Raw genomic sequence first — 144,179 nt, 5'->3', positions numbered from 1 at the left:
CTGGACAAGGAAGCCTCTGACTTTGACAAATGCTACAATACTTGCTTTCAAGTGACATTAAACAAATGTGCACTGTCTCTTTGTTCCCCAGAGTCCTCAGAGACTGTGTGCCATGCAAAGGCCCCACACTGGCAACAGCACCGTACACGTAGGTCAGGAATGTAACATCCACAGACACCTGTGTCCCACCCAGGAAGGCCCAGTGCTGCTCCTCACCTCACATCTGTACCCTCTTCCCGGTAATGGGGTTCAGGTGTGAGATCGCACACACACGTGCACTACAGGTGCTGCTCCAGCCGCACTTGGACTTCTTTTCATTTTGGCTTCTGCCTGACGTGCTCTACTTTGGCTACCTTGACGCTGCGGTGTTGCACATGGATGGGCTGGCACTTGACGCTGCTGGTGTTGCAGCAGCCTGGGCAGCGCCTCACCTCCATGCAGGGCAGCCACATCAGGGAGTTGGCAGAGGTGGGGTCAATCTTGCTGCTTGGGGTCTCATAGATCACGATGCTCTGAAACAAAATGAAAATAGAAAAAAATTGTTATGAGTTTCCTAATATCATAGCATGATGGGCCACAAAAAATTACCTTGGGGGGTGCACATGGCCCCCGGGCTGACAGTTTGACACCCCTGTGGTAGATGACTGTCCTTGTCTTCCAGACCATGGGGATGGCTTCCTCAATACTCCTCTTCCTGCGGACGGGCACTGGCCTCTTGGGGGCATAACTGGCCTGGGAACCCCGGGTGGGTTCTGAGGCTTGACCCGAAAGCATTCTCAGCACCAATGGAATCTATCTCCAGGAGTTCAGCAGGTCCTGAATGCTGTGGATCTGACTATGTGCCAGCCGCTTGATGATCTCGCTGTCACTGGGGATCTCTGCTTCCTGCAAGTGGAGGTGAGACCGTCAGGCTGAGTGCTAGGCAGGGCAGGGTGTGGGTTGAACCTCGGCCCATGAGAGGCAGCTGCAGGTGGCAAGGGACTCAACCTCCAATGGGACACACAGGTGTTTTATCCATAGTAAATCCCACTTGTAAATTTCATGTTCACCTGTGTGTACCCATCCCTATTGCAGTTAATTTGGTATTCCCTGGGCCATGATTCTTAGGTTTGTCCCAATTCCTTCACTAATGGTCCTGATGGTTTGGGGTTTACTTCTAGGTTTGTGATCTACCTTGTGTTTTTCTTGTGAATGGGGTGAGGTAGACATCTTGTTTCATTTTTCTATATGTGGGTATCCATTGTTTCCAGCACCACTTGTTAAAAAGGGTGTTCACTTCCCATTTGATGCTTTTTGGGGCCCTTGTCAAAGATCAGTCGTCTATATGCTGATGGTTTTATTCCTGGGTTTTCTGTTCTTTCCCAATGGTCTGTGTATCTGTCATTATGCCAGTACCACACTGTTTTGACCACTATGGCGGTATAGTAGGTGTTAGTCAGGTAAAGAGAGCCCTTCAATTTCGTCCTTCTTTTTTAAAAATAAAACAAAACATTTCATTAGGGGCTCATACAACTCTTATCACAATCCATACATATACATACATCAATTGTATAAAGCACATCTGTACATCCTTTTCCCTAATCATTTTCAAAGCATTTGCTCTCCACTTAAGCCCGAGGAATTCTCTGCTTATTCTGGGCTTCTTCCCTCTCCATATGAAATTGGTGGTCAGTTTTGCCAATTCTTTGAAGAAGATTCTTGGTATTTGAATCGGGATAGCATTAAACTTATAAAGGGATTTGAGTAGGATTGACATCTTTACTATATTGAGTCTTCCAATCCATGAGCATGGATATTCTCCCATTTGTGGAGGTCATTTTTGGTTTCCTATAGTAGTTTTGTAGTTTTCCTTATATAGGTCTTTTCTTGTTTTGGTCAAACAGATCCCTAGATATTTCAAGTTGGTTTTGGCTATTGTGAAGGGTACTGTCTTCTTGATCTCCTCCTCTATCGTCTTGTTCAATGTATATAGCAAACCAATCAACTTTTGTTTGTTGATCTTGTACTCTGCCACTCTTGTATATTTGTCTATCACTGTCAGTACTCTGGCTGTGGAGCTTTTGGGATTTTGAGTGTACAGAATCATGTCATCTGCAAGTAGCGATAATTTCACTTCCTCCTCTCCCAGTTGGATACCTCTGATGTCCTTCCATCTTCTTATGTTGTTAGTGAGGATCTCCAGTACAATATTAAATAGAAGTGGAGACAAGGGACATCCTTGTCTGGTCTGCTTTTTCAATAGGATTTATTTCATCTTTTCTCCATCGACTATGATGTTGGCTGTCTGCCTTTCTTAGATAGTTTGTATTAATCTGAGGAATAGACCTTCCATCCCTGTTTTCTTGAGCATTTTAATTAGCAATGGGTATTGGATGTTGTCAAATGCTTTTTCTACATCAATCGATATTATCATGTTATTCTTATACTTTTTCTTATCAATGTAATATATTTAATAATATTGATGGGTTTTTGAACGTTGAACCATCATTGCATCCCTGGGAAGAATCCTACCTGATCATGGTGGATGATACGTTTTATATACTTTTGTATTCTATTGGAAAATATCGTTTTAGGGATTTTTACATCTATGTTCACTAGAGATAATGGCCTAAAGTTCTCTATTCCTGTGGGATCCTTGCCCTGTTTGGATATCAAAGCTATACTAGCTTCGTAAAATGAGTTTTGGAGTTTGCCATCCTTTTCTGCACTGTGGAATACTTTGTGAATGATCAGTGTCAGCTCTTTTCTGAATATTTGATAGACTTCTCCTATGAAGATGTCTAGTTCACGGGCTTTTTTTGTTGGTAGCTTCTTGATAACCATATATATTTTTTCTTTTGGTATGGATTTATTTAGGTTGTTGACTTCTATCTGGGATAGTCTAGGGAGGGATTGTTTTTTCCAAGCATTTGTCCATATATTCCATATTGTTGAATTCATTAAAACACAGACTTCCATAGTACTTGGGATTGTCCTTTTAATATCATTGGGGTCTGATGTGATTCTCCCTGTTTCATCCCTCATCCTGGTTATTGCTGTTTGCTTTTTACTTTCATTGGTTAGTTTTGCCAGTGGTCTGTCAATTTTGTTGATCCTTTCAAAGAACCACCTTTTTGCTGCATTAATCTTTTGCATCATTCTTTTGTCTTCCCACTGGTTCAACTCTGCCTTGAATTTTATTATTTCTTTTCTTTTGCTATTAGAGGGGTTGTTATGTTGACTCTGTTCTAGCTGCTGGAGATTTTGATTTTGTGAGAGTGGATCAGCCATAAGTCTCTCTTCCTTTTTCATATATGTACTTATTGCCATCAAGCTACCTCTGAAAACTTTTGCTGTATCCCATAAGTTTTGGTACATTGTATTTTCATTTTCATTCGTTTCTAGAAACTTTCTCAACTCCTCTCTAATCTGTGCCAGTACCCACTCATGTTGCAGGACTTCATTATTTATCCTCCAATTGTTTTCCCTTGTTTGTCTGGTCATCCTTTTATTGATCTCCAGCTTTATGATGTGATGATCTGAGAAGGACGTCTGAGTAATCTCTATGTGTTTGAATTTGCTCAGGCTCAACTTGTGTCCCAGTATGTGGTTGATTTTTGAGAATGAACCATGTGCACTTGAGAAGAATGTGAATTTGGGGGGTGTTGGATGGAAAGCTCTATATATGTCTATCATATCCAGTTGCTTAATTATAGTGTTTAGCTCTGTAGCCTCTTTGCTGAGCTTCCTTCCCAATGATCTATCTTTCTCTCAAAGTGATATATTAAAGTCACCTACTATAATTGTTGAATTTGTGATATCTTTTTTCATGTTTTGAATAGTTTGTTTGCCAGATTGTGTGGTTCTCTCATTAGGAGAGCATATTTATTATGCTTACCGGCTTATTATGCTTACCGGCTCCTGGTTAACTGATGGTTTGAGCATTATATTGTTTACCTCCTTATCTCTTTTTATGGTTTGAACCTTGAAGTCAATTTTGTCTGAGATTAGTATTGCAAGGCCTGCTTTTTTTAAGTTGTCATTTGTGTGGCATGTTTTCCACAAGCCTTTTATTCTTAGTTTATTTTTTGTCGATGAGCTTAAGATGTGTCTCTTGCAGGAAACAGGTTGATGGGTTATGTTTTCCAAGCCAATCTGCAAGTCTTTTTATTTTAGTGTAGGAACTGAAACTGTTGACATTTAAGGTTGTTATCCCGATGTGTGGATTCATTGCTGTCATCTCATGCCTTTTGTATTGGGTGCTTTCCTATCTCCCTTCATATCATTGTACTGTGAGGAGAGGGATTCTTTATTGCCTTCTTTTCCCTCTGAGGCCATTTTATCTTGTTGATTGTTATTGGCTCATTGGCTTCTAGTGGGAGTTGGGTTATGTGGTGCTATTCCATTTAGTTGATGTTGGTCTTCTGTCCATAGTGAGTCTGCCAGGATCTTCACAGGGTTGGATGTCTTATGGCATATTCTCTGAGTTTTCCTTATCCTGGGAGAAACTTATCTCTCCTTCTATCTTAATAGTTTCGCAGGATAGAACATTCTTGGGGAGGTGTTTTTTTCTTTCAACTTTGGAAGATGTTACTCCACTCTCTCCTCCTCTTCATGGTTTCTGCTGATATGTCTGAGCATATTCTTACCTGAAAGCCATTGTATGTGACTGTCTTACTTTCTCTTGCTGCTCTTAGAATTTCCTCTTTTTCCTCGAAGTTGGATAGTTTAACTATTATATGCCTTGGTGATTTCTTCCTAGGGTTTAGTCTAATTGGTGTCCCCTCTGCTTCCTGTATGAGTGACTGAATTTCCTTCATTAAGGTGGGAAATTTTTCTTCCAGGATTTCCCTTGTTAGTTTAGCTGTTGACTTCTTTGCTGTGTCTTGTTCCGGTAGGCCAACAATAATTCAGATGTTCTCTTCATAGCATCTGTCATTGATCTCAGGTTTTCCTCCACCTCTTTCATTATCTTGTTTGACTGTCTTTCTCATTTGCTGAGGTCTGCCTGATTGTCGTCGAGATCACTGATATGATTCTCAGCCTCCTCTAGTCAGTTCGTAAGATCTGTGATCTTGTGTGCAGCTTCTGCTACTTCATCCATTAGCTACTGTATTTCCCTTTGATGCATGGACTTCATCCCCTCTGTCATGGACTTCATCTCCTTTATCATTGCATCCGTATTCTGCATAGCTTCTCTCAACTCCTGTATTTCTCCAAGCAGCTTTCTGAAAATGTCTTTTAGTGGCAAATCCACGTCTGATTCTTCTATCATTAGCTCTGCTGATGTGGCTTGGGTTTCTTCTTAACTTTTTGTGAGTGATATGGTATGCTGTCGTTTATGTGATGATTTTGTAGAGCTGGGCACCATATTTCTGGGAGACCAAGGTGCCCTGGGCTCTCTCTGTGTGTGAATGGTGACTGTGTTTTCAAGGGCTGCTTGTGGTCTACTATGGTGGTGGATCAGACTGCTGTGTGGACAGGAGTTGCAGCAATTCAGTGGTCAAGAGCGATGGTTGTGGGGGGAGTGTCTCTGAGACTAGAGTGGGGTTGGTGGCTGTATGTATGCCCCTGGGCTTATTTAGTCTGCGCTGTCGGGGCAGCCTTTACTATTATTATTATTGTTGTTGTTGGTTTGCATTATTTATAGGTCCCTAATAGAGAGCAATGGTGGGGGAGGCGTTTTTTGCCACAGGAGGGGGTGTTTAATGAAGGTGGGAGCACCCCTACAACCACTGGTGCAGGTACTGGAGAGAGCCATGACAGGGTGGAGGTTGTGGGCACTGGTGTGGGCTACTGTGGAGAACCCAGTATGACTTCTGGATAGCTCCAGGTACAGCGCTAGAGCTATAGGGGGCCAATGTGCCAGTGGTGGACTCGTTGGGGTCTAAGGTGGTATGGCTGTCATGGGCCAGGAACCTCCCAAGCTGATTGCTGATCCCTCGCATTCCAGAGCTAGACTAGATTTGAAGGAAGGATGCCCTCTGCACCATGGATATGCTTTTGACTGTTCCACTCTTGCAGGCTGGGAGAGGCCCAGGTAGCTACTACCTGCCCTACTGGGGAAGCGGCTTGTGCTGTGGTGCAGTCTGCACGGTTGTAGGCGTACAGGCAGAAGCAATCTGTTTTAATGGAGGAAGTTACATGTGCCTCGTGGGCTGGGTTGGACCCAGGTAGTTACTATCTCAGCTGCTTGAAAAGTGGCTTGCACTGCAGTGCAGCCCACAGGGCAGTTGGTGCCCAGGCAGGCAAGATCTGTGCTGCTGGCAGAAGTAGCATACCATGCCATGCAGGCCAGGAGGGGCGGGCACAGCTAGAAGCCCCACTGTTGGGGAAATGTCAGGTGGGAAGTGGAGGGTGCCCACTCTGAGGACTGGAAGTGCCTGGAAGTGGTGGGTGCCATGCCCTGTTGACCCAACAGCCTTGTCTGCACAGGGGTGGGGTGTCCCAAGTACTGGTGTGTATAGCTCACACAGCTGCATGTAATCAAACTTATTTCAGGTCATGCCCTGGGGCCCTCGGTGACTGCTGGGAGGAACAAAGGCTTGGTGTTGGAATTGCTACCTTGTAAAGAGAGGGGGACCGTGGGAGAGGGAGCAGCTCCCCCTGAGGGGCGCTGCACAGATTAGCTGTTATGTGGTGGTCATCTGAGGCTTTGGGGAGCTCAACATGACAGCCTTCCTGTTACTGAGGTGGAAACCAGGCCAAGGGGTTGGGAGGGGGTGTGCACTATCGGTTGATGACCAATTCACGCTGGAGTAGAGCCAGCAGGAAATCCCTGTTATAAGGGCACAGATGTCTGGGGTTTTGGAGCAAAGCAGATGCTGGGGAGGGCTGCCTTTCAGACAATGTGGGTGGGCACCTTGGGTATTCATGGGGATTTTTTTCACTCACCAGGATCCTCTCACTTGTCCTCCTGGCCACCAGGCTCACTGATCTCTGCAGAGATCCCGTATGGGCTGCTTACCTGGACAGCATCTTGAAGCTCCTCCAACTTGTTATGTTTTTTATGGTGTTATTGGCTTCATTGTTCAAGACAGCTTGTGTGCTATGTTCCTTTTGTTTATGGATTTGGGGGGGGGGTTCTTTGCGTTTCGTTTTGTTTTTCTTTGCTTGTTTTATTTTTCTATTGTTTAACATTATTAAATGATTTTCCCTTTTTGTTTTGTTGAAGTTTTAACTTTTTCTTTGCGGATCTTGTGTGTGTGTGTGTGTGTGTGTGTTTTCTTTCCAAATTCAAAACTGTTTGTTTTCTTTTATGAACAATTGAATATCTTCTCTGTTTGAACTATTAATTATCTACTCTATTCTCTCTATTTTTGTTGTTGCTGCTGCTGTTGTCTTCACTGTAAAATGCCATCTGTGCCTCCTTATTTTTGTTTGTACAGCTCTGCTTCAGAGTTGTCATCATTATTACAACAATTACAATATTTCACATCATGTGGCTTCACTTGCATGTGCTACAAACACACTTTTTTGTTGCTGGTAGTGGTTTTATAGTTGTTGATTTTGTCAGACTTCTCTGGTGTTTTTGATTAAAATATGGTAAGTAGTATCATTGAACCTATATTACTTTTTGAAAATGAAGTAGTAATTAAAGGGAATATATATGTATATATATATATACATATATATAACAGGCACACACAAAAAAAACAATATTAAAGGATTGTATATTGTCTGGTAAGAGTGGTAGTCCATGAAAGAGAGGTGACCACTACCCTATTGATACTGCTTATCTCCACCTAGGTTTCAAGGCTCCCCAAGGTTTGGGCAAGCTCCCTTGACTACACCTGCTCTGATTAAGGCCCTTATCTGTGGAACCCTATCACAGAAGCAACAAGGTCGTTGTCTGATGGGATATCATAGAAAGTATGTGTGTGCACTAAGGCTTGGAATCTTGAGGGCCATCTTAAAACTTAGCCATCCACCATCTTCTACCCACAAAATGAAATGTTGGACAGCAGTCCAATGGGATAAATTATAGCCACCTGCAATGATATAGATGAATCAGCAGCTTAGCATTGGGTGGAAAATATAGTCCTGAATATTGCATGCAAAATGATCATGTAAAATTGAAATAACAACAAAGTACTTTTAAGAAATATACAGAAAGATGTAATAAACAAAGTGGAAAAGAAAGCAAGGAGATGATGGTTGACCACATTGAGCAAAGCAGGATGTTGGGGTGTTAGAAGAGTAGACGCTAATTATTGTGCTAGGTTGCTAACGGAAAAGTTGTCCGTTCAAGCCCCCTCCGAGGCTTTGTGGGAGGAAATCCTGGCAATCTCCTGTCAAGATTACAACCTAGAAAACACTATGGGGCAGTTCTAGTCTGTCACTGAGTCAACATCAATGCAGCAGAACCTTACAACATGGTTCCATTTCAAAGGTTATCGTGAGTTACATGAAAGACCCTATCATGGAATTTTAAAATGTGTTCCACTAGGGCAGGAGCCACTGTTAGGTTTCCAGATAGCCCCAGAGTTAAGAGTGGCTTGCCACCTCGGGTCACTTTGGATGATTTCCAAAATGTAGTAGGAATTATCATTTGTTCTTGGTTAAAACTATTGGGAAAAATTAAAGGACAGATACAAGTCTCACCCTAGTGTCTATCTTATCGCAGTTTTTTGTTTTCTCGGATACCTCCACACCCTGTGCCCTCCACCTCAATCTGGAAACCCTTGTAGGGCGCTCACATCTTGGGGGAAGAAAAAAGAAGAAAGAAGCAGGACTTCTCTCCTTCTCCCACCCCTACCCCCAGCACCTCTAACCCCATCTCCCATTCCTACTTTCCCAACAAAACTTACTGAAATAGAGTTCTCAGCCTAAGTCAACTGACTCTCACCTACCTTGTAGAACCTGCCCTCAGCAAAGCCACCATGACTCTGCAGCAAAGTCGCCATGACTCTGCACCACTCCTGACAGCTTGAACCTTTGGCTCTGTCAACCACTTCCTCCCTGAGTCTTTTTCTCTTGTACTTTGGCGTTCGCACCGTCTCTTTCCTGTCTCATCTGCAGGCCCATCTCTTTCTGCTTCTCTTTAAATGTTGAGGCACTTATAATTGTCCTAAAATCCTTGTTCCTGTTCTAATCTCTCTGGAGCAGCCCACTTGCACATTTCAGGTTTCCAATGCAATTCTTTCAGCCTGAATCCTCTCCACACGGGGTACACAGATCCAAACTCTTACTGGAAACTTCTTCAAACCCTACCCTTTCCCCTATTCCTCAGCATAGGTGCCTGCCTTTGATACAATCTAGTTTAAATAAATAAATGAACAGACTTAGTTGCTATCGATTCTACTGCACTAAGGCAGACTCCACAGGTGTCGGAATATAACTGTGCTCCGTAGGGGTCTCAAGGCTGTTTATTCAGAAGTAGATTGCCAAGTTTTTCTTTGAAGGTGCTTCTGGATGGAGTCAAACGTCCAACCTTTTGGCTGGCAGTGAAGTGCAGAAATGGTTTGTACCACCCAAACTATCCAGGGACTCCAGGCTGATGGACAGGACTTCCGTCTTAGAAAATGGTTCCACCATTCATCAGATGTCTAATCCAGCTTCCTGACAGTTTTCCTTGATGCATGTAACCCTAACTTTACACATAATTCCAGCCCCCACGTTGTTTATGCTCCTCATATTTTGAATGCACTCCACTGCCGACATCCTAGTTCAAGGATAAGAAGTGTTAGCACTGTGGCCTTTTCCAACTCTTCTCTTGCTAACCTGAAAATAAATAAATAAATAAACCCCAAAGAGTAAGCCCAAACCTGTTGTCATTGAGTGCATTCTAACGCACAATGCCATGTGTTACAGAATAGAACTGGACTCCATATAGCTTTCTGCCTCTAATCTTTTAAAAAGCAGTTCACCAGGACTGTCTTCCACAGCACTGTTGGGTAGGTTTGAACCTTCAACCTTTTGGTCACGGAATGTAAATCATTTACACAACCTACAGGCCTTAGAACAACAGGCCATGCTAATTTCCTTAATCTGAATTCATCACCAATGTCAATGTCACAGCTGCCATGTGTTCTGATACAGACGTGTTCTGTGTTAGTCTGGGTTGACTAGAGAAACAAATTGATAGACACTCATATGTGTATAAGGAAGAGCTTTATATACAAGAGCAACTGAATACTGAGAAAATGCCCCAGGCCAATCCAGATCGAGTCCATAAGTCTGGCATTAGACCATATGTACGATACCATTCTATAAAGTCCTCTAGACTCATGAAACACATGCAATGACACTGAATGCAGGAAAATCACGGGCCAGTGGGTGGGAAATCATGTGGAGCCAATGACACTGTACGCATTCAGAGCTAGCAGGGTCTCCACGTGGCTTCTCCAGCTGTGAGGCACTGGCTGCCTGTCTCCATATGTGTTGTCAGCTTCAGTGTTTCCCAGGGAGTGAGCCAAGAGAGAGAGTCTTTCCTGCTTCCAAGGAGAAAACCCAGAAGTTCCCAAAATCCTCAGGAGAAGACCATGTCCACACAGAGGCCTCATTGGCTATGACCTGATTGACTTACTAGACTTCACCCCTTCACTCTTAATCCACCCAAATTGACAAATGATTATAAAACTACCACATGTTCTGTGAGTGACTGTAATATCATGTTATTAGTATGTGATTTTCCAAAACTGAATATAAAATATAAAGTTCTGAACAAAATAAGGAATAATCTTTTCTCAATTTATACAGCATTAAGCTTTATGGAAATTTTTATTATAATAATATCATACCAACAAATGATTATCATGTGTAAAACAAGTTAGGGTTTAGGTTCAAATAATTATAAAAAGGGCTTTCACCTACATGGAAGTCCAGTCAGGTATTCAAGAGTCTTGGTGCCCACCAGAAAGCTAAAAGTATTCAATAACATCATTAATAGTGCATGCAAGTTAAATTTTGCTGGGGATCATTCAAAAATGGTTGGTTGCATCCATAGGGAGCTGCCAGAAATTCAAGCCAGATTCTGAAGAGGGTGTGAAATAAGGGATATCATTGTTGACATCAGATGGTTCTAGGCTAAAAGTAAAGAATAACAGCGAGGAATTGGCATGGGAGCCATGTCAGAGCTGCTCCAGCTGCAGGAGGGTGGAGGATTCAACACCACATCATCCCTCAGTGAATCGCCCCAAGGAAGAGGTCAGACATGCCTCCATCACCCATCCTCCTTTATCCTATTCTTACACCAACCATGTCTCCCACAGAACTTGACTCTTCTGCTAGATTTGAGAATCCTTAGCAATGGCGCCGAACTCACAGATAATGCTTACAATTATGGACATGTATTAGAGAAGTTAACATGTTACTACAAGTCAGGATCAGAAAGCACTAAAATTATACTAGTCCTTTTGTTCACAGCACCTCTTCTCAGCCATGCCAACAGGTATAGCTCTTGGCCTTTCAGCCCCAAGTCCTTGGGTCTCTGGTCTCCTCCGGCAAGTGTTACACGCTCCTCTGACTCTGAGAAAATGTCCCAAGGGCACTTCCCTCTGCAAGCTGGCTCCCTGCCTGAATATGTATATCTCCCAGCAGATGAGGGAGATTCCCAGCGTACATGAGAAAACGGTGGGTGAGATTCGAGTATTTGTTGTCATTTTGGTTTTTGCAGTAACTGCATCACTGCAGTAACTCTGTAGCACCTCACTGGGTGAGATGGATTATGTATATGCTTAATTAACGTGATGCTGTTGTTAGCTACCATCAAGTCAGTTCTGACCCATAGCGACCGACCCTGTGCACAACAGAGTGAAATACTGCCCTGCCATGCACCATCCTTACAATTGCCCCGATACTTGAAGCCATCATTGCAGCCATGGGGCGAATCCATCTCATTAAGGGCCTTCTTTGTTTGCTGCCCCTCTACTTTACCAAGCATAATGTCCTTCTCCAGGGACTGGCATCTCTTGAAAACATGTCCAACGTATGTAAGAAGTCTCACCGCCCTTGCCTCTAAGGAGCACTCTGGCCATACTTGTTTCAAGGCAGATTTGTTTGGCCTAAGAGTCCATGGCACTTCCAATATTCTTCACCAACACCTCAGTTCAAAAGCATCTATTCTTCTTCAGTCTTCCTTATTGAATACCCAACTTCCACATGAATATGAGACAATTGAAAATACGATGACTTGGGTCAGGAGCACATTGGTCCTGAAAGTAATGTTCTTGCTTTTTAACACCCTAAAGAGGTCTTACGCAGGAGATTTACCCAATGCAATTCATTGCCCTTTGATCTCTTAACTACTGCTTTCATGAGCAATGATTGTGGATCCAAGCAAGATGAAATCCTTGACAACTTCAATCTTTTCTCCCTTTATCTTTTTTAAAAAATCATTTTATTGGGGGCTCGTACAACTCTTATCACAATCCATACATACATCCATTTTCTCAAGTACATTTGTACATATGTTGCCATCATTGTTTTCAAAGCATTTTCTTTCTACTGGAGCCCTTGGTATCAGCTCCTCGTTTTTCCCCCTCCTCATGAACACTTGATAATTTACAAATTATTATTTTTTCATGTATTGCACTGTCTGATGTCTCCCCCCACCCCCTTGCCTGTTGTTCATCACACTGGGAGGGGGTTAAAGATAGGTCATTGTGATCGATTCTCTCTGTCTCCCCCCACCTTCCCCTCACCCTCCTGGTATGGTTACTCTCAATATAGGTCCCGTGTAGTTTATCTGTCCTATATTCCCTGTGTTTCCAGCTCTTCTCTGTACCTATGTACATGCTCTGGTCTAGCCAGATTTTTAAGGTAGAATTAGGGTCATGATAGTGAGGGGAGGAAGCATTAAAGAACCAGAGGTACGGACCCCACCATGACACGCCAAACCAGGAGGGCAACGTAAAGCACGGAGGAATACACAAAGAGACTGGACCATACACCAGCCCCAACCAGAATTAGCCCACCCCCCACCATTGAAGGGAGTACCACAGAAAATGAAAATAGATTGTCTGATGTGGGAAAGGAACTGACCTACCACACCACACCCAGAAGGAAGCTGAAGCAAAGGAAGGAGGAAGAACGAGGAGGAGCACACCTGGGCCCACCAAGCTCAGAGGAAGATAGCACAGCTCAGAGGACCCAATGTACAGAGAGGACCACATAACCAGCCCCAAGACAAGATGCGACATCCTGGACTGACCCGTGGCCCTACACCGGAAAGCACCTGAGACACAGTGGGGGATGTGCGACTGAGCTGACCCCACCACACTGAGGCAAAACACTGGGGCGTGCAATGGAGCGGTGGGGGAAGCAGAGCAAGGATGTCCCGAGGGAGTATAAAGGATGAACTTTGGGGCCAGGATGTGGCACCCCATCAGACTCATCCGGAAAACACTCCTAAAGGTCAACAAACAGACCTTGAACTACTAACAGGTTTTTATTTTGTGGGGTGTTTTTTTTTTGCTGTCTTTTTGTTTTTTTTTCTCTTTTTTCCCTCTTCTTTTAAATTTTGTATGTCAGTGGCTTTTTTGTCTGTCAGCATGTCAGTGTTGCTGCTGTCGACGCCATGTTCTTATGTGCCACTTTGGTGCTGTCAAAGCCATCTGCATTTTAAGCACATATTACTATATCTGCAGGTCCACCTAGACAAGATAAGCTGGACAAACAATGTGAGAAGAAAATAATGGGACCAACGGTCCCGGAGGGACATGAGAGTGTGGGAGGTAGGGGAAGGGAGGAGGTGTTGGCCAACACAGGGACAAGGGAACAATGAGTGGTTCAAAACCAGTGGAGGGAGAGGATGGGAGGACTGATAGGGAGTGACCAAGGGCAAGGTAACTGAGAGGAATTACTGAAACCAGAATGAAGGCTGAACATGGTAATGGGACAGGAGGAAAGCATAAGGAAATAGAGGAAAGGAGTAGGAGGCAAAGGGCATACATAGAAGCCTAAATACAGACATGTACATATGTAAATATATTTTTTATTATGGGGGAAATAGACTTATGTGCATATATTATAGGTTCAGTAGTAGGGTAGCAGGTGGACATTGAGCCTCCTCGCGCACACTCCCTCAATAAAAGAGCACCTTGCTCAGCTAAACTGTCATTCCATGATACCCACCTTTTCGACATGATTGCTGAAGACAGACATGTGCATAATTAAATGTGGTGAAGAAAGCTGATGGCGCCCAGCTATCAAAAAGATATAGCGCCTGGGGTCTTAAAGGCTTGAAGGCAAACAAGCGGCCATCTAGCTCAGAAGCAACAAAGCCCACAGAGAAGAAGCACACAAGCCTAAGTGAACATGAGGTGTTGAAGGGATCAGGTAGCAGACACCAAAGAACAAAACCCATCATTGTGTGATCACCTTCTCCACATAAACACTGAAGACGAATCTATGCATAAGTAAGTGTGGTGAAGAAGGCTGGTGGTGCCTGAATACTGAGAGATATAGGGTCTGAGAACTTAAAGGCTTGAAAGTAAACAAGTGGCCATGTAGCCCAGAAGCAACAAAGCCCACATGGAAGCAGCACACAAACGTGTGATCATGAAGGGCCGAGGGGACCAGGTTTCAAGCAACAAAGGCAGGGGAAAAAAATCGTATCATCGTGAATGAGGGGAGTGCATGATGGGGACCCAATGCCCATCTGTAGACAACTGGACATCCCTTGCAGAGGGGTAGTGGGGAGGAAATGAGTCACTCAGGGTTCAGTGTAGCAATAAGGAAACTCACAACATCCCTCTAGTTCTTAAACACTTTCTCCCCCCCAGCTATCATGATCTTAATTCTACCTTGCAAACCTGGTTAGACCAGAGGATGCACAGCGGTACAGTTGGGATCTGGAAACACAGGGGATCTAGGACAGATGAACCCCTCAGGTCCAATGGTGAGAGTGGCGATACTAGGAGGGATGGGGGCATCTAAAGGGGGAACCGATCTCGGGGATCTACATATAACCTCCTCTCTGGGAGATGGGCAACAGGAAAGTGGGTGAAGGGAGATGCTGGGCAGTGTATGATAAGATAAAATAATAATTTATAAATTATTAAGGGTTCATGAGGGAGGAGGGGTGCAGGGAGAGAGGGGGAGGGAAATGAAAATGAGCTGATTCAAGGAACCCAAGTGGAAGGCAAATTTTGAGAATTATGAAGGCAATGAATGTATAATGATGCTTTACTCAATTGATGTTTATATGGATTGTGATAAGAGTTGTATGAGCCCCAATAAAATGATTTAAAAAAAGAACCAGAGGAAAGTTGCATGTTTCATTGGTGCTACACTGCACCCTGACTGGCCCATCTCCTCCTCACAACTCTTCTGTAAGGGGATGACCAATTTCTTACAGATTGGCTGTGGGCCTCCATTCCACACAACCCCTCCCATTCACATTATGATTTTTTACTCTGGGTCTTTGATGCCTGATACCTGATTTTATCAACACATCATGATCACATGCGCTGGTGTGTTTCTTCCATGTGGGCTTTGTTGTTTCTCTGCTAGATGACTGCTTGCTTATCTTCAAGCCTTTAAGACCCAGACACTATATCTTTTGATAGCCAGCCACCATCAGCTTTCTTCACCACATTTGCTTATTCACCTGCTTTGTCATCAGTGATTGTGTTGGAAAGGTTAGTATCTCAGAGTGCCAGATTATTAGAACAAAGTGTTCTTGTGTTGAGGGAGTACTTGAGTAGGGGCTCAATATCCATCTGCTTCCTTAATACTAAACCTATAAATATATGTACGTAGATCTATTTCTCCATCACCATATATAAATATATTTACATATGTACATGTCTGTATTTAGATCTCTATAAAAGCCCTTTGCCTCCTACTTCTTTCCTCTATTTCTTTTTCCTTTCCTCTTGGCCCGCTTTCATATTCAGCCTTTGTTTCGGTTTTAGGAATTCTTCTGGGTTACATTGTCCTTGATCCAGCCCTGCCAGACCTCCTAGACCCTCCTCATCATTGATTTTCGGTCACTTGTTGTTCCCTTATCCCTTGGTTTGTTAACACCACTTCCTTTCCCTTGCCTCCCACTCTCCCATGTCCCCCCAGAACTGTCATCCCATTGTTCTCTCTTCCAGCTTGTTTGTCCTGCCTATCCCACCAAGATAGACACACAGCGACAACAATATGCACAAACACAAGACAGAGCACAACAAAGCAGCAATAGAAAATAAAACAATAGTGACAAGAACAATAAAAAAGAAAAGCCTATAAATAGTTCAAGGTCTATTTGTTGTCCTTTATGAGAGTTTTCCAGTCCAGTCTGATGGGGCGCCATGCCCTGGCTCCACAGTCTATTTTTGGTGTTCCCTGGGACTTCATTACTCTGCTTCTTTGCTGCTCTGTTGCACGCCCCCAGCATCTCACCTCAGTGTGGTGGGGTCAGGGAAGGCACAATTCCCGTCATGTGTCTCCAGTGTTGTCCCACGGGGTGCTATGGGTCAGTGAGGAATGTTGTGTCTTGTGGTGGGGCTGGCCCTAGGATCCTCTCTGTGCATTGGCTACTCTGAGCAGTAATATTGTCCTCAGGCCTTGGTAGGCCAGGATTTTTTTCTCCTCCACAATTTTTTCCTCCCCCTTTGTTGGCTCCTGTATGCTCTGATCAGACACGTCCCTCTACTTGAGCTGTAGCATCAGTGCTGTCCTCTGAAATGAATTCTTCTGGGAGGAGAGGGGGCTGTCCACTTAATTGGTAATGGGGCTGACCCCTCAGGCCTCTCTATAGATTCCCTGCTTCATGCCAGTGTGTTGCGTTCTTGTCTTGGAACACCGGGTTGAAGACTGGTTCCTCTTTCCCTGTGGAGATATAAACAACACCCTCCCCTTGGGTCAGCTAGTGCCCAGATCCCCGGGCTACCCATGTCTTTTTTGTTGTTGTTGTTACCTATTGGTCCAGTTGTGATGTTTTTTGGTTTTCTTTACATTGAGTTGTAATCTGTCAGGGGAGCCAGCCCCTAACAAATCATCACAGGCCCAGGAGGTGCAATTGTACAGTGATAATAAGTAAAGATGATAGTAAAGTCATAGAGAATAAGAGAGAGTGAAATAAAGGAGTCAGACACATTTCATAGAAGCATGCTCACCTCAGCCCCACTTGATGGTCCATGTGATGATGTGGAAGGTGGGAATCGCAGGAGTGAGCAAATGGGGCGAGGGGACAGGGGGAAAGCAACAAGGAGAGAGTGATTTATTACTAACCAAGGTTTGTATATCTTTTGCGTGTGTGCAAACCCCCTAATTAAAGGGAAAGACATACGTTACAGGAAGGGGTTCTACTATAAGTAATACAGTGATGAGAGGGGGGTGATCTAGGGGTATACACAAAATAGGAAGGGAAGTGATTGGGGGTACACATGTGACAAGATGGACGGATCCTAGATTCAGGATGGCAGCCTAACTTTGGATGCCACTGAGCAGGTTTGATCCCTTCTCTGGCTCTCCATGGAAACAATTACTATCATTATCAGTAGGGTGTGAGCCCCACCTACAGTGGACCAGACAGTAGTCTGATGGCTGAAAGGCTTCAGGGAGAACATCTCTAAGCATCTGACCTCCCACCAGGTGCTGGCAAACAGCCTCTAATGTTTGGCATATCTTTGGGGGAGACAGTGCTGGGGAAAAGTCTTTTTATATTCCACAGTAATCCATCCATGCTGAGGGCTGCAATCCCTGATCTTCATCAGCAAGTGTTTCAAGTTCTCCCTACTGTCAGCAAGCAATATTGTGTCACGTGTATATCTCCAACTATTAATAAGCCTTCCTCCAACCCTAAGGCTGCATTCTTCTTCATCTAAGCCAGCCTCTCTGGTTATTTGCTCACCATGCAGATTGAATAAGTATGGTAAGGTGCACACCTTTCTGATTTTAAACCATTCAGTACTCCTTGTTCCATTCACACAACTGCCTCTTGATCCATGTACAAGTGTCCCTAGAGCACAATGAAGTGTTCTGGAATTCCCATTCTTCTCAAGACTGTCCTTTGTTTGTTATGATCCACACTGTTGACCACAGGTCAATAAAACACATGCAAATATCTTTCTAGTAGTCTAGCTTTCGTTTAAGCTCTATCTGACACTAGCAATGTTACATATCATCTTCAGAATCTGGCCTGAATCTCTGGCCGCTCCCTGTCAATGTATTGCTGCAACCATTGTTGGTTGGATGGCCTTCGGCAAAATTTTACTGGCATGTGATATCAGTGATATTATTCTATAATTTGAGTATTGTGTGCGTTACCTTTTTTTTGGAATGGGTACAAATATGAATCTCTTTCAGTGTGTTGGCTAAGTAGCTGTCTTCCAAATTCCCTGGCATAGACAAATGAGTTCTTCAAGTGCTTCATCGGCTTCCTGAACATTTCAGTTCATGTTGCACCAACTCCTATAGCCTTGCTTTTGGCTAATGCTTTCAGTGTAGCTTGCACTTCTTCCTTTAGTACCATTGCTCACGTGCTGCCTCCTAAAATCGTGGAATATTGCCGAGGTCTTTTTAGTTCAGTGACTCTGTGGATTCTTTCCATCTTCTTCTGATGCTTCCTGCATCACTCAATATTTTTCCCATAGCATTTTTCAATATTGCAACCCAAGGCTTGAATTTTTTCCTTGCGTTCTTTCTGCTTAAGGTATGATGAGCTTGTTTTCTAACCTTAATTGTCTTACTGCGACAGAACAAGGTCTTAGAGAACTTCCAGAATCATGCAGTCCCTACTCCTCTGCTCCCTGAGAAATCTGACTCAACTCTCATGGTCCTTTTTTACTTTCCCTTCGAGAACAAGTTGCACCTCTTTCTCAAGTTTCAAGTGTGGTCCGGGCTCCATTGGGTCGCAGGCATCCCAGAACCTAGTCCCTTCCCTATAGAAAGGCTGAGTACAGCCAAGCCTTAGAGGATGGTGCTAGATAAAAAATGAGAGTAAACATGGAAGGATATGTGTATTCCTGAGACTCAGTGGTGGGAAAAGGGTCATGTGCTTATATCTTAGCCCCTGAGATAAGGTCAAATATGATTGAGTCAGCTATCCTTTGTCACAGAATATGGGAGTGTGTCAAGACTGCCACTCCCCTCATTCTTATTTAAGGGACATCTTGCAGCTGAACCATAAGCAGCACCCTGCTCCACTTCCTCCCACCTGTCGTGGGGGAGGGCGGGGGAACGTAAGGGGATGTGTGGTGGGGGTGAGGGCGCGTGAGCATTACAGAGCGCAGCTGCAGCAAGAGAAAGAGTGGTTACACTTAAACAGTTTCTGGTTTCACAATCAGAGACTCGGCAAGAGGAAATGGCCCCACGTCTCCTTCCACCTATGAACGTGAGCAGGACATGCGGGACTGAATTGGGCTGTCAGTCCCCAAAGTATGCGTTTGAAATCTCTGGTGTCACCATGCTCACGGTATTTGGGTGCTAACGGAAAGGTCTGTGGTTTGAACCCACCAGCCGCTCTACAGGCAGTAGATGTGAAGTCCATGAAGATTATCATGCTGGAAACCCAGGGGGAAGCTCTACACTGTCAAAAGGTCGCTATGAATCCAATCCGTTTGAAGGCAGCTGGTCTCCCTGTGGATATAGTTCCATCTGAGAGTAGGGGTTTCTTTGTGACATGAGGGAAGCCATCTCTGGGCTGTTTGTGCTTGAAATCAATCACTTTGGAGATCTCAACGAAGCAGATCAGCACAAAGAAAGCACCTCGGGGGAAGACCTACCCACCGAAGATGAAGGAAATGCCAAAGAAACTGAGACAAGGATTGTCCCCCAAACCCAACAGATTGAGTCTTCCCCTTGTGCCATAGGGCTTCCAGCCTCCCAAAGTGTGAGAATGTACATTTCTGTTGGCTAAGGCCACCTGCTTGCTGCACTCCTGTTATGGCAAGGCTAAGAAACTAAGACGGCTACCAGGAAGCAGTCAGGACTTAGCAACCAGAAGCTGGAGCTGAGCATTTGATCTCGGCTATAACCTTGACCCTTGGAGCATTCATGCCGGAAGTGAGACTAGACCCAGTTCTCCAGACTTCTCAAACTAAACCAAACTCACAGCTACGGAGTCCATTGTGACTCATAGGTTTGTTGTTGTTGTTAGGTATTGTCCAATGGGTTCCGTCTGACTCATAGCGACCTATGCACCACAGAACAACCCTGCCCATCCTCACACTTGCTCTTGGGTTTGAGCTCCTGGTTGCAGCCACCGTGTCCATCCATCTCATTCCGGGCCTTCCTCCTTTTCGCTGTCCCACTTTACCAAGCATGCTGTCCTTCTCCAGGGACTGGTCTCTCCTGATAAATGTCCAACAAACCTGAGACCAAGGCTAGCCATCCTTGCCTCTCGGGAGCATTCAGGCTGGACTTCTTCCTAGACAGATTTATTTGTTCTTTTGGCAATCCATGGCTCTTTCCATATTCTTTGCCAACACCGTAATTCAAATGCATTGGTTCTTCTTCAATCTTCCTCATTCAGTGTCCAAATTCCACATGCTGATGAGGCGATGGAAAATGCCATAGCTTGGGTCAGGCACCAAGGAACATCCCGGCTTTTCAACACTCTAACGAGGTCTTGTGCCATAGATTCACCCAATGTAATGTGTCCTTTGGTCTCTTGACTGCCGCTTCCACGAGCATTGCTTGTGGATCCAAGCAAGATGAAATCCTTGACAACCCCAATCGTTTCCCCATTTATCTTGATGTTACCTCTTGCTCCAGTGGTGAGGATGTTGGTTCTCTTTACACTGAGTTGTAATCCATCCTGCAGGCTGCCACCCTTGACCTCCATCAGCAAGTGCTTTGTGTCCTCCTCACTGTCGGTGCATAGTACAGCTTGGTGTGTCACCTGCAGACTGCAAGTTGTTAATAAGCCTTCCTCCAATCCTGCGGCCCCTTCAGCCTCCTCGAAGCCAGCTTCTCTGACTATTCATTCGCTCAGCAGACAGATGGAATAAGTATGCAAAGTGTAGTGACCCTTTACTTGACATTTTTCCTCTGAGTGGGAGAGTAGAAAGGTGTGGGAATGTGAACTTTTTGAAGACTCCTCTATACACCAGTATTCTTTCTAGCCCAGGGTAATGTCTTCAATGACTCATTTCCACCATGAAATCTTTGGATTTTTTTTTAATTAAAAAAAAAAAACCCAAACAACCCACATACAATTTACTTAGAGAAATGTCTCTATGTCGCTGGCCCTGGGCCTGCAGGAGGAGGTAGGAGCTAAAGGTCCCAGAGCCACTAGGGCACACTGGCGCCCAGAAGCTGCTGCAGTCAGAGGAGGCCAGGATGTGAGCTTAAGGGCTTGAAAGTCAGGGAGACCCACAGGCAGCACACATTTCAGACAGTGTGTCTGAGACTCAACCCTGGGCTGCATTTCCCACACTCAGGAGAAACCCTGAGCAAGAGACCATGCCTGCCCCCACCCCCCCTCTGAGGCCCCATTCCAGTGAGTTATGATTCAAAACTGTTTCCTGAGCACCTACTCTCTGCCAAAGGAACCTCGGCAGAGCAGTGAATGTCTGGCTCCTAACAGACAAGCCATTGACTCAAACCCGCCAGCCATTCCGTGAGAGAAAGATGCGGCAAGCTTCTTCATAGATTGACCGTTCCAGAAGCGCCAGTGTAAGGCGAAACTGAGGAACAGGGAGGAAGAGGGACATGACTGACACGACAAGGGAGAGCAGAAACGGAAGTAGCTTTATTGGGGGGGGGGGGCTCCCGGACGAGGTTCCGTGACCTAGGCCAACAGGTCAGGGAAGTCCTGCTCCGCAGCTGGGGGCGAGGCTTTTTAAAGGGGTGGTGAGGAATGTAGGGCAATTCGCATATGGGGCGTGGAAACCAGGAGAATTGCTGGTGGACTCCTTGCTGCTTTCTTCGAACCTGGAACATCTGGTTTCACTGGGTATCTTCTCTGGCGCCAGCTGCTGCTGACCTTGGGGATGTGCAGGGAAGCCCGTGCGGGGCCCGGACCCGCTTCAGCTTAGTGCACACGGGGCTGCCTAGTTCGGACCCGGCCCAAACAGCGAGGAGGCTGCTGGGAGTTGAAATGGACGCGGGCCATGGGTTCGGTTCGTGCTAGGCTTGTTCCTTGGCTCCATGACGTCTTTGACAAACAAGAGTCACCTAGGATGTCTCTTTACACCAGCCTTCTTCAGCACCATGCCACAGGCTGTTCTGTCAGCAGACGCTCGGCCACTCACTTCCTGCAAAAAGAGCAAGCCGACAAGAGGAAACTCTCCTCCTCTTTGCTGGGGCACCGTGACCTTTCTTTCTCTGAAGAATCCACAGTCTCCGCTTCCAGCTCTTCCTCAGGATCCTGGGAACCTCCCCCCCCCCCAAGCCCAGGCCACCTCACAACTTCACATTAGGCATTTAACCGAGGGCGCAGCTCAGAACCACAAAGAGATAGCTCACCCCTAGTAGAAGAGCAACGATTGAAACAAGGACAGAAAATGACTAGTGTTGTCTGGACAGTGGCAACTGCATTCAATCCTGGTGGGGAGTTCAAAGGTCACACTCACTGTGGAGAACAGTTTGGTAGGTCCTCAAAAAGTTAACTATAGAACGACTATATGGCCCAATCCCAGAGTGAAAGTAGGGCATGGGCATCTTTGGAAAGCTGGGTTTCCGTCAACTACACTTCCTGACACTGGGCTTCCACTGAAACGGGCTCTTGTTAAGAGGTTGCTGGCAGCCTCTGAGTTCGAATGCTCAGTGGTCCCTGCCTTCATCTTGTGTAACTTCTCAGCTATATTCCACACAATGTACTACTCCCTCTTGTTCTGAAATTCTCTTCTCTTGGCTTCCATGACCTGGAGTCCGTTGGCCCTCTCCTGTCACACTGCCGTACAGAACAAACACTGGTACACCCAGTCCTCAGACCTCCTCTCCATCTATACCCTAGGAGGGCCCGAACATCTGACAACCATGCCGGGGAGTTGGGGGAGTGTGCCAACTTTCAGCTCCAGTGCTGCATTGCATCTGGGCACATTCTTCTTTGTGTGTCTTCAATCTTTCCTCTGTTTGAAGAAACAAACTTGCAGAAGAGTTGAACTCCAGTGCAAATACTATTTTTCTTAATCATTTCCGGTGTACCATCATCCTGTAATGTTTAAGGGTTTATTTCCCACAAACAAAAGGTGTTCTCCTGCATATCTATATAACCATCAAAAAAGAAAATTAACTTTGAAATATATCTACCACTTAATCTTCTGACTCAATTTGAGTTTTCTCCAGTAGTAGTATTTAAAACATGATATCTGGGCATTAGGTGTCCTTATTGTTATTGGGATTTTTATTAGCCAGCAGCCTCAGAAGGCAGAGCTGGCAGGAGGGAGTACATAAATACACAAACATGCACAGTTATATTTCAGACGGAGGAAATGAAGAAGCTGTGTGTACATTTGCTCAGTTATCTCTATTTCCCTCTGTCCTTGGAGAAGGATAGCATGTTTAGCAAAGAGCAGAGTCCGTGGAAAAGAAGACCCTCCGTGAGATGGATGGACATAGTGGCTGCAATTCAACCACAGCAATGATTGTGAAGATGGTATAGGACCGGGCAGCGTTTCCTTCTATGCTGTGGGGCAGAGCAAACTTGACAGCCTCTGTTCCTAGTTTTGATCTGCAGAAATTATTAAACAATATCACTAATGTCACACACAAGTACAATGTTGCTGAAGAGAATTCTAAACGGGTTGTAGCGGCACAGCAACAGATTCAGAAGGGGGCGTGGAACAAGGGCTATCGCTGCTAATGTCAAGTGGATTTTGACCCAAAGCAGAAAATACCAGAACTATATTTACCTGTGTTTTATTGACTATGTAAATACATTTGAAGGAGCCCTGGTGGCATAGTGGTCACACATTAGGTTGCTATCCAAAGGTCAGCAGTTCGAAACCACCACCTGCTCCTTGGGAGAAAAACTGGGCTTTCTACTCCCATAAACTGTCTCAGAAACCAACAGAGGCAGTTCTATCCTGTCCTCTAGTGTCACTAAGAGCCAGCGTTGACTCAATAGCAATGAATTGAATTGAGTTTAAAGATAATTGATGTATGAATCACAACTATGGATAACATTGCAAAAGATTGGGCATTCCAGAACACGTATTGTGCATCTACTTTGTCCTCTAGGGTTGCTATCAGTTAGAATCGACTCAAAGGCAGTGAGTTTGTTTTTGAGTTTGCATGCTTTAACATCAGGAAAGGTCTAATCCACACTGAAGGCTGTAGTCTGATTTCCTTAAATAAATGCTTCAGGTTCTCTTCACTCAACGTGCTCTCTCATCTGCACGTCGTAGGTTGTGCTAGACCTTCATCCAATCCTCGTGCCAAGTCCTTCATATTGTCCAGCTTCTCCAGTTATTGGCACAGTGGACAGATTGAACTGTATGGCGACAAGACACAATCCTGTGGGGAATGGGATAGTCAACAGAAGGAATGGAAAACGCACTCATAATTTTGCCAACCAATAATTAATCACAATTAGCATTTTACAGACTTCTATTTTTAACATTTAACAGCACATATATGCTGCATAGAGTGTGTATTGCTTCCCCCGCCACTCCTGACTCACACATACCCACACAAACTTTCAGAGACTATTGAAACGCTTCTAAAACGAGGGCTGAAAATATTTGCAACAGTGCGTGGGTGTTTGTAAGGGACAAGACCTCACAATGAGTTCCCTTTAGAGCATGTAAGGATGGTGGGAATTCTGTGCCTCTTGAGGACTGGGTATCACATAAGAGTCGGGGTCAAGACATTTGTCTTCATGATTACCCCTATGCCTATTGTACAGAAGGGATTCGGCAAATGAAACTTGACTTTGTAGATGAAATGGTCTTTTATCATCTAAAACTAGTATGACACATCATCGACCTCCTTTTGCTCAGATGACAGAAAGCTGAAAGTTCAATTAGAACAACCTATGTGGAACCAATGGTACTGAAGTTCAAGCTGCACTAAAAGCAGTAGCCCAAGTCAAGACTCCAGACACTGATGGAATAGCAATTGAAATGTTTCAACAAGCTGATGAAGCACTGGAAGCACTCACTCCTCCGTGCCAGGAAATTTGGAAGACAGCTACTTGGCCAACTGCCTGGAAGAAATCCATAAATTGTACCATTCAAAAAAAAAAAAGATGACCAAACAGAATATGCAAATTATAGAACGATGTCACTGATATCACCTACAAGTAAAACCACCCAACAACAGTTGCAGCAGTGCATGGACAGGGAGCTGTCAGAGATTCTGGCCGCACTCAGAAGAGGACATGGAACAAGGGATGTCACTGCTGCTGTCAGATGGATCTTGGCTGAAAGCAGAGAGCACCAGAAATATGCTTGTTTGTGTTGCATTGACTATGCAAATGATTCGGCTTTGTTGGTCATAACACACTCTGGATAGCATTGAGGAGCACGGGAATTCCAGAACACGTTATTGTGCTTATTCAGAAGCTGTACATGGATCAGGAGGCAGCTGTGGGAACAGAACAAAGGACTACTGCATGGTGTAAAATCAGGAAAGGTGTGTAACAAGGTTGCATCCTCTCATCATACTTATTCAGTCTGTACACTAAGCACAGAATCAGAGATGTGGGACTACTTGAAGAAGGCGAGGGCATCACGACTGGAGGAAGGCTTGTTAAAGAACCTGCCATATGCAGATGGCACAACCTTGCTTGCTGAAAGTGAGCAGGACTTAAAGCACTTGTTAATGGAAAGCAGGAATTGCAGCCTTCAGTATGAACTGCAGCTCAATGTAAAAACAACAACAACAACATCATGATAAATGGAGAAATAATTGAAGTTGCTAAGGGCTTCATCTTGCTTGAATACACAATCAAGGCCCATGGAAGCAGCCATCAGGAGATCAAAGGACACATTGCATTAGGTGAATCGATTGCACAAGAGTTGAAAGCAAGCATGTTTCTTTGAGGACTAGGGTGTGCTTGACCCAAGCCATGGTGTTTTCAATTGCCTCATAAGCACGTGAAAGTTGGGCGCTCGATAAGGAAGACCACAAAAGAATTAATGCATTTAAATTGTGATGTTAGCAAAGAATATTAAAAGTACCATGAGCTTCCAAAAGTAATCAACAGATCGGTCTTGGGACGATGTACAATCAGAATACTCCTTAGAGGAAAGCATGGAAAGGCTTTGTCTCATATATTTTGGACATGTTGTCAGGAGAGACCAGTCCCTGGAGGAGAACAGCATTCTTGGTGGGGGAGAGCGGCAGCGAGACAGAGGAAGGCCTTTGACGAGATGGACTGACACAGTGACTACAGCAATAGGCTCCAACATAAGATCATGAGGATGGCACAGGCCTGGACAGTGTTTTGTTCTGCTGTGCATAGGTCGCTATGAGTTGGGACCGACGTCATGGCACCTAACAACAGCAAGCAGTTAGTTTGCACCTTGAGAGGTGCAAACCTTTAACATATTCAGCTGCTTACCTAAAGGTTAGAAGTTCAAGTCCACCCAGAGCCACTTCAGAAGAAAGCCCTGGAAATCGAATCCCCCCACATCAGCCATTGAAAAGGGTATCAGTCCTACTCTGACACACAAGGGGTCACCTTGAGTCAGAATCTGCCCGCTGTGCGGGGAATAGGTGGCTAGTGTAATCTTCCCTTCTCCTTCAAAGAGATTTTAAAACACCCATTATAGTGCCTTCAGTGTTTAAACTATAACTGAAAACGAAACAAAACCAGCTGCCAAGTGGGTCATTGCAGCTCCTGGAGAACACACGCATATCAGAGTCTTTCCAGGCACCTCTGGGTGGGTTTGAAACCACCAATTTTAAGCACTTAAGAGTGTAGACAGGCAGGGACTTAAAATTTACTAAAAGCCACCTCCCATTCTGTTTTGGAAGTTGTCAGATATAAATAATAATACATAAAATAATGGGCGCTGGGGCATCGTAGATTGTGCCTTAGGCAGCTAACCAGAAGGGCAGGGTTTCAAACCTACAAGATACTGTGCAGGAGAGAGGCGCGGCTGCCTGATCCTGTAGCGACTTACAGTCTCAGAAACCCACAGGGCAGTTCTACCCTGTCCAATAGGGTCGCTATGATTTGGAATGGACTCCATGGTAGGAAGCTTGGCCTGACTTTGCTGTGTTTCCTCTCCTCCACCTACCTAGAAACACATGGTGTGAGGTGCACAGAAATTACATCCTGAGAAGGAGGAAGAGACCAATGTTTATATCATTTTCAAAGACCTTTCCTGACCTTAGGACCTTACTGATTCTGAACAGGAGACATTTTTTATGTCTATTTCATACTCTAAGAGAAGGATGACGAGAGCAAACAAACAAACAAAAGCACCCCCTGTAATCGGATCAGTTCTGACTCATGGCCACATTCGATGATCAGAGAACTTTACTTAACTAGTGAGGGGGGGAACCAGAAGATAATGCATTTCCGTGTTCGTTTACTCATTCCATTTTTAGGGAGTGTTTTCTAAGAGCCAGTTCGATGCCTAGAGGTACACAAAATTGCTAAAGATCCCTTTCCTTTCCTGTTGGAGCTTGGAGGAAAGAAGACCTCCACTAGGCGATGGGGGAGAGCCGCCCCGGCCCCGCCCCGGCCCCGCCCCTTGCAGGCCAGGCCCCGCCCCGGCCCCGCCCCGGCCCGCGCGCGCCCGCGTCCCCCGGAGCGCCCCTTGAGGGCCACTGTAGAGCCCGGCGCGCCCTCGCCCGGGACTTTCCGCAGCCGCCGGCCCCGGACCAGCCTGGCGAGCTGAAGCCCGGAACCCTCCCCACGGAGTCAGAGGGTCAGCACTGTGCCCCGTGGCCGTGGCCGTGGCCGTGGCTCGTGCACGCCCGAGGAGGTCGCCGGGCCGCTCGGCCGAGGGGGCTGCCAGCGGAGCGCGCCCTGGCCTGGAGGGCCGACCGCAGGTACGCGAGGCCGGCAGCGGAGCCTGGGCGCCTGTTGGGGGCGGTGAAGTCAGCACCTCGCACCGGGCCGCGACGATGGACTGACAGCAAAGGTAAAGGGATGGTGGGGACGCCTGCTGCTGACGATAGGGCACTCCTCCTTCCCGGCCTCCTGCCGGCGCTTCCCGGAATCAATCTCTCTCCCTCCCTCTCCCCTCCCTCTCCCCTCTCTCTCACCTCTCTCTTCCCCTACCCCCCCTCCCCACTAGTCAAGTTTGACTACTGCATTCCACAAGATACCTCCTCACAGGTAACTCCTTGGTCAGCTCCAGGAAAAGGTCAGTGAGGGCCTCTGTCCTTCCATATCCGCCGCCGCCGCTGGTGCTGGGAAGCTGGAGGGGTTGGGGACAAAGAAATTGCCCCTTCCCTAAGACGCAGGGATGGGGTCCTTTACCTGATCACAAGGGGTGTGATCTTGAATCAGAACAAATCAAGTCGTTTCTCCAAGGAGTGGATTTGCACCCCCAACCCACCTATTCGTACACTGTGGTGCTGGTGTACCTTCACTTGACTGATCGGGATGCTGGTGGTGGTGCTGTCAAGTGGGTGGGACTCCTGGAAACCCCCTGCACAACAGAACAAAACACTGCTGGGTTGCAGGGCCCTGCACTGTCCTTTCCTTTGCTATGCCTAACCCAGTGTGCGATCACTCTGTCAAGCTTGCTCTTCGAAGGTCTTCCTTGTTATCAGTGACCCTATTTTGCCAACCATGATGTCCCTTTCCAGGGACTGGTCTCTCCTGACCACAGGTCCTAAGTGCCTGAGATGGAGTCTCACCAGCCTCAGTTCTAAGGAGCATCCAATAGTACTTCTACCAAAACAGATTCTTTTGTTCTTCCAGAAGTCCACGGTCTTTAATTCAAATGTATCAATTCTTCGATCTTCCTTACTTACTCCTTGTCCGTCTTTTACCTGCACATAAGGTGACTGAAAGTACCAAGACTTGGCCTATACAAACCTTAGCCTTCAAAGTGATCAGGGTGTTGCTCTTCAACACTTCCAACCCATCTCACTCACTCACTCACTCACTCACTCACTCACTCACTCACTCACTCACTGTCATCTAGTCAATTCAGATGCATAGCGACCCCTTGGGACAGAGTAGGACTGCCCCTCTGAAACCTTTCTCCCTCAGAGTCTGGTGGTTTCCAACTGCTAACCACGAGGTGGGTGCCTAACCTACTCCCCCGCCGGGGCTCAGAGCAACCCTCTACACAACAGAGCGAAGCACTGCTTGATCCTGCTGTCTTCAAAGTGTTGTTACGTTTCAGCCAATCGTTACAGCCTCTGTGCCAACGCATCTCATTTAGCGTCTGCCTCTTTGCCACCCATCCTTTGCTTTAACAAGCATGGTGTCCATCTTCCGGGCCTGGTCCCTCCTGACAAAGCACCCTATGGGAGAGGAGTCTCACCAACTTCTCCCCTAAAGGATCCTTCTGAGTAGTTTAATTTCCTGACTGCTGCTTCCATGAGTGTTGACGGTGGATCCAAGGACCATGAAATCTTTGACTTCAATCTTAATCATGCTGCTGTCTGTCAGTCCAGTTGTGAGGATTTTTGTTGTTTCTACATTGACTGATTATCTGGGTAGTGGTGGCCTTATTGAGAAACCCTAAATATCCCTCCTGTTTATGGTCAGCTAGTGTTTGTTTGAAATCTCACTTTTGTTCGGCGAATGGTCTTAGAAACTTAGAATGTGCCTGAAACATGCCTGTGATCTAATAGAACATAAGCCCCAATCGTCCTGGAGCCTAAAGGTCACAATCAGGTGGAGGTGGGCTCAACCACGAACTTTGAGGCTGTCATCTGCCCCATGCTTTGCCAAGCTTTCCGAATACCATCTAGCTCTCCCCCTCCACATACACCCCCCCCAATCCTTCTGTCCTAGGGAACACACAACAATCTGCTGTGAGGAAAACATCTGATCAACTTTCCTAGCCAAACCTCACATGGTTGCTCTCCTCACTTCTTCACCGGAAGTGCTGATCCTGTGCATAGGATATTCAACTAGTTCTTTGGCGAGAAAGCGGGACTCTAGTATTGTGACTCAGCTCGTCCTCCCCCTCCTTCCATCCCAACATGAGTCCCTCAGGCTAGAGAAGCTGCCTAGTCTTCACAGAACAAATTATAATTCGATTCACATAGAGAAAGGGAATTGTAATGGTCAACCCCACTAGGCTATGGTTCCCAGTGGCTGGCCACCTAGGGGTCTAAGTGCTATCACTGAGAAGGTACAGGGATTAGATCAGGTGGCCTTGACTAGAGTATATTATCTTCCAAAGTGGGGTGTATTGTCATGTGATGTGATATAATTATCTCACATCCACTGTTCTTTAATGCAGTGACCTTCTGTAATGCAATACAATGTAATATAATCACTCAATTAGATGAGGTCATACCAGAGTGTATCCTAATTATTTCTGAGTTATAAAAAGACCAAATAGGATAGACATCTCAGGGAAGACCTACAGCATGTGAGGATCATCCACAAGCCAAGGATTGCCAAGAAGCACCAAGGAGACAGGGAACACCCATGACCATGAGTAAGGAAAGACTTGACAGGATCTTGACTCTAATTTGGACTTTTAGTCTTCAGAACTGTGAGAAATTTTTATTTTATTCTTTACAGCCACTCTGGTATTTCTGCTGTGTCGGCACTAGCTAAGTAAAGGAGGTGAGATTTGACTCCATTGTATCCTAGTAGCAAGTGAATGAAACCGCCCAAGCCCACGCACAGAGAACAGAAATGATGTGGGGGGACAAAGAAAAGGGAAGAGCATCGTGACCAACCAATGCGCTTATTAAAATAAGCTATCGTTCTCGAGACAGAAGAAAATCGGTCATAATTGGTTCACACCAGTGGTGGGATTCAGCTTGTTCGCACCTGTTCTGCAGAACTGATGCCTATTTTTTAAAAATCATTTTATTAGTGTCTCATAAAAGTCTTATCACCATCCATCCATACATCAATTGTATAAAGCACATTTGTACATTTTTGCCCTCATCATTCTCAAAACATTTGCTCTCCACTTAAGCCCCTGCAATCAGCTCCTCATTTTCCCCCTCTCTCCCTGCTACCCCTCCCTGATGAACCCTTGATGATTTATGAATTGTTATTTTGTCATATCTTACACTGTCCGAAGTCTCCCTTTACCCACTTTTCTGTTGTCCGTCCCCAGGGAGGAGGTCACATGTAGATCCTTGTAATCAGTTCCCCCTTTCTACCCTCCCCTCCCCCCACCTTCCCAGTATCGCCACTCTCACCACTGGTCCTGAAGGGATCATCTGCCCTGGATTCCCTGTGTTTCCAGTTCCTATCTGTACCAGTGTACATCCTCTGGTCTGGCCAGATTTGTGAGATCCCAATTTGTAATTGGGATCATGATAGTGGGTGAGGAGGAAGCATTTAGGAACTAGAGGAAAGTTGTATGTTTTATTGTTGATATACTGCACCCTGACTGGCTCATCTCCTCCACACAACCCTATGTAAGGTGATGTCCAGTTGCCTACAGATGGGCTTTGGGTCTCCACTCTGCACTCCCCTCATTCACAATTATATGTTTTTGGTTATTTAATGCCTTATACCTGGTCCCTTTGGCACCTGGTGATCGCACAGACTGGTGTGCTTCTTCCATGTGGGCTTTGTTCCTTCTCAACTAGATGGCCGCTTGTTTACCTTCAAGCCTTTAAGACCCCAGACACTATATCTTTTGATAGCTGGGCAACATCAGCTTTCTTCACATTTGCTTATTCACCCACTTTGTCTTCAGCGATTGTGTCAGAAAGGTGAGCATCATGGAATGCCAGTTTAACAGAACAAAGTATTCTTGCATTGAGGGACTACTTGAGTGGAGGTCCAATGTTCATCTGCTGCCTTAATACTAAACCTATAAATATGTGCACATAGATCTATTTCCCCATCATCATATATAAATATATTTTCATACTTACATACCTTTATTTATACCTCTATAAATGCCCTTTACCTCCTAGCTTGTTCCTCTATTTCCTTTACTTTCCTCTTGTCCCACTATCACGCTCAGCCTTCATTAGGGTTTCAGTAATTCCTCTTGGTTACATTACCCTTAGTCACGCCCTACCAGGCCTCCTACACCCTCCTCACCACCGATTTGGATCACTTGTTTGCTTGCCCCTGGGTTTATTAACACCACTTCCTTTCTCCCTACCTTCCTCTCTCCCATGTCCCCCCAGAACTGTCGGTCCCATTGTTTTCTCCTCCAGATTGTTCATCCAGCCTATCTTATTTAGACAGACCTGCAGAGATAATAACATGCACAAAAAAAGGACAGAACAAAACCAAGCAATAAAAGAAAACAAAATAACAACAACAAGCCAATGACTAAAAAACAAAACAAAACACAACAAGAAAGAAAGACTTGTAATTAGTTCAAGGACTTTGTTGGCCTTTAGGAGTATTTTCTGGTTGAGTCTGTTGGGACACCAAGCCCTGGCCCCAAAGTCTATTTTTGGTATTCCCTGGAGACTTCGGTGCTCTGCTCCTCTTGCTGTTCTGTTGCACGCCCTTAGTGTTTTGCCTCAGTGTGGTGGGGTTAGATTGGGTGGAATTCCCATACTTTGTCTCCAGTGTGTCCCCTGTGGGCTATGAGTCAGTGAGGGATGTCATGTCTCATAGTGGGGCCAGGCAGATGGCCCTCTGTGTGCATTGGCTGCTCTGAGCGGGAATATCATCGTCAAGGCTTAGAGAGCCAGGATGTCCTCTACTCTCTCTTCCTCCCCCTTCATTTGCTCCCGTGCGCTCTGATCAGACATGTCCCTCTCCCTGAGCTGCAGATTCAGTGCTGTCCTCTGAAATGAATTCTTCTGTGGGTAGGGGCCGGTGTCCACGTAGCTGGGCAGCTGTCCCATGTGGAAATCACAAATTTATATGCCTTACTCTCTATTAAAGTTCATCTGTACAATAATGTATTCTAAGCACCTGTTCATTTCTGTCCATAGGAATAAAAAATTAGAACTATGCCTGTATTTATTCATTTAATAAATTTCATTATACTTTTGATGAAACATTTTTCTTCCTCTATGTTTGATAGTTCAGTTAGCAAACACATAACAGAAAGAGAAAACATGCCAAGCAATCACAGGGTGACACACTGCCATTCATTGCAGTTTTGTGTTCCACCTAAGTCCCCCAAAATAAGATGAGTGATTTGTGCGATCCCTGAGGCCGCAAAGAGCTAGGAATATTGTCAGAACCATGCCTGTAAGTTCAGCAGAAGCAGAAAGGGCTTTCTCAAAGGTGAACATAGTAAGTGCAGAGAAGAGAAGTCACCTGTGTCTAATCTATGAAACACAAGGACTGTAGTCTACTTGGCCTACCGCTAAAGGAACGGGACCCTATTCCTCCCGTGAAAAGATGGTTAAGGATAAATCACACAGCTGATGATGCTCCTTAGATTAAAGTGAAAAATATTGCAAATGAGGACACCCATCAAGAAGCAATATGGAAATATCTTAAATAACAGTTTTATCCTTTGGGTCAGGTGTTTAATATTTTTATTAATATTTTAAAACCCTTCCATATAATCTAGTTTTGTGTGCCTTTTATTCTTCTTATATAAATTAGCACTTACATAATACTTAAATATTAACTGTGAAATAATAAACTATCTACTGGTATGTCATTTTTTTACACTTAAATGGTCCTTAGGGCAGTGAATTGGTTGTTACGTTGTTTGATTCCCAACACTGGTTTATGCACTATGACAACTTCATAAGAATAGGCTGTCAATAAAGTTTTAAAATTAAGATTTTAAAAAAAGATCGATGACCTAAGGGAACAAATTGAAGACCATAAAAACTAATTTAAATGATTTGAGAATGATGATGGCAACAAATGTACATGTGTGCTTGACACAATGGATGTATTTATGGATAGTGGTAAGAATTGTACGACCCCCCAATAAAATGATTTTTTTTAAAAAACTAATTTAAAGGAGGAATGAATTAGAGGAAGCAACAGAATCAATACTACTGAATATTAAGATATTGTATACAAGAAAGGTTTGGTTTAATACAAGAAAGGACAATACATTCAGGGGAGGTGGGGACAAAGATTAAGTCAATTGGAAAGAATCTGATAGGGGAGACGGTTAAGCCAAGAAACATTAGGAAAATTGAGGCCCTTGATGTAGGCTTGCTATGAGTCAGAATCAGCTTGATGGCAGTAAGTTTTTTGTTTGATGTAGAGAACACAACAAGTGAAATAGAAAGTGTAAGCAAAACAAAAGAATGCAAGACAGTTCATTGAAACGAAGCAAAAATAAATGAAGTAAAAATCAGCCTGTAGGGCATGTACATATGTATGTGTGTGTGTGTGTATATAAAATGAGAGGGGAATAGAACTATGTACTTATATCTATATGTTAAGAATTAAGGTTCCAGATGGACCTTGGGCCTCGACTCAAGTACTCCCTCAACACAAGAACACTTAGTTCTAACAATCCGGCATTCTGTGATGCTCATCTTTCCAACATGGTCACTGAAGACAAATGGGTGCATAAGCAAATATGGTGAAGAAAGCTGATGGTGCCCACCTATCAAAAGGTACAGCATCTGGGGTCTTAAAGGCTTGAAGGTAAACAAGCGGCCATCTAGCTGAGAAGCAACAAAGTCCACATGGAAGAAGCATGCCAGCCTGTGTGATCACGAGGTGTCAATGGGATCAGGTATCAGGCATCTAAGAATAAAAGCATACCCAAGGTTAATGGGGTGGGGGGTGGGGGGCATGGAGTGGAGATCCAATGAACATCTGTAGACATTTGGGCATCCCCTCACAGAAGGTTCACAGGGAAGAGATGAGTCAGTCAGGGTGCAGTACAGCACCAATGAAACACACAACTTTCCTCTAGTTCTTTGGTGCTTCCTTTCCCCCACTATCGTGACCTCAATTGTACCTTACAAATCGGGTTAGACCACAGCAGGTACACTGCTACAGATAAGAGCCCACAACACAGGGAATCTAGGATAGATAAACCCCTCAGCGCCAACAATGAGAGTAGAGATACCAGGAGGATTAGGGGACGGTTGGGGGAGAAAGGGGGAATCGATCACAAGGATCAACTTATTACCCTCTTCCAGGGGGATGAATAATGGAAATGTGGGGGAGGGGTGACAGAGGATGATATAAGATATAGAAAAAATAATCTACAACTTATCGGGTTCATGAGGGAGGGTGGGCAGGAGGGGGAAGAAATGGGGAGCCTATATCAGGGGCTCAAGTGGGAAGAGACTGCTTTGAAAGTGATGATGGCGGCATATGTGCAGATGTGCTTGACACATTGGATGAATGTATGGATTGTGGTAAGAGATGTAAGAGCCCCCAATAAAAGTTTTTTTTTTTTAAATCACCCTGTAGATCAAAATTTCACATGGGAAGGCTCAGTACCAAGATACTGCCAACTACCTAAATTCAAAGAAAAAAAATTGGGGAGACTCAAAAGAGGAAAAGAAACCAAGCTGACCTCAGACTTCTCCAGGGCAGTGCTAACTGTAGGAAGATAATGTTCTCCAGGGAAAGAAACATTTCCCAACAGCATCTTGTACCCAGTCAAGATGTCATATCAGTTGAAAGTCAGACTAACCATCTTGGATTGAAAAGAGCAAAGGAAATCCAATACAGGTGGACCATTTTTTGAGGGATAGAGAGGAGACAACTGCGGGATAACAAAGTCCAGCAAATTAGGAGATGAAAGAATCCAGAAATGGAGAATTTCTGTTTTTTTAAAAAGGTGGCTGGTGAGTATCTATTGTACTGCTGGTTAAGCATCAGACTGTGTGCTCCTCGCCAGGCAGCCCTGAGATAATATCAGCCCGACTTCCTTGAGTTTAGCTGCTTTTTGTTATTCCTGGAAGCTGTGGGGAGAATGGTATGTGATTGTTTTTAAGTTCAGACCAACAGAAAAGGAAGTGAAGGGAGGAAGATGGTAGGAGATGTCAATGTCGTCATCTTTCAAAGCATGAGCCAATAAATAAGGTTTCGAATCAAAATATGCATCAAGGAGCCCTGACCTACACCAGGTTCCAGCCATGGTCACTGCATACTGGACTCCATACAGAGATTTTAAAGTGAACGGAATTAAGCATATATATATATAAATGTGTGTGTGTGTGTGTGTGTGTGTACGTACACCCTGGTGGCGATATGAGCTAGGTGGTGGACTTTTCAAACCTACCAACCATCCTTCTGGAGAAGGAGACTCTGTGCCCACAAAGATTAACCGTTTCATCAACCCTCTAGAGCAGTGGTTCTCAACCTTCCTGATGCTGAGTGAGAACTTTCATACAGTTCCTCATGTTGTGGTGACCCCCAACCATAAAATTATTTTCATTGCAACTTCATAACTTTAATTTTGCTACTGTTAGGAATCGGGTGACCCTGTGAAAGGGTCGTTCCGTTAGGACCCCAAAGGGGTCGCAATTCTATAGGGTCTCCATGAGTTGGAACCGAGCTGCTGTCTTGGTGTTTTGAATTTTGTTTTTTTTCCCAAGGGAGGTAAACTAATACTCCAGCGCTTTTTTTTTAGTGTCTCCACAGGTCTGTCTGAATAGGACAGGCTGGATGAACTATCTGGAGGAAAAACAACGGGACCGACAGTTCTGGGGGGACTTTGGGTGGGGGAGGGGGAGGGGAGTAAGGAAGTGGTGTTAACAAACACAGGGACAAGGGAACAACATGGGACCCAAAATGGTAGTGAGGGGGGAGTGGCAGGCCTGGTGGGGAATGATCAAGGGTAAGGTTGCGTAGAGAAGAGGTATAGCTGTAAACAGGTGGGGACGGAGCATGGTAGTGGGGCAGGAGGAAAGTCAAGGGAGATGGAGGAAGGAGCTGCGAGTCAAGGGGCATTTATGGAGGTCTAGACAAAGACATGTACATGCAAATATATATATGAGGTTGGGGAAATAGATCTATGTGCCTATATTTATAGGTTTAGTATTAAGGTGGCGGAAGGGCCTTGGGCCTCTACTCAAGCACTCCCTCAATGTATGAATACTTTCTTTTATTAAATTTGCACTCTATGATGCTCACTCTCCCAACACAACTGCTGAAGCCAAAGCAGGTGAACAAGTAAATGTGAAGAAAGCTGATGGTGCCCAGCTATCAAAAGAGATAGTGACTGGGATCTTAAAGGCTTGAAGATAAACAAGCGGCCATCTAGCTCAGAAGCAACAAAGCCCACATGGAAGAACACACCAACCTGTGTGATCACGTGGTCCCAAAGGGATGAGTTATCAGGCATCAAAGAACAAAAAATCATATCATTTGGGTGCAGACCTCCCAGATACGATCGCCGAAGACAAATGGGTGCATAAGCAAATGTGGTGAAGAAAGCTGTTGGTGCCCGGCTATCGAAAGAGATAGCGTCTGGGGTCTTAAAGGCTTGAAGGTGAACTAGCGGCCATCTAGCTCAGAAGCAATAAAGCCCACATGGAAGAAGCACACCAGCCGGTGCGATCACGGGGTGCCAAAGGGACCAGATATAAGGCATCATGCACACACAAAAATGAATATATATATGTGTGTGTGTATGTATATATGTGTGTGTGTGTGTATATATATATATATATACATATATATATATACCATAGTGAATGAAGGGGGAAGTGCAGAGTGGAGACCCGAGGCCCAAGTGTTGACCCCTGGGGATCCCCTCACAGAGGGGTTTAGGAGAGACGGGTCAGTCAGGGTGCAATGTAGTACCGATGAAGAACACAGCTTTCCCCCAGATCCTGGATGCTTCCTCCCCCCAACTACCATGATCCGAATTCTACCTTGCAGGACTGGATAGGGCAGAGGTTGTACACTGGTGCATATGGGAGCTGGAGGCAGGGGTAATCCAGGGTGGACGATACCTTCAGGACCAGGGGTGTGAGGGGCGAAGCTGGGAGAGTGGAGGGTGAGTGGGTTAGAAAGGGGGAACTGATTAAAAGGATCCACGTGTGACCTCCTCCCTGGGAAATAGACAGCAGAGAAGGGGGGAAGGGAGACTCCGGATAGGGCAAGATATGACAAAATAACAATCTGTGGATTATCATGGGCTCATGAAGGAGGGGAGAGCGGGGAGGGAGGGGGAAAAAAAGAGGACCTGATGCAGAGGGCTTAAGTGGAGAGCAAATGCTTTGAGAGTGATTAGGACAAAGAATGTACGGATGTATTTTATGCAATTGATGTATGTATATGTGTGGATTGTGATAAGAGTTGTATGAGCCCCTAATAAAATGTAAAAAAAGAAAAGAGAAAAAAAAAAGAAAATGATTAGGGCAAAGAATATACAGATGCGCTTTATACAATTGGTGTATGTATATGTATGCATTGTGATAAGAGTTGTATGAGCCCCTAATAAAATGTTTTTTAAAAAACCCTGAAAATTAAAATAATAATAATAATAATCCAGTTGGGAGTAGGGGGTGGGGCGGGCCGAAGAGTAGGAGTAAATTAGGCAAGTGTAATAAGATAACGATTTTTATCTATCTATTTATTTATTTATTATTTTTAAAAACATTTTATTAGGGGCTCAAACTACTCTTTTCATAATCCATATATACATCCATTGTGTAAAGCACATCTGTACATTCTTTGCCCTCATCATTCTCAAAACATTTGCTCTCCACTTAAGCCCCCGGCATCAGCTCCTCATTTTCCCCTTCCCTCTCCACTCTACCCTTCCTCATGAACCCTTGATTATTTATAAATTATTATTTTGTCATATCTTGCCCTGTCCAGCGTCTCCCTTCACCCACTTTTCTGTTGTCCATCCCCTAGGGAGGAGGTCACATGTAGATCCTTGTAATTGGTTCCCTCTTTACAACTCCCTCTCCCTCTACCCTCCCAGTATCGCCACTCACACCCCTGGTCCTGAAGGTATCATCTGCCCTGGATTCCCTGTGCCTCCAGCTCCTATCTGGACCAGTATACATCCTCTGCTCTATCCAGACTTACAAGGTAGAATTCAGATTATGATAGTTTGGGGGGCGGGAGTGAGGAAGCATTTAGGAACTGGAGGAAAGCTGTATTCTTCATCAGTGCTACATTGCACCCTGACTGACTCATCTCCTCCCCTAGACCCCTCTGCAAGGGGATCTCCAGTGGCCGACAAATGGGCTTTGGGTCTCCACTCTGCACTTCCCCCTTCATTCACTCTGGTAAGATTGTTTTTGTTCTGATGATGCCTTATACCTGATCTCTTCGACACCTCGTGATCCCACAGGCTGGTGTGCTTCTTCCATGTGGGCTTTGTTGCTTCTGCGCTAGATGGCCGCTTGTTTACCTTCAAGCCTTTAAGACCCCAGATGCTATATCTTTTGATAGCTGGACACCATCAGCTTTCTTCGCCACATTTGCTTATGCACCCATTTGTCTTCAGTGATCGTATCCGGGAGGTGTGCACCCAAATGATATGATTTTTTGTTCTTTGATGTCTGATAACTGATCCCTTTGGGACCACGTGATCACACAGGCTGGTGTGTTCTTCCATGTGGGTTTTGTTGCTTCTGAGCTAGATGGCCGCTTGTTTACCTTCAAGCCTTCAAGACCCCAGACACTATCTCTTTTGATAGCTGGGCACCATCAGCTTTCTTCACCACATTTGCTTGTTCACCCGCTTTGTCTTTAGCAGTTGTGTCGGGACAGTGAGCATCATAGAATGCCAATTTAATAGAAGAAAATATTCTTGCATTGAGGGAGTACTTGAGTGGAGGCCCTTGTCCTTCCGCCACCTTAATACTAAACCTATAAATATAGGCACATAGATCTATTTCCCCAACCTCATATATATATTTGCATATGTAAATGTCTTTGTCTACACCTCTATAAATGCCCTTTGCCTCCCAGCTCTTTCCTCTATTTCCCTTGACTTTCTTCCTGTCCCACTATCATGCTCCATCCCCACCAGGGTTTCAGCAATACCTCTTAGTTACATTACCCTTGATCATGCCCTACCAGGCCTGTCACACCCACCTCACCACCAATTTGGATCACTTGTTGTTCCCTTGTCCCTGGGTTTGTTAACACAACTCTTTCACCCCACCTCCCCCTATCCCATGTCCCCCCGGAACTGTCAGTCCCGTTGTTTTTCCTCCAGAAAGTTCACCCAGCCTATATTATTTAGAAAGACCTGCGGAGATAATAACATGCACAAAAACAAGACAGAGCAAAACCAAGCAACAATATATAACAAAACAACAACAAACCACTGACAAAGAACAAAACAAAGCACAAGAAAGAAAAGCTCATAGGTAGTTCAAGGATCACTTGTTGGCCTTTAGGAGTGTTCTCCAGTCCAGTCTGTTGGGACACCACGCCCTGGCCCCAAAGTCCACTTTCAGCATTCCCTGGGGACCTTACTGCTCCATTCCCTTGCTGTTTCATTGCACTCCCCAAGTGCTTTGCCTTGGTGTGGTGGGATCAGGTCAGGCACAAATTCCCACACTGTGTCTCCAGTGCTGTCCCCTGCAGGGCCATGGGTCAGTGAGGGACGTCATGTCTCACAGTGGGGCTGGCCATGTGGTCCTCTCTGTGGACTGGCTTCTCTAATTGTGGTCATCGACCTCAGGGCCTGGTGAGCCAGGATATGCTCCACTCTCTCCTACTCCCCCCTTCATCTGCTCCCGTGTGCTGGGATCAGATATGTCCCTCTCCCGGAGCTGCAGATTCAGTGCCGTCCTTTGAAAACAATTCTTCGGGGGGGAGGGGCAGGCATCCATTTAGTATTTGGTACTGGGGCCAGCCTCCCAGACCAATCCACTGGTTCCCTACTCCACGCCAGAATGTTGCATTCACACCTTGGGGCACTGGGTTGAAAAGTCTGGTCCCACTTTCCCTGTGGAGATATAAACAATACCCTCCCCTTGGGTGGATTAGTGCCCCATGCCCTCACTCCCCTTTTCTTCCTTATATTCATCCTTTTATTTTCCTTTCCCCACCTCCTCCCCAGTTGTCTACCATGTGCATCCCTGGATTTGATCTGGTCTCTGCCATACTACACAGTCCTCACCCCAAAAAATGTTTGTATACAGTAGCTTTTTCCCTATGCCCCTTTTGCATTTTTTTTTAATACTTACCTCAGCGGGTTCATGTTGTACTTGTCCTTTTGTGTCTGACTTACTTCGCTTAGCATGATTTCCTCCAGTTCTTCCCATGCCGCTATGTGCCTCATACGTTCATCACTGCTTTTTAGTGATGCGTAGTACTCCACTGTATGTATATACCACAGGTTTTTAATCCAATCATCAGTTGATGGAAATTTGGGTTGCTTCCAACTCCTTGCAATTGTGAACTGTGCCGCAGTGAACATTGGAGCACAGATGTCTGACCTTGGTTTGTTTCTTGCCTCTTCTGGGTATATACCCAGTAGGGGGATTGCTGGGTCATATGGTAACTCGATTTCTATCTGTTTTAGATATCGCCAGATTGATTTCCATAGTGACTGTACATACTTATAGGTCCACCAGCAGTGGATGAGAGTTCCTATCTCCCCACAGTCCCTCCAACACTTGTTGCTTTCTGATTTTTTGAATTGGGCGACCTATGAGGGTGTTAGGTGGTACCGCATTGTTGTTTTAATTTATATTTCTCTTATGGCTAAAGATCAGGATCATTTTCTCATATGTTTGTTGGCCATTCGGATATCTGCCCCTGTGAAACCTGTTCAAGTCCTTTGCCCACCTCTAAAATTGGCTATTAGTTTTTTTTCTTTTTGGAAGCTAGCAGAGTATTATAGATTTTAGTAATAAGGCCTTTATCTGATGTGTCATTGCTAAAGATGTTTTCCCAGGCCGTGGACTCTCTTATTACTCTGTTGGTGAATTCTTTCGATGTACACAGGTGTTTTATCTTCAGTATATCCCATGTGTCAATTTGTGCCTCCTCTGTGTGTGTGTGTCCTTCCCTATTTCTGATAGGCTGTGTATTCCCTGTACCAAAGTTCTCAAGTTGGTCCCAATTCCCTCATTGATTGCCCTAATAATTTGGGGTTTAACTGCAAGGTCTGTAATCCACCTTGAGTTTATTCTTGTGGATGGAGTGAGATAAGGGTCTTGCTTCATTTTTCTGCAGGTAAATATCCATTTTTTCCAGCACCACTTGTTAAAGAGGGCATCTACTTCCCATTGGATATTTTTGGGGCCCTTATCAAAGATCAGCTGTCTGTAAGCTGATGCTTTTATTTCTGGGTTTTCAGTTCTTTTTCATTGGTCTGAATATCTGTCATTGTACCAATACCATGCGGTTTTGACAACCGTGGCTGCATAGTATGTGCTAAAGTTAGGTAAAGCAAGCCCTCCCACTGTGTCCTTCTTCTTGAGGAGTTCCCTGCTAATTCTGGGCTTCTTCCCTCTCCATATGAAGTTGGTAATCAGTTTTTCCATTTCTTTGAAGAAAGATGATGGTAATTGTGTCAGGATGGCATTAAACTTATATAGTGCTTTTGGCAGAACTGACATCTTAACTATATTAAGTCTCCCAATCCATGAGCATGGCATATTCTTCTGTTTGTTGAGGTCGCTCTTGGTTTCTTGTAATAGTGTTCTATAGTTTTTCCCATATAGATCTTTTGTTTTTTCAGTCAGGTGTATCCCTAGATATTTCTATTTGTGTTTGGCTATTCTGAAGGGTACCACCTTTTTAATCTCTTCTTCTGTGGTCTTATCTGATGTGTATAACAGTCCGATGGACTTCTGTTTGTTGATCTTGTATCCTGCCACTCTGCCAAACTCCTCTATTGCTTCCAGTACTCCCCTTGTGGGATTTTCCATATATAAAATCATATCAAGATGTTGATTTTTAAAGATGGGTGATGGGTACTTTTTAAGTTTGAAAATACCCATAGTGCAAAGTTGGAAACAGATAAGTTGTACTAATTCAGTCCCCCAGCAATTCGCCTGTTTATTAAGAAACTCATTAATCCATTTAACAAGAATTTGCTAAGTTCTTGCAATGTATTAAGATCCTGTATGAGGGGCTGGAAATACAATACTTGTCACATTGTCTCGCATCAAGGAACTGGTAGTTTCATAGGGAAAATGGATAGCAATTCAGTATAAATACTATTTAGGGAAGTACGAGAGCTATTGGTGAATAATTTAGAACCCTTGGGTGCGGGAGGAGGAAAAAGAATGTAGGCTATAAGGAAAGGCCACACACCAAGTGCTATGATTTAAAACAATCCTCGATTCGTTTATAGTCCAATTGAATTTGTGTGGCTTATCTGAATCCAGCACATTCGTTATTCATTGGCATCAATGAACCATATCCAGCTGTGCGACACCCCATCCTTGGTTCTACTACTCAGTCGGTCTGTTTAGGAAGAATTAGGGTCAGAGAAGAATCTGTTTACTCACGTAGTTTCCATATGAGCTGGACTTTGAAAATCCAGTGTGCTATTTCAGCGGGTGTGCATGGCATGGAGAACACCCTGGAAAGAGACCCCCAGAACCAAAAGAGTCAGAGCAAGGGACATGCCAGGGGATGCATGTCAGCTAAACTCAGCACGGGCATGGGACAGCAACTCAGGGTAAATCACGAAGAGGGTGACAGCCTTGACTTGAACCCTAGGAGCTTGGTGCATTCACTAGGCAGTGGTAGACTGTAGATGGCCCAGCCATGTAATTTGCAGGGCACCCAGCAAAATGAAAATGGAAAATAGGAGAAGGCCACAAAAGGTACCCAGATTAAAAGTTCTTGTCTGTCCCACTCCTCCTCCCTCACACCTCTCCTTTTTCCTGATTTTATTTGGTATTTAATGTTACTTATTCTAAGTAAAAGAATAAAATTTAAATTAGTATGAATTTTTACAGTTCTTTTGTATAACGTGCAAAACCAATTGTAAATGCTAAGACAAGGGCATTTACAAAATCATCAAGTCACAAATTGCACAAGCTAGATTTTTTTTAACATTTTATTAGGGACTCATACAACTCTTATCACAATCCATACATATACATACATCAATTGTATAAAGCACATCTTTGCCCTCATCATTTTCAAAGCATTTGCTCTCCACTTTGCATCAAGTCCTCTTTTTTTCCCTTCTCTCCCCGTTCCCCCCTCCCTCATGAGCCCTTGATAATTTATAAATTATTATTTTGTCATATCTTGCCCTGTCTGGCGTCTCCCTTTACCCACTTTTCTGTTGTCCGTCCCCCAGGGAGGAGGTCACATGTAGATCCTTGTAATCAGTTCCCTCTTTCCAACCCACTCACCCTCTACCCTCCCAGTATCACCACTTACATCCCTGGTCCTGAAGGTATCATCCGCCCTGGATTCCCTGTGTCTCCAGCTCCTATCTGCACCAGTGTACATCCTCTGCTCTATCCAGACTTGCAAAGTAGAATTCAGACCATGGTAGTTGGGGTTGAGGAAGCATTTAGGAACTGGAGGAAAGCTGTATTCTTCATCGATGCTACATCGCACTCTGACTGACTCATTTCCTCCCCTAGACCCACAAGCTAGATTTTATAGCTCGTCCCTGGAGGGTTCCTGAAACGAGCCAAAAGACACAAACTCTGGAAGGCTGGAAGAAGGAAGAGAGTCTCCCAGGCACAGAGCCAGCCGTAGAGAGCGCTGCTTCAGACACAGGGATACTGGGATGTGGGCAAATGCAGATGGCCCCAGGGCCCCTCTGCCCTCAAGACTTAGGGGCACATGCCCTTGGGCTTAAAAAGTGCCAGATTCCCCTTCCAGCTGGTCACAGAACAGATACACCCCACCCCAGCCAAGGCAGGCTTGGGGAAAACTATGTCAGCCTTCACCTTCTCCCCAAGGACCCACCGGCCCCACCCATTGTGAACTGAAAATAGCCCCAACCCAATACTCCTACTGTCAAGTTGATTCCAACTCAAGGCAGAGTGTAACTGCTCCGTAGGGATTTCTCGACTGTAATCTTTCTGGCATAAAACAGCCAGGCTTTTCTTCTGTGAGGCTGCTAGTGGGAAGCACCAACCTTTAGGTTGGCATTCTTATAGCTACAAACCACCCAGCCTGCTGGCAGTGCCCCACCTCTCATGAAACCTCGTTGTAGAGGTGTGCTATCTACATGGGCTGGGCGTGGGCAAAAGACTCACTCCTACCAAACAGTACCTCCAGCCAACTGCCCACAGAATGGACCCGTGCTGTCAGCTCAGGGCTGGAAAGACCCCCTCACCCACCCATGCCCACCCTTGAGTCCTCACTCAGGAGATCAAAAGTAGGAAATGGAACTCTGCACCCCGTTCCTGCCTCTAGTCCCTGACATGGCCTAGGACATGGGAGTCCTGGGGAACAGAGTGCTGAGAACCCATCCTGGGGAAGTAGAGAAGTAGGGATGGACTTGCAGGTGAGCAGAGGCTCCCAGCTTCTAGTACGTGCTTCATGTCCCACGGGCTCTGCTAACCACGCAGGAAGCATGGCAACAGGAGAGCATTTTAGCCAAGCCTGAGAGCGCTCTGCATCTAAAGCCAGGTGGTGCCGCCTGGGCCACAGACCCAAGAAGCCAGCCCTGGTGAGAGAGGGACGAATTCACCAGGGCAGCGGTGCTGGAAATCTGATCTAAGTGTACTCTGGGAGCATTTTAAGGAGCTCTATTAACAGTTCCGGGAAGATTGCCGAGACACACAGAAATAGGCCTTTCTAACTCAACAGCAGCCGATCTGGTTCTGGGTTTTTAGTGAGAAAGCAAGAATTTAGTGACCAGACATCTAGTTGGAAGTAGGATAGAGGTCACCAAAAACAAAGCAAAGGACTCATTCCTTGATGCAGAGTGGGCAGAGCTGGACTTGTCCTTAGCACAGTGTGTGCATGCTGTGTGGACTTGTGTCTGCCCAGCCATGGACGGGACTAGGTATTGCTGCAGCGGCAGGCCCAAAGCAGAAGGGTTCGGCCATCAAAAACAGGCTAGAGGCCCCAGGGCAGATACTTAAATATCAGGGAGTCACCTCGACAGGTGGAATCCTATGATTAAAGTTTTCCCGTTATCTATAGGAAGGCTCTCTGCCAAGGAGTAATGCTGGGGAAGATACCGCAGTTCACAGTGTTGTACTGGGATGCCAGTACTATCCAATGCCACCATCCATTTGCCAGCGTGTGTGCCATGGTGCCTTGCATGTTGCCTATGATGTGGAAGCTATGCCACCAACATCCCTCAGACCATCAGGCTCATCCATGGAGGACAGGTTTCACCGGCGCTTCCAGTCTGTGAGGAATGGAACACCCACAGTCTATGGGCCCTGTCATTGGAAGACTGAACTGATCATCTGTTTACAAACCTTCTAGCCCACTCAGAATATTGTCCAAGATAGGCACATCATTAGGAATAAACAGGCTCTAGAGAAGGACTCAGGAGCCCTGGTAGTGGAGCGGTTACCAGTTGGGCTGCAGCTAAGTGCTAAATCAGCAGTTCAAAACTACCAGATGCTCCAAGGGAGAAAGATGAGGCTTTCTACATCCCCTGAGGAGTCACAGCCCAAGTGTCCGCCAGAAAGACTGGTCAAATAAAATATGATTTATTCCTAGGATGGGACGTTACCCAGCTAGTTCAACAACAAGAAAACACTCTTTGATGGTGTCTTAGTTTGCTGGTCTACATCAACAGAAGTAGTACATGTAATGACCTTAAGACCAAACCTTTATTTTCTCATAATTCCAGAGGCCGATCATCCAAATCAGGGCCACAGCCTTGTGGATTCCTGCTGTGAGCCTCTCTCCTGGTTTCTGGTGTCGGCAGGCAATCCTCGATATTTCTTTGCTCCTAGATAGGCCCTCACGTGACATTTGACTTTCTCCTCCATTCCGAATAATCCAAATGTTTGTGTTTTATTTCATAGCACGCCGAGCCTCTCTCTCAGTTTCTCTTGCTTCTCACCACACCTTTTCTTTCCTTCTCATCCTCATAGCACCAAAGGCTAACACTATGCTTACATTTTTAAACCTTTTTTTCTATCAAATATTAGTAGCCATTCCTCCATCACTGCAAAACAGGCATTTTTTTAAGTCTAATTTCCCTTTTTTTAACCTACCAAAAAACAGTACCCGGTCCCTCCCTTTTCTTCTTCTTTTTTTTTTTTTTTTGGTCTACTGTTCCTTTCTCTCACCTTCTGCTAACACTTCCGTTTCTGCTTTCTCATTGCACCCGTAACAACCAATTTAATCCTCTCCCCCAGATGCTTCATACAAACTGCTCATCGCCCCTCTACTGCACCACTTAACCTCCCTGGCGGTCTAATAATGTCAGTAACTTTGTACCCAAAGCGGTAGATTGTTTTGCATAAAATTTGTTGTTTTATATTGTAGGCCTGTAATTCTTAAGAAATTACTCATTTTAATTTTTCTAGTAGACATTCCAGGTATGATAAACTTTAATACACATTTCACATTTACCCTGAGCCACACTCGGGATTACCACCAGGGAGGTTTTACAAAGTTAACCATTCCCACATAAGAGCACCTCCTGAACAGTCCTAATAGTGACCTCAAGATGTCAAGGAAACAACAGAAGACGGAGGTACACACACACACACCACGAAACAGAAGCAAATAACCAAATACCAAGCAGACCTAAATGGACTGCCTGAAACTGAACAGGCTATGGATTTACCAGAAAAAGAATTTAACTGAATGGTGACTGCACTTATGCAACAGATGAAGAGTCTGAGAGAAAACGGGAAACAATAGAAAAGCTGGTAACTTCACTACGTGCTGTAGAAGAAAAACTCCAAACATAAACACACAAAAATCAAGTACTCCAATAGCGGAATTAAACAACACATAGAGCAGTGGCCCTCACCCTTCCCCATGCCGAGACCCTTTAATACCGTTGCTCATGTGGTGGCGACCCCAACCATAAAGCTGTTTTCGTTGCTACGTCATCACTGTCATTTTGCTACTGCGATGAATCGGACGTCCCCTGGGAAAGGGTCGTTCGACCCCCAAGGGGGTCATGACCTTCAGGTTGTGAACCGCTGCTGCAAAAGAAAAGCATGACGTTAGAGAAGAGCAGAGAGGCAGACTTGAAGAGATGGAAACCCGAATTGGCGGGCTGGAAGACAAATCGGCAGATCCCAAGCGAAAAGAAGAACAGATAACAAAAAGGCAAAAGAGGCCGAGCAACGCTTAAGAACAACACGGGACACAATTAAGAGGAACAACCTACGTCGTGTAAGGATTCCAGAAAAGGAAGAAGTAACAAAATCCACACAGAGAATAGTCCAAGAGCTCCTGCCAGAGAACATTCCTTAATGTATAAAGGAGTCAAAAATAATTATTCAGGAAGCTGAAAGAACCCCAGTCAGGAGAGATTGTCAAAGAAAAACTCCACAGCATGTTGATGTCTAGTGTCATCAACAAGGAAAAAAATTCTAAGAGCAGCCAGAGGAAAAAGAGATCAATTAGATACAAAGGGCCAGCAATTAGAGAAACCTCTGATTTCTAAGCAGAAAACATACAAGCAAGAAGACAATGCAGTGATGTATACAGAGTCCTGGAGGAAAAACACTTTGCACCCAGCAAAAATATCACTAAAATATTATGGAGAAATAAAAGTATTCCAAGACAGGGAGAAACTAAAAGAATTCACAAAAACAAGACCACCAGTCCAAAAAATTCTCAGTGACGTACTATGGCCAAAATACCAACAGCAGCAATACACAAACCTGAAACCCACACACAAGACAATTCCTCACAAAAACCAACACACAGAGCAACATCCAAAGCAATGAAATAACACAGGAATAACCAAGAAACTAAATGCAGTACATGTACAAACACACCACACACAATTATAAAGAAAGTGACAGTACCAAATAAATGCGTATCGATAACCTCACTGAATATAAGTGCACTAAGAACGCCAGTAAAGAGACAGAGTCACAGAATGGATGAGAAAACAAAATCAATCAATATGCTGCCTACAACAAACACATGTCACAAACACACGAACAGACGAAAAACCAGAGGCTGGACAAAAGTATAGCAAGCAAACAGCAACCAAAAGAAAGCAGGGGCAGCAATATTAATCCCTGAGAAAATAGACTTCAAGGCAAGCAACATAATAAGAAATTCAGGGAGTCAGATGGGAGGAACTCTCCTCTGGCCTCTTTGCTCAATGCTTTGTCAAAGACTGATGATGTCCAAAAATGAGATTTCTGTGGACACCAGGAAGAGACCTTTTTTGGTTCATTTACATTAGTATTGTGACACATCGTTGGGGGCAGAGGAGGGACAATTTAATTCATAACAGGTGCAAATCTGGAAAGAAACACTGCCATCAAATTCATTCTGACTCATAGTAGCTCTGTAGGACAGAGTAAAACTGCGCCTGTGGGTTTCCTGAGACTGTAAATCTTTAACAAAGTGGAAAGTCTCATTTTTCTCCCAACAGCTGGGGCTTTCTAGCTGCCGAACCTGCAGTTAGCACCCCAGCACATCATCTACTATACCACCAGGGATCCTGGTAATCGGGAAAGATCTCCCAATATATATTTTTAGTAGTATATTAGAGCTTAAAGAGGCCTGGTGGTGTAGTGGTTATAAATTGGACTGCTAACCATGAGGCCAGCAGTTCAAGATGAGCCGGCCACTCCTTAGAAAAAGACGGGCTTTGGACTCCTGTAAAGAGTTATAGTCTCAGAAACTCACAGGGACGGTTCTGCCTTATCCCATAGGGGCACTAGAAATAAGCATTGACTCGGTGGCATTGAGTTTGGTGTGGTTTGGTTTGGTGAGTTTTCCCCCAAGAGTTGTATTGGCAAGTAATTTACATATCATAATTCAATAGTTCAACCATTCAGTCATATCATGGAGAATTGTGCAATCACCCCCACATGGTTCAATTGTCTTTAAGATGATTTATGCCGTCACAATCCATTCAAGTGCTCCCTCCCAATCCTGTCATCATTCGTTACTCTGGAAATCCACCCCCCTATATTCCCTATCTCCCCTTGTAGCCTTTATTATCATTATGCATCCACTCCTGTGTCTCACAGCTGGGAGACCCAACAGAAAACAAAATCACACAAAGGCGGTAAAGGTAAACACAGTATAGTATACAGACAACAATAGTAATAATGCATAAGAAGAAAAAGACCCCAACAATAATCAAAAAGCCAGGGAAGACATTTCTGTCATCAAGCCAGTAAGAGATACATGCACCCAGAACAAATTGAGGTCGAGTCTATAGGGTGGCCAACTGGCCAAGTGTCGAGTTCAATTGAGCATAATCAAGATTACAATGGTCTCTGCCTGATGGTAAGGTGGATCGTGATTCTTGCCTGTGGCGAGAGCGGATCTGCCAGGGGCTCAGTCTGACTAGATCCTCTGTAGACGGATTTGGGCTCCCTCCTTTCCCCATGGCCTCCACAAATTGAGTGTTCATCATTTTTGCTCTGACGCTGTTCTCCTCACCATAATTGAGTTTCGTGATTACCACCTTTGGATCACACGGCTGGTGTGCTGCTTCCGTGTGGACCCAGCTGACTCTCCGCTTAGAGGGCTGCTGGTTTGGAGACAAGCCTTTAAGACCCCAGAAACTATGTTTATTGATAGCCAGTCACCATCTGCTTTCTTCACCACACTTTGCTGGAGCACCCTTATCTTCAGTGATCATTCCATGAAGGTGAGTATCGAGTGGGGCCGTGATGTAAGAACTGATTGTTCTTAAGTTGGAGCTAGGATTTCATGCATGTCCAAAACCCATTCCTGGATCTATGCCGTTTGTCAGTCCTTCCTTCTTTTCTTTCTTTCTTTCTTTCTTTCTTTCTTTCTTTCTTTCTTTCTTTCTTTCTTTCTTTCTTCCTTCCTTCCTTTCTTTCTATTGTTCCATAGTTAAATCATGCCAAATGTAATTGTCCCATTTCTTGCACGCCCGTCCTTGTTCTCCAAACCAGGGCTTCTTGACATCCTCTCCCTCTTGTCTCCCCCATCCCTCATATCCCCCTTCCCCCAAACCCTTGTTATATTTTCTTTCCCTGTAGGCTCAACACCCCCGGCTTTCATTTTCCAAAAAATAAGAAAACAAATAACACAGCTTCAAGAGGGTGAGCCCCAGTGGTGACACATCTCTGAGATGCACCCTAATATCCATGAGCATCAGCAGATATAACAGAATGGCATCACAGGGTTGTTGGGATATTACGTATCTTAATACAGCACACAGGGTCTTGATGTACCAAGACCTGGTGTGTTCGCCAACCAACAGTGCACCGTTCTTGGTACAGCTGTCTTCTACCTCAGACACAGTGTGTTTCTGGTTTAAGTCCTCAGGTTACAAGTGTGTCTGGGGTAGGGTGAACTCCAGTGGAGTTCCCATTTGGGCGTCTCACCGATGTAGCCTCTGGAGTATGGCATGTTCCCCAAAGGGAAGGATTCATTGTCCTCGTGTCCTGGGTTCCTGGGTCATCCCCAGATGCCCTAGGTTAGTCCTGCTCTGCTGCTGCATATCACTAAAGACCCTCCCCACCTAATGATCCCAAGGACATCCTCAGTCTCTCTCCCCGCCCCCTGGAGGTCAGCCCTTCCTCATCCTCCCCCCAACAGACACATGTTCACTCCAACTTGACCCTCTCCTGCGCTGCTCTCCCCTGGCTACCAGTCAGCGATACATCCCACCCTCTCCCGTGACCATTTGATCCCAGCTGAGCTGAGGCGCCCTCTGGCCTAGTGACCTCCACTGTACTTAGCTGGAGCAGATCATGTGGGGTCCAGTGGCACCGGTCCAGCTCTTTAGGTTTGGTATTTATTAAAGCTTACAGTCTAAGCACTTAGGCTTGCGGGGCTACACTTCAGAGTGGGAGCCCTCAAGCCATGTTGAGCATTCACATAATTCAGCCTCCACAGAGCTCTCTCTGACCATTGACCAAACCAAAAACTCCTTGCCATCGAGTTGCTTTAAGACGCACATCGAACTTGAGGGCATTGTGAGTTTGCTGTGACTTCCCCCAGCTAGCCCAGCAAGGGGCTCTCTCATCCTCAGACATGCCTGGGCATGCCCTGGATGGAAATTGGGCTACCGGGATTTCATGGCTATAAGTTCTGCTCTGACCAACATGGCTAGAGGGCCACAGAACCAATCCTGAAAGCCTTTCTCATTTGCAATAGTGTGCTTGCCCCAGTTCCAGTCCCAGTCGCTATTCTGCGTGCTGCCTGCCACTGAGATGGGCGTAACCGATCTGCCACCAGCCATGATGGTTTTTACAACACCCATTGCTTTCCATTGTGTGTGTGTGTGTGTGTGTGTGTGTGTGTGTGTGTGTGTGTAACCAAGGGACCTGCAACAGTTCAGACCCACCAGTTGCTCCATAGGAGAAAGGTGATGTTCCTGTGAAGATTGAAAGTCTCAGAAACCCAGAAGGGCAGTTCTGCTCTGTCCTAACGGGTCTCCAGGAGTCTGAATCCACTCCGGCAGCGAGGTTCTTGAGCCCCGTGAGTGGCCACATGGCTGTGAATCCTTTGAATGCCATATGACCTCATGCTGATGGCCTTCCTTGTCTGGATGTTTTGTTTCTGTCTTGCCTCTGTCCTGTGTAAGACTTAATAAAGGGATTTTTGTAAAATGTATCACGAATTTGAGGTTTGCCCCCTTCCCTAGAACAGTGGGAAAATCAAGAATAGAACAAGGAATAATATATGCTATCTTTTATGTAAAAGGGGGGCAGGTATGGAGGGTTGAGGAGAACAGGAATAGATAGATAGATAGATAGATAGATAGATAGATAGATAGATAGATAGATAGCTAGATAGATAGCCAGATAGATAGATAGATAGATAGATGATAGATAGATAGATAGATAGATAGATAGATAGATAGATAGATAGATAGATAGATAGATGATAGATAGATAGATGATAGATAGATAGATAGATGATAGATAGATAGATAGATAGATAGATAGCTAGATAGATAGATAGATAGATGATAGATAGATAGATAGATAGATAGATAGATGATAGATAGATAGATAGATAGATAGATGATAGATAGATAGATAGATAGATAGATAGATAGATAGATAGATAGATTGTGCTTTGGTATAAAGACATTCTGAGGAATTCATGATATAAATTAATGAATGTTTTCAAAAGGAAGTGAGACTTTTCACAATTTCTTTTTGTGTTTTTAAAATCTTTGAACTAAGTGAATGCATTAATTATTCCAAAAGTTATATTTCAATTTCTCCCTGACTAAGGGAATTATTGATCCCTAAAGCTGAAGCAAGACCACTCTGAGAATGTTACTATTTCTTGCTGATCTTTGATTATCTTTGTAAAGGTGAAACTGAGGCACAGAGAGATGGACAGAGGAAACTGATAGGACAAGGAAGAGCAGAAACAGAAAGAGCTTTATTAGCCAGGGAAGCTCCCAGAGGAGGTTCTGTGACCTAGGCCAACAGGTCGGGGAAGTTGTGCTCAGCTGTCTGGAGGTGGTGAGGCATGTATGTCTGGAAACTGCGAGGACTGCTTGTCCACTCCTTGCTGCTTTCTTCAACCCTCTCGGAGCATCTGGTTTCACCAGTTTGCTGCTGACCGCCGGGACGTGCAGGGAAGTACGTGCAGGGCCCACACCTGCTTCAGCTTAGTCCAAACAATCTTGATTTTTGTCCTTTTTTTTTTTAAACTTTACAATGTAATTAGAGACTCTAACGCTTCTTGATTGTTTTCTTCCAGATGTGACAGTAAATGAAGCAAGAGCTTGAAAAATATCAAAGATGCTTTTAAACCAGGATGCCTCAATGATCAGACCTCTTAATTGGTATCCCTGGGGTAAGTGTTACTTTTTGTCGTAGCACTTAGGTGGAGTGGGTTACTACGCATTGGGCTATTAGCTTCCAGGTCAGTGGTTCAAACCCACCAGCTGCTCAACTGGAGAAAGGTGAAGCTGTCTGGTCCCATAAAGATTGACAGTCTTGGAAATCCTCCGGAGCAGTTCTCCTCCGTCCTATAGGGTCCTATGACTTGGAATGAACTCAAAGGCAGTTGGTTGGTGTACAGCAGCAAGCTCGGTTTCAGCTGTCGTCACAGAGCGCCTGTCGGGGAGAAGCAAGCTGAAGTCTCTTGACTAAAGGACAGAGTATCATTCTGCTCAATGCTACGGTCGAGATCAGTCGAGATAAGAAGTAAATAGGAAGTGTGGATTAAAGGTTTGGTTTTCAGAATGGGTTTCTGCCTTGTTCATTTTAGAGAAACAAACAAGAGTGACTTAAGGCGTCGTTCTGATGGAAAATATCCTCATGTGTAATTTGGAGAATAATTCTTCTCAACACTCCCAGTCTAGAGTGGAAAGTATCACCCCAAACCCTTTATCCCCCTACCACACCCACCAAACTAGAAAGTCACTGTTGAACTTTGCTTTCAGCACGTCCTGTACTGCCTCCTGCCTTCCCCTTTTCTCTTCCCCGCTCTCCTCCTCCTCAAATACATCCCTTCCCTCCCGCCCTCCATTCCTTCCTTATAGTGCCTGCCGCTCCATGACTGTCTGATTGTATTTCAGAGTCAGTGCATTATTGAGTCCATGGTTTATTGGGGGCCCGCGCATCTTTGGGGTGAGATAGTTCTTTCTCTATGATGTGTAGCATCCCTGATCTTTGATCCTAAATGCCAGTTACCTCCCCACCCCCATGCATTGTGACAGCTGGACAGCAACTGTCCCCAGGTATCTGCACCCATGCACCCATCCCAAGGGGTGAGAACCACCCAGCGCCCATCCCAAGGGGTGAGAACCACCCAGCGCCCATCCCAAGGGGTGAGAACCACCCAGCGCCCATCCCAAGGGGTGAGAACCACCCAGCGCCCATCCCAAGGGGTGAGAACCACCCAGCGCCCATCCCAAGGGGTGAGAACCACCCAGCGCCCATCCCAAGGGGTGAGAACCACCCAGCGCCATCACCTATGCTCCTTTCCTTTTCCTCCGTTGCCTTTGGTAACTGTCTTTGCCACCAAATCCTTTTGTTGTTATTGTTAGCTGCCATCACGACAGCCCTGACTCATGGCCACCCAGGTACAGCAGAACAAAGCATCACCCAGAGCTTTTCATGGTCCTTGGCCTGCTGATGCTCATCATTGTAGCCACTGTGACTTTGGCCTTCCCCAGTCCAGTGGGGCTCCATATCAAACAATATTCTGTTGTGATGTATCCCCATTGGAGTTTCATTGGCTAATTTTCAGAAGTAGATCACCAGGCCTTTCTTCCTAGTCTATCTGTGTGTGGACTCTCTGCTGAAGCCTTTCCACCGTGAGTGACCCTTGTGATATTTGAAATACCAGTGGCATAGAGTCCAGCATCCTAACAATATGCAAGTCGCCCTAGTTCAGCAAACTGATGGATGGGTGGTGCTCCTTACTTTTCATATTTATTTATTATCAACACACTTAATCATATTCTATTTCCCCAGAGTGAGAGAGATGGCTGCTTCTTGGAACAGTCTCTCAACTAGCCTCACCCCTGTTATGGGTGCAGCTCCTCAGTAGGACCCTAACTTGCATCCACTCAGGCCGCATCTTTGGACCATGTGCTACTACGCTATGAGGAGCCATGACCAAGGATAACTAAGAACCATTGAGCATTATTTTAGTGCAAGAAAGTCTCAATCCACTTTTAATAATGTCTGTGTAAGAGGATCCTAGAAGTAGAACAATAATTACAGGTTGAGTCCAGAGAGAACACTGTCACTTTTCTAATATGTTGTTTATTTTTCCAGTGTACATCAGCCTTGTGGTTGCCACTTCACTTTCTTTGCCTGGTAAGAGATATTTCTTGGTTTGACTAAATTTTGTGAAAGGGTTAAAGTGTTGGGTTGGCTATTCAGAAATCCAAACACGGGGCTGTTAGATTTCTCAGCCCAGATCTGTTGCCCATTTTACTGGAATCCTTTTTTTTTTTTTTTCAAATACTGTCTTGATAAAGGAAGCTCAATCAATCTGCCAACTGTGGTTTTCCCATATGCCTCACATAATTGTGATAAATTGATATTCCAGAAAATCTCTAAAGCCATTGAAAGCACCATGTGCTCAATATTCTCCCTTAAAGAATAATGAGAAGACAGACTATGCCAAACCAAAAACAGTCCAGAGAGCATTTCTCTGCGATTTGTATTCTTCCACTCCTTGATAGCAGATAAGGGGAAAGGGTATTTTTATATTAAGAACTTCACTAGGAACAAGTTATGTGTTTGGCCTTGTCCAAAGCATTGAGAGGAACAAGTTGGCGACCAGAATCACAAGCCCTGTGCTAACCACAGGAAAGGCAGCCGGCATTAGACACAGAATTGTGGAAGGCAGGATTTGGCAAGTGTGGCAGGAGAGTTTGATTTGCCTCTGCCGCTCCCCCGCGCGTGCCATTGACTCCAGGGTCAAGATCAATACAATGGGCCTTCTAAGAGCAGGGCCTTTGGCCTGGTGGGAGTTAAGTGCCTGCAAAGTGCATGTCTTCTGAACTCCTCAGTTCTGCGGTGGGGAATTCAGAGGAGAGAAAGTGTCTGGTAGCTGAGGAAGCCAGGCCGGGATACAGGGTTACATGAAACCACCAGCCATTCCATGGGAGAAAGACAGGGCTTCTTACTCCCATACAAGTTGCAGTCTCACAAACACACAGAGGCAGTTCTACCCTGTCCTAGAGGGTCACCATGAGTCGGAGTCGATTCGATGGCAGGGAGTTTGGTGGTGGTTTGATTTGGAGCTGCTCAAGGAAGACTTCCTGGAGGAGTTGGGAGAAGTGCTGAGAAAGTAGGATGGGTCTGGGGCAAGGATGGAGGGAGTGTGGTCCAGGCAGCGCAGAGTAGCTGTAGCTATTTGAGGTGACTGCTCCACCAACAGAGAGAACTGGTTAAGCCTTCAGCCCAAAGTGTTGATTTCCTGTGCCCTGGGATTGTCTCCCCTAACAATAGGCTTCGTTTTCATTCATTTTATTCATTCGTTCGTGTCCAGCAGAACTGGTGTTTCAAAGACCCCTGGGTTTCTTGGGAGACAGCGCTCCTGAAAGGGTGACCGGCACTCTTAACAGGCAGCTTGAGCTGTGACCAAAATACAGCTCTGGGTTTCAAATCCGTTTCTTTTTTTTCTCCTGTCTTTTTTAGATGAGCCTTGCATCTTAAATATGACGCTACAAAATTTTCTCCCGATATTGTCATGGGAATTGAAAAACTCTTCCATTGTCCCGACTCACTATACATTATGGTACACCGTCATGAGGTTGGTTTCACATTTCACTTTTAACTTTACTGAACGTCTGGTCTCGTCCACTGTGGGAGGGCGGGAGCAGAGACATTGACTTGAGCGAGAGCTGAGTTTATATGTTCTCCCTCTCATTTCTGTTCCTTCAGTTCTTTGGGGGGTTTGTTCTTGTTGTTTTGATTCAAAACTTTAGAAGGTTTATGGCTTGTCCACTTTTAAATAACTTGAGTACTTTTATCAATCTGAAGCTTTTTAGTAGAACTTGTATTTATAGCTTTTTTTAATTGTAGATAAATTTATAAGGTTTTAATAAAATGTATAACTTTTTACAGATTTAGAAGTGTTTAGTAAAACATATTTGTAACTCAAGCTAATTCCTACAGATCAAAAGCCTCGTAAATACATTCTTTATTTTTATGGGTTGGCAATGTTTTCATTGTTCCTGTCAGTGTAAATTATATATGTTATATGTATAGAAATTGTCTATATTATATATTTATATTATATTATACATATTGTATTTTTATATATTACATGTGTTTCTGTGAATATACTACATATGTGCATATGCACACATAGATGTGTGTGTAGGGTATATCGATCCTACACTTTTTGAGGACAGGTCCAAAGGTCTGGGAACCACACTGCTACGTTGTGTTGATCTTTACTTGCGCAAGCATACAGGTGCTCCAGAAAGATGCTTGGACAGCGTTGTATCCAAAACTGAGCTTGGCCACCATCGACTGTGACCCTTGGACACAGAGCTTAGTGTCCCCTCCTTAGGAGGTGGTGTAAGATTAATGGAGCTCTCTGTCCACCTCGCTCTGACCAATCATCTCCCAAGCTGCTGTTTCCACCCAGTGACCCCTCCTAGTGTCTTTCTGTTGGTTCTTTATTTGGCTAGTAATAGTTATGGAGAAGCCTTAGTGGCATAGTGGGTAACGTGGTGGACTGCTAACCGCAAGGTCAGCGGTTCAAAATCACCTGCCTCTCAGAGGGAGACCGTCAAAGCTTTCTTTTCCCGTAAAGAGTTGCAGTCTCGGGAACCCACAGGGGGCAGCTCTCCCCTGTCCTGTAGGGTTGCTATGAGTCCGAATCAGTTCTACGGCGGGGAGTTTGGTCTGGTTTGGGGCCCCATGCAAACGGAGTTGGGAGTGTATGTACACACGCTGTATTCTATAAGGTGGTTAGCGAAGATGATTTGATATAGATCTAGAGGCGTATGCGGAAGTTGAATCCGGCATGTAACTCTGACTCTCATTAGAGGATTACTAAAGATTCCCTCTCTCGTGTCTTTTCCTTGTACGCTTCCTTTCTCAAAGTACATCCAAAAGCATGATGCTGGTTGCTGGCTGTGAAAATATCACGGAACCACGTTGTAACCTCACGGATTGGAAGAGCATGCAGGAGACCTACGTCATCCACTTAGTGGGATTCGATGGGAACAGGGTGCTAATCAACTGCATGGGCGATTTCTTTCTGGCCAACTACAGTGAGTAGATCTCTGCTTCTCACCTCCCCTCCTCTTCGTCCGCCTCTAGGTTACCCTTATGTGTGCTCTGCCCTTATGTGTGAGACTGGCAGGTCTGCAAAGGGCTTTCTGACTCAGCGTGCACGTCCCTTCCTGGCCCCACCTCTTAACTAGACTGATTCGGTTGCTTCCGAGCCCCAGTCTTCTTCTCGGAAATGCGGAGTGATAATCTGCACCTTCTGGATGAGTTCTAATATACCTGTGTGGGGCAGGCACTCTGTTGGCCTGAAAAGCTGGCAGAAGATGAGAGTAGGCCTCATGCGGCCCCAGTCTGACCTATCGTAGCTCTTTAGCCATTGAACTCCTTAAAGCGCAACTCCAGCCCCAAATCATAGCCCAGGAGCTCTGTTTATACTATTAATCATTACTGTGATCAAATACATGGAATACAACACTGGCCCGTTCAGCCACTTTTGCAGGTACAGTTCAGCGATAGTGACGCTGCTCCTTGCGCTGTCACCATCTCCCTTTGTGGAAACTCAGGACGCCCTGAGCAAAGGCTCCCGACCCTTCCTCCACCTCGTTTCCCACCAGTAAACTTTGATCTCTGTAGAGTTCCTATCTCGATGGCACTGCGCTTTGTTTTCCTTCGTTTCAAGGGGGAATCACACCGTATTTGTCCTTTGAGTAGCTTGCTTATTTCATGCTGCGTAATGTTGTCAAAGGAGTCGCGGCTGCGAACCGCAAGGTCAGCAGTTTGAAACCAGCAGCTGCTCCTCAGGAGAGAAGACGAGGCTTTCTGCTCCCGTAAAGAGTTACAGTCTCAGAAACCCGCGGAGGTGGTTCTCCCCTGCGCTTTAGAGTTGCTGCGAGTCAGAATGAACTCAATTGCACAGTCTTTTCAAGGTCCAGCCACGTTGGCGTGTGCGTGCACCAGAACTTCATTCCTGTTTGTGTTACGTAATAGTCCATTGGCAGCCCATACCAGTTTGTCCATCTGCACACCTATGGGCATAGGCTTAGGTGATCTTCACTCTTTGACTGTGTTGAACAATGCTGTCATGAACATCGGCGTACACCAATAGCTCTTGTCCTTACGAGCACCCACGTGTGCACCCATTTTGGACCCGCAATTCAGAGGACAAACCCAGACCTGAGAGTCACTGGACCCCTTCTTCTCTGCAACTGGGCGGCAGCTCCCGTGCTACTTAGGTCACCGGCTCAAGGCAGCTGTGAGCAGCCCTACCCAACCTCCAATGCTTTTTTTTTCTTCAGCTCGTCCTTCTGAGGATATTTTTTAATTTAATCATTTTATTGGGGGCTCATACAACTCTAATCACAATCTATACATCCATCCATTGTGTCAAGCACATTTGTACATTTGTTGCCATCGTCCTTCTCAAAGCGTTTGCTTTCTACTTGAGCCCTTGGTATCAGCTCCTCATTTTTTCCACTCCCTGCTACCCCCTCCCTCCTGAACCCTTGATAATTCATAGATTATTATTATTATTTTGTCATATCTTACACTGTCCAACATCTCCCTTCACCCACTTGTCTGTTGTCCATCCCCCAGGAGGCAGTTTTATGTAGATCCTTGTAATCAGTTCCCCCTTTCTACCCTCACCTTCCCTCCACTCTCCTTGTATTACTACTCTCAGTTTTGGTCCTGAGGGTTTACCTGTCCTGGATTCCCTGTGTTTCCAGCTCTTACCTGTACCAGTGTACATCCTCTGATCTAGCCAAATTTGTAGGGTAGAATTGGGATAATGATAGTGGGTGGGGAGGAAGCATTTAGGAACTAGAGGAAAGTTGTATGTTTCATCATTGCTACACTGCACCCTGACTGGCTCATCTCCTCCCCGCGACCCTTCTGCAAGGGGATGTCCAGTTGTCTACAGATGGGCTTTTGGTTCAATGATTTCTTATCTTACCCAACCCACACACATCAGAAGGAAACACTGCGCCATCTTCAGTTGTTAAGCTTGAGTCCATTGGTGCAACCGCTGTGTCCGTCCATCTTGTCAGGGCCTTCCTCCCTTTCACTGTCCCTCTGCTTTACCAAGCATGAGGTCCTTCTTCAGGGACTGGCCTCTCCTGATAACCATGTCCAAGGAACATGACAGGAAATTTCACCATCTTTGCTTCTAAGGATCATTCCGATCTCTTAACAGCTGCTTGCAGGAGCATTGATTGTGAATCTAAGGAAAATATAATGCTTGACAACTTCAATCTCTTCTCCATTTATTGTAATATTACCTATTGGGCAGGTGTGAGGGTTTTCATTGTCTTAAGAAATTAAAGAGGGAATGTAGTGAGTGGATTTTTGCTGTTTCAAAAGATAGTTGACGGTATGATTTAAAGCCTTAACATGTGCCTCTTTTAATTTCTCATTAGTGATTTGTTCTACAGAAACAATGAAAGATGAATACAAAGAACTAGCTTAAAGATTATTCATTGGCACATTGATAGTAGTCAGAAAAATTAAGGCCAATCTAAATGTTCAAACCAACAAGTTGATAAATTACGCAGTAGAAGAAAATTAGCCATGAAAAAAAATATGACATGGCTAAAAGGTCAGCAACTTTTCAGTAAAAGGCAGATAAACCCTTTAGACTTGGAGGGGCCTCTCTATAATTTTACAAAGCAAAACATTCTTACCTCCCAGTCAAAAATTCAACTCTTGGCCAAAATTTGCCAGCCCTTAATATACATAAAAATTATTGAGATGTTTATGAAATAGTGGTAAGTGATAGGTAAGCATGATGTGTAAGAATGTTTATGTATGGTAGTTCAGTGATAGAATTCTTGGTTTCCACGAGGAGGCCCAGGTTTTATACCCATCCACTGCCCTTCATACACAACCACCATTCGTTTTTAAATGGGGCTAGTACTTGGTTCTGACGCTGAACAGATTTCAGTGGAGCTTCCAGACCAAACTGGACTAGGAAGGAAGGCCCAGTGAGCTAAATCTGCCAATTAAAACCTGATATATCACAGTATTGATTTCCATCCCAGAATCTTTCCTCAATGTCTTCGAGTATCTCTCTCTCTCTCTCTCTCTCTCTCACACACACACACATACACGTATACATATGTATATATAGATGTGTGTGTGTGTATATATACACATATATAGACAGTGATGTGTTCTGTTGTGCAGGGGTCACCGTGAATTAGAAGCCAGCTTGATGGCACCCAGCAACAACAGTGTATTTGCACATATACATGACAAAAAATGATTAGCCACATTTAGGTATAATCACCCACCTATATGTTCTGGTGTTTCTACAGTGATTATACTGCTGTGTTGTTGTTGGTAAGTGCTATGGAATCTGTTCTGACTCATAGCAACCCTATACACAAGAGAACAAACCACCAGCAGGTTCTGCGCCACTATCCCCATGGTTCTTGTGTTTGAGCCCATTGTGGAAGCCACTGTGTCCATCTAGCGTGGCAAGGTTCCTCCTCGTTCTCACTGACCTTCCTCTTTACCAAGCGCGAGGTCCTTCTCCAGGGACTGGTCTGTCCAGATCATATGTGCCAAGTAGATGGGATGAAGTCTCACCATCCTTGTTTCCAAGGAGTGATCAGGCTCTATCTCCTCCTAGACAGGTTGGTTGGTCCTTTTGGCAGTCCATGGTACTTTCAGTGTTCTTTGTCAGCACCGTAACTCAAATGCATCCATTTTTCTTCAGTCTTCCTTATTTTTTTAATCATTTTACTGGGGGTTCATACAACTCTTATCACAATCCATACATCCATCCATTATGCCAAGCACATTTGCACATTCGTTGCCATCCTTATTCTCAACATGTGTTTTCTGCTTGAGCAGTCTTCCTCATTCAGTGCCCAACTTCCACATGCACACGAGGCAATTGGAAATATAATGGCTTGGGCCAGGCCCATCTTAGTCCTCAAAGCAACATCCTTGGTTTTTAACACTTTAAAGAGATCTTCTGTAACAGATTTACCACACACTGTAATAAAGGGTGAGGGGGGAGGGGTTCTTTTTTCTTTTCATTTTTGTGCTTAAGAGTACAGCATGAAAATTGGGAAAGTTATTGATTTCCATCCCAGAATCTTTCCTCAATATCTTCGAGTATCTCTTTCTCTCTCTCTCTCTCTCTCTCTCTCTCTCTCTCTCTCTCTCTCTCTCATGCACACACACACACACGTATACATGTATACATATGTATATATCGATGTGTATGTGTGTGTATGTATGTATATATATATATTGTTTTTAGCTCTTATAAACTAAAATAATAAAATCATGCAACACTTTGGGCCATAGACAGATTAAGGAGAAAACAGTTGTCAGGCAGTATGTTAGACGGGATTCTCTAGAGAAATAAAACCAGGACACTTATGACTTTACATATATTTTATAGATAGATATACACAACATAAGAAATAAACAGCTAATTAGTCTATAGAGCAGTACAAATGGCTCAGTGTAACTCATTTCCGTGAGACAGCTACTACACTGGTAGTCCTTCAAGTCATGAGGGCTGCCTGGTGCAAGTCAAGGAAGCAGACAGCTGAGTCCTCTGTAGAGCAATTCAGGCAATCCGGCCACAGGCAGCAAATAGCAAGGCAGGTCACCAACAGTCAGCCAGATGACAGGGTCTGACAGTCTCCAGCTCAAGAGATGTAAATTCCAATAGTGTGGCGAAGCAGGTCTTGAAGGAACCTCAAACTACAGCCACGCAGTCCACGGGTTGGGTGTCCCACGGGTAGTGTAGCTCGCAAGCTGTAGCAGAGAACCAGCTAAGGCAGCCGCACATGGGTCCAGTCATCAAAGAGCAAGAGATAGAAAGGCAAGGCTTGCCAAACCATTTATCTTTCTACCCTTCAATTAATCCCACATGAGTTCATTGGCCAGGTAGGCACAATAAACCTACCTATCACAGGCAGTAAGTAAGCCTGTATCAGGAGTAACTATGGCAACCGCCCTTGACTAATACCAGGGTTTGTTTCTGTCTTTGTTTTCCTAACAGTATCCTTTGAACCACCAGACTTTGATATTCTTGGTGTCAAGGATCATATGAAGGTGATAGTGAAGTTCCCATCCTATGCAGCCCGGAACATAGACGTGGAAATGTTGCGGCAGTATTTTTCTCTCGTCATTGAACATCAGTCAGAGAAGATGGTGAAGAAGGTAAGTGGTCTCTTGTGTGCAGAGAGAGGCAGTTGTGAGTTGGCAAGGAATGCCCTTGACGTCCTCTGTCGAAAATAAATGGGTGGTCGCACTGCTCAAGTGAAGCGGTTGGGACTTCTGTGTAGTGTGGATTTAAGGAGCTAGTGCCCGCAGGACATTCATTACAGCAAGGCGCATGTGGAAGAGGACATTCATTACAGCAAGGCGCATGCGTGGTGTAGACGGGGAGAGCCGCTAGATGTCTGCCCATGTGAGAAAGGGGTGGATTGGCTGAACCACACAGGAAAAGTGCCTTCCTCTGCTTCTCCGGCCCTCACATGTGGCTCTGTCTCCTGGTTTCCACGAAGTGGCTTTGGGAGGCATAAACAGTTTGTACTCAGCTGCTAGCCTAAAGGTGGCAGTTTGAAACCACCTCCCAAAGTGTAGCCTTTTGTTTTCATAAAGACTACAACCAGGAACCCGTACGGGGTAGTTCTACAATATAACACCCAGGGTCAACAAGAATCAGAATCGACTTGGCAGCAGTGAGTTGGGTTGGGTTTCCACAAAAGACCTAACTGAATGCCTGTAACCACCGGATGAGCCTAGTGTCAGACAGACTTGGATCTTCAATCATTAGTTCCCATGCGTCTGGAAATGCGGGAATGAGCGAAAAATGGACAAACTGCTTGCATGCACCAGTGAGTCCAGCTGTAAGAGCAGATTGTATTTGCATAGCCCTTTGCCAGGTACAAAGCACTTGCAGGTATACCAGCGTACCCACTGGATTTGAGAGCCAGGTGTGATTCAGGCCAAGAACACAAGAAGTCCAAAGGCCCTGAGGCTGGAGAGGACCTGCCAGCAGTGACCAAGGGAGGAGGATCAAAGGAGCAGAGAGGGAGGTCCTGGGGAGCTTGACACTGGGGGTGGTGGGAGCCACTGAGGGCTCTATGCAACAAAGCAACTGAATCTGGCTAACGCTTCCACAGAGCTTCCTGCCTGGTGTGTTAAGAAAAGACCACTGGGACCAGGAGCTCAAGTGGAAAGAAAATGCTTTGAAAGTGATGATGGCAACATATGCACGACTGTGATGGATACAATTGATGTATGGATTGTTATAAGAGCTCCCAAAAATGATCAAAGGAAAAGAAGGAGAAAAAGAAAGAAAAGACCACTGGGGTTAACGATGAAAGTTGGACGATCAAGTACATGTCTATTATGATCCAGATGGGAGATGATGGTGGCATGACCCACTTGGCGGCAGTGGGGGAGGTGAAAATTGATCCGATTCTGCGGCTGTTTTACAAGTAGACCTGGCAGTGTCTCCAGATGGATTGGGTGTGCTGTGTGGGAGAGGAAGAAGAGTTCTGATTCCTAAACATTCAGTAAAAGCAAAGCAGTGCCACTCTCACCACTGGAGGGTGGAGGGAAGAGGGGGTGGGATGGGGGACCCTGATTATAAGGATCTACCTTATAACCTGCTCCCTGGGGATGGACAACGGAAAAGTGGGTGAAGGGAGACATCCGACAGTGTAAGATATGACAAAATAATAATAATTTATAAATGATCAAAGGTTCATGAGAGAGGGGGCAACGGGGAGGGAGGGGAGGAAATGAGCTGATACCAAGGGCTCAAGTAAATGGCAAATGTTTTGAGAATGATGAGGTCAACAAATGTACAAATGTGCTTGACACGATGATGGATGGATGTATGGATTGTGATAAGAATTGTACGAGGCCCAATAAAATGATTTTTTTTAAAAAAAAGCAATGCTTAGATAAGCACTGAAAAAAAAAGATGCAGTGTTGCCATTAACTAAAGAGCCTGCATGGAGCGGGTCTAGGGTGGTGGGTATCCTCGGTTCTGTTGCGGATATGGGAAGTTGGAGATACCTCTAAGGCATTCTGACGAAGATGTTGGGCAGGAGTTATTAGTTCAGGGGAGAATTCCCCACTGAAAAGAGCATTTTCTTTCCACTTGAGCTCCTGGTCCCAGTGGTCTTTTCTTAACACACCAGGTAGCATAGAGCCATGGTAGCATATGTTGACCCTCAAGGTCAGCAGTTCAAAACCACTGCATAGGAGAAAGGCGAGGCTTTCTGTTCCTGTACAGATTTACAGCCCTGGAAACCCACAGAGGAAGTTCTACTCTACCCTAGAGGGCTGCTGTGCGTCAGAGTGGCTGGGTGGCAGTGAGGGCTTTTTATTTAGTTTTGTTTTCAGTGTGGTGAGCTGTAGGGTCACATGCTGCAAGTAGGGAAGTTAGAAGAGGACTCCGACGTGGTGACTGAATTTAGCAACTTGGAGTCAGGGGAGTTTTGGTGATCAGAGTGACAGGAAAGAGGCAAAATGGAGATAGAGTGGAGAGCTAATTCTTTAGGAACACTTCAGTAAAGAGAAAGGAGCCCTGGTGTACTGGTTACACACTGGGCTGTGATCTGCCAGGGTCAGCAGTTCGAAACCACTAGTTACTCCTTGGGAGAAACATGGGACGTTCTACTCCGGCAAAGAGTTACAGGACAGTTCTACCATGTCCTAGAAGGCCACTGTGGGTCGAAATCAACTTAATGGCAGTGAGCTTGATTTGAGTTTCTATAAAGGGGAGGAGAGACATGAAGTGGGAAGGAGGTCCAAAGGGAGTGTGGTAGTTACATAATCCGGTGTCACACTTGAGACTATTAAGAGTGAAGGGGTGGAGCCTGGCCTGCCAGTCAGGTCGCAGCTTGATGACCTCATTTGGTGGCACTAAGGAGATAAATAGCTCACTGGAGCCCCGACACACTCTCTTTGCTTCATCTTCCTGCTGACAAGACACATGGAGCTACCATGATGAAGCCAGAACCCCCAGAGCTGGAAGAGTCACATGGAGACCCCTGCCAGCGCTGACATGCTTCTTCTGCCACTGGATCCACAAGACTTTCCACCCACTGGCTTGTGATCTCTGGTGTGTGCAGAGGGATTGGCTTTGGTTCAGATCAGGCATGGTACCTTCCTAGTCACAGGGTGGAGGAGCGAGCATCCTTGTGTGTTGAAGTGTAGGCCATGGTGGATGCGTCAACTTTCACAGGGAACAGGAAGTAGGGACTGAAGCCTGCTCCACAATGCACAAGGGCAGCACCAGGTCGGGAACCCCGGTACTTTGACCCTAGGTTCTGATGTTTGGCCCTTAGGTGAGAGGCCTCCCCAGGACACCTGCTCTGTCCCTGGCCCACTTTTTTCTTCGGTACTCATTGTGATGCATGAGTTCTTAGGGAATCCCTTCTGCTTCGAAATCCACACACAAGCCAAACTCACTGCTATCAAGTCAGTTCAGACGTATAGTGACCCTATAAGACTGGGCATAACTAACTGTCCCTATGGGTTTCCGAGACCATGACTCTTTAAAAGAACAAAAAGCCAAGGAGTTGCTGATGGTTTCAAACTGCTGACCTTGCAGTCAGCAGCCTACCTCATAATCACTATGCTACCAGGGCTCCGTCCTTCCACATAGAAATCTGGGTGCGGGTAGGACACAGTTGTAAAAGGCTGTTTTCAACTGCTAGTGCTTTCGGGCACAAAAGAGACCCTAGTCTCAAGTATAATTTAAGGAGGATGTCTTAAAAAAGACAAGGACACAGACACATCATCCGGATGAGGGACGCCATTAGCATGAGGTCAAGATGGTGTTCAAGGGTTAACAGTCGGGACAGTAGTTAAATGGAACCAAGGAACTTTTCACAGATTCATGCTTGGTGGTAACATCATGGTAAACGGACCATTAGGAAACATCATGATATATCATTGTGAATGAGGGGAGTGCGGGGTAGAAACCCAAAAGGTGACCAGATGATTTTTTAAAATTTGTCCCGCGCCCTGGGGTGTTTTTTAAAAGTCCCGATTTTTGGAAAGAATGCATGACAAGCTAGGGTATACGGTTTTTGGCTGCCATGTGGCTATTTTGCCAGGATATGAGTTTTATCAATGGTGACCCGCTTTACCAATATTAAAATCTGGTCACCTTACCCAAAGCCCATCTGTAGGCAACTGGACATCCCCTTACAGAAGGGTCACTGGGAGGAGATTAGCCAGTCAGGGTGCAGTATAGCACTGATGAAACACACAACTTTCCACTAGTTCTTTAATGCTTTCCCCATCCCACTATCATGATCCTAGTTCTACCTTACAAATTCTGCTAGAACAGAGCATGTACACTGGTACAGATTAAAAACTGAAAACACGGGGAATCCAGGACTGATAAAGCCCTCAGAACCAACAATGAGAGGAGGGGAAGGAGAAAGTGGGGTAGAAAGTGGGGAACCGATCACAATGATCTATATATAACCCCCTCCCTGGGGGATGGACAACAGAAAAGTGGGTGAAGGGAGATGTCGGACAGTGCAAGACATGACAAAATACTAATAATTTATAAATTATCAAGGGTTCAGAGGAGGGGAAGGTGGGGAATGAGCTGATACCAAGGGCTCAAGTAGAAAGCAAATGTTTTGAGAATGATGATGGCAACAAATATGCTTGACACAATGGATGGATGGATGGATTGTATAAGAGTTGTACGAGCCCCCAATAAAATGATTGAAAGAGGGGCAGGGGAGAAACATGATAAATGGAGAAAAGGTTGAAGTTGTCAGAGATTTTGTCCACAATCAATGTTCATGGAAGCAGCAGTCAAGAGATCAAAAGACATTACATTGGGTCCATCTGCTGCACAGGAGCTCATTAGAGGCAAGGCAAGAATGTTACTTTGAGGACTAAGGTGCGCCTGGCCCGAGCCATGGCATTTTCAGTCGCCTCATATGCATGTGAAAGTTGGACATTGAATAAGGAAGACTGACGAAGAATTGATGCATTTGAATTGTGCTGGTGAAGAATATTGAAAGGACCATGGACTGCCAAAAAAAACACCAACAACTCCATCTTGGAGGAAGTACAGCCAGTGCTTCTTAGAGGCAAAGATGGCGCGACTTCATCTCACATACTTTGGACATGTTGTCAGGAGACACCAGTCCCTGGAGAAGGACATCATGTTTGGTAAAGTGGAGGAGCCGCGAAGGAGAGGAAGGCCCTCGGAGATGGATGGGCATCGTGGCTGCAATGATGATCTTGAAAGGAACAATTGTGAGGGTGGCTCGGGACCGGGCAGGGTGTCCTTCTCTGTGCACAGGGTCGCTGTGGATCAGAACTGACCCAGGGCCCTAACAACAACAACATGTGTGCGTGTGTGTAGACATGTGTACATGGAGTTTTGTGACACTGTTGCTTGCTCTTTCTGCCTAGGCCTATGGTAGTTCTATTGCTCCCTATTAAAAGACAAACACCCCAAAGAGGTAGTAGGGGCTGTGCCTTGATTTCTGAGTCCTGCTGTACCAGATACCACCAGCGAGTGGCCTTGCCCTTTGCTCTCGTGTGCACATGTGTGAGTGCTCAGGCGCATGCACACACCTATCAGCTTCTGTTCCTTGGTTACCCCCACAAGGCATCTCTTTCTCTTTCTCTCTCCGTCAATGCAGGCTTGACTCTGTGCCTGCTGCTACTCCATGTACCAGAAGGAATTAGGTTTAGGGCCTGCCCTTCACTCTCATCACCTCTTTAACATCACCAGAAACCCTGTTTCACCCAAGAGAGGGATTGCATCCAACACATATTGGGAGGCTTTCTAGTACATATTTACCATGGGGCCGGGGTGCGGGTGCAGGGAGGCAGGGAATTGTGGAATCATAGTTGTTGTTTTTTTCCAAATGAAATGAAATTCTTTCTAAAGGTCTAATGATTTTTTTTGCTTATTGTGTTTCAGTACAATCCCCCAATAAACGGAAACTTCACTGGAAATTTCACCTATGTCATTGACAAGTTAATTCCAAACGCAAACCACTGTGTATCGGTTTATTTTGAGCCAAAAGACCTGGGACAATTAATAAGACCCAGATTGAAATGTGCCCTCCTTCCTAGCCAGGAATCAGGTACGCTCATTCTTGAAACTTCAGAATCTGTGTATCATAGAACAGTAAAGTGTGTCTCTCCGTAAAGCCACGGAGCGGACTATCTTTCCTGTTGGCCAGTCACTTATGGGGTTGTTCTCATAATGTAGGGGCGGTCAGATATCTACCTTTACACAAATCTTCCTTGTATTTCCAGGAGTCGGGATTAAGTTCAGTGCAGTGTCGCTGCAAAATAAACGTAACCCGTTGCCATTAGTGATTCTGATTCCTGGCAGCCCTGTGTGTGACAGAATAGAACTGTGTTCCATAGGGTTTTTTTGGCTATAACTTTACCAGAAGCAGATAGCCAGACATTTCTTCTTGTGGTCCCAGGGGTTGGTTTCAAACCACCAACCCTTTGGATAGTAACCAGGAACCTGTGTGCGTTAGCTCAAGCCAAAGACGAAGGTGCAGGCATACCAAGCCACTGTGTGGAAAGCATCAGAGGTCAGGGTTGCAAGCGGTTAATACTCTTGGTTAAAAAAAAAAAACAAAACTCTTTGTTGTTAAGGAAGGGTTAAAGGTTCAAGTCTACCCAGATGCACTGAGGAAGAAAGACCTGGTTGTCCATGTAAAAACCCCAGCCATTGAAACGTGGATGGAGCACAGCTTGACTGTGCAGCACATGGAGTCCCCTGGGTCAGACTCCACTCAAGGATGCTTGCTTAGGGTAGCTTTTATTTGTTGAGTTGTGTAACTTCCACTTTCTTCTCAGTCGATTGGCATTATGGGGGAAAGGGTCGATTTTCCACAGGAATGATTGGCCATGACACTAAGGGAACTTATAACAGGCTCAGGCTGCAGCATCCCAATTTGGTTTTTGGCTTGGCAAAAATCCAGCCACAGAATAAGAGTTTTTAATTTTTTTTCATCAAGACTCTCCTTTTCATACTTTTTGTTGCCTGCATTGCATACTAACATGTAGCTATGACGCATTTGAAATGTAGTTAATATGACTGAGCCATTGCATTTTCTTTTATTTAATATTGATATATTTCAAATCAAATAGCTGCTTGTGACTGACTAGTGGCTACCATATTTGTCAGTGCAGTCATAGGGCATAATGATGGCTGGAAATGCATACTACATTTAAAAACTAAATCTGTTATTTCATCATTTTTAAAAGTGTACATGTATGTGTATATATATGGATTCTTTCCAGTCTTCTATATTGACAACATATAACTGGTTTTGCAAACTTTTACTTCCTTATTCCTGGTGGCATACTGGGTTATGTGTTGGGCTGCTAACCTTAAGTTCATCAGTTCAAAACCACCAGCTGCTCTGAGAGAGAAAGATGAGGCTTTCTGCAGTCAGAAGTTCCAGTTCCAGGAAACCCTGGGGGATGGTGGTTGGAGTCGACTTGATGGCAGTGAGGTTTTTTGTTTTTTGGGTTTTTTGGTTTGTTTGTTTGTTTGTTTGTTTGTTTCAGTTTGACTTGCTTTTGTTGCTTTTCACCAAGCAGTGTTCACGTATCCCCATCTGTGTTTGAAATAAGGTTATTTTAATTTTTCCTCACCAGAGTCATCCGAATCTGCCCAAAGTGGAGGAATCGTTGCTGCATTTTTAATAGCAGCCTTCTTCATTAGCGGCATGATTGTACTGAAACAGATGGGCTATATATGCTTAAAAAAGTATTTCCCCAAGACGTTGGTAAGTCGTTTGTTTTTCTTTGTGGTTGGTTTGTTTTGTTTGGCTGTTGGTTGGTTAGTTTTGTTAACTTATACTTAAATTTTAACTTATGGTAAGTATCTTCACGGAAGAAAATCCCATTTTCTGAAGTATGAAGGGGTTACACCGCATTCTAGATTCTTTTCCATATCCTCAAATTCTTTTTCATCTCTTTAAGTGTACATTACATGAAGGTGGGTCAAAAATAGCTACTTGGTTTCCAGTTCACACATGCACAGGTTTATTCCAAACAAAGCATGTGTCCCTATCACTCTATGATCCGTACACATCACAGACACGTTCTCTCCGTGATACACTTGGCGGAGTCTCATTAGGAGACCATCAAAGCAAGGTCTCGTCAAAACAGGGGCTTCGGAAGTGAGCTACCAGACCGGCTAGATTCAAGGCCAAAAGGGTGGTTCTGAGGGTTATGCCAACGTTTTCAGGATCTATCGAGCTCATCTTGATAGGTTTTGTGATCACAAGGTGATCACAGGGTTTATTAGGAAAATATTTTTGGAAAATGAAAAATGGAATGGGTTGAGGAAAGGGGCAGGCAAATTGTATCAAGGAATCCACCCACCCCCCACCCCCAATCACAATAAGGTACCTGCTGATTCTTCAGGAGAAGTAAGAAGTGCCCTATGAGAATTTCAGGGGGAGCTTATAAGCTCCCCACTACATCCACCCTACAGCCCTGATCTTACACCTTCAGAGTTCTTTTTGGTCCTGAAACTCAAAGAACATTGCAATGGCGCACAATTGGAGTCCCTCGAGGACACCCAAACTGCCAGGATGGTGTGGTCTAAGTAGCAGTGTGCGGAATGCTTCAGGAGAGATGGGACCTCACCTTCAGGAGCACCTGGGCTGGCCGGAGGAGCCCAGAAACTGTAACTTCACGTGCTGGTATTTTTTGTTTAACCAAGGTCTCTATGATTTTATAGAAATCCCTTTTGACTTACTCTCATGTCTGTGCATACATTTTGCTTTCTTTCGACACTTTTCTACCTATTATTTTTAATAATCGTATAGTATCCCATTAATGCAGCGGTTCTCAACTTGTCACTCATGACCCCAGCAGCAAAATGAGAGTTATGAAGTAGTAATGAAAATTATGTGATGGTTGGGGGTCACCACCACATGAGGAACTGTATGAAGGGTCGAGGCACTAGGAAAGTTGAGAACCACTGCCTTAATGAGTCATTGTTTCCTATTGCTATTTCTCAGGGGAAAGCCGAGTACCTTTTGAGATGTTACTCTTTGGGAACTTTAATGACGTCTTCCTTGTTTTTTGCCCTTTCATTTTTGTCACGATTTAAGTACTCCATTTCATTTGATTGCCAAGTCGATCAATCTGTGTTGTGACGTCCTTTCCTTCTCATGTGCCACTCCGTGCACTTTTACCAACTGGTGTTCTATTGAATGGCATTGATTCACCCGAAGTTTCTTCTGCTGCCTTACCCTTTGTTATCCCTATCTGCTTGACAGCTCTTGTTATTTCGTTGTTTGCTCGTGCTTCCACGTAGGCTGATCTGCCTTCCTTCACTTTCCAATCATTAATTACCTTCCTTTTCTTGATATGTTAAGCATAAGCTTCATATAGAGTTTCTTCTTCTTTTTAATTAGTTACAAAGGTTTTTAGAATGAATCCTAATTCTAGCATGGCTTCTTGCTCTGTCTCTTTTGTTCAATTATGCCCTAAGCTGGTTGGCCAAGTACTTTTGTTTCTGGTTTTGTTTTTTAACAGTTTCCTTGGCACTCGATCCACATAGCATACAATTCAGTAGTTCAACCATATCAAGATGTGTTGTACGATCTTTACCACAATCAATTGCAGAACATTTTCTTTTTCCCCATACTCATGGTTATTCATGTAGGGTTTTTTTTTTTTCAATTTTGGCAAAAATATACACAACAAAACACCCACCAATTCTACAACTTCTACATGTAGAATTCAATGCCATCAACAATACTCTTCCTGTTGTACGGCCATTACTGTTATCCCTCTCCAAATTGTTCCAGCACCACTGCCATGAACTCAATGCCCCTAAGCAAACACTTCCTCCGTCACCCTGGTAACCGTCAGTCAAGGTTGCTTGGGTTTTCAGTAGTAGTTTTCTTGAGAGACTATTCACATATCATACACTGCCATCGTTAAACCACTTCTAAGAAGAGGTTTACATACATCATCACAACCAGCTCTCATGCTCCCTCTCTTCCACCCAAGAACTTGACGATCGTGAATTTCTTAAGACCCCCAAACAACCCACATCCCCTTTCCCTGGGCTTGTGTCTCTCCCTCTCCAAGCCGGCAGAGTGTCCTTGCTGCCGAGGAAAGTAAAGGAATGTGGGTGTCTCTCCTCGCGGTGGCCACTCTTCCCCAGGCTGGGTTGGCGTGGGGCAGGTTAATCAAAGAGGGGCTGGTGCAGGGACAGGCGGGGGGGGGCAAAGAGGACAATGATGGGGACCACTCCAGGTCACCCTCCTTAATCATGGCCCTGTTGGGATCAGTTTGGGGAATGACTCCCCAACTGGTTGAGACAGCCTGCCTTGTTTTCGCTTGACTCCCTCCACCCCTGTGTCCTGGAGGCATTGCCTACCAGAGGTCCTTCGCACCTTGCGCCTTTGCCTTTTAGAAGTTCCTGTGTCTTCAAGGGCCTCAAGACCAATGGAGACACATCCCCCTGCTCTGTGACCCTGGCGGGGTGGGCCTTCTAGACTACAGAGCTTCTTAGACTTTTCCCACTTAGAACCCCTTTTTGCCCGAGAGGTTTGCAGCCCAGATAAGCACTCCGGAAACACCTCAGATTCATTACGAGTTAAGAGTTTACTTTTTGGTTGTTGCGCCTTCAGTACCCTTACCCTGTTGCTAAAGTTTTCATGACACCCACATTCAGTTAAAGAAACTTTTATCAGTTCGCCCACAGCTCTTTGATAGCCCTTATGGATGTGCTAGAGGGTAAGCATCAGACTGCTAACCGCAAGGTCAGCAGTTCAAACCTACCAGCTGCTCCACAGGAGGAAGATGAGGCCAGCTCCTCCTTTAAAGAGTTACCAAGCCTCAGAAGGTTGGGAGTTCGAACCCACCCAGAAGCACTTGGGAAGAAAGGCCTGACTGTGCACTTTGAAAGATCACACCCAACGCCTTGAAAACCCTATGGAGCACAATTCCACCGTGCAACGTGGGGTTGCCCGGAGTCAGAATCTAGTCGGTGACAACTAGTTTGACCTACGGCTGCTGTTGGGAGCCTTTCAGTTGCTCTGTCTCATAGCGACCACGGGCATTCTAGACAGAAGGACCACCCTTACACTTGTGGGTATGGTTGAGCCTACTCTGCAGACACTGAGTCAATCCAACTCTTTGGGGGTCTTCCTCTCTCACAGACCCTTTGTTTCACTAAGCATGATGTCCTTCAGCAGTCGGTCCCTTCTGATCCTCAGCCCAAAGTTAGTAACACCAAGTCTAATCATTCTCCACTTTTAAGGCACATTCTTAGCTATCACGCCTCCAAGACAGACGCGCTCATTCTTGGGGTGACCCACAGTCTATGCACTATTCTTCACCATTACCGTCCACCAAACGAGTCCCTTCTTCTTCTTTGTGCTCCGTCATCGTCCTTTGGTCATCCTCTGCTGTTTGAGATGAGGGGGGGTTGTCTCACCCCCAGTCAGTTAGTTGGTCTCAGGCCATTGTAGTATACAGAGAATGACCCAGCCTGTTGTATGTTTGTTCTAGAGCTTTCATAACTGGTCTGCCTGGATATTCCCCGACCGGCAGCCACTGGAAGTCGTGGATCCAGTGGAGGTCATTAATGTCTGCCAAAAGAAGAAGGTGTGGAACTACAGTTATGATGACAGTGACAATGAGGAGGAAGCCGCCCTTAGAACAAACGCCGCCGGCGGTTACACCATGCACGGACTCATTGGCAGGCCCCTGACTCGGGCCTCGGCCACCTCTGAGGAGTTACCCCTCGTAGACCCAGGTGTGGATGAACCAGACCTGTCCGACGAGGAGGCTGGCCTCCCCCCAGTGCAAGAGCCCAGCCCGGGGCAGTCAGAAAGTGCAAATGAACCCTACCAGGGAAGAGAGAGCCTGCTCCGGGAGCCCTTTTCTGAGGGCCACAGCAGTCCTGAAGAGGAGCCTGGGGAGAAAGTGAACTTTAACGTGAATTTAAACTCTGTGCTTGTGAGGATCCTGGACGATGACACAGACGTCGCTCCAGTGCTTCCATCTCCTCCGGGAGAGACAGCCAACCCCGAGGACCCCAGCGAGCTGGAATCAAGCTTCCTAATCTCCGGGGAGGAGGAGACGCCGCCATCCTCAGAGTATCTGTGGTCGGAGGATGATCTTTCCGAGATAAGCGACGCGGAGGATTCGGAGGATTGGGAGGATTCGGATCCCGGCTTCGACGGTGGCTATTTAATGAGATTAGCCCAAAAATATGAGCGTGAAACTGACTAGAAGCTGTTACGGGGTGTCGTTCCTCCCCGCTGCACCCTTTCTCGCCTAAATGTGGAGTCAAAGACGAACCTGCCTGATTCCCTCCTGCAATCGCGTCTGTGCGGCGGCGTCTCAGTGGAGGGCCCAGGGACAGGAGCCCACTTGGAAAAGGACCGCCGGTGACAGTCCCCTGGACTCCCCTTGACTAGCAGTGTGTCCGCACATGGCCGCCAAAGTAAGGAGCAAGGACCCGGTGCTTGGCAGCGGTGGGCCAGGGTGAGACGCGGGAGGGACCGGGAAAGACCCAGCCGGTGTGCTGCCTGGGTCCCTAAGTCGAGGCCTTTCAGAGGGCAGCAGCCCAGAGGAGAGAGGGTGGGACTTTGCACCAGAGAGGGGGCCTGGTCCAAAGCACCTCCCACCGCAGCCCCCGGGGCAGATCCGGCTTCTCGGGAATCCGACAGGAAAGGGACAGCACAGCCGGGCTAGGAGGACGCGCCCTGATGGGCGGAGAGATGGAACCTCAGTGCCTTCTTTGAAAACTTGTGGAGAGTGCGCGCAAGCGCGTGTACACACACACACACACACACACACACACACACCCCTAGAGACGCCCCAACAATTCAAGAAGTGCTCCTCCGTGGGCTAATCCCAGTTGCCCTGCCTGTCAGGATACCTTCTGTGAAGATGAAGGGAAGAGGCAAAACTGGGAAGCTTCCAACGCCCTGCTCCGCGCCCGCGGCCAGGCGCGGTTTCCTGGGAAACCGAGGAGTCTGGACTCGGGCTTCCCCCAGAGGCCAGGAACAGGCGGTGGCGGGCGGTGGGCAGAGCTGAGGGGCCCCGCTCCCCGAGAGTGGCTTGCTCGGACCTGCCCCTGGGCCGCATCTCAAGGGACGGGCTACCCATGTCCGAGGTCACGGACTTCGGATGGGCTGTGTTTTCATTGCTGTAAAGTAACCCGAAAAAGCAGGGGGTGAGAGTGCGCCCTTAGTTTACATTTGATGAAGTGCCCTCGGAGAGATCTCAACAGCTGCAAGATCCACGTCTCCTGTGTTTTGACAGTCCTGCAGACGGAACTTTTAGGGACACCTCTTTTTGCTGCCGGTGTGTGTGTGTGTGTGTGTGTGTGTGTGTGTTTATACATGCATACATATTTTTAAATTTTGTATTGTTGGGGTTGTTCAAGGGTAATCCAAGCATACTTTTATGACAAACTTGTAGCACAACTCTTTTTAATATTTCTAAACCATTGACTTTGTACGACGCATGAATTATGTCAATAAAACTGTTCGAAAAACCAAAAACACCGTTTCTCAGATCTATGGCCCTGTGAGCATCTCTCTAAAGGCGGGCGGGAGGGGGCGGGGCGGGGGCGGGGCGGGGCCCGGTCCGACGGGGGAGGAGCCAGGACGCCCCGCCTCCTCGGCCGCTTCCGGGAACGGGCGGGGCGGAGCAGCTGCGGAAGCCCCCAGCCGGGCAGCCGAGCCGGCGGACCCCTGGGGCCGCGGCGGCGTGCGGGCGGGCGGGCGCGGCCATGACGCGGACTTGGCTGGGCTGGCTGGGCGGTTGCCTGCTGGTGACAGGTGAGGGGTCTGCCGAGGGGCGCGGGCGGGCTCCCAGGCACGTACTGCGCGGGGGAATCCCGGGCGGGGCTCCCGCCCCTGCCAGAGGTCGCCCCTGCTCGGTCAGCCCCCTAGGCGCGTGAACTTGCCCAGGGCTGAGATCGGGCCGCCGAGGCCCCGGGCAGGAAGGCCTGCTCTTTAGGGGCCGCGCTGCGGCCGCTGCTGTCCGCCCTGTAACTGATGGGGACGCTTCCGTTCACTCGGGGGTTACAGCCGGTCCGCACTGCGGCTTAGACGCACTCTTCCTGCGGCGCCCTCTCTGCCGGTCAGCCCTTCCCGGTAGAGCTGTCTTCCCGAAAGACGTCGAGCGCCTCACCCGCAGCTGTCCAGCCCTTCCTGAGTTCCCTGGGCCTAGTCCGGGCCGCCCAACCACGCACCAGTGCTCGGCTCCATCGCCCTGAAGCCGCGCACAGCTCCTCCCCGCGGTCAGCTGCCCTGGCAGGACTTCCCCGCAGCACCGCGTCCGCCGGTCTCCACTCCTCACACCTTCCCGTGCAACCCTCAGTGCCCCACATCTGAGTCCCACCCCCGCCCCTCACCTCCGCCGTTTGGATGGCGTCTGAGTTCCCGATCGATCGATCGAACGATGCAAACCACACGATGGACTCTTTCTTCGTCCTTGAATTCCGCAGGAACCGTTCCCTCCCAGTTTCTTTCTCCTTCGCAGGCGATTTCTCCTGGGGAACATTCTAGCCTACCCAATCAGTTTCCATGAGGCCAAACCCCACGCCTCGTGTCCCATGTGTGTCAGAGTAGAACTGTGTCAGAGAAGATTCCGTAGAATCTACCATGCCTGGTTTTTCCGAAGTGGATCACCAAGCCTTTCTGATGGGGTGATCTGGGGGGGACTCAAACCCCTACCTTTGGATCCGCTGCCAAATGCCTTAACGGTGTGCAGCCCCCAGGATGCCCCTCCCATCCCAGACCTCTAAGACAAGTAGCCCCTGCTTACTCCTCTGACCGGTGGCAAGTGGGTCTGAGTAAGTCAAACAGCTGCTTAGTTTTTAAAGTTTTCATTAGTGTTGCCTTTTCTTATCTTTATTTGTCTAGCAGGTCAGAAGCATCACCTGTAAACATCTACGGGTGCTTCTGAGAATGATAACATCAGTGAATTATGCACTGCAATGTTGTGTGCAGCGTATATTCTAATGATCAGGTGTACAGAAAAGGAAAGAGTGAAAATCAGGTCACTGTAAACATGCTGCTCCCTAACTCCAATTCACCCTAAATCAAGGACTCCCTGGGCGTAGTTAAATTCATTCCCAAGTTCTCACCTCTGACAGTATCCCCTTGGAAGGTTTCAGCACAACCCCATCATTACATACCAGCTATGGATCCACCCCTGGTGGCCTAGTGCCTACACGCTGGGCTGCGATCAGAAAGGTCAGCAGTTCGAAACCACCAGCCACTCATAAGTAGAAAGGCAGGTCCTTCTACTACTCCCTTTAACACTTACAGTCTTGGAAACTCCCAGGGGTCGATCTACCCCGTCTTCTAGGGTCACTATGAGTCAGTATCAACCCGATGGCAGTGATTTTATTTGTTTGTTTTTTTAAGAATGGACCCAAGACACTTCTATTTACCTCTCTCGTGATAACAGGCAGATGGTGGTTTATTCTCTTCTGTGTGCTTTCGTATATATTTGAAATTCTTTATCATTGCAAACATTTTAAAAGTGAGCTTTGTCTCTAGCCCAGTTCTCTTCTATGGGCTCCAGGCACCTTCCTCCAGCTGTCTGTCTGATACTGCTACCTGAACCGGGATATCCCGGCATCCAGACCACAAGGCTAGTATGGGACCAGGTAAGCTAGAGTGGGTTCTAAGTAGCCTCTCCTTCTGGTGGCATCGCAGGAGAAAGACAAGCTTTCTCCCATGAACAGTTACAATCTCGGCAGTTCTACCTGGCCTTCTTGAATTTCTAGTGGTGCAGGAGCCATGCACTGAAGTCAGACGTTGAAACCACCAGTCACTCTGTGGGTAACAGATGAGGCGATCTGCCCCCAGAAGGAGTTCTAGTCTAAGAAACCCAGAGGACCAGTTCTACCCTGCCCCACTGGCTGCTCTGAGTCAGAATCAACTCAATGGCAGAGTTTTTTGGAATTTCCCTACACCAGTGGTTCTCAACCTTCCTAATGCTGAGACTCTTTCATGCAGTTCCTCATGTTGGGGTGACCCCCAACCATAAAGTTATTTTCATTGCTACTTCATAACTGTAATTTTGCTACTCTTATGAATCATCATGTAAATATCTGATATGCAGGATGTAAAGGGTCATTCCACCCCCAAAGGGGTCTGGACCCACAGGTTGAGAACCGCTGCCCTACCCCTTATGTGTCAGGAAGTCTAGAGTTCATTCTCCTGAACATCTCCCTCAATCTATCTAACCCACTCTACTCCCTCACAACTTTCCACCACCACCCACATCTCATTCCCTCCCTCTGTCCCCCTTGCTCCCAGCAATTTCTCCGCATGCTTCCTCATATCCGGTCCAAGCACCACAGCACAGTGAACAAGGCCTGGATCTGGCCCCCTTCTCCCTCTCTGCTGTCACATTTGTGTCTCTTCCTCTCCCACGGTGCCATTTTTAAGACAAGGAGCATCAGGGGAGACCCAAGTTTCTTGGGGGGGGGGGGAGGGTATGTGATCATTTTCTGGGACCGTCTTTTAGAAGAAAAGTTGCTAATGCTTTTCTTTATTTTCACAGCATTAGGCATGGTGCCTCCTCCGCAAAATGTCAGAATGAATTCTGTCAACTTCAAGAACATCCTACAGTGGGAGCCACCTGCGTTTGCCAAAGGGAACCTGACTTACACCGCTCAGTTCCAGAGGTGGGTCTGGTGGTGGTCCGGGTTGGTGGCCCCATCAATGAGCTGGACCACGGACGGGTCATGACTGGTGCCACTCATGGGTTGCAACGACACACAGAGCTGCATTGTGGAGGGAGTTTCGCCTTCTTTCCGGGAAGTCACTGCAGTTGGCTTGGCCTTGGCCTTTGTTTTTGTGGTGTCCCCGGTTTGACTGTGTACACACAGGCATGTCTACACAAAACAGGGCCTACAGTGAGCCCTGAAATAGCAGCCCTGCCCAAGCATCTGGTACCTATCGCGTAGTCAACTTCCTTGATGGTTAGTCTGCTAACTACAAGGTGGGCCGTTCAAATTTAGTCCCCCAATCTCCACACCCCAAGCCATTCCTCAGGAGAAAGATGGGGCTGTTTTCTCAGTGAAGATTTATGGTCTTGGAAACCTTCTGGGGCAGTTCTACGATGTCCCATAGGGCCATTCTGAGTCAGAATCAACTTGACAGCAGTGGGTCTCCCTGCCATTGAGTCAGTGCCACTTCATAGCGACTCTACAGGACAGGGTAGAACTGCCCCAGTGGGTTTCCGAGAACGTAACTCTTTACTGGAGTGGAAAGCCTCATTTTCCCCCACCGAGTGGCTGGTGGAGGCCACCTCTGACTGGGCTGCAGTAGGGAGACGGCGAATCCATTTCCACCCCAGCCTAATGCCAATTGCCACATGGTAGAGGTCAGACAAGCCTGTACCCTCCAACCTTCCTTTAGCCATTCTGACATCATCCACTGCTCCCGGCACGCTACTTTTCTGCTGACTTTGATGATCCGTTGTGATGGCCACACGGAACTCACAGGCAAAACTCATAGTGATGAGGTTTTGTTTAGGGAAGTTCACAGGTGACCACAAATCGGGCTCAGTAAACAGTGAGGATACAGTCATTAGTCCACAGCAGCACATCTCTTAGGCTAGCTACCAGGTTTCTCTCTCTGATCCTCAGCTGCTCAGCCATGTGGTCTGTTCGCTTCTGCCTCCGGTCTCTGGGATCCAGCTCCTCTGTTGTTTCCACGTGTCTCCTGTGCTCTGCCCCAAGGTCACCGTGGCGTGGCCTCTGGTGCCACTGGTCTCAACCTCGGCCACGTTAAGCAGAGAGGGTTCTCGAATGGTGCTTCTTCCTGAATGGTCCCAGGATATTCTCTCTCTCTCTCTCTCTCTCTCTCTCTCTCTCTCTCTCTCTCTCTCTCTCTCTCTCTCTGCCTTTGAGATGGCTCTCTTATCCACAGAGCAATGGCAACTAAAGCTGACCAATCCCCTCCTTTAGTGTCTCACACACGCTACTGGAGTAACCCCCCACCCCCACCCCTGGCAGTCATTTGGTGGAAGTTACAGAGACATGGTTAGAAGGGTCAAATTAAGAAATTTCACGTCGCCACAAGTCATCATTGGCTCGCACCTTCCCTGTTGTAATAGCAGTGCTTGGTTCGGTGGCCCTTGTTAATGGGGAGGCAGTGCCTGGATTCCCAGGGCTTCCTCGGCGTAGAAATACAGACTGAGCAGGACTTGCTCTGAAGCAAAGGGAGCCTGGCTGGGCATGTCTTTGAAGAAGAAACTTAATTCCTAACTATGTGGTTGCTCTTTGTTGACGCTGTGCGCCTGACTGAGGATTTAGATCGCGCAGGCACAGGGTGGCCAGGAGGAAGACCCTCACCCCACAGGGCATGCTGATGAATGGAGACAACTGGGGAGGGGGAAAGCTGTAAATATGGGGAGTGGGTTATTTTGTTGATTGCAGATGACAATATTTTCAAATGAAATTAAAATGAACTAGTAAGAACAAAATGGTTGCCAAACAACCGCTAAGCTGACTGGGGTTAGAACGCCCATGAGTTTATCTTTCTGCTTTTGTAGTTATAACAGCTTCCAAGATGTGTGCAACAGAACCGCCTTGACGGAATGCCACTTCTCAAGCGTTTCCAAGTACGGTTACCACATCTTTCGAGTCAGGGCTGAATTTGCAGATGAATATTCAGACTGGATCAACATTACTTTTTGCCCTATGGATGACAGTGAGTCATTTTGTTTCCCATTTCATTAAGGTGTCGTCTTTCCTCCGTTTTGTGTTTGTAATCCCATTGGTTGGTCCATTGATGAAAAGTCTGTGAGTGCCCACAAGGTGGCTGGCCTTACACAAGGGGCTGAAGGGAACAGAATAAATAGCCTTAAGTTCCTGGGGAAGGCAAAAAGGGGGAAGGGAAATACCAACAATGAAAGTTCAGCCATCTTAAGCTTTTGCAAACAGCTTTCCATCCACACAACGACCTGGCCCTCTGGTTGCTGGCAGTGATCCAAGTGGGAGCCTTCGTTGTTCTCTTCTCCCTCTTAGTAATTAGAAGTCTGGCCAGCACTCCTCACCTACCCAGTGGCCAGAGACACACACCTCCCAGCTCCCGTCCCACACCCACACCCCGCCAGGCCCTGTCTGATGCCCGAGCCATGCACGTGTGGCCTGAGCACTGTATACGTTATGCTGTGTCTGGGAGCATGTAGACTTCCCCTCATCAGATCACAGCCCTGGCCACCCCTGGATGAGTGGGAACTTCATACCTAGCCAGCCATCCTGTCCCCAGCCACCTTCTGGGCCTGAAAGAATTCCTTTTAAGAACAAACCTTCTTCTGGTGCCAAAAATAGTGGGAGCTGATCTTGAAAGACTTTTTCTGAGGAGTTGGCTTTTGAACAAAGACCTAAATGAGGTGAAGGGGCAGCTATGTGAGTATTTGGAAGAAACATTTGGGACAAGGACAGCTTTAGACTTTGCTAGGGAAAAACATGTATTTGGTTATTATATATATAATAAAGTACTACTTGCAGCTTCTAACTATCAAGAAGAACACACAAATTTTTTAAAAATTCAATCCAGTAGAAAGCAGAAAAAAAACCATGCCCCAAAAGGGCAGTTTTTAACAGAAAATAAGACAGTGTGATTAAAATAGTTCCAAACCTATAAAAAAGCACAACAAACGTACATGAATTAACCCAATTAATAAAGATTAAGATTAAAAGATATTATTTTAAAGAAGTAAAATCTACGTATTCTTAGTGACATACATACATCAAGGACATAGCTACAGTACATCATAGAGGAGCCGATTAAATTTTATGCATCGTTTTGAAAAGTAAATGTTAGAGGAAAATTTTGATAATATGATTTCTGATTGCCATTTCTCGTTTTGTCGTGCTTAGCTGCTATTGGACCACCTGGAATGCAAGTAAAAGTGCTTGCTGATTCGTTACATATGAGCTTCTTTGCTCCCGAAGTTGTGGGTGAACATGAAACGTGGACCATGAGAAATCTGTATAGTTCATGGGTGTATAATGTACAATACTGGGAAAATGGCACTTCCAAAAAGGTAAGCTCACTCGCCCGTGCTCTTTGCTGAGGTTTTGGCCGCGATGATGGGAACGACGGCGATGATGATGGGAAAGGAGACCATTCCAGACAGCAACTCGTAATTGGTCGCATGCGGTTACACGTCTGGCTGCCAACCACAGATTGGCAATTTGAAACTACCAGCCACTCCCAGGGAGAGAGTCACTATGAGTTGGCATAGACTTGATAGCAGTGAGTTTGGGTGGTGGTGGTGGTGGTGCGGGGGGGGGGGGGGGGCGTGGTGGTGGGGTGTGTGTGTAGAGCGTCTACGTTCTGGAAGACGTCTAAGAACTTCTGAAAGCAGAAGCTCCCCAGTCTGGGAGATGATCTGGATTTCTGACTCAGGCTTCCCACAAGGCAGAGGAAGAGACAGCTCCCAGGATGCTCGTTGACAGTGAAAGTGGCACTTGGTCCCCCTAAAGGGAAGTTGCAAGAGAAGGTAGAACGGAGCCAGCAGTTGACAGCAAGAGCCTAAAATCAGATGAGTGACTACTATTTCCAGGCACCCACCCTGTTGCCCCACAAACACCACAGGTCGGTCAAGTCTATGATCAGGGCAGCCCCATTTCTGGGGGCCCTGGTTGAACAGGGTCACACATTACCTTTTAGACCCCTCTTTCCCATTGCTCGTCTCTACAGTAGACAGGAGGGAGGAAAAAGAACTTGAGGACATGTTCTTGCATTTCTTTTTTTACTAAATCTTTTCTTAATTGCCACAAAATTCACATGTCACATAATTCAATAGCTCAATCATATTCAGACGAGTTGTATGATTACCACTGCAACCAATTCTAGAACATTTCCTTCTTTCTCGTACTGTTAGCCCCCATTTCCCTCCACCTTCCCCTGCTGTATCCTTAGGCAATTATTTACCTGGTTCCTGATGTTATAGATTTTCCTATCCTGGATTTCGTATACAGAGAAAACACAAAACAACATCAAGATACATAAAGCAAGCAAAACACTAACTACAATGACAAACTAAAATCGAAAAACCTCAGTTGAAAAGAAAGCATTCTTTCCTGCTCTCTTCCTTTCTGGCCATTTAGAGGGTAGCCATTGAGTGTATAGCACTGCACATTTTTTGCAATACTCTGGATTTCAAGAAATGAAAGCCTAAGTTTGGTTGTGAGGTGTTTTTTGTTTTGTTTTATTTAGTTATTAGAAGTAATAACGTAATCTTTGTGTAATCCAGTAGAGAGGTAGAATCCAAATCAGGCCCTCAACTGGACTCTCCTATAATAAAGAAATACAGACATGGCAGCCCCACCCACGAAAGAAAAGGAACTTCCCAGAGCAGTATTCCAGGGTCACTCTCTGTTGATGTTTCTATTCGTTTCTACAACACAGTTTACATGGCAAGTAATCCAGGAAGCTGGACTGCCCGAAGAGGGATGAGTCTCAGAATAGGAGGCAGATTCATGAGCAGCAAGGAGCATGCAGATGACCTACCTTGCTTGCAGAATGCCCTAAGGGACTGGAAGCACCGGGTGATGAAGATCAAAGACTACAGTACAGATTACCCCTCAACATGGAACAATCATCCTTACAACTGAACCAATAGCAATAGCATGGTAAATGGAGAAAGACTGCAGCTGTCAGGGTTTCACTTTCTTTCTTGTATCTACAGTCAACGCCCATAAAGCAACAGTTAAGAAGTGAAGCAACCTACTGCATTGGGCAAATCCCCTACCAAAGACCTCTAAAATTGTGGAAGAGCAGTGATGTCACTTTGAGGGCAAAGGTGCATTTCCAGTCACCTAAGCATGTAAACGCTGGGCTATGAATAAGGAAGATTGAAGAGGAAGTGATGATGCCTTTAGATTTTGGTGAAGAATATTGAAGATACCATGAACTTCCAGAAGAATGAGCAAATCTGTCTTGGAAGGACATTCAGGAAAGACTCGTCTCTGGAGAAGGACGTCATGCTTAGAAAAGTAGGTGGTCACAGAATCAGAAGACGAATGCGATGGACTGACACAGTGGCTGCAAGAATGGATTCGAGCATCGCAATGATTGTGGGGATGGCACAGGGCCAGACAGGGTTTTATGCATGTAGTCAGCATGCGTCAGAAACAATTCAACAGCACCTAACACCAACAATTTCTATTAAGAAATGATAAACTATGGAAAGTTACACTTTTAGGAGTCCTTGGGTCACTCAAGGAGCTCTGGTGGATTAGAGAACTGCACGTTGAGCTGCTAACCGCAAGGTCAGCAGTTCAAAACCACCAGCCCCTCCATGGGAAAAAGACAAGTCTTTGTAGTCCTGTAAAGATTTCCAGTCTCAGAACCCCTGAAGGGCAGTTGTACTCTGTCCGATAGGGTCGCTATGAGTCAGAATCAACTGATGGCTGTGAGTTGAGTGTGACCCAAAGGAGCCCTGGTGCCATAGTAGGTTATGAATTGGGCTGCTAACCACAAGGTTGGCAGTTCAAAGCCACCAGCCACTCTGGGGGAAAGATGAAACTTTCTGTGCAATAAAGATTTATAGTCTCAGAAACCTTCAGGGGCAGTTCTCCTCTGTGCTGAAGAGTCGCTGAGTCAGAATCAACTCGATGACAGCAGTTTCTTTTCAGGGTGGTCCAAGTAGCATTTGACTGCTAAGCAAAAGTTCAGTGGTTCACCCCGCACCTTTGAAGACAGACTTACTTAGCAATCAGCTTCTGAAAGACCACGATCTGGAGAACCTCTGAGTCAGTTCTTTTTGTCCTCATTGGGGTCCCATGAGTCAAAATTGGCTTGATGGCATCTGGGTTTGGTTTTTAACCCCCTTTGGCGAGTGATTGTTTTGTTTTTGTAGAGTCTCTCAATTCCCTTTATTTTGAGAGGAAATTTTTAGTTTTCCTAAGTTAGGAACTTATAAACAAATATTATATATATTTAAATTTAAACTCCTATCAGCCATGTAGAGGCAGGCTGGGTTGGTGCTCCGAGGTGTACCACCCGATGGAGCAGTGATTCATGGGAAACCCTGGTCAGCCAGGATGGGAAGTGCCCTAGTGACCGCGAAAGAAAAGCACATTGGGTCTCATTGTGAATGACTGTTTTTGTTTTGGGGTTTTTGTTTTTGTTTTTTGCAAAATGGGGCCGTAGAATGGTTTGCATGTTCTGTCTGTCAGAGAATTCAGCAGAGGAGATGGCTTGTCACATACAACACAGTTATCCTTGACAGCCCGACCTCCTTGGGTGCGCCGCAGAGAATGGGCGTGGCTGCAGCCTTCTGCTCCTTCCTGGTTTGAGCCTGAAGGAATCCTGATTGGTCGGTGTAAGGCAAGATGATGGGGTCCCTTCGCTGCTGAGCCGCGTTCCTCTTTGCGCTTCTCTTCCTAGTTTCAAATGAGTACTCCGTATGATTTCGAAGTCCTCCGCAATCTGGAGCCACAGACAACTTACTGTCTTCAAGTTCGGGGGTTTCTTCTTGAACGGAACAAAAGTGGGGAGTGGAGTCAGCCTATCTGTGAGACAACGACCAACGATGGTAAGTGCAAATGGCGCCATTTGTATCTCAGTCTTTCCTGGACATCTTCCTTAGCGTTGTAGACATTTACTAGGTGGGGCGGCTCTTTAGATAGCATCGTATCCTGCAAACCTCGATTTGGGAACTCGGATTCTTGTTAGTTATCGTTGAGTTGACTCTGACTCACAGGGCCTGCGGTAAAACAAAACAAAGTGTCCTGTCCTAACACGTTGTGTTAGTTCGGGTTGATTAGATAAACAAATCCCGTGACACGCAGGTACGTGTGTGAGAAAGAGCTTTGTATCAAGAAGCAATAATGTATCGAGCAAACATCCCAGCCCAGTCCAGATCAAGTCCGTAAGTCCGATACTAGTCCCTAAGTTCCTCTTCAGACCCCCGCAGCCACAATCAACGATGCAGAAGGCAGGAGAGCACAGGCTGCTGGGTGCAATGGGCTTGTGGATCCAGAGGGCGGTGGCTGCATCACAGGGCTCGCAGGCCTCAGTGTGGCTCCCCAGCAGGCAGTAGAAATTCTAAAGAGAAGAGCTGGCTTCCAGCAAGCCATTTAAGCTGTGGACTGACTGACAGGCGGAACTCCACCTACTTGTTCCTAAGGAGCCATGTTGGCGCCCAAAACCCTAACTCTCACAGGCAGCTTCATGATCTTGGATATGTGTGAGCCCGTTGTTGAGGCCAGGGTGGCAGCTCATCTCACTGTGGGTCTGCCTCATTGTGTGCTGGCCTCACTTTAGCAAGCACGAGGTCCTTCTCCAGCAATTGATCTTCCCTGAGGGCATGCCCAAAGTAAGCAAGACCGGCTCACCGTCTTGACGTCTAAGGAGGATTTGGGCTGTATTTCTTGTAAGACTACTGGAATATTAAGTGGAAGATGGAGGAATAGAAGCCCAGAGCGTCAGCAGTAGCTAGGATGTCAGATCCCAAGTTGACGACTTCCATTAGTCAGGATGTCGCCTGGGCGCTGTTCCACAGCTCATTCACTCCATGACCGTCTTCACCAGGAAGAAACACATCTGTGAGTTAAGCATGGTGAAAGTATGGATTAGAAGGCACCGTCCTTTGATTCTGGCAAAGGAAACACAAATTCACGGGTGAACTAAGGTCACGCTGAGCCCTCCAGGCCATGAACCAGAAAGGTTATGAGGTCACTGCCAACATGAATTAAAACTCAAAGGAAGGGGATGCTAGGCGATGAAGAAGGAGTTTCCTCCCAGCCTCTTCTGCCAAGCTCATTCATCAGGGAAACACTGAAGGCATATCTCCTATGAGCCACCACCACCTGTCCGCCAGCATGTCCTCCTGTGATGGTGCACATATGACCATGATACTGGAAGTTCTACCACTGCTGTTTCCTATGCCGGCAGGGTCACAAGAAAGAAGTACAGCCAGAAGGCTCCTTAGAAGCCTGCAGGGCTCAGGGCAACTCTAGTTGCTCCTTTGGGATATAGCATCAGGAAGCCCCTTCACTGGCAAGAAACTGTCCAGGAGAGTGGATGGCCACAGTCACTGGCTCAAGCCTTTAACCAGCAATCATGAAAATGGGGCAGGCCCAGTCAGCACTTCACTCTCTTTTATGGAAGGTCACCAAAAGTAAGGGGCCTGAGAGCAACAACACCTGTGTGCCTAGCCTGAGAGAAGTGCTTCACGAAGCCAGAGGTGACTGTTGTGGATGCAGCCCGAGGGCCAGCGCACTGTTTCGGGGTTCTTTGCTTTGCCTCGTGTAAGTGTGACGTGGCATTTCCCTTTAAAATGACTTGTCCTACCAATCTGTGTTCATAGCAGCATTGTTCACATAGTCAAAAAGTGGGAATGACTTCAGTACTCGTCAACCTGTGGATGCATGCGAGCTGGTATAAGGGTAAGTCAGAAAGTGTGGCTACCAGTGCTCCAGTTTGTAGATGTTGAGATGTCTTCATGAATGGTCTCTCGTTTCCCTCTCCGAGTCCTAATACCCATTCCAGTGCCTACACAGAACTCACAGACAAAATCCATGGTTAAAGAGTGTCTTCAGGAAGTTGATAAGCTAAATGCTAATGAGAAATGCTCAGGCATGAGGTGTGTATCAGAACATGTTACAAAGTTCTGTCAAGTCTGGTAATAAATACCCCCAAAGCATATAAGCCTCAGGCAAAGGCCCGTGGGTCAGCAAACCCAGCTCCCTGAATGAAGTGCCCAGAGGCCTCCCACTCCAGTAAGCCTCACCCCATAGGTACTCAGCTCCAGTTCTGTGGGTCAGCAAGTCCAGCTTCCCCAATCACATGCCCAGAGGCACCCTACTCTGCAAGCCCACACAAAAAACACGGTTTTACTTGCTCTGTGAATTGGAAAAGGGCATCGTTCTGCTCCCTGCTCGGGCTCCTGGTTCTGCTACTGCTCCTCTGATGTTGTAGCTGTCTTCTGGATCCAGGGGGTTCACTGTGCAGGGATCTCAGGTTCAGAGGACGCACTCCACTCCTGGGTCTTGCTGGTAATGAGATCCCTCCTCCTGCTTCTCAGAGGGCTCATTTTATACAGAGCAGGATGTCACTCAGGGAATCCTGTTCACAGTTACTCACAGGTGAATCCTACCAGTATCTCCTCCCACCTTCTTACCAAACTCGCCAAAGGTCATTTGGTAGGCATTAGAGACTTTGGCTGGGAAAAAAAGGCACTTTAAATAATTCACTGCCCCTGCATATGCCTGGGTTTGTTTGTTTATTTGTAAGTTTAAACTTGTCTCTGTGATCAGTGGATAGGCAAGTTCTCTGGGTAATACGCATGTCTTACTCTCATTCTAGTACTTAAAAATCAAACAGCTCCATTCAAAACAGTGGCTTCGGAGGGGATCAGCTGGGCCAGTGAAATTCAAGGCAGGGAAGGCTATGGTAACTGTTTGGGGGGTCATGTTGTTATCTCTTCTTGAAGAGAGATCATAAGGACTTCGTCTGAAGAAGCTGTAAGAAAACGGAAAACTGCGTTCGTGAGAAAAAGATGGGGGAGGCTGCACCACCCCTGGTGCATTAAGACAGTGCGCCTGTTCCTCTTTCCAGGGCAGCAAGGACTGCGCTGTGACAATTTCCTGGAGAACCCGCAGCCCGTGCCCCCCACAGCCCTGATCTTGCCCTTTGCACTACTTTTGGTTCCCACAATTCAAAGAGTATTTCAAAGAAACGGGTTTCCCAAGCCCCTCCCCCCCCCAGATAACAAAAGGGCCACTTCGATGTGATATCAATTGAAGAGCCCAGAGGCAGGATTTTTGTTAGTGGTGCTCGGTGCCCTCGAGTCATTTCGGATTCGAGCAGTGATTTGTAGGACAGACTGAAGCTGTGCCCAGCCCTGCGCCATCCCCACGAGTGTTCCCAGAGGTGAGCCCATGGTCGCAGCCACTCCATCAGTCCCCCTTTCTGAGGGCCTCGTGCTGAAGGGAAGGGCCTGGGACCGTGAGGAGACCAGGGACATTGTTTGGGACGCAGTGTCTGCAATACACGGGTTGAGTGCAGTGGGCCCGGGCGGGGTATGGGGGTGGGGGGTGGGGCTCCTACAAGTTGGCAGAAGACATTGACCCAGAACAGGGTGGATCATGGCTACACTGCAAGGAGGAAAAGTAGGCCAGAGTCCTTGCTGCTTTTTCACTACGTGCATCTCAGCAACAAGGCCAGAACCCAGGCTTTGAAGGAGACACAAGTAAAGGGAGAAGCTTGTTGGAAACAACTCTGTCAACTTCCTCGAACCAGCCCCTGTGTTTTGCCCTGAGTGGGATGGCTAAAATAGTGTAGCCATTGCAACTGAGCATGTCCATAGCACAAACCTGGCCCACTTGGTTCACCCCACCCCCGTTATCTCTGGCAGACACACTCCCCTCCTGGATTATCGCCATCATCCTCATTGCCTCGGTTTTTGTGGTCTTCCTCCTGGTCCTCAGCTGCTTTGCCTCCATTTGGTTCATTTACAAAAAGACAAAGTACGCGTTCGCCCCTGGGAATTCTCTTCCACAGCACCTGAAAGAGGTAGGTAAAGCGTGGCAGTATGATGGAGCTCAGAGAGCTCTGACGGTAAGGAGTTTTCTTTGTTGACTCAAGAACGCCTGGCCCTGGTTTCCCTGGAGAATACCATGCATTCCCACTGGATCATCGCCTTGCACGATATTCCCGCTGCAGGGAAGCTTGTGGTCCAAAGAAGCATCCAAAGGAAGGAGGCAAAGTTTTGTTGTAGGCGCCCCACCCTACCCCTCTCAACCTGGACAGCAGTCTTCCTCCCGCCTTCACTTCCCAAAGCCCCAGGGCCTCAGAGGAAAGGGGAGGAGTGGAGCTCTAGGTGGGGAAGATGAGGAAGGAAAAACTGCAGGCCAAGTGCCAGCGAATGAGCCGAGGTGGGAGGTGGAAGTTTCCACTTTGAATATCTTAGAGTGGTTGAAATCCCGGAGCAGTTAAATGTGTATCCTAGTCTTTAGGAGAGCTATGTTCTAAAAGTTCGGAAAATGTGCTGAGAAAATTTGGAAATTGATATTGGTGATGTTGGCGCAACATTGGGAATATAATGTCACTAAACGGTACACTTAAAAATGGGAAGTTTGGTTATCTATCCACTTCTCGCTTAGCAACAGTTCCAAAGACAAACGTTAACCAGCCTTGCTTCACGCCTTGGCATTTATAGCTGCCAAATGTATGTCACGTTGATGTGCAGACTAGTCGGCTAATAGGACTTTTTCTACTACTGTTATACGTGAGATAGATATTGAGATCGTTGACGAGTGAGGAGTGGGTATATATATTTTCCACTGTTTTTATAAATGTTTTCAAATATGAGGGCACACGACTAGACACCGCAGATCTGAAGAAACCCATGAGAAATGAGATTCTGACTAGACGCCGGCATTTGAAGATGAACATATGCCGAGCGCAGGCCTGCGATGAGCCTGCCTGCCATCGGATTCCCCAGGAAACGGACTCTGGTGGAGAGTTACACTCAGAAAGCTTCATGGGAGGGGTCCCATCTGTAAGGGGCTATGGGCAGTCCAGTCCCTAGGGCTTTGGAGTTGGAATAGCCCTTCACGATGTCCCCAGCTGAGGCAGCAGGGTTGCTGAACCTTCTGCCCCATGCTGCCCTAGAGAGTAGCGGCCCCCTTCAGTCAAGAGAGCTCCTGGGAGAGAAACTCACCTCTGAGGCATCAGCAACCGCACTCCCAGCCTCGTGCCCGGGAGAAATCCAGGAAACACACTCAGCACTCACGACAGTTCACACTTGGCACCACTGGCAGCCCTGGGAACAAGCTGTTCCGGGAGGGGCGTGGATTTCTTTTCCTGAGGACAGTTCCACACAACTCCAGCTTCCCACCCCTACAGTTGGTCTCAAGACTAATGTCCCCCAGCCCCTCCTCTGCTGTTCCCTCTAGAGTCACCTCTTTCTCGGTGACTGGCGTCTGCTGACACACACTGCTTATTGGATTGGGTGGTCCACGCCCTCCTCCCTGAGAGATCTAGCTACCATGCCTGTCACAGGCAGCGGGTGGTCTCCTTGTCCATGTGCCCAACATGGTTGTTATTAGGTGGCGTTGGGTCAGTTCTGGCTCGTATCGACCCTGTATACCACAGAACAAACCCCGGCCCGGTTCTGCACCATCTTCAAAATTGTTACGTTTGAGCCCATTGCTGCCCATCTGTCTTGTCAAGCGCCTTCCTCTTTTTCCCTGACCCTCTACTTTACCAAGTGTGATTTCCTTTTCCAGGGACTAGTCCCTCTGGCAAGCCCTGATGGCACAGCCCTGGGCTGTGATCCAGAAGGGCAGCAGTTCAAAACCACCAGCCACTCCTTGGGAGAAAGACGAGGCTTTCTGCTTGCATGCTTAGTAAACAGCTACAGTCTCAGAAACCCACAGGGCAGTGGGTTATAGGGTCACTGTCTTATAGGGTCACTATGAGTCTGCATCGTGAACTCAATGGCAGTGAGCTTGAGTCCCTCTTCATAACCTGCCCAATGTATATCCGATACGCTTCTAAGGAGCATGCTGGCCGTACTTCTTCCAAGACAGATGTTTGTTCTTCTGGCAGTACATAGTATTTTCAAGATTCTTCACCAGCACCCTCATCCCGATGCAACACTCCTTCTCCTGCCTGCCTGCCTGCCTCATGTCCAAGCGGGGCAGCGAGTCCTTGAGGTCTGCCATGGCTCCATATGGGCCCTGGTGTCCTGTGACAGCAGTCTCACCTAGATGACCAGCGCAAGGACCTCAGCTGGCCAGCATGGCGACTCCTTTCATTGCCTGTTAGTTTCTTGGCACAAGGAGCCTAAAAGGAGGAGGGAGCAATCACAGTTTAAAATTTAATGGGACTCTTACTGTGCTGGTTGGTGGATATGCCACCCTCCCCTCTAGACCTGGGACCAGTCGACATTTTCTTAGAACAGATGCTATGTATTTTAACCTTGTTGGATCATCAGAATGTTGATGTGGCTACTTACGTAAGCCTCTAAAAGTCTAGAAGCCATTCTTAGCGTGTGGTCTGTGCATAAGGAGGCAGTGGCCAGGATTTGATCCATGGGCCGTTTGTCAATCTCTGCCATCTTACAATTGCAAGAATGCCAACTACAGTGGTCCACCACAATGGCAGCACCACTCCTATCCCAGGTGTTCTACCTGTTGGAGGTGCCAAGGCATTGATGCCAGTGCGTTGCAAGGACTGGAGGACAGTGCCCCCATACCTAGGTGCCATCTCCCAGCTGGCATCCTGACTGTACCTTCAGCAAACCCCTCCAGTCCTACCAGGCTGGCAGTGTGTGACATAATCTGTGGTTCCCGTGGGGTGTGCTCACTCCTGACCATCCTTGCTGCCAACAGGGCGCTTGGTCCGACGTGATGTCATGTGGTTCCTGTGCCAAAGAAGCAAACAGGGCTCCATCGCAAGTCCTCGGCGATGCTAGCAGAGACCTTGCAAGAAAGAGTGGCCAACCATGGCCATGGTGTTCACTCCAGTCAAGATGCATCACCGCCTCTGAGAGACGGTGGAACCAGTTTGCTTCCAGGGCACTAGTAGGTCTCCGTAGGAAGTGGGAGCCTCTGCTCTGAGGCCCTGCATGGCCTCCCCTTCTCTGCCACCACATTCCTCTGCCCATGAACCCATAGAAACACATAGCAGTGGCCGATGGCCGAGCTAACTGATGTCAACTGCTTACATTCTCTGGTCTGCTTGGTGGTTTAGACCCCCCTCCCTTCCAGGTGCATATGCTCAGGTGGGCGTTCTCTCTGCCAGATACACCCACAGGCCCATCCACAGGTTTCCTGACCCTTTGATCATCCAATATTTCTTCTAGGCCCCTGTGTTAGGGTTCTCTAGAGAAAACAAGACCAGGACACTTATGATTTTATAGATAGATAGATAGATAGATAGATAGATAGATAGATAGATCATAAAGAAGTAAACAGCTAATTAGTCTATAGAGCAGTACAAATGGCTCAGTGTAACTCATTTCCGTGAGACAGCTAATACACTGGCAGTCCTTCAAGTCATGAGGGCTGCCTGGTACAAGTCAAGGAAGCAGACAGCTGTGTCCTCTGTAGAGCAATTCAGGCAATCCGGCCACAGGCAGCAAATAGCAAGGCAGGTCACCAACAGTCAGCCAAATGACAGAGTTTGACTGTCCCCAGCTCAAGCGATGTATGCTCCAGTAGCATGACAAAGCAGGTTTTGAAGGAACCTCAAACTACAGCCACGCAGTCCACGGGTTGGGTGTCCCACAGGTAATGTAGCTCACAAGTTGAGGCAGAGAACCAGCTAAGACAGCCGCACACTGGTCCAATCATCAAAGAGCAAGAGACAAGAAAGGTGAGACTCGCCGAGCCATTAATCTCTCTGCCCTTCCGTTGATCCCATTTGTGTTCATTGGCCAGGTTGGCGCAATAAAAACCTACCTATCACAGCCTCTAACCAACCAGCCCAGCCACTAGCCCTCTGAGGATCCTAATCTCCGGCTACTTTTGCTATATAAAGGGTATGACCAAACACTCAGCTCAAGCTCTGCCTTTAAGTAGGCTTTCTCCTCTCCATGGCCTTCCACACCTCCCCAGTGCCGGGATGCTGGTCAACAGCAGCCTGCCTTGTGGGGCGGCCGCTTGCGATGCCTATGAGATAAGTTTGATGCTTCCCTCCATCTTCAGCCAGTAAGAAGGCCCCCTCAGAGAATGCGATCCCGGGTGTGCCCAGAAGACAAGGCTCCAGTATATCAGTGTGTACTGTGGGAGTCTGAGCCACCTGTCTGTGCAGCTGGCATGCACCCTCTGACCCACAGTTGGGACCCAGTGGGTCTGAGAGGCCTCCCAGTGGCCACATCCTGACCTGGCACCCCACAGGCAGACATTCTGGAGTTCTCTACTGTAGGCGGCCAGGTCCCAGAACTCCAGCGGTCTGCATAGTGATTCTCCTGAGGCTTCCCATCAACTCCAGCAAAAAGGGTTGCCAAGCCAGAGTAGAACTGTTCACGGGGTGGGGGGGTTCTCGACTGTCACTCTACAGTGACCTTGCCGCTAACTGGACCCAGTATCTTGACCCCCGCCCGGAGCCTGCAGGGGCTGCCAGGCCACAGTCACCAGGTGTGATGATTGAGTTGGCATTGAGAGATAATGCCGGCACTTCAGATCCTGTCAGCCAGTCACGAGGTGGTGGCACTGCTTGCCCCATAGTCCATACCTGCTGCTCTGGGCCCCATTCAGAACTGGCAGCCTTCCCAATCACTCGATAAATGTGTTGAAGCAGTGTTGCTAAACATGGGAGAGACACTTTTAGTCCCAAAGGGGCCAAAAAACACAATGGGAAGTGCAAGATCTGATCACTTATCCTTGGCCTTGGAGGGGATGTCCCAGCATACCCCACACAGTGCGACCCCCCAAACCACTGGGGCAACAGGCCCTGACTCCTCAGTGTTGCACACCTTCTGAAAGCATGTCTGACCAAGGCCTCCAGGGAGCTTGCCGATTCTCGCTCTTGCAGCCCGTTGTTGATGGGAAGGAGTCCCTGGGTGGGGCAAAAGGAGTCCCTGGTTATTTTAACAAAAACATTGGAGCTGATCTGAACTCCCTTGGAGGTGCCTTAGAAGAAAAGGCTGCTGACATGCTTCTGGAAAGTCACAGCCATGCAAATTCCCCAGGAGCGCAGTTCTGCAGACCTCCAGTTTGGGTTGATAATACAGTTAGGGCTTGGTCCCAACACTGACTAGTTAGTTGACAGCCTGCCCTGTAAAGGGCAAGTAGCCTTGGCCAAGGCAACTGTCTGCAAATGTCAATTCTTGAACTTGGCAGTGAGCTATCCCAGCTGCAGGTGTTCCCAGGAGCTGGAGGAATGAGTGTCTCTGCTGTAAGGTCTTTGAACAGTGCAGGATGCCACCGCTAGGAAGAAAGTGGGCATGGAAGCATGTACTTCAGAGTGTCTTCCAAAACTCCAGACTCACTGCCATCGAGTCAATGCCGACCCATAGTGACATTCTCCCCACCCCGGAGTTCCTGAGACTCACTGTTCACAGGAGTGGAAAGCCCAGTCTTTCTCCCTTGTAGCTGCTGGTGATTTTGAACTGCCTACCATTCGGATCACAGCCAACACATAACCCCTACACCACTTCTGAGTGTCCACAACCTTCAAACAGCACCAGGGAGACAATAGAATCTACTTAGAGGCAAGCTTTTGATAAGCTACATTGGCAACAGGAAGAACAAAAAGGGCCAGACCCTTGACTTTGAAGGTGTTTTGTTAACTGAGAACCGAGAGGAAGCCAAGCCCTGCCCCTGCCATTCTGGGGTCTGACGTTGCCATCAAAGAGGCTGGCCAGACAGGAAAGGTCAGAAGAAACAGGTGTTCTTCCTGGCAAACTAGAGCTGGAAATAGCCACAGTAAAGGGGCCCTTTGAAATAACTCTCGCTGCCGAGGCCAGAAGACTTTGCTGCAGAGTGCCTGTGGAGCCAGCCTCGGTAACATCCAAGAGACAGGCATTCTTCCTCTGACCGCCTCACCTCTTACCCTATGAATCCATTGAGTCTGCAGATTTGGGAGGCTCCCCTCCCACCAGCGTCCTGTTCCGACAAACGGAGGTCTACACAACTATCCTTTGCCCGCTTGCTCTCTTTCTCCTGCCATCCTAAGAGATCCATACTGAAGTATGAAATGCAGCTGCCTGCTGCTTAAGTTCATACAATTAAGTCATAACACAGGACCCAGTGTGGAAATTACATGAACAGGAGAGCAGATGAATCAGTTCAACACGGAACAAGGAGTCGGTGGCCAGAGGGAAGGGTTAATGCCCATATTTAAAGACGATGTCTCCAAGTGGCTATGGATTGGGCTGCTAACAAGGTCAGCAGTTCAAAGCCACCAGCTGTGGCTTTCTACACATACTTTGGACGTGTTTTCAGGAGGGACCAGTCCCCGGAAAAGGCCATCATGCTTGGTAATGTAGAGGGGCAGCGACAGAGAGGAAGGCCCTCATCAAGATGGATTGACACCGTGGCTGCAACAGTGGGTTCAGACCTAAGAAAGGATGCTGCAGGATCGGGCAGCGCTTCGCTCTGTTAACATCGGATCACTGTGAGTCAGAACCATCTCAGTGGCACCTAACAACGAAGAGATAAAGTCCCAGGAACCCACAGGGACAGTACTACTCTGTCCTCCGGGGTGGAACTTGACTCCATGGTAGTGAGTTTTTTGCATTTAAGAAGAAAAACATGGAGAATGTCAAGCCCTCAGGTATTTCAGGAAACACTTATGGGCACGTTTGCTGTTCAAAACAGCTAGACTAACATGTCCATCAACACATAAAGTGGAGCAAGACAGCGTGTGCATAAGAGCGTGATGAAGTGCGTACTCAGCCTTAATGAGAAACACATTGCTGACGCACGCCGCAACTCAGCTGAGCCCTGACAGCATGCAGAGGGAAACACATCAGCCACAGACAGCCACATAGTCTGATCTCCATAAGCAAACGTACAGGAACCCGACCGTATCCATGGTTACCGGGGGTGGGGAGGAGGGGGTAAAGAGAGGGCGTGCTGTGGGTCGAACTGTGTCCCCCTAAACATGTGTCGACTGAGCAAGGCCATGAGTCTCGGGCTTATAAAAGTATCCTCCGTCTTGCGAAGCCATTATGCTCTGTGTTGTGAGTCCTAACTTCTCGGAGGCAAGATGCTAAGGAGATGGGATACAATTGTCAGGATGCGGTTGTTTATTGAGTCAATCCTTTGGATTCCGTATTTGTCGATTTACCTACCTGCTAAAACGTAATGGCAGTCCCCAGATCGATGCTTGCGGCCGACTGTGGCCAGCGCAGAATGGTGAGAAGCTTGAGCCATCAGCGGGCACATGTCCAGCCGAGGCTGAGCGCGGCAGCGACTGCCTTCTTGCCCCAGGCTCACGCGGGGAATGTCACCTCCATGCCACGTTCTTCACATCTTGGGCTTTTTGCTGGGGCTGGGGCTGGGGCTCTTTCAGTTTGCCCTAAGCATGGTGCTGAAGCGCTGCTGAGTAAGCAGGAGACTGGTGTGGCTTGTGTAGAAAAGACACGTCGGCTAAGCTTCCTTCAGTTATAGGGCTGTTGGCCGTGAGTCCCATGCTCGCGAGTCAGCAGTGTCTTTACACAGAAACAGATACACAGCAGTTCATGGAGCGATCTGTGCTCCACGGGACCTCCTGTGGGTTTCGGAGGCTGTAACTCTGTACGGGAGTACAAAGCCCAGTCTCTCCCACAGAGCTGCCGGTGTTTTTGAACTGCCAACCATGCAGGTCCCAGCTAACAGAAACCTAACCTTCTATTTCTGCTAAGAGTAATAGTTCCATATTTACTAATTCAGTATTCACAGTAACTAGAGAGGACCTAACTCTCACACCTAACAGGAATGTAAGCAATCTGTCTTAAATTTGCCAGTAGCCCCGTGTTCTTAGAAAGGTCAGAAGAACAGAATGAAGTCCGTCGCAATCTAGGAGGTCGTGAGGCTGAATCCAGGAGCACACAGAGCAGCCATCCGACTCCAGCAGCAGAAGCACACAAGAGTCTGCTGGCTCCTCCAAGATGCGTTATGCCACGGCCCCAGCATCCTTTGCATCTCAGAGGAAGGGCCCCCCCGCAACATCATGATTGGGAGAAAATCTCCCTTATGAGTTAAAAGAGATCCCCTTGGAAGGTGGCTTAGAATCACTGAGCAAATGGGGTACAGGTTTGCTTTTTATATATAATAATTTTATCGACATATCTTACTCATTCCAATAGTTCCTTCCCTTCCCGTACAGTCGTGTAATTCAGTCCCATCAGGTGGGGCTATACAGTCATCAATGCTGCCCAGTCCTGTCTCGGAGGGGTTGTCTGTCTCGACTACCATGTACCGAGTGATCTTAAATACATAAGTGATCATATGCAAATCGAACATGATGAATGAGGTTTATCACAGAAAGACCTTACTAGTACGGGGAGGACATCTTAAAAGAAGTAGGGCAGAGTTGTATGCCACACCGCACCCTGGGTTTATCCTCTGTTCGTGTGGCCCTTCTGAGAGGGACTGTCCGATTGTCTTGCTGGTGGAGTTCAGGTCTCCACAGCATCCACTTCCCTTCAGATCAGTCTGGCTGTGTGTTTTCTGAACTGATCCTTTTCCCAACAAGGTGTTCTTCCATATAGGCTTTGTTGCTTCCCTGCTAGATGACCACAAGCCTTTAAGACCTCAGATGCTCTATCTTTTAATAGCCGGGCACCATCCGCTTTCTTCACCACCAGTGAAGGTTTGTGGTTGCGTTTTTCAAACAACATGTTCCGGACCATACGAAAGCCACAAACAGACACGGGGAAGAGTGGAGTGTTAATGGCGTGCATGTTTTCCTTCCGCAGTTCTTGAGCTACCCGAATCACAGCACGTTGCTGTTTTACTCCCTCCCACCTCCTGATGAGAAGGAAGTGTTTGACAAGCTGAGTGTCGTCGCAGAAGACTTACCGGGCAGCTGCAGCCTCAGGATGTCGGCCCCGCGGGGATCCCTAGAGCCAGGCTCTGAGACGGACACACACGCCACCAGCCACAGCCACCACCCAGTTGTCACGTCGGCCTCTGAGGGGGACCAGAGTGCCGAGCAAGGGCCTACTCTCCCTGTGCAAAGCCCAGCTCTAGAACTCTCAGACACTGGACCTGTCTAAACAGCAAAGAGCTGTCTTTAGGGGCTCATTGGACTCCTTGGACTCGCTGCTTTATTTATTCTTTTGTTTTTTCTTCTTTAAAGTTGGCCACTGGGGGAGAGGAGAATCTTTTTCTTTCTCTTATGCCCTGGGTAGCCAATCAGTTAAGCCCTTGACTGCTGACTGAAAGATTGCGGCTCTGAGTAGGACCAGAGGCACTGTGGAAGAAAGGCCTGCCAATCTAGTTCCTAACACTGAGCTATTGAAAAACCCTGCAAAGCCCAGTTCTACTCTGACCCTCCTGGGCTCCCCAGGAGTCAGTGTCGATTCAATGGCAACTAGTTTGGTCTGCTCACTATATTAAGGACCTGGTTTTAACTGTGAGAAACAGAATTTGGTAAACTGGGCACTAGAAGCTGAGATACTGCAAAATCTCTGCCGACAGACTGAGCTGAGACAACAGCCTCAACCCAGTGGTGGTCAGCTCAAGCTTGTACGGAGTACCAACGGGTTTGGTTCTCAGGGATACTATTACTGAGTCTATTCTTCTACTGGTATATGTTTTATATCTCTGCTGGTGCTCTGTTAAATCTGACTCTTGATTTCAACTGTGCATGTTAATATCTCTAGATTGGGTCTGTTGTTTCTCATAAGGCTCTGTTGACCACTTTTGGTGTGCGTTCATTTGACAGGTGTTTTCTTAGTCCCTGCCTGCTGTCAGTCAGGCAGTGTGCTAAGTGCAGGGACCTAAAGTCCTCTGGGAGCTCCCTCAGCTGGGCAGCTCCAAAAAACTCAAAGGTCCCTGGGCACTGAACTCCACGTCAGAAACTGACCAGCCCTGGACATCTCAGTTCCCCCATGTGTACATAGCAGTCACTCAATAAATGGAACTACCAGTTCATGGGTTTGACATGAACATCAGCAACTTAAGTCAGCAAGAAATACCCCTTCCTCTGTTCCCGATTGCTTAAGAAAATGCCCAGATATAGGGAAAACACATGTTTAAGTCATTTGACTTTAAAAAAAAAAGCATCAGGGACTTGGTTGGCCTTCCTTACACACGTTTTGTATTTCAATATTTTTAAATTATTTTCAACAGTATACTGCAAGGAAGTACTGCCATATCTTAGTTCTTAGGAACTCTAAAGGTCTGGAGCTACTCCTATGATGAGAGAAATTTGTCAAGTTTATCGCCCGCGCCCCCCCCCAGAGAGCCCTTGTCGTTTTGTTGTTGTAGTTGTGCTTGGGTGCTGTCACATTGTTTCCGACCCCCAACACCCTTGTGTACAATAGAACAAAACTGCCCGGTCCTGCCCCAACCTCACACTCCTCCTTGTACTCCAGCCCATTGTTGCTACCCCTGTGGCAGTCCATCTCACTGAGGGTCTTTCTCTTCTTCGTTGACCTGTTTTAGCCAATCCTGACATCCTTTTCCAGTTGCTTTTGATAACATGTCCAAAGTACGTGAGATGAAGTCTTGCCATTCTCATTTTTTTAAAACATTTTATTAGGGGCTCATACAACTCTTATCACAATCCATACATATACATACATCAATTGTATAAAGCACATCTGTACATTCTTTGCCCTAATCATTTTCAAAGCATTTGCTCTCCACTTAAGCCCTTGGCATCAGGTCCTCTTTTTTTTTTCCCTCCCTCCCTGCCCCGCCCTCCCTCATGAGCCCTTGGTAATTTATAGATTGTCATTTTGTCATATCTTGCCCTATCTGGATTCTCCCTTCACCCCCTTCTCTGCTGTCCGTCTCCCAGGGAGGAGGTCACATGTGGATCCCTGTAATCAGTTACCTCTTTCCAACCCACTTACCCTCCACTCTCCCAGCATCGCCCCTCACACCCCTGGTCCTGAAGGTATCATCCACCCTGGATTCCCTGTGCCTCCAGCTCCTATATGCACCAGTGTACAACCTCTGCCCTATCCAGCCCTGCAAGGTAGAATTCGGATCATGGTAGTTGGGGAGAGAAAGCATCCAGGATCTGGGGGAAAGCTGTATTCTTCATCGGTACTACGTTGTACCCTGACTGACTCATCTCCCCTAAACCCCTGTGTGAGGGGATCTCCAGTGGTCAACAAATGGGCTTTGGGTCTTCACTCTGCACTTCCCCCTTCATTCACTATGGTTGGTGTATGTATATATATATATATATATATATATATGTTTGGATGATGCCTTATACCTTGGTCCCTTTGGCACCTCGTGATCACACAGGCTGGTGTGCTTCTTCCATGTGGGCTTTGTTGCTTCTGAGCTAGATGGCCGCTTGTTCACCTTCAAGCCTTTAAGACCCCATGTGGCTTCTCCAGCACCCAGGGCTGCATCAGGGTAGGTCCATCTGGCTTCTCCTCAGGGATGTTTCGGGAGGGAGTCAGCCTTGTCAGTAGTCTCCAAGGGACTCAACAGAAAGAGAACCGTCTCACACCTCCAAGGAGGAAAATACAGGAATTTCCAAAATTCTCAGGAGAAGGCCATGCCCACATAGAGGCCTCATTGGTTATATCTTGATTGACAGCCTCGACTCCACCCCTATATGCCACCCTCAAATTGACACCAGATTATGTAACTACCACACCATTCTTCTCAATGCTATCCATAGTTTGTATGATCCACAAATGCCTTTACAAAGTCAATAAAACACAAGTAAGCATCTTTCTGATATTCTCTGCTTATTATCATCTGATAAAGGCAAGGATATCCCTTATTCCACATCCTCTTCTGAATCAGGCTTGAATTTATAGCAACTTTCTGTGATGTGCTGTTGCCACCTTTTTAAAATTATCTGCAGTAAAACTTTACTTGTGTGTGAAATTATTAATGGTGTTCAATAATTTCCACATTCTGTTGGAGCATTTGTTTTTGGAATGGCCAGATAGCCTTCTTCCAAATTTCTTAGCATAGACTAGTGAGTCCTTCAAATGCCACATCAGTTTTCTGAAACATTTCCATTTGTATTCCATCAGCTCCTGCGCCATTTTCCCCCCAGTGTTTCAGTGCAGCGGGAACTTTTCCCTTCAATATCATCAGTTCGTGATCAGATGCTACTTCTTGAAATGGGTGGATGTCAACTAATATTCCCCCCAATGCAGTGAATCTATGCATTTCTTTATCTTCCTTAGAGGCTCCCTGCACCATTAAATATTTTGCACACACAGCAGCTGGTCTAGAGACAAGAGCCTTGGCACACAGTAGCAGAAAATGTCAATCACAGCAATCTGGTTGAGCCTGACTCATAATGACCCCTTATAAAGTTTTCTGAGACTAGAAATCTTGATGGGACCCAAGAGCCTCATTTTTACTCCCTCAGAGCAGCCTGTGGGTTTGAACAGCCAACCTTGCAGTTAGGAGCCCAACGTCTAACCAAAAGCACCATCAATACAACTTTAATTTTCCAGTCAGAATTGTGTAAGCTGAATCAGTTGAGGTGTATATGGTGTTGGCTATTATTAATCAGAGTCCAGGCAAGATTGGTTTGCCTGGAGTACTGGTGTACATGGTCTAACTCCACAGGTTTCATATTCAACGGCAACTCCTCTCTTCTCAAAATAAGTTATCCATTTGTTACCTGCAGGTTTCTTTGGGGGAAGTATCCCCATCAACTTCGCATCAGTGATTTCACCATTCCTCCACCCAAGCATCACCATAAATCTGATGTCTGTTCATGCTGCAGTTTCAGCAGAATCCATGTTGCTCTGGTCAGGGCTCGCCTCAAACAGATGCCTTCTCCTTCTTACTGCCTCCAACTAGACCCTGTTCGGACTTGGTATAACTCGTTTGAGGAGTTTATTTTGATGTAAAAAGAAATTGCGAGATGCATGCGTGGTTTTTCCATAACAGACATTTTCCCATGAACTTGAAGAGCCTTCACATTTGACCTACACTTCCTAGGAACCAGCGTGGTGCTGCCTCGGAGTTATCCCGACAACCAGCAAGGAAGGGAGCTCCATGGCTGAGGCTCTGGTTTGGGGTTCTAACCTCCAGAACTGTGAAAGAAGAAATGTAGGAGAGGCCTTCCAAAAGTTGATGGGGAAATGGCATTGAAAGATACAGAAATTGCACCCTAAACTTTCTGAAGCCCCCTAGGATGTTCTATAAAGCCACTAACTTGTGTAATTGTTTTACAACAGCTAGCTAAATTAGCTGACAATATGCATAGCCTTTGAATCAACAGCAGCTCATAGTAACTCTACAGGACAGGGTAGAACCATTCCATTCTGGTTCGTCTGAAATACTGCGCTTCTGATTAGCAGCCTGACACTTAGCGCACTGGCCCACCAGGGCGCCTTCAACACTGCCCAGCAGCCACTGCCATGAAGTCAGTGCTGACTCTTAGTGCCAGGGCCACTGTATAGAGGCTCAGGGGCTGCTGTAAATCTTTAGGAAAGCAGCCTCGTCTCCTGGAAGCTGATGGGTTTGAATTACCTCACAGCAGTTCAATGCTTAACCGACAATGCCACCAGGGCCCTTTCAGCTATCTAAATGAACCCATTATTAATTGTATCCCTCTGGTCTACATTTGACATTCTCCTTGCCTACCTTGGATCTGAATCCTCAAATACTTAAGGAATGTTATCCACCACACACACACACACACACACACACACAACATCCCCCCGCTAGGATATAGACACAACAATCCTTGCACTGTCAGGTAAGTATTGGACTACTAACCACAAGATTGATAGTTCAAAGTCACTGGCCACTCTTCAGGAGAAAGATGAGGCTGTCTTCTTTGGTAAAGATTTACAGCCTCGGAAACCCTACATAGGACCATAATTCTGAGTCAACTGGGCGACAGTGGATTTGATTTGGAGTGGGGGGAGGGGAGTGGTCCTGGCTGCTGGGCTGTATACACACAGCCTAGGCTCCATCCCACCCTTTGAGAGGTTCTTGTAGAAGCACCCATTGGTGGGCAGGGCTCAGCAGCCATCGCAGTGCCATCTTTTGTAGACAGACCTGTTCAGACATTGTCTGCCTGTGTTCTCCTCTCTTCTGTAGGAGACTCATGAACCCTTGTAGAGATTCTGTGAGCTCCCTCAACCCAACTCAACTCAACCCACTGCCACTGAGTCCATTCTAATGTACAGTAGCCCTATAGGACAGAATAGAACTGCTCGTGTGGGTTTCCAAGACTGTCATTTTCTACAGGAGCAGAAAGCCTCATTTTTATTCCATGGAGCAGCTGATGGTTATGAACTGCTGACCTTGTGGTTTGCTGCCTAGCTCAACTATATGACCAGAACTCCTCTGTACTACATTAATAAACTCCCTTTCTGTTTGCATCCATCAGAGTTACTGTCCCTACTAATAGAAATACCACAACTGGGTAGCTTTAAAGGACAGAAATTTCTTTTCTCCCAGTTCTGGAGGCCAACTGTCCAAACCAGGGTCACAGCTATGTGGACTCTTGTGGGTCTTTCTCCTGGTCCTCACTGCCTGCTGGAGATCCTGGCAACCCTTGGATTGTGGGCAAGTCCTTCCTCGTTGGCACTGTTTTTCTCCTGTGGGTGGATGTCTCTTCTCAAAACGCATTGCCACCAAGTCGATTCCAACTCTTACTGACCCTGTCGGCCAGAGCAGACTTTTCTGACTGAGTTTCCCCAGCGCCATCAACTGGGTTTTGTGCACTTTGTAGGCTAAAGATGCCCAGTGGGAAATAAAAAGTTGCCCCAAGCGAAAGATTGAGGTAGCCCCAGTAGAGAGGTCCCTAGATTTGACTCTCAGTTATAGAAAACAGAACTGCAATATCTTCTGGCTCAGTAAGGAGTGAGGTTTAACTTTATATCAGACAAAAAGAAGCAGCTCCCATTTCCACTTCCCCCCAAATTCTCAGTCTCTTTCCTTTTTGTGTAAAATTGCAGTTTATTTGTACTGCATTGTTCATATTAGTTACAATTTGTGAGCTTCCTCCTACTCCCTTCTAAGCGTTTAATGTATTTTTAAAAGGTTTTGGTGTGAAAGTTCTTTAGTACATATTAATGTGTGCTTTAAAAGGTTTTGTCCGTGAGCAGAAACCCGGGTTTGGGGAAGTCTTGAATTTCTTTTGAATTTAAATATTTGATTTTGGGACAATCCTGGAGAGAAGCCGAGATCAGAAAACAAAGCATTTCGAACCTTCATGGAAGTGTCAGGAAAGAAGCGGGATCAAGGACCGGTGGTTCGGCTGGGCTGAGGCCTGAGGAGAAGCAAAACAAAACAAAACTCACTGCGTGTAGTCCGGGCCGCGCCATGGTGGCCTCCCAGGACAGGGCAGAACTCCGCGAGAGGAGAAAGTCCAAGGGGGCCGCAGGAACTGACCCCCACTTGCCCTGAATAGTATTGGTTCCTGTCTGAGAATTGGACAGGCATTTTCCAAGGAGGGGGGAGGGGGGAGGGGGGAGGGGGAAGCAAAGCTGCTAATTTTGAACTAACTCTGAGACAGCTACATCAGATCTTTGATCCGAGAGGACAGAGGGCAAGAAGTATGTGTGTGTGTGTTTGAGATTAGCTGCCAGGGGAAACCAGTGCACCCTGTGGGTGCATTCTTGAGAACTGAGAAACTGTGTTAGCTCTGAGCCCACGACACAGAAACAAATGATTCTGTTTTATAATGAAGTTTAGCCTCGATATGTTTGGGAGATGGGACAGATATGGCCTGTTATTATAATTTTGAATTCTATCACCCTACTGCAAATGAGACTTCTCTTGTAAGTACCAAGGAAAACAGGATGGAAAACCTTTTGTTCAAGTTTTCATGTCGCTCCAGCAAACCAAGGCCCTTTGGTGGAAAAAAGGTAACCTCATGGTCCAGGAAATAAATTGAACAAAAGGCGGTTAGTTTTAACAGATTTGTCTGCAAATCAGATGAATAGCCCCATTTCCCTTGAACAACAAGACCTTCAACCCCTCCACCATCTACCATAGGTTGGGGCACCAGCCAGGCCCGCCCCAGCCCAGCCCCAATGTCAGCACCCCCTTGCACTGGACCCTGTGACTCCTCCAGATGCAAAGACCTAGGAACCTGGTCCTACCATATCAGAGGGCATGGTCTCCCCTGCCCATAGTTGATAGATTCTGTCCAGACACGGGCTTTGATTGGTCAGGGCAATTCTCTCTAAGGAATTTCCATGAGTTTTAATGAAGACAGATGCCCCCAAGGGCCTATGTTTGTACACAGCTCTTTTCTACATCTGATTTATATAATTGAATAAAATATTTCAAGTATTACCGAGAAGGACTTTGGTTTTAAATCACTGGACAAAAAGGGAGTACACTGTATAATTGTACTTCACAGTAGTTACAATACTGGTATTGCTTTTGTTGTTAGGTGCCATAAAGTTGGGTCTGACGTATGCACAACAGAATAAAACACTGCCCAGTTCAGCACCATCCTCACAATTGTTCCTGTGCCTGAGCCCATAGATGCAGCCACTGTCCGTCCATCTCATTGAGGATCTTCCTCTTTGTCGCTGCCCTTTCACTTTACCAAACAGGATGTCCCCATATGTAGGATGAAGTCTTGCCATTCTTGTTGCTAAGGAGCACTGGCCTTAACCAGGAAATCTGTGCTCCAGGGTTGAATCCTCTCACCACACTTGTTCCATCTGTTCTCCATCAGAGAAGCTGGATTATATGAAGAAGAATTAGGCTTCAGTGTCAACTAAGGCCACCTGGATGAAGCACATCCGCCTGTGTGATCTAAAGCTGAAAATATATGAAGAAGACTGAGGTATCAAGTTTGGAGGCAGGCTTACTAACAATCTTCAATAGGCAGATGACACAGTCTTGCTTGCTGAAAGTGAGGAAGCCTTGAAGAACTTGCTGATGAAGGTCAAGGATTACAGCCTACAGTATGGAGGACAACTCAATGTCAGGACCAAAATCCTCACCACTGGACCAATGGGTAACATCGCAATAGAAAAAAATACTGAAGTTGTCAAGTATGTCATCTTGCTTGGATCCACAATCAATGCTCATGGAAGCAGCAGTCAGGAGAGCAAAAAATGCATTTCAGTGGGTAAATCTGCTGGGATGTTACCTTGAGAACTGAACTGTGCCTAACGCAAGCCATGGTACTTTCAATCCCCTCATAATGTATGTGAAAGTTAGACACTGAATAAGGAGGACTAAAGAGCAATCGATGCATTTGAACGATGATGCTGGTTAACAATATTGCAAGTACCATGTACTGCCGAAAGAACAAATAAATCTGTCTCTAAGGGATGTTCCTTAGACGCAAGGATAGGGAGAGTTCATCTCAGGTATTTTGGACACGGAGAGACCAGTCCCTGGAGAGGGGCATCATGCTTGGTAAAGTAGAGGGACAGTGAAAAAGAGGAAGGCCTTCAACCAGATGGACTGACACAGTGGCTGCAATGATGCCCTTGAAAATAACAATTGTGAAGCTATTCCTGGATGTGACAAAGTTTTGTTACGTTGGCCAAGGGTCTTTATGAGTCAGAACAGATTTGATGGCTCCTAACAACAATAGCAACAAGGTCACAACATTGGGTGATTACTAGAACTCAACTGTCTGAACACTAGAATGCTGGCCCAGCCAAGTCGACACAGAACTTAAATATCACAGCATATTATAAAGAGAGATATGAATCAGTGAAACCCCAAAAACATAAAAGAAAAAGGTAAACCGAATTAAAATATTGTAGTTTACAATATTTTGAGGGAGGCCTTGTATTTTTATCTGTTATCCTGGCTATTCTTAATTTGAGGTGAAAATTTTCAAAGGATATTATCAGGACACTCATGAGATAGTTTATTGTGTCCACCTGACCGATAAAAAACATGTGGGGTTAATTAGACAATGGAGGGATAAATGGCTCAGTGAGCTTTGCCTTTCTAGTTCTCGGGTCTCTTGTTTTGTGATGGTCAGACCAGTGTTCAGCTGCCTTAGCCAGTTCCCTGCTTCAGCTGGCAAGGCTCACTTCCTGCAAGACATCCCCGAGGAGAAGCCTCATGGACCTACCCTGATGCAGTCCTGGGTGCTGGAGCACCCGTGTGGAAACCCCTTCCAACACTGAGATGCTTACACAATCACTGATTTGGCTTTCCTCCTGCAGTCGGTGTCATTGTGTGTATTTTGTGAGATGGAGGAAGACTTTGTGGATTGGTGTCAGACATGTGGGTTAATGGGTTAATGTTGGACTTGTGGGATTGGGCAGCACTGAGTTGGGATGTTTTCTTGATGTGCACTTACCCTTTATATAAAACTTTCTCTTATACATGAGTTTCTGTGGATTTGTTTCTCTAAAGTACCCAGACTAACACAACTCACAATTTTTTTTCACAACTCACAATTTTATAACACCTCAGTTCTTTCTCCATTTTAATGTCTTTTTTTCCTTACTGCTAAAAATGTGGCTCTTGTTTGTTTAATAAAGAACTGATTTAAGATAATAGCCTGAGTAGTAAATGTTTTTTAACATTAAAAGTCATCTTTGATCCAGAACGAATGGCAATATATTTTTGCCCAATGAACCCTTAAAGTTTAGCTGTTTGGACAATTCCAGTGTTAGAGGGTCCTGGATTCTGAATTTGGTCAAACGTTTTCAACTTTCAGTTTGTTCATCTTTAGAGGCAGTCATGAGAATGTGGGGATTGCTGTGCCCTCGAATTGTCTCCTTTCCAAAGAATACAGAGATTCCGCCAGAGGACTCCTGCCAACACAGAGCCCTGAGGCTATAGCCACCACCAGAGGTTTGTGTGCTGCTTTCAGAGTTAACGTTAGTGTCATGTAGCTTGTCACAATTTCATTCACACCAAGAGGTGGTGGTGGTGGTGGTGAGACACCATGGAGATGGCCCTGGCTCATGGCGACCCTGTGCACGACAGGACAAAACGATGCCTTGCCCCATGCATGCCCCAGAATCAGGTGCGGAAGGGGCTGTGGTGTTCCCTAGGGTTTTCCTTGGTCGATTTTCAGAAAGAAATCACCAAGTCTTCCATCTTAGTCTATCTTAGTCTGGAAATTCTGCTGTAACCTGCTCAGTATCCCAGCAAAATGCAAGTATCCACTTACAGATGGGTGTGTGGGGCTGTGCATAAGCACATTGGCCAGGAAACCAACCTGGGTCCCCCGCATGGAGAATGAGGCTCTTACCAATGAACCATCGCGCCCCACCACCACCCATCCCAAAAGATGAGAAATGAAAAATGAACATCTATGATAAGGATGGACCAAATACTGAGGAAGAATTATTTTTTAAATTAATCATTTTATTGGGAGTTCTTGCAGATATTATAACAAACCATACTTCAGTTAGATCAAGCATAATTTTGCAATTGCTACTACCATCGGTTTCAAAACATTTCTTTCTTGAATCTTTGATATTAGCTCCATTATTCCCTCCCCTCCCCCAGAACCATTACTATTATATTTCATATTATTATTATTTGTCATAAGGAAGAATTCTTAAAGTTAGAAATGTTTTTATATATAAAATTTTTATACATCTATATATATCAGCAGTTTCCCTTTCTTTTCCCAGGCTTTCAGAAATTCTGTGTAGAACTCAATCTCTATATATTGTTTTTGCTTTTTTTTCCAAAATAACAAAAATTTTATTTGACAAATAAAACTAAGGAAATGTCACACACAGGTGGCTTCTATTTTAAAACGGGAAGAAGTTTTTGTTTCTTTGTTTTTTTTAGGGAAGAAGTTTTTTAAGGTGATCGCAATGCTGGATGGACTCCCAGAAGCTGAACACAGAGCAGTAGTAATGTTGTCAGTACAAAGAACACAGGAAGACCTGAGTCCGTTCTAGCCATTATTACGGCTCTGCTGAGTCCTGCCCCAGCAACCTGTGTGCACTCTGATTTCAGCACTTTTAAAAAAGGATACATATGACCATGGCGTAAGTAATGGTATTTCCTATAAGCTATCATTCTTAAAACTAATTCTTAATACTTATGTAACTTAATCTAATTACTAAATATTATAATATGCCAGTCTACTGGAAATGTGTCTGGTTCCACATGGTCACATCTTAGGGGATAATCTTTTTCTCTCATCTTTTATCCAAAGTTCCCTACTTTCCTCCCAGAATAGTTAGGAATATTTCCATTTCTAGTTCCATTCATTAAAGCTTCCTTTAGGTTAATAAGCTTTTTCCCCTTAAAAATAAGACCTGAGATAAGGAACTTTGGCATTAAATGTGACTGACTGGAAGCAGGCCCCTCAAGAGTAGTATGGCCAGTCACTTTCTGCCAAGCCTAGATCCCAAAGTCAACTTGGCGGGAACTGGGGGCCCGCCTGGAGGAGATCCCAGAATCTCACCACATAGCCTGCCTTACAAGGTGGGGCAAAGTCTGGTTTGTCCTGTGTCAATTACAGGTCTGCTTATGGGCAGAGGCTGGAGGACTCTGGTGAAACTGTTGTAAAGGCAAAATCTCTGCTGTTGGAGTTTTTTCATATTAAAGTTTTTTCAAGAAATAAAATTGTATTTACCAATGTAAAAAAAAAAAGGATACATATGCATCCCTAAAGAACCACAAAACACCTCATGGCATGGATGGACCACTATGCTCAGCGAAGTTAGTGAAATCACAAACGGGCAAGTATTATATTGGAACCACTAGTGTCAGGATAAACACCATGACAGAGGCAGGCATCTGTTCTCAGGTCATGTCATCTTCTAGCCTGGTCTCCCAGCAATGAGGTGGTGTGTCCACCTGAGTCTCACCATCCAAGAGCATCCCCTGATCTGTACCTCTTAAAAAACACTTCAGCCAAGGAGACCTCGCTTAACTGGGGTCAGTTTTTCATGTTGGGAGAAGGAAAAGACAAGCAAATTGTTCTGCCGTCACCCTAAGTCAATAGACACTCCTAAAAGGGGGGTCAGTGAACCTTAATGGAAATTCAAGCCCAGAAGTGTTGGGCAGGAGCACATGCCTGTCTCAGAGAAAGTGACTTCACTTCAGAGAGGTAACCTGCCATTGGGAAAGATACATTACATGACCTATATCAAGAGAATATGCCTGTATTCTGTTCTTAATCAGACACTTTTTTATTCATCATTTATTGGGGGCTCATATATCTCATAACAACCCATCATTTAGTTCTATCAAGCACACTTGTGCATATGTTGCCATCATCATTTCCAAAATATTTTCTTTTCCATTTGAGGCCCTGGTATCAACTCCTCTTTTTCCCCCTCCCTCCTCCACCCTCCTACCCTTGTGAAGCCCTGATCAATTATATATTGTTGTTGTTATTTCATATCTTACACCGTCCATTATCTCCCTTCACCCACCTTTCTATTATTCAGCCCCCTTGGGAGTGGGGGGGGGTTATATATCCAACCTTGTGATTGATTCTCCCTTTCTCTCCCACCCTCCCTCTCCCCTCATGGTATCACTATGCCAACTACTGTTCCTGAAGGGCTTATCAGTTCTGAATTCCCTGCGTCCAGAGTCCTTATCTGTACCAATGCACATACTCTGGTGTAGCAGTATTTGTAAGTTGAACTGAGGTCATGTTAGTGAGTGGGGAGGGGGGGGAGAGGTGCATTCAAGAACTAGAAATGTAAAAGAAAACAGAAAGGAAAACAGGGGAATGCTGTGTGTTTTGTCACTGCTGTTCACCCTGGCTGAATCTTTCCTTCCTTGTGACCATCCTGGGAGAGGAGGTCCAGTTGTCTACAGATGGGCGTTGGGTCTCCACTCTGACAACCCCACCCCCACACTGATATGATTGTTTGTTTTGCATATTTTGACACCTGATACCTGATTCTCTGGACACCTGGTGATCACAAAGGCTAGTCTTCCATGTGGGCTTAGTTGCTTCCCTGCTAGATGGCCACTTCTTTAACTTAAGCCTGTAGAACACCAGACCCTATCTATTTTGATAGTCCGGCACCATCTGCTTTCTTCACCACATTTGCTTATGTACCTGTTTTGTCTTCCGCTATTGTGTCAGGAAGGTGAGTGTTACAGAGTGCCAGGTTATTAGAGCTAAGTTTTCTTGTGTTGAGGGAGGATTTGAATAGAGGCCCAGTGTCTGTCTGCTACCTTAATAGTTAACATATACATATATGTACATAGACCTATATCCCTATCATTATAAAGTAATATATTTACACACATGTATATGTATTTTTTTTTTCTTCTGCCGTTTGCAAGTCCCTCCCCACAGTCTCTCTTCAAGACTCTCCCTTGTCTCCTTTCGGGGTGTGTGCTCGCAGTGACTGTCTCTGTCCTGGTCGGGGTGCCTGCTGCTGGGAATGGGATCGTGATGCAGAACGCGGGGTGCCACAGGGAAAGCCCAGGACCTGCCTCCTCTCCCACCCGGGAATTAGGGAGCAGCAGGCTTGGCGCCAGGGAGGCCGGGCTCTCGACGACGGGGTGCGAGTGCCCCCCGCCCCCGCGCTGATCTCAGGGGCCACCCTGAGGCCGCTGAGTGTCCGCAAAGACCCTTGGGGAAAGGTCTGCCAGGGCCAGAGAAGGGCTTTCTCCGCTGGGCACCCAAACGGATTTCCAGGTGCGGGAAGGGCGGGCGCGCAGACCCCCAACGTTCAGGCGACGAGCGAGTTTAAAGCAGGAAAAAAACCAACCCAAAATCCGGAAACTCACCTCCCAGCGCCTTCAGCTCTCTAAGAGCTTTGCCTCCCAGTTCTTTCCTCTGCTTCGTTTTACCTTGCTCGCGTCCTGCAATCACGTTCGCCCTTTATTGGCTCCCAGTAATCCCTCTCGGATAAGCTGCACCTGATCCAACCGCACCTGGCATTGTACACCCTCCTGGGGGAGGAGTTCTTGATTAACATTTGGTCTATATGGAGCAACAAAAATTTTCATAGAACGCAAAAATGGTATTGTAATACATTTTTTTCCTTTCAACATAAGAACAATTTACAAATTAATACATTTTTAAATGTGTATGGTATTTTTTCTTTGGCATATTTCTCATTTGAGTGAGTTTTTTTTAGTAGATTGCTGTCGTTGTTTAAAAGGTCATGAATTTTTTCACAAAAATTTGTTAAATTATATTTCACACATAAACTGGCTTTCAAAGTCTCAACAGTTCATTGTGATTTTTCGGATGTCCACACTTTATTTACCGTAGAAAAAAACACGTTCAGTCGCAGCATTAGTTCCTGGTAAGGACAACGCGTATTCCACAATTTTTAGTGCATTATTGTATGGCACGTGGTTTGTTTCAAAATGATGAAATATTTCTATCCATTTGTTCTCTATTGTGACTTTTGCTGATGCCCAAGATTTAACCTTTTCCTTATCAATATATTTTTTAATAATGATACCTCATTAAAAAGATCATTTTCAGAAATATTACTATATGGGAAATTTTGAGTAATATGAGAGAATGATTTTGAACATCATTCCAATTAAGTTCTTGTTTTAATGTAACCCAATGAAAATGTTTAATATCATTGTAATGTACCGTCCACTCTTCTAAATAACCTATGGAGTTACTATAGAACTTTTTTTAAGTGATTTATGATATCTGCACGATTTATTGCACCTTGTTCTTCTAGCTGGCTTATACTATTACGGATAGTTAAGGAAGAAAATTATTTTCTAACCACTATTGACACTGAAATTTTAAATTATTAACTTAAATTGCTACTTTGATTACCAAAATTTTGTCACCTTCAATAAGTTTTATGGCATTTTGAAAAAGAGCTGCTTGATTGTGTACAAATTCTAGCCAAACTTTTGAAGATTCTTTTTTAAAAAATGCTTCTAAAATTCCAGGATATTTATCCTGTGATAGAAAGTAGGATTTCAAAGGATTGTATATTTTCAAAATTCTTTCGACAGCTGGCAAAAGAGCTAACCAGTGCGTTTTACTGTATCGAAGTATTTTCTGATATTCGACTTCCGCAGTTTCACAACATTCTTTAAGCATTTCAACGCGCACAGTGTATATATAGAAATAAGAATATATTTTAATAACAATATTTTCCACATCTACGGGCAACAAATCAGCAGCTGTTTGAATGGCGTTATATATTATGTGCGCTGCACAACCAATATCAATAATGTTTTGATTAAGGTTTTTGTTTAATTTAAAAAATATATTATTTGTACCTCTTCTTGCTTTTCCTCCAAAATTTGCCTTCGTGTTGTCTGCACAATATGCAATCAATCATTTTATGTTTTAAATTGTTTTTTTCCAAAATCTTAATATTGGAGGTGAAAATTATTTCAGAAGTTTCTCCGGGCACAGAAATGAAATCTAAAATTCTAATTTTTATTCCAGTTTCCAAATTAAAAAATCTAATAATGATTGGAAATACTTTATATCCTTATGATTAGATGTGTCAGAATATATGGATATAAAATTAATTTTTTCTAGACTTTTGTTTAATTCTGAAAATGCATATGGGGAAAGCACATTACACACAATTGCCCCGGATTTTGTTCTAGCACAGGCAAATTTTTGTTGATTAACTCTTTGACAACTTGTGATGTACAGTCCATAGATCTGAAGGAATGATTGTGATTAACAGCATGAAATTAGCTAATGTTCATTTCTTTTCTTCATCTCCATAAGTTGTTTTCCGAAAAAATCCTGTATTTTGGAGGAAGATGCAGCAGTATTTAAATATCTTTTATGTTTCTTTGTCTCCAAGTGCTTTGAAATCTCATTCTTCCCGCTGTGAGAAATAGAAAATTCATCATTGCATTTCTCATATTTTACTATGTAATTGCTTTTGGTTTTTTTAATAAAAGGAAATTCACTTCTTAGATCACCGTTGAATTTGCATCCTCTTTTCTTACTCATTATGTTAAAAATCTAAAAAAAAAAATTTAAGTTATATTATAAATTATTATATACATATTACTTAAAAACAGAGCAAGTAGGTACGTAATTACACGAACATATTTTATTGTTAGTTTATAAATTAAATTAATTTGATTGTTATAAAGTAACAATATATTTTAAATTTTAATTTAAATCCTATATTTCTTTCTAAATAATAACAATACTAACTTGTATTATTTTTTCTCTGAATTTGCCATAACATAAGTCATAAGTGTCACTTTCAAGGCCGGCACTAGACTTTTTGCTGCCACTATAAGATATAAGTAATACCAAGTACTGTCTGCTATATTCAAGAAAATTTATGTATTTATGAAATAAATAAATAAATTGCCTAAGTGATCTGAATAGCTGATTTGTTGACATCACTTGTTTAACTAGCACTAGCACGCAGTACGATGTGGATCGATTTCGTCGTTGCCGATGCCAAAAAATGCCATTGTTCATTAAGTCCAAACAATGGCGGTCGAATTCTAACAACTGATCAACAATGTGACCTTTGATAAGCACTTCTCGATAATCAGTTCTCAACAATTATTTGTTATTATTAAAGTTTAACGTTATGAAATTAACAAAAATCATATAAAACCCATATCCTGGCGAAATAGCCCCATGGCAGCCGAAAACTGTATATTCCTTCCCGTTCTCCCGCCGTTCCCTAGCTTGTCGTGCATTCTTTCCAAAAATCGGGACTTTTTTAAAATGCCGTGGGACGCGGGACAAATCGGGACTGTCCCGCCGAAAGCGGGATGTCTGGTCACCTTACCCTAGAACCTTCGGTCCCATTGTTTTCTCCTCGGGATTGTTCATCCTGCCTATTGTATATGGATAGACAGAGAAACAGACAAGGAAGAAAAAACAAAGCCCTGTAAATAGTTCCAAGTCTCTCCTGAGTCAGAAGGGCGTTTCCGGATTCCTTGGGGACCTCATTACTTTGCGCCCTTTGCTGCTCTGTTGTGTTTCCTTCATGTTTCGCCCACTGGTGGGAGTGGGGTGGTGAAGGAGCAAACCGGGCTCACTTTCTGAACTATGTCTCCAGTGCTGTCCCCCGTAGTGCTGTGGGTCAGTGAGGGGACGTCATATCTCATGGTGCAGTCAGCACTACGGACCTCTGTGGATTGGCTGCTCCTAGCAGGGATGTCGTCCTCTGAGCTTGGTGGACCACGATGAGGCCCACTCTCTCTTTTTCCCTCTTAGTTTGCCCTGTGTGGTCTGGACAGACCCGCCTCTCTCCCCGAGCTGTATCTTCAGTGCTGTCCTCTGTGTTAATTCTTCTGGGGTGTTGGTGGGGTCGACTTAGCTCAGCTTGACTCTGGCTCAGCTGTCCTGTTAGTTCACTGCTCCATGCCGGTATGTTGTCCTCAAGGCTTCGCACTCCAGGATGAGGCCTAGTTTCTCTCTCCCTTTCCTGTGGAAACATCAGCAATACTCTGCCCTGTTCCCCTGCCACCTTAGTCTTTTTCCCCTCCTTGTCATTTGGATGCCATGTGCGACCCTGGGTTGGATCTGGCCCCTGCCAACGTGCCTGGAACTCCTTAATCGGGCACTTTTGGCCTAGTTTCTTGGTGACTTAGGATGTGTGCAGAAGACACCCGGAACTTTAGATTCTGTCCTTTTGAGGTGGACAGCCTTCCATAGGCCACACCAGAAGGAAACCCCATGAGCCAAACCAGACTGCATCATAAACACACCTGTACCGAGTTAAAGGAACCCTTGGACGTGAGGCTGAAGTGCCCTAACTAGGATATGAAGGCCATGGATTTGGAAGTCATTGGACTTTGGTTCAAAGATCTTATTTTGAGCGTGCCCAATACATGGCAACTTAAGACCCATATATGTGCTGTTCTCATACTCTTTGCTTTATTCCTGATCTGTCTTCCAGCAATCAAAGTCTTACCTTTGTGAATTAGAATTATTGAAAGTCTTACCCTATCTCGTGGTTTGAGCAGTGTCCAATTGTTTAAGTTTTAAACCTGTACGTCAATAATCTATGTATTTTTGTCTAAAACACTGTCCTATACATATAAACTTTCTCAACAGTATTTTAAATTTTATACCATTGGTTAAATTAATGATAACATCAGTGGATTTCCCATATGCCCCATGAGAATTATTTACAATGTTCCTCAATAAAATAATGGTGTCTCTAAAGTGGACCAGGGACATACATAAACCATAAACATGTGAATGGATTTTGAGCTCACACTTAATCATAGTGCTAATCTAAGAACAATTAGTTCCTATGACATGATACCACTCATTACTTGTTCTCATGAAAAGATCCCTGAAGATATGGTGCTGTGGCAAGTTGTGGTAAAGAAATCACAGGGTGCCCAGATATCAAATAGCATCTGGGGTCTTAAAGGCTTGTCTTAAAACAAGCAGTCATCTAAGTGAGGTGTCAGCTAAGGTCACACAGAAGAAACACACTAGCCATTAACATTCAACGATGGTAAGTAGTATAAGCCAAGACCAGAGGCGGAAACTCTGTTTTAGCTCAAATTCTGAGCACCAGTTTGCGGAAGACTATGGATGACGGCGAAAGCCCAGCATCCATTTGCAGGGTCCCTTTGTGGATTATGCTTTGGGCGAGTCCCCTCTGACCACTGGCCAGTAATGTGAAGAGCCTTGCTCTCGGTCAGCATGAATTGGAAAGTGGATTCATGCAGATGTATTTAAGTTAAAATTTAATACCTTTTCATTTGTTCTCCTTTTTGAACCATTTTAAATTTGTTCCAGTTTTTCTTACTTTCAGTTTGTGTGTGTGTGTGTGTGTGTGTCCTTAGATTGAGGTTTTTCTCTGTTTTGTTTTGCTATTGTTGTTTCATTTTGTCATTGTTGTTGGTGTTTCATGTTTGCTTGTATGGTTTTCTTTATACAAAATCCAGAATAGGTGTGGTAGTTACATAATCTGGTGTCAACTTGTGGAGGGGTGGAGTCAACCCTGTCAATCAGGTTGCAGCTTGATGACCTCATTTGGAAGCACCACAGAGAAAAATAGCTCACTGGAAACCAGATACACACAGACTCTCTGCTTTGTCTTCCTGTTGACAAGACACATGGAGCTAAGCTAGAGCCCTGGAGCTGGAGAAACCTCGTGGAGACCCACGCCAGTGCTGAGATGCTTCCACTGCCACTGGATCCACAAGACTTTCCACGCACTGGCCTGTGATCTTCCTGTATTCAGTGTCATTGCATGCATTGTGTAAGTCTGAAGAGGAATTTTATATAGATTGGTGTCAAATATATGGGCTAATATTGGACTTGATCTGGCCTGGGCTGGGGATGTTTTCTTAAGATACAATTACTCTTTATATAAAGTTCTTTCTTATACACATATAAACATCTCCATAGATTAGTTTCTTTAGTCAATTCTGACTAACACAATAGGTAAATCTAAAGATAGTAACTGGATTAATAGTTTCTTAGAGTTACGGCAGCAGAGGTTGGGGAAAAATAGGGAGCTGATAATAATGAGTACAAGAATAAAGAAAATGTTCTAAAATCGATTGTAGTGATGACCGCCCACCTTTTTAAAATATGTTAAAACAGATCAATGGTGGAATTATGTCAATAAAACTAACTATATGTCAAAACTGAAATAGAGACACAAAAGTATGTCAATATAACTATATGTCAATAAAACTAAATTGAATGTTGTAGTTAATTTTGTTATGGTAACCAGGATGTTATCATCAATTTTGGTATTGTTTCTTTTATGATACGGAATGTACCTTGTAATGCATGCTTACTATTTTTGAAGATGCAATTGATCCATTACTTTTGCTCTCCACTTCTGTTCATGCCTGCTTGAACCCTTGACAGGTGATAAGTGAGTTTTTTGACCTTAAAAGATGGACTGAAATTTGGACTCGAGGCTGCAATCAAAGAATCGCTTTTAGATTCTAGCAGTCCAGTTTTAACCGAATAAAGACACTTCTACATTATCAAGACGTTATAGTGCCTGTCAGTTATTCAAATCCACAACAGATCATGCGATTGTTAGGTGTCTGGACCGGTGTTCCCAGTTCTTTCTTCTCGATGCTGAACGAACGAAGTCACCCATCAGAGACACTTTTGAAAGGGAAAGGAGAGTTTGGGGTAATACAGTCTCAGATAGTGCACACGACCTCCGGAAAGCGTGCAAAGCCGTCAGGGGCGGAGGGAAGGGGGGGGGAGGGGGAAGAGGGGGCTGTGTAAGAGTCCGAGGATTAAATTGGCCGCTTCAGGGGAGCGTGGAAAATGGTCATAAAGAGGAGGCTGCAGAGCTAAAAAAGGAGTGCTGTAACTGAAGAGAAAGCGCCAAAAGAGCGATAGAGTGGGTGTGTGTTTTGGGGGGCAGGGGCAGGAACACGTGCCCTCTCGCCCTTTCTCTCTCTCCTTCCCCACCCCCTTACTCCTCATGTGGCTCCCACCCTCCAAACGGAAAAGGAGAACACCTCCCCTTAGTCCCTGCTGCCCCCATGTGGGGGGGGGGAAGGGGGGGACATGGCTGAGGGGATTGGCTACTGTTCTTAGTGGCTGAGTTCTGGCACATGTGTGACATAAGGTTGCTGGTTTCTAGTGCGCATGCTCAGGTTGACCTTCATCAGCATGCCTAGGTGACCTTGGTCTGCAATCATCCCCATAGGTTTCTAACGGGTGCCTGATTTCTTTGAATGCCCTTTATTGTGGCATGGCCAGCCAATTTTCATTCAGCACAGGCATTCAATGGAGACAACCTCCTTTATCCTTAATCTTCTTATCACTATAATTATTAGAATTATCAAGTCTTATATGGAGATTATTTATAATGTGAATTCTCAGGAATGTCAGAGCCAGCTGATGAGTAGAACAGTCCTAAAAGGGGGAGTGAAGATTAAGGGGGAAAAAAGAGAGACAGAAAGTATTGGTAGGGCAACAGTGAATACTGAAGCCCCGAGTTTATTCTACATACTCCTTTTATCCATGCAGAAACAACCCGGGGTTAATTATCTCATTGTTAAGCAAGCATATTTGATACACATAGCAACTCTATCTTCTGCCAAGCCAGACATCCTTCAGAAAATTAAACAACCTATTTTCCCAGACCTTGCATACTTTCTTGTTCTTGACAGTCTGTTCAAAACGTAAAGTCGCAGAATAAATCAGCAAACACTGACACATAGGTCATGAGACTTCTCAGCCATTTCAAGGCTGAGTCTTAATGGTCTTCAAAACAGGAAGTTAATTTGTTGCCTAGAACGTAAACCATAGATATATAAGCACGATATATCCTATGTTTTTTTTTTTAATCTCCTACCTTAAAGTGTAAGACTTTATAGAAGTACAAGTTCTTATCATGTGACCTCACTTGATACCTAGCACCATGAGGTGATCCCGGATGATTTGAGTGCTGTAGGAAAGTGCAGTGAAGGGATCAGATGGAACCCAGATATCAGGAAGAATAGCATCTGAGCTCTTAAAGCCTTGTCCTAAAACAGTGGTTCTCAACCTTCCTAAAGGGTCTCAACCTTGGACCCTTTAATACAGTTCTTCATGTTGTGCTGACCCCAAACCATAAAATTATTTTCATTGCTACTTCATAATTGTAATTTTACTACTGTTATGAATCATCATGTAAATATCTGATATGCAGGATGTATTTTCATTGTTACAAATTGAACATCATTAAAGCATAGTGATTAATTACAAAACAATATGCAATTATATATTGTCAAACACTTATTTCTAATTACAAATAAATGCAATTTTGTCTTGAAGCATGGCGTGGCATGGGTAACAGTCTTCATGCAGGGTACTCGTATGTGGGCATATGTGCGTGTGGGTGGACCCGCCTGGAGGCAGATAGAGGAGCGGTGTCTCTTCCTAAGACCACCGGAAATATGTGTTTTCTGATGGTATTAGACAACCCCTGTGAAAGGGTCATTCAACCCCAAAGGGTTGTGACCCACAGGTTGTGAACCGCTGTCCTAAAAGAAGTAGCTATCTAAAAGAACCCTCTACTAGCCCATGCAGAAGCAAGCACATCAACCAAAGTGTGATCAAAGGAGTTTTAGTAAAATCCATGATAAACAGAGGTGATATATTAGAGGTTAAATTCTTTTGCAGAAAACTATGACTTACAGTAGGAGCCTTAGATCATTTTGAGTCTCCATATAGATTCAGCCTCCATGAGGTCTCTCGGACTCATTAACCCGCTATGCAAAGTTTGCCCTCAGACACTTTGCTTGAAAGTACATTGCTGTGACCTTGCTAGTCAGCCAGGAGAGGAATATGCCTTTGATGGAAACTAGGGTGCTTAGAGTCACATGGTTATGAGTCATACTCCAGCTACCTTGGTAGGAGGACCCAGAGCCAATCTTGTGAGCTTTTCTATTCTGCAACAGTGTCCATAGCTCAATCATGGTCTGTTTCTGGTTCCTGTAGTCCTGCTTGAGACTGATGAATTGATCTGCGCTCGGTCATGCATATGAAGAGAGACCATGTTGCCTCTGCTACACTGTTAAATCTTAAACGGAATGCAGAAAGGGGAAATGTGGCATACTAGCACTATAGGGAAAAAAAACTGGGACTCATTCCCTGACTTGAACGGAGGGAATCTGGAAGACTAGAATTCCACGGCTGGAAGACCGCCACTCTGGTAGTTGGGGATCTAGTCCAGGTACATGTTCCTGCGGGTGCCTAAGTTTTCCACAGTTTCTCCCTTAAAGCTGTGCTGCAGAGTGAGCACATGGTTGATTCATTCTCCCTATGGAAGCAGACATTCCCGTTTGGCTCTATTTTCTTCCCACTGCGGCATCCAGCCTCTCTCATACCTTCTTCCAATAGCAGATGGACATAGGGGGACTTTATCCTCCATGCCTGAATTTTGGGCTATATTAATTGGATCATGGGGTTTTGTCTTGACAGTTTTTAATGTATAGAAAATAACCATGTCGCCCATGTGGCTTTTGAATTTTATATATAAGATAAAAGGAGGACCGATGAAGAACACAGCTTTCCCCCAGATCCTGGATGCTTCCTCCCCCCAACTACCATGATCCAAATTCTACCTTGCAGGGCTGGATAGGGCAGAGGTTGTACACTGGTACATATGAGAGCTAGAGGCACAGTGAATCCAGGGTGAATGATACCTTCAGGAGCAAGGGTGTGAGGGGCGATGCTGGGAGAGTGGAGGGTGAGTGGGTTGGAAAGGGGGAACTGATTACAAGGATCCACATGTGACCTCCTCCCTAGGAGAGGGACGGCAGAGAAGAGGGGGAAGGGAGACTCCGGATAGGGCAAGATATGACAAAATAACGATGTATAAATTACCAAGGGCACATGAGGGAGGGAGGAGCGGGGAGGGAGGGGAAAAAAAAAGAGGACCTGATGCAAAGGGCTTAAGTGGAGAGCAAATGCTTTGAGAATGATTGGGGCAGGGAATGTATGGATGTGCTTTATACAATTGATGTGTGTATCTGTATGGATTCTGATAAGAGTTGTATGAGCCCCTAATAAAACGTTTAAAAAAAAAAGATAAAAGGAGGACCTGTGGGGGGAAGTCAGATACTCACAGACATCCTCGCAGAGGGTGATCAGTTGCCAGACTATATGGCCCCGCTCCCTGCTGTTAAAGACAATGGACGCCTGCAGTCATCTATTTGGTTCCTGTAGGTGGGGTTTACACCCTACTGATGATGGTTCCTATGGAGACCCAGAGAACAGGTCAAAGCTAAGCTGCCATCCTAAAGCTAGGCTCCGCCCATCTTGTTACATGTATACCCCCAATCCCTCCTCTTCCTATTGTGTGTATGTCCCTAGACCACCCCCCTCTCATCCTGTATTACCTATAGGACAGCCCCTTTCCTGTGACGTATGTCCTCACCTGTAATTAGGGGGCTTGCATGTCCCCAGAGAATATAAAAGGCCTGGGCTAGCATTAAATCTCTCTCTCTCTTCCTCCACGTGGACCATCGAGTGGGTCTGAGGTGAGCATATTACCATGAAATGTGTCTGACTCTATTTATTTCAGTACTTCTCTTATATCTCTCATGCTATCCGTAAATTTACTATGATCTTTACTTATTATCGCTGTACAATTGCGCCTACCGGGCCCGTAACGATGTGTTAGGAGCTGGCTTCCCCTGACATATGTACATTTTTTTTTGTCATGACCTGAGTTTACTCTGATGACTTGCACTGAATGGAATGAGCCAGGGATGCATAGTTCGGACAGTAGTTGCTGACAGCCAGCCTTAAGCACACTTCCAAATGATCTTCATTCATGGTGGAATGGTACTTGGACTTCATGATCTTTATGCGGGAAAAGGCTGATTCACATAAATAAGTAGAACCAATAACACAGTTAAGGAGGTAGCACATTTTCTCATGTTTGGGTACTTTCCCTCTGCCAGTGAGTTCCAGAACTGTTCATGCGCTCTGGACTTCACCTGAATGTCGGCTTGTAGTGTCAAAATCTCCCATTCCGTGTGAAAGTGATACATTTCTGTCTTCTTACTTGGTCCAGCTCCCCCACTCATTTTAATACCCTTTCTTAAGTAACTTAGCTTGTCAGTTTAGCTGCACTTAGCGCAGTTGTTTGCACATGTGTCTGACACCTAAGGTTGCATCTGATTGGCTGCACTGAATATCAACTAAGTGACAGGATTGATGATAGGCTTAAGTCTATTTTTTTGATGCCATGAGATCTACCCACAGTACATTTGTGATCAACTAGTAGATTGCAGATCGACTATTGAGCATCCTTGCCCTAGACCTATTAATAGGATTCTGTTTAGAAACAGAGGTTTTTTTGTTAGGTTAATGAAGACTTCCCAGTGTAACACTCTGACCCATACCCCACCCTACACCCCCAAATTGCCATCGAATCTATTCCAATCCAAATGAAGAGACTAGAACTGCTCCTTTGGACTTCCGAGTCGGTAAATCACTATGGTTACAAAGAGCCTCATCTTTCTCCCAAGGAAGCTCAGCTCTTTCCAGTAGCAGTGCAATCCATCCCCCACTGTGCCACCAGCTGTCTTATCCTAGAGCAGAGTTGGTCCTAATCCTAGTCACTTTTGAGTTATAACCTGGCTTTGTTAGCTCTTTCCTCCCAGGGAAGTATCCCACCATAGCAAGCAAATATGGGTTATACCCACATCTGGCCAGCCACACATATGCAGAAAGGACAGTCACAACCTACAATTGATCCCAGAACAAAAAAACTTTGGACAAGGAACAAAAATTCCCCCAGAAAGACATCACCAAACCGACTTGGGCTTCATTTGGGAGAGAGGGGGCCAACAAGCCAAGAATCATAACCCCATCCCAAAGCATTTTCAAGAACATTTCTCAGAAACCTGTTACATAGTCAGCCCTCTCGACTTCCTTCCTGGTGTGCACACAGGAAACAGGAAGTTCCCTCCGTGCCCGCCCACTGGCACTTGCTTGGGTGACGCTAGTCCTAGTCTCCTCTGTGATCACCCAAAGCGGAGCTGCCCATCCACTTTGCTCTTGCCCCCAGTTCTGTCTTCGTTTCTCCGCCACACCAAGTAAGCCCTGAGTTGACAACGGCTACATTCTTTTCTCACGTTTATCACGATGTTGTTCATTGGCCCCCTCAGGAGGATGTGTTTTCCTTACACTGATTTAAAATTCATACTGAAGATGGCGGTCTGATAGTCACCAAAAGCACTCCAAGTCCTCTTTGCTCCCGGCAAGTAAGGTTGTAGCATCTGCGGCTGCAGGTTGTTAGTGAGCCGTCCTTCAGTTCTGATGCTCTGTTCTTCCTATTGCAGCCCAGTTCCTCGGATGATGGCCCAAGATTCAGAGGGAATCAGGTTGGTGAAAGGATCTTGATGCTTCTCTTTCCTGATTTTAAACCACGTAGTACCTCCTTGATCCTGTTTGAATGGCTGCCTCTTGGAGCTTGTTTAAATATAGGGTCTTTGAGGGTGTTACCAATTGAGTTCACATAAGGTGGTACAGGAGTAGTGTGGATCCTAATCCAATGGGAGTGGCGACCTCATGAAAGATAAAAGACACCGAGAGGGGAGAGGGACAATGTAAAGATCCAAGTACGAGTCTACAAGCCAAGGGACCCCTGGAACTACTAGAAGTTGGGAAAAACAGGAAATGCTCCTACCCGAAAGGTATCAGAACATAGCCCTGCCAGCCCAGGACCTCAGACTCCCCGCCTCCAGAACGGCGACAGTATCCATCTGTGTTCTTTAGGCCACCACAGTGTGCGGTACTTTCCAGCAGGCCCAGGAAATGAATGAAGCCGTGAAACACCCCATGCCTGGCTAATTACACCCTCTTTTCATACTTAAAACAGAAAGGAAGAAGTTCATTGTACTGGAAGCTGATGCCATCCTCTCACCAGCCAGGAGCTTACCTGAGAGATGGGCGGAGCGAGCAGACCTGATTCGACACACTGTTATCTGAATGCTCTAAATCAAATTGTGCCAAACCAGCCCGTTTCCTTTTTGAAACAAGAAAGAGAAAGACCTGTCTTATGCAACAAAGCTTCAACGTGATGTTCTTGCGGAGTCAAGGCCATGCTTCTGTCTGCTAGCTGCCAGGGATTCGCCCCTGAGTCTTTTCTACTGTGGCGGAACCCTTGCAGGGCCTGTATAGGAACCTGACTCAAACCACCTACGTCTGAGCCAAACGAGGCCTGTATTTCTACCTCTTTCCGCACTCAAGATTGCACTGTTGCTGGTCCTTGAGGGGCTACACACATAAATGAGACTACTTCTTGTTCTTGGTTTGAGACTAAGAAATACACCAAGAAGGTTAAACCTATGGAACCAATCCAGACAAGACCGGCTTTAAATTGTATTGTGCAACACTGCAAAAACAGGAAATTACAGGGCAGCCACAACTTCCCTTCTTTCTGCCTGGTGCCTACCCTACACAGAGGTTATCTCCATGAGCTGCCCTGGACACGTGCAATGGAAAGGAACAAATAGTTGCCACGGAAGCAATTCAGCTCACTGAAAGCCGCTGGATGGCAGAAGAGACCTGTGCCCCCTCTGGTTTCAATGGCTGGTTGAGGGGTGTAGATCTCCAAGTCTTTCTTCTCAGGGGACTCTGGGTGGACGCAAACCTCCAGCATTATCAGTTGGCAGCTGAATGTGGTCACCATTTGCATCAGCCCTGCTGTGCCTACAAGAAGCTCTGGCAGTGCACCAGTTTAAGCATTAAGTGGCTAACGGGCAGGTCCACCTTTCAAATTCACCAGCAAGCAGCCCCTCGGGAGAAAGATGAGGCTGTCTGCTCCCATAAACTTTACAGTCCCAGAAGTCCTGTGGAACATTCTATCGTGTCCTGTAGGAGCTGTATGTGCTGGAATCATCTCAATGGCAGTGGATTTGATTTAGTTTGGGTTTCTGCACCAATAAAACCAAAAATCCAACTCCTCCCCACCCCCACCATTGAATCAATCCCCTCATAGACACCCTATGTAAGGTTTCTGAGCTACCATAGACAATATACAAAGGGGTACCCCCCCCCAAAAAAAAACACCTGGAGTTGTTTTTTCAAAGCTAAGTATTTATTTATTTATTTTACTAAACAAACATCACCTTCGAAGTACTCTCCATTACACTTAATACGTTTGTGAAATCTGTGATTCCATTCTTGGAAACGTTTTTCAGACTCACCTGTGTGGATGGCTGGCAGCACCTCACCTCCATTATTTTTTTTCTTCGCCTCTTCTATGCCGTCAAATCGCTGTCCTTTCAGGTCCCTTTGCATTCGAGGAAACTAAAAGGAGTCTCACGGAGAGAGGTCAGGGTGCACTAACTCACAGTAAGTTGCTCCCTGCTTGTCTAGTGGGGAAAATGTGTACTGCAAAAGCTCGGCTCCACCCAGCACATTTCCCAGTTGGGGAGGTAGCCCCTCGTATATTTAAAGTGCCTGTTGGTATGAGTCAGTGCTGACTCATAGGAACCCTGTGTACCACAGGCCAAAACACTGCCTGCTCCAGCACGTGTGCCAACCTCACAATTCTCAGCATGCCTGCAGCCACTGTAGCAACACATCCCTTTCTTCACTGACACACTACTTTACTCAGCATGATGGATGCCCTTCTCCAGAGAATGGGTCTCTTCTGATCATGTGTCCAAACCATGTGAGATACAGTCTCACCATCCCCATGTCTAGGGAGCCTTCAGGCTGCACTGCCTCCAAGCCATATTTGCTGGTCCTTAGTCAGTGATCTTAGCCAGCACCATAATCCACATGCACCAGTTCTTCTGGGTTCCTCCTTGTTGGTTGTCCAACTTTCACGTGCACGGGAGCTGATTAAAAATGTCATGGCTGGGGTCAGGTGACCTTTAGTCCTCCAAGTGACATCCTTTCTCTTCAACATTTTAAAGAGGTTGTTTGCAGCAGATTTGTATTTTGAAGTTACATTACATCTTCATTAAGTACAATTGAATGGTTTCTAAAACATTCAGGAACACATTGGTGGCTCACTGGTATAATTCTCTTTCCGTGCAGTAAACTGACACTAGTCTACCACTTTTTCATACTGTGGTAGCTTACAGGATCACTCAAAGTAGGTTTCAGCAGAACTTCCAAAATAAGAGGGACTAGAAAGGAGAACCTGGCAATCCACTTATTGAAAACGCAACCAGCGAATCTCTTATGATTAGCAATGGCATGTTGTCTGATACAATGCCAGAAGATGCACCTCTCAGGGTGGAAGGCACTGGAAATATGACTGGGGAAGAGCTGCCTTCTCCAAGCACAGTCTACCTGAATCACATGGATGAAACAAATATTTGGGATGTTCATTTGCTGATGTAGCATGACTCAAGATGAGAGAAAACAACTACAAAAATCCATTAACAACCAACATATAAAATACACAAAGTATGGATCTAGGATAATGTGGTGTCATCATAGGAAGTAGAATGCCCGGAGATAGATATGCAAGACCTTATTAAACTGAAGTGGACTGTCACTACCCACTGCGAATCAGATCAATGTATGGTCTGTTACGCCAGGAATGGTGTCACATCCATCATCAAAAAGAGCAAGGTCTCTTCAGAAGCACAACACTGCTTCCACATGCACATAAGGAAAGCCAGTTCATATGACTGTTATTCAGATTTACACACCAACCACTAATGCCAAAGATGAAGACATTCAAGATGCTTACCAACTTCTGCAGTCTGAAATGGATCAAACATGCAGTGGAGATGCATTGGCAATTCCTGGTGATTGGCATGTGAATGTTGGAAACAAAGAAGAAGGATCAGAGTTAGACAACCTGGCCTCAGTGATAGAAACAATGTGAGAGATGACGTGGGAACACTTCGCAAGACTCCTTAGCAAATAGTGTTTATCAACAACCTAACTGGCAACTGGACACATGGACTTTACCCGCTGGAATACTCAGTTATCAAATCAATCACATCCGTGGGAAAGACGATGACAACGTTCAGTGTCATGGGACAGAGCAAAGATGGGGCAGACAGACCGTCAATTGATCATATGCAAATTAAGATTGAAGCCGAAGAAAATTAAAACACGTCCACAAAGAGACAAAATATGACTGAGTAAATCCCACCTGAATTTAGACACCATCTCGACTCTCTCACTCACTCACCCACTCTCTCACTCTCACTCACTCAATCACTCACTCATTAACTCACTCTCTCATGCACAAACAAAAAAAACTAAAAAAAAAGAGAGAGACAGAGAATTTAGACACCATCTCAAGAGCAGATTTGACTCATGGACCAGATTAAGTGTGAGATGCTCCGTGACGTGAGGAAAGAAGGAAAGACTGAAATGTGTGTCAGAAGAGACTCTGAAACTTGGCCTTGAACGTAGCAGCTAAAGCAGATGGAAGAAATGATCAAGGACATGAGCTGAGATTTCAAAGGGTGGCTAAAGAAGACCTTTGTTTGAAAACAATGACATTCGGCCTGCAGAGGATCCTGCAAAGGAATGCTAGGTCCTGCTGCCAGTGGTCGTCCCTGGAGGACTGGCAAGCTCCACCTGTGGGCGTTGTAAGGAGCAGAGACAAACCACACTCACATGCACACAACAGCAAAGAGTGAAGCCAATGTTGCATTTAAGCATAGATACTTCACAGATAAATGAGAGGGGTCCCCCTCTCTGGGTGAGGATACCTTAAGCATAGATAAGATAGGCTTCGAGAACCAAACAGTCCCCATCTCGAGTTGAGAGATGACGCTGTCTATGGGGCGTTTCTTGATGGTAAAGGCACACAGGGGTGGGCGTCGGGGGTACTGCTCCATAGATGGCCGAGTCATTCTCTAATTAGTGACTAAATTCATCCTTGAGTCTCCTACATACGTTCTAATTTCTCTCCGGCTACAGTTCTGAGTTACGATGTTTTATCTAAGGCTATAAATCTTGGATTAGGGTGTTGAACTTTTCCTAGGTCATAACTCTGGGTAAGATGTCTCAGGAGGTCCACCTGGCCTGACTTCAAAGTTGAGATGTTTACCAGGCTCATTTTGTTAAGAGTCCATTGTTCATTCTCTTAGCAGATAGAATGCTCACTCCCTTAGCAAAGGAGTTGTTCATTCTTAGCAAGCAGAATATTAATTCCCTTAGCAGGCAGAAGTCCCTGTCTTGTCTCTGTGAGAAACGACTGAAGAAAAATTTCAAGTCTTGAGTGTCAGTACTGAAGGATTCAATGGGTAAAATGTTGAACCATGCAGGAAGCATTCAAAGGAGATGGAAGGAATACGCAGCTGAACCAAAAGAGCTGGTCAACCTTTAGCCATTTCAGGAGGTAAGCTAGAATTAAGAATCAGTGGTACTGAAGGAAGCAATCCAAGCTGCACTGAAGGCATTGGCAAAACCAACCCCCAGGAATTGAGAGATGACCAATTGGAATGTTTCAACAAATAGAGGCAATCCTGGGACACTCACTCATCTATGCCAAGAAATTTGGAAGGCAGCAAGCTACCTGGCCAACTGACTGGAAGAGATCCATATTTGTGTACATTCCACAGACAGGTGACCAAACAGAATGTGGAAATTATCAAACAATATCTTTAATGTCACACATGTAAAATTTTGCTAATGATTATTCCAAAGTGGTGGTAGCAGGACAGCTTCCAGAAATTCAAGCCAGACTCACATGGGGACTTGGAAGATGTCAGACGCATCTTGGCTGAAAGGAGAGAATAACAAAAGCTGGTCACCTGTGTCTTATTAACTGTGTAAAGCATCCGACTATGTGGGTCATGAACATTATGGACAGCTTTATGGGGAGTGAGAACAGAAACTGTATATAGATGAAGAGGCAGTAAAGACCAAGAAAATATTGCATTTGTCCAGGATTTCATTTTACTTGGATTCACAATGTCCATAGAAGTAACAGTCAAAAAACCAAACCATGTATTGCACTGGGAAAACCCGCTGCCGCAAAGGAGCTCTGTAAATCGTTACAGACCAGGTACGTCACTTTGAGGCCCGAAGTGAGCCTGACCCGAGCCCACGGCGATTGCAATTGCCTCACAGGCACACGGAATCCGGACAATATACAAGGAAGACTGAAGAATTCATGCTTTTTAATTATGGTGTGGGGAAAGAATGTTGACTATGCCACAAAATGCCAAAAGAACTAACAAATCTGTTCTAGAAGTACAGTCAGAATACTCCTTAGAAGCAAAGACGGTGATATTTTATCTCATGGGCTTTGGACATGTTATCAGTAGGGACCAGTCCCTGAAGAAGGACATCAGACTTGGTAAAGTAGAATGTCAGAGAGAAGAGAAGACCCTCCATGAGTCGGTGAGCTTGACGTAGTGGTTTGAACATAGTCATGATTGTGAGAACAGCCCAGGACCAGGAAGTGCTTTGTTCCGCAGTACCTACAGTTACAACGAGTGAGAATTGACTACTAGAGGATCCCTCACACCGAGACCGGCATGCTCGAAATCCAGAGCTGATTCTCAGCCAGTGCACCTCATATGCAGCCACCACCTGCGTGTCAGTGGAAGCGTGTTTGTTGCTAGGATGCTGAACAGGTTTCCCTGGAGCTTGCAGACTGAGTTGGACGAGAGAGAAAGGTCTGGTAACCTACTTATATAAACGAGCTAATGAAAGCCCTGTGGGTCACAATGGTCTGATCAGCACTGATCAAGGGGTTGTCAAAAGACCAGCTAATGTTTTGTTCCATTACATTCTGGGTTCCCATGAGTTGGGAAGCAACTCGGTGGCAGCTAACAATCACAACAAGACTTTCACAAGGTTGCGCGTCCACTTCCTGCATCATGTTCCAGACCATTCTCATCAGCCCCAGAGGAAACCCTGCACCTATTAAGCAATCACGCCCATTCTCCCTCCTCTAGCCAGCCCACACACTGCCAAGTCAGTCGATTCTAATTCATAGAGACCCCACAGGACAGAGGAGAACTGTTTCCTAGGTTTCTGAAACTGTAAATCTTTATAGGAAGAGAGAGTCCCATCTTCCACCTGCACAGCAGCTGGTGGCATTGCACGAATGACCTGGAGGCTAGCAGCCCAACATCACCTGCTCCACCACCCCGCTGGCCGCTCCCATTCACCAGGCTCTCTGTCTCTCACTTTACCTCGTCTGGATAGTTTATACAAAGGAAGTCATACAATGTGTGTTTGGATCCTTTCACTTCGCATTTTTTCCAGACGTATCTATGCCATTGCATGCACCGATGTCTCATTCCTCTCTGTGGCTGAATTAGTATTGTATTGTGTGTATGTTTCCCGTTTGCTTCCCCCTCCCTCCATCGACGGACGTGCGCATCGTCTGAGACAATATTGTAGTGAGCAGGCCCGTCAACGTAACAGCCTCCAACCTAACGGCGAATTGAAATCATGCCCTACCGGTGAGGTACGGCCCAGGTCGCTGTGCTGAATGAATATATCAAGGGCATTCCTTTATAATGTCTTTAGCAAACGCAGCTTGCCGGGGAAATAAAACCCCTTCGCAAGGGCAAGTCATTGCATATTGTACTTTTCTCCAGAAATCCTTTTCTCTCTTTTTCCCTTAATTATTAGAAAATGTAAAGAGAAGATTTGTATGCAAGGCACCGTGGAAGAAGCCTGCACGGTGCCATCTAGGACTCTCGCCCTGTCTGGCTAACCATGCCATGGTGGCCTAAGAATATTATCAGAAAGCCTTTGGGGACACCTTCCTTCTCTTCATGGGTGTCTCCTCTTCCTGTCTTTCTTCACTTCTGTTTTCTCCTTCAACACAGCAATTGAACATCACAGTGTTTCCCAGGATATCAAACTGTAGCACACTGTATGATGAAGGTTGACAACAGACATAATTTCTGCTTCTCCGATGGGTATGCCAGATGCTTGGGACACATTCAGAGACTAGCAGCAGGGTGCGGACCATCGCTGCCTGCAACGCTGGGCTAGCTTGGTGTTTCTCCCCGGGTCCTCTCGAGGGCCTGACCCCTGGCCTCCAGGCCCTCTGCAGTGGTGTGCTCTTGCATGCCTGGGCAGCGTGCTCTCTGGCCTACATTCTGGATCTTTGGGAAAGCTTGGCCTGTTTGCCACCCTGCCTGCCATGGCCTTTGTCCCGCGGTGTTGTTGCTTCAGGTGCTGTACTCAGGCACAGGGTTTTCCACGTCTCAGAAACACTAGACTTTGAACTCCAATGGGCACCTCGGGGAACCTTGCTCTCTACCCTGGGAAACACGGTACAAGAGCACTGGAGGAAAGGAAAGGGCGGGAATCGTTCCTTCAAAGTGCACCTACAGGTGATTCCCCAGAGTAGACCTTCCAAAGTAAAATGTGTGCATTATTCTCTATGAAACCTGGTCTCAAAACAGAATAGCACTACGACAGCTGCTTTGCTGCCGGAGTCCTTGCTGGTCTCCCCTTTCGCACATTTCTGCTTATGTTAAAAATCACTTTATCGGGGCTCATACAGCTCTGAGCGCAATCCATCCAGCCAGCCATTGCAGGGGTCCTCACACGACAGCCCGCAGGCCACATGCAGCCCACCGAGGGCATTTATCCGGCCCACTGGGTGGTTTTGCCTCGTTTGTTTTTACTTCAAAATAAGATATGTGCAGTGTGCATAGGAATTTGTTCATAGGTTTTTTTTTAATCACTTTATTGGGGGCTCATACAATTCTTATCACAATCCATCCATCCATTCATTGTGTCGAGAACATTTGTACATTTGTTGCCATCATCATTCTCAAAACATTTGCTTTCTGCTTGAGCCCTTAATATCTATTGCTCATTTTGCCCCTCCCTCCCCATTGCCCCCTACCTCATGAACCCTTCATCATTCATAAATTATTATTATTTTGTCATATATTACACTGTCCAACGTCTCCCCCACCTTCTTCTCTGCTGTCCCTCCCACAGGGAGGAGGCTATATGTAGATTCCTGTAATCAGTTCCCCCTTTCTACCCCACATTCTCTCCACCCTCCAGGCATCGCCACTCTCACCACTGGTTCTGAAGGAGTCCTCTGTCCTGGATTCCCTGGTTTCCAGTTGTTATCTGTGCCTATGTATATCCTCTGGTCTAGCCAGATTTGTAAGGTAGAATTGGGATCATGATAGTGGGGGGAGGAAGCATTTAAGAACTAGAGGAAAGTTATATGTTTCATCGTTGCTACCCTGCACCCTGACTGTCTCATCTCCTCCCCACAACCCTTCAGTAAGGGGTGTCCGGTTAGCTACCATTGGGCTTTGAGTGACAAAGGGTATTTATAGAGGTTCAAAGACTGCAATGTACATATGTAAATATATTTATAGGAGTGTAGGGAAACAGGTCTATGTGTATATATTTATAGGTTTAGTACTAAGGCAGCAGATGAACATTGGGCCTCCACTCAAGCACTTACTCAATGCAAGAACACTTTGTTCTATTAAAGTGGCATTCCAGGATGCACACCTTCCTGACATGATTGCTGAAGAAAAATGTGTGCATAAGCAAATGTGGTGAAGAAAACTAATGGTGCCCAGCTGTCAAAAGATATAGCATCTGGGGTCTTAAAGGCTCGAAGGTAAAAAAGTGGCCATCTAGATCAGAAGCAACAAAGCCCACATGGAAGAAACACACCAGCCGGTGTGACCACGAGCTGTCGAAGGGATCGGGTATCAAGCATCAAGGAACAAAAATCATATCATTGAAAACATAGGGTTTTTAAAAAAAACTATAGGCCAGCCCTCCAAAAGGTTTGAGGAACAGTGAACTGGCCCCGTTTAAAAAGTTTGAGGACCCCCTGATCCACTGTGTCAAGCACATTTGTACATATGTTGCCATCATCATTCTCAAAACATTTTTTTTCTACTTGAGCCCTTGGTATCAGCTCATTTCCCCCCTCCCCCACCCTCCCTCTCATATAATTTATAAATTATTATTATTTTGTCTTGTCTTACACTGACCATTATCTCCCTTCACCTACTTTTCTGTTATCTGTCCCCCACGGAGGGAGTTATATATGATCATTGTGATTGGTTCTCCCTCTCTCTCCCCATCTTCCCCTTCCCCTCCCAGTATCACTACTCTCAATATTGGTCCTGAGGGGTTTATCTGTGCTGGATTCCCTGTGTTTACAGCTCTTATCTGTACCAGTGAACATGCTCTGGTCTAGCTTGATCATTTCTATATCATCCTCTAACTTGGAATGAGTAAATTCACTCAGATTTCTCCAGGGTCAAAACTCAGTAGAGGTAACAAAAGCTTTACAGGGAGTTAACAGCCTCATCTTTCTCGCACTGAGCGGCTGGTGAGGTTGAGCCAATGACATTGCACTTAGCAGCTCAACACTCAATGCGTAGCCAAGTACACTACTGTGGCTCCTGAACGATCCCCAGAGAGGTTCCTAAAGGGTCAGTTTCTCCCGTGGAGTCGCTGGGTGGTTTGGAAGTAGCAACCTTTCAGTTCCCAGTTCAGCGGGTTTAACTGGTGGTGCCACCAGAGCTCCTGACATTCACTGGAAAACTGTGCATGTCATATTGGATGATCTCATGAAAAACAGAGCACGAGAGAGGTACAGTCATCTAAGCCAGACAGAACATCAAAATCCCTTACAAGCTTGTTCCTTGAGACTTCCCAGACCTACTGACCCCCAAACACTCAGTGTATTCAACAAGCCCTCGGGTGACTCTGAGGTCCACTTGGGTTTTGAGAACTGCTGCTTTAAAAGATTATGATTTGTTCGTCGACCACAACATGTGCAGTTTCTGTGTTAATACAGTTCCTTTTTTTGCAGCCGTGAAAAGGTACCCCATGGTGGTGAAGATAAGCAGAAGTGAAACTCTCACTTCAGCAGAAGGAATTCTTCACCATGGCTAAAGCTTGCACGCCTGCTGCTGCCGCAGGCTTGTGTTGACCGTGGTTTAACAATCTAAGAGATGCAGCAGTTGTGCCTGGGCTGCATCTGCCATATGCAGACTGGGGGACATGGGAGGGACGCGCCGGGGAGAGCTCAGCCCCTTATGGCCAGAGATTCCCGATTGCCTTTTGGAGGGAGCAGAGCAGGCTTTTGGGTGCAAGAGGATCTGAAAACATGTGTCAATTGGGGGCCCCTATTAGAGCTGTCTTAATTGGAGTAGGAGAGCCTGAAAATTGAATTGAACAAGCCGCTTTTCTGAGAGGTCCCGGGCATCAGTACTGCCTAGGAGAAAGGAGGAGGAAAGGGTTAGCCTGCAGCTACTCGCAGAGCCAGAGCCGTAATGTAAGACTTCCCTTGTGGGAAATCCAAAATGGAACAGATCCCTTCTATGCAGCAAGCAGTCCTCTGAAGCTTCAAGAGTGGGGATGTTCTGACGCAGACAGGTGGTAAGGAGGGCTGTCAGTCTCCTCCCCGGTGTCACCTTCTAGAAAACGTTTTCTTCCTCTAACTTGGAAGGAGTCAATTGGCTTTGCTGCTCCAGGATAACAGTCCTCTTTAGCAGCAAAAATATCATCCATTCATATCAGAGTGTGTCAAAGAGCTAATTGGACATCGGCAGGCCTGTGGCAGCGGTCCCTCAGACAGTGTGGTAATGTAGACATAGCTTGACAGTGTGGGCCCCAGCAGGGCCTGGGGGCTCAGCCAGGTGCATGACACCCCAGTGCAGGATGGAGACGCAGGTCTGGGACTGGCTGCTGCAGCCACTGCACCAGTTGGTGTGGTGGGCCATGGTCAGTGGCATACTCCGATATCCCTCAGCATTGGGACATCCACAGGATGCCCAGTACCAACGGCTTCTCCACCTGGTGCCCAACATCTTACAGATCCTCTTCTGGTTTGGTAGGCGGTTTGAGTGTTCTCTTCGGTGGCAGAACAAAATCATGATCATGACCATGCTGGATGTGGAGGCTCCGCAGACGCTGACCAGCAGAACTTCTGGTGCTAAAGCAGCTCTTCTGACTGTGTGCACTGCCTCGGGGCCTTCTCGGCCGTGGCGATCTCCGTCACTGGTCACTGATGTGTGTGTGGACTGATAAGAGCATTCTAGAACTTCCTTGCAAGATGTTGACCTACCTTACAAGAAGCAAACACAAGAAACTCCATTTCAGAGAAGAGATAAAGTGAGACATTTAGGCCCAGCTGAAAAGTTGAGCCACTACCAGGAATCCACAGATGGCCTGAAGAGCCACCCCAGAAATTCCGGAGGACCCCCGATAAGCCCAGAAGGACGTCAAGGAGCCGGCTGGCCTGCTGATATAAACCCGAGTAGGGGCACTGACTTTTCAAAGCTAGGACCGAGAAGTCATCCCCTCCTGCTTTCTCCAACGCTACCCGGGCTACACCGATAAAGGCAATGCTTATCGGGACTGTGATGCTGAATAATAATGCAGTGTGTTGCCCCTGAACCTGATATGTGTTTGAAATTATATGAAAAGTAGGATTGTTTGATATGTGTTTGCAGTGAATAAACCAAGCATTCAAAAATGTTAAAGGGCGTTAAGTAACTATTGATCGCACCGCCTGTGACAGGGGACTCTGGGGCTGCCTGGCCGTTTTCAGGGGCTGGAACCACAGGTCCAGCGAGGGATGAGTATCAAGTGGTGTGGTGTAGACCCGACCAGTGGAGACATCGTCAAGACGGCCAGCCTTTGAGGCCTGTGCTTTGAAGGTGCCAGCATGCAAGCCTTTAAAGCTGAGGAGGGCCAAACTTGAGACTCACTGCATGGCGCTCCTGCAGAAAGGAGAGGGGCCGAGGGGAGGTTGAGAAGGAGTGGGGTCCTGTGGTGCTAGCACTCACACAGCAGGAGGGACACTGGGGGCTGGGGGCTCTCCATGTGAGGAACCCCAAGGTAGGATCTGCTGTCTTTATGTGATTACAAAAGTGAATTGTCCTCGCCCATGCCCCCCTAACACCTGAACCTTGAGCGCACTCATGCCAGATGAGGATGCAGTGGGGGGTGTGGTGGCTGCCTCCTGACCCTGCTGCTCAGACCCCCACACTGCCCTAAGTGAAACAGAACCGGGGCGCCTGGAGGAGGGGGAGTGGGGAGCCGGGTCAGAGGACAGTGGCCTCCAGACTGCAGGACCTGCAGACAGACCGCCTGGTGCCGTGCCCAAGGCCCCTGTAGGATGCACGCGATGGGAGAGAGCCTGACGCCGCCCTCTGTTTCCTTTCTGTCTGTGTGTGTGCCAGCACTGGCTTCCTGCCGCTTGGCGGGGTACGCGCAGTCAGGCCCAAACCCAGGCAGCAGTGTCTGACGCAACGCTGTGTGTCTGGACACTCTCAGGGCTCCATGGTCTCGGTGTCCCTGGGGGTGAGTGGGCGAGCAAGTATTGCTGAACTGCTCTAGGGTATTGGGATTGGAGCCTGAGCCTTGGGTGGTGGGTGGGGTGCAATACCTTCCTGATGGCCTCCGTGTGGGCTCCTGGGCCACAGTGGGGACAGATTCTCCCCCACCACCACCTCCCCTTCCTGGGAGTCCTCAGACCACTCAGCCTCAAGGGACTTCCCAGGAGCCTGCCTGCCTTGGCTGCCTGCCTCTGCACAGCCTGCGGCGTCTCACAGCTGCTTCCTGCTTCTTGTTGTGTGAGACAAGCCCCACCCATATCCAATCTCACATGACCCATGGGCCTTGCCCAGAGCCTCATTGGGTGGCGGTCCTGTCTGCCCATGGGGCGCTGTTGAGTGAGGACCTCGCTCTCCTCTCAGTTCCTGAAATGCTTCCTGGTGTTTGTTTTCAGGCGCAGGGAAACTTTCCCCAGGAACTAGGAGTGAAGGTGTCCTAGCCTGGCTGCTGTGGCCCGGTTCAATCAATGAATGATCATGAACTCCTGAGATCCAAAACAAGTATATCAGGGAAACAAGCAAAATGGCTCAGCATGGGCAGCACCTCTGGATTCACTCAAGTCCCGCAGCAAAAGGAGAGTCTCGGGGAGCTCACACGGAGGGTGGTCCAGGAACTGACCAGAAGAAAACGCTAACTGGCTGGCATTGGCAAAGTATGCTTTCGTAGACGGAAGACATTATTTTGCTATCATTACGTTGCAGTCACTCAACAGCTTCCACACTCCAAGCTCACTGCCAACTCATAGCGACCGTTGTAGCACAGGGTAGGACCTGTAGCTTTCTGAGATTACAACGCTTTAGGGGAATACAAAGCCTCACTTCCCCCCCTTCCACCCCCAGAGCAGGCTGGGACTGGCGGCTTTGAACTATGGATCTGTGAGCAGGAGCCCAATGCATAAGCACAGGGCCACCCAGAGCTCCACTTAACAGCTTCAGGTGTGGCTGTTTCCATGGTGAGCCTGAATGAGTGCTCTTCCTGGGTGCAGGCTGTGGGAGGGCAGTGCGGAGGGTCTGCTGGCTAGTTGACTCTTGAGAATCAGCTCAGAGAAGGAAGGAGGGAGGAAAGGAAGGAGGAGGAGGAAAGAAACTCTAGAGCACATCTTTGTCAGAAGCCTCTCCGTAGGCCAAGCACCTGGTTCTTTAGAGCTCCTTCCCAAGTGTAGGTTTAGAACGCTTGAGCTAGCACTAGGATCTCTCTTCCTTTTTTTTAGATAGATTTATTTTTATTTTTTTAGAGAAAGCCGTCCAGGTCCTAGTGAAAAAGGCAAAGGAGGGAAAAACTCCTGAAAAGCAGCTACCAGTTGATTTTATGGAAGGGGATTCCCTTCCAAACAATGACTCTCTCTCCATACCTTGTCTTCACATCCATGTCCACAGATGCAGATCCTTATCAATTCAAGGTAAAGGCCATACTATAGTTGTTAAAACTTTTTAAATGTTGTGTTTCTGATTTAAATTTTATTATTTAACTCTGAACTTATTTACTTTGAGATTTCTGTGTAATGTATAAAAAGGCAAGGTTGGGGTAAAAACTTGGTGATCAAGAACGATTCATCCTTTTCTTATGGGAAAAATTGATTCAGAACTCGACTGCATTGCATCTCGGTGCTCCTTCGGGAACAGATTAGCGTTGAGGTCCAGGGTTCTGGTGTACTCAGGAAGATGGCGGTGTAGGAGAAAATAGGCGGAAAGTCTGGAGTCCAGGGAGCAAATGTAGTTCCAATTGGCCGGGAAAGTTGAGGAATAGCACTTCAAGTCAGATGCATTTTGCTGGGGGAACCGAGAGTTCTTTGCCCATTGGAGTATTAGTATTTTCAATGAAATTACTTCTGGAAACATTCCAAGGCAGAGCAATCAGAGATGAAACAGCCAGACCTCCTGGATGGTCGTGATCTCACCAGTCAGGCCCACGCACATCATGGGCAGAGAGGGCAGGAGGAGTCTCTCTTTATTTCTGACCAAGGCCGATATATACTTAGGGGGTGTGATACTCTCTTCTTAGCTGATTTATGCTACATTTGCTTCTCCCTATGTGTATTCAATGAGCAAAGCAAATTAACGAGAAAGCAAGCAGTAGCTCAGAGCACCCCAAGGGGATGGATTTCAGGGAAGCTGAGGAGACCTGCAGACCAGAACCCACAGTGGCTCTAGGCCAGTATACTGCCACCCAGGGAATGGGAGCCAGGATTCAGATTTCTATTGCCATTTAAAATTGTCTTTTCAAATAGTCCTTTGTCGGTGTCAGTTTTGTACAATGGCTCATGATGTCATAAACTTAATCATGGGATCTGCTTGTTCTTGAGAGAGAGAGAGACCATTCACAAACTTGAAAACAGAGTGAGGGAGGGGCAGTGGCCCTCGACAAGCTGGATCGACATAGTATCTGCAACAAGGGATTCAAACACAAGAACAATTGTGAGGACGGCGCAGGGCCAGGCAGTATTTTGTTCTCTTGTGCGCAGGGTTGTCATGAAGTGGAACAGACCCAGCGGCAGCTAACAACAACAACAGCAAAACATCTTTCTGGTATTCTGTGCTCTCAGCCGAGATTCCACTGACATCAGCAAGAACACCCTCTGTCCCATGTCCTCTGTGAATACAATTTGAATTTCTGGGGATTCCCTATTGATGAACTGCTACAGTTTTGAATTATCTTTTGGATCACTTGTATGTGATACTTTTCAACAATTTCCGCCTTCCGTTGGACCTTTTTTTATAGGAACAAATATGAAATATGGATCTTTCCCAGTTGAATGGCCAGATAGCTGCATCCAAATCTCTTGGCACATTCATCACTGCGTCTTTCACCACTGCATCCATCTGTCAAACCTTCACAATTGGTATTCTGCCAGTCCCTGGGGTCTTGTTTTTTTATTCACTACTATCAGTTTTTTATCATAGCTACCTCTGAAATCATTTAAATTTGACCAATTCTTTTGATACCACGAGAGTCTATTTCTTACATCTTCTTTGGTTGCATCTTGTGTTGTTCAATATTTTGTTCATAGAATCCTTCGATATTATAACTGAGGCCTGAGTTTTTTTCTTCATATCTTTCAGCTTGAGAAGTGCCAAATGTATTCTTCCCTTTTGGTTTTCTAATTCCAAGTCTTTCCTTTCTTAGTCTGGGCTCTAAAAACCCAGAAACAAAACCAGTGAAGTGTGTGTGTGTGTGTGTGTGTGTGTTTCATATCAAGAAAATGGCTCACACCATTGAAGAAGTAAGCAAGTTCTAAATCTGGTCAAGTTCCAAGTTCATGGTCAGGTTTTAGGTTGAATTCTTGTAACTCATGTAGCTACAGGAGCTGAATGCAAAATCATGAGGAAGATAACAGGCTTGTAACTGCAAAGGCGGGTGACTTCAAGACTGGCAGATGGGCTTGTGGCTACAGAGGTGAATGAATCTAAGGTCAGCAGGGATGATGGCACTCTGTTGCCAACTCCCAGGATTGCCAGGCAGTATGGCTGAATGTTGGCTTAAGTTTGAAGAACCAGGGCCAATGAGTGAGATGCAGGTCCAGCTGTACCCACCACCCACCCCACCAAAAGAAGCAACTGACCTATCCATTTGACACAAAGTCTTAGCTATCAGAAACACTTTATCTTCTTGAGCCACCCTTTCAAATATTCTGCTTGGTTGTTTTACTCCATAATTTCTTCCTTTCACTTTAACTACTCTATGTTCGGAGTAGGTTTTAGAGTCTTTTCTGATATTCATTTTCTTTCTTTTAAAAATGACTTTTGCTTTCTTCGTGCATGATGTCCTTGATGGAATCCTACAACTTGTCTAGTTCATTACTGTTCAATTAATCAAATTCAGGTGGGACTGATAATATTGAGCTTCCCCTCCATCACCCCTTTTTTTAGGTTGGTCATTTAAATTGGACAAACATGATCTACCATGCCTAGTGTGACAAATTAGAACATTTCAGGATCTGAAGCACAATGTTGTCAGTCATAGGATGATAACTATTTGCCTACAAGAAAGACTAGTTAATATGATTGTTACTCAGATTTACCACTGAGCACGAACTCGAAGATGAAGAAGTTAAGGATTTTAACCAACATCTGCAGTCTGAAATTGATCAAAAATACAATCAAGACAATTGACAATTTCAGATGATGGGAATTTAGAGATTGGAAACTAAGAAGAAGGTTTGGTTGTTATCACCACGGTGATAGAAACTCCACTGGGGAGCTCGTGATAGAATTTTCAACCTGGGGCCACGAGGTACCAGCATCAACTCAATGGGGGTGAGCACACAGCACCTCTGGGTGGACCTCCCAGGAAGAATACACGGGGTCCAGTGGAGGGGAAAGCTGAACCCAACCTCCAAACTCACTGCCAGCGAGTCGAGGCCGAATCATGGTGACCCCTGCAACTGAGCTGAACTGCCCCTGTGGTTTCCAAGACCAATTCTTTATTGAGGTAGAAAGCCTCGTCTATCTCCCTCAGAGCTGCTGGTGGTTTCAAACTGCTGGCCTTTGGCAGTGACAGCAACTAGAGGAGGCGGCTCAAGGACAGCCTTGTGTAAGTTGGGAGGGACTTGAGCGTATTTAATTCTGGGTTGTGTTAGTCTGAGTAGTCTAGAGAAACACTTATATTTTATAAGAGAGAGTTTTATATAAAGGGTAAGTAGGACATTAAGAAAGCATCCCAACCCAGTCCAGTCCAAGCCCATAAGTCCAACATTGACCTACAAAGTCCTCCTCAAACTCACAAAACACATGCAGTGAAGCTGACTGCAGGAGGAAAGCCGAATCAGTGAGGGTGTAAGCATCTCATCACTGGCAAGGGTCTCCGCGTGGCTTCTCCAGCACCCAGGGCTGCATCAGGGTAGGTCCATGTGGCTTCTCCTCAGGGTGGAAGTGAGCCTTGCCAGCTGAAGCAGGGAACTGGCTAAGGTAGCTGCACCCTGGTCTGACCATCAGAAAGCATGAGATCTGAGAACTAGAAAAGTGAGGCTACGGAGCCATTTATCTCTCTCTGCCCTTCAATTAATCCCACGTGTTCATTGGCCAGGTTGGCAAAATAAATCTACCTATCACAGGTAAAGTCCTAAAATTGTAGAAAAATAATCAACCAAAAGGTGGGTTTGGGTACAGACCAGAGAGAGAGCTCATCCTTTGACTGACAGAAGAATGTATTGTCAATAACCAAACACAACAAAGTGGATGTGGGTGCAGATGAGTCTGAGGTTTTGGTGGTGGGCAGCTGTGCTGTCTTCTGCAGATTGAGTCTGTTTTCTACGAACGTTGGGGATTAGGGGAAGAACATCTGTCAAAAATGAGAATTGGTGAAAATACTATTTGAAGAGCGTGTCCCCCAAAAAACTCCCTGCTGCCTCATAGCGACCCCCTGTGGGTTTCTGAGGACCGTAACTGGTTAGGGGAGTAGAAAGCCCAATCTTTTTCCCACAGAGCCGGTGGTCATTTCAAACTGCTGACCATGTAGATTGCACGTAACCACTACACCACCAAGGTTCATGTAAGACCTTGAAGAGAGTGTACAAGGCTTCAAATGTCTGCCCAG

At 45.9% G+C, this 144,179-nt stretch overlaps 3 protein-coding genes and 1 pseudogene across 5 annotated transcripts; 3 read left to right on the top strand and 1 right to left on the bottom strand.

The window, feature by feature from the left end:
- Positions 1–278: 278 nt before the first annotated feature.
- On the bottom strand, positions 279–8,885 carry LOC142440517 (platelet-derived growth factor subunit A-like; annotated as a pseudogene).
- An 18,673-nt stretch (positions 8,886–27,558) lies between these two features.
- Positions 27,559–76,997, top strand: IFNAR2 (interferon alpha and beta receptor subunit 2). Its single transcript, XM_075542359.1, has 9 exons — positions 27,559–27,899; positions 53,510–53,605; positions 55,540–55,581; positions 56,914–57,028; positions 58,333–58,502; positions 63,482–63,642; positions 69,410–69,575; positions 71,116–71,246; positions 75,001–76,997. The coding sequence occupies exons 2-9, from the start codon at positions 53,551–53,553 to the stop codon at positions 75,724–75,726; spliced, it is 1,566 nt and encodes a 521-aa protein (XP_075398474.1). The 5' UTR covers positions 27,559–27,899; positions 53,510–53,550; the 3' UTR covers positions 75,727–76,997.
- A 143-nt stretch (positions 76,998–77,140) lies between these two features.
- Positions 77,141–102,797, top strand: IL10RB (interleukin 10 receptor subunit beta). Of its 3 annotated transcripts, XM_075542361.1 has the most exons (8): positions 77,155–77,285; positions 79,017–79,126; positions 80,029–80,152; positions 82,027–82,184; positions 83,360–83,526; positions 86,880–87,027; positions 90,853–91,010; positions 99,853–102,797. In XM_075542361.1, exons 2-8 carry the CDS (start codon positions 79,117–79,119, stop codon positions 100,150–100,152), a joined length of 1,065 nt encoding a protein of 354 aa, XP_075398476.1. In that variant the 5' UTR covers positions 77,155–77,285; positions 79,017–79,116; the 3' UTR covers positions 100,153–102,797. The 3 variants fall into 3 exon arrangements, with proteins under 3 accessions (XP_075398475.1, XP_075398477.1, XP_075398476.1); XM_075542360.1 differs by lacking the exon at positions 79,017–79,126 and having other exon boundaries at positions 77,141–77,285; XM_075542362.1 differs by lacking the exons at positions 79,017–79,126; positions 90,853–91,010 and having other exon boundaries at positions 77,141–77,285; positions 99,853–100,048.
- Positions 102,798–136,967: 34,170 nt separating this feature from the next.
- LOC142440516 (solute carrier family 66 member 2-like) lies at positions 136,968–137,333 on the top strand. The gene has a single exon (XM_075542923.1). It carries the CDS (start codon positions 136,968–136,970, stop codon positions 137,331–137,333), a length of 366 nt encoding a protein of 121 aa, XP_075399038.1.
- Positions 137,334–144,179: the final 6,846 nt, after the last annotated feature.

The sequence above is a fragment of the Tenrec ecaudatus genome, chromosome 2 (genome assembly GCF_050624435.1).
Source record: "Tenrec ecaudatus isolate mTenEca1 chromosome 2, mTenEca1.hap1, whole genome shotgun sequence".
In the NCBI taxonomy this organism is placed as follows: domain Eukaryota; kingdom Metazoa; phylum Chordata; class Mammalia; order Afrosoricida; family Tenrecidae; genus Tenrec; species Tenrec ecaudatus.
This window is presented reverse-complemented; position numbering and strand designations above follow the sequence as displayed.

Coding starts and splice junctions, on each gene's coding strand:
- IFNAR2 (XM_075542359.1), top strand. CDS start 53,551: ATGCTTTTAAACCAGGATGCCTCAATGATCAGACCTCTTAATTGGTAT. Junction 53,606..55,539: donor TCTTAATTGGTATCCCTGGG/GTAAGTGTTACT, acceptor TTATTTTTCCAG/TGTACATCAGCCTTGTGGTT. Junction 55,582..56,913: donor CACTTCACTTTCTTTGCCTG/GTAAGAGATATT, acceptor TGTCTTTTTTAG/ATGAGCCTTGCATCTTAAAT.
- IL10RB (XM_075542360.1), top strand. CDS start 77,237: ATGACGCGGACTTGGCTGGGCTGGCTGGGCGGTTGCCTGCTGGTGACA. Junction 82,185..83,359: donor TTTTTGCCCTATGGATGACA/GTGAGTCATTTT, acceptor TGTCGTGCTTAG/CTGCTATTGGACCACCTGGA. Junction 91,011..99,852: donor TTCCACAGCACCTGAAAGAG/GTAGGTAAAGCG, acceptor TTCCTTCCGCAG/TTCTTGAGCTACCCGAATCA.
- LOC142440516 (XM_075542923.1), top strand. CDS start 136,968: ATGGAGACGCAGGTCTGGGACTGGCTGCTGCAGCCACTGCACCAGTTG.